General features: G+C 30.3%; 3 protein-coding genes across 3 annotated transcripts; all 3 read left to right on the forward strand.

The window, feature by feature from the left end:
* Window positions 1-19734: 19734 nt before the first annotated feature.
* Window positions 19735-93834, forward strand: LOC131853954 (lachesin-like). The gene is made up of 11 exons (XM_059205047.1): window positions 19735-19918; window positions 38389-38718; window positions 66213-66385; window positions 74603-74810; window positions 79190-79360; window positions 81201-81329; window positions 82664-82802; window positions 89376-89527; window positions 90014-90127; window positions 91227-91289; window positions 92346-93834. The coding sequence occupies exons 2-11, from the start codon at window positions 38610-38612 to the stop codon at window positions 92573-92575; spliced, it is 1488 nt and encodes a 495-aa protein (XP_059061030.1). The 5' UTR covers window positions 19735-19918; window positions 38389-38609; the 3' UTR covers window positions 92576-93834.
* LOC131854492 (uncharacterized) lies at window positions 26013-27038 on the forward strand. Its single transcript, XM_059205622.1, has one exon. The coding sequence runs from the start codon at window positions 26013-26015 to the stop codon at window positions 27036-27038; it is 1026 nt and encodes a 341-aa protein (XP_059061605.1).
* A 29530-nt stretch (window positions 93835-123364) lies between the features above and the next one.
* Window positions 123365-125778, forward strand: LOC131854476 (uncharacterized). Its single transcript, XM_059205596.1, has 4 exons — window positions 123365-123473; window positions 123556-123639; window positions 124073-124263; window positions 125596-125778. Exons 1-4 carry the CDS (start codon window positions 123365-123367, stop codon window positions 125776-125778), a joined length of 567 nt encoding a protein of 188 aa, XP_059061579.1.
* The last annotated feature ends 18401 nt before the right edge of the window (window positions 125779-144179 follow it).

Consider the following 144179-nt stretch of genomic DNA (forward strand, 5'->3'; position numbering starts at 1 on the left):
CTAGTAAGTACTGTTATTTAAAACATAACATATAATGAAGTCTAAAGAAAAACTATAGAATGGTTTATTTAAAATTTCATTATAAGATTGCAATTTATGTATTTATTACTAAACAGTCTTTTATTTTCATATTGGAAAAGTAAATGAAGTAAAGTTTAAGTTGCGATCAATCCTTCTTATTTTAAAATTAATAAACATTTTTTTAAAACCGTATAATAATATTAAAAATATTAGCAAATAAAATTATAAAATAAACCATAATGAAGGGCCTCCTCTTGCACACATACATATATATATGTAAATATTGTATTATACGCAGATATTTCTTATTGTTAGACAAAATGAATAGAACAAAATAACATATATTTGCTGTTTTCGTTACATCCTAAATATTTGCTATTTCCAATAGATATTTTTAACATAATAAACTTATGTATATCTAGACTAGAATACAAATGAACTAACGAATCAACATAATTATTTCATCTGTCCTAAAAAGAAATACAAGCATCTGTAAATACAAACTGCTTACGTGAATAAACTCCATAATATTATCAGGTACATGCCTAGATAAATAAACAGTATAATACCTTCATTTCTAGGCATCAGAACAAAATTGCCTTCTATGAAGGTATGTGTCTAGTAATTTTAGTTATACTTAAACATGAATGCCATTCATCAAAACCGTAATATGAACAAAATTGCTTTTTCTTATTTATTGCCGACCAACGTGATGATATTAAAGATATGTTGACAAAATATTTACTATACGTATACCAATTTATATATATATTTACTATAAAAATACTATATATAATGGTGCATATGCACATGAATTGCGACTCTGAAGTGGTAATGGGCAGGGCACATAGCTCGTAGGACAGATGGCCGTTGGGGCAGTAAAGTCCTCGAGTGGCGACCACGGACCGGAAGACGCAACGTGGGAAGGCCTCCAGCAAGGTGGACCGACGATCTGGTCAAGATCGCTGGAAGGCATTGGATGCGAGCAGCGCAGGACCGGTCGTCGTGAAGATCTTTGGGGGAGGCCTATGTCCAGCAGTGGACGTCTTCCGGGCTGCGATGATGATGATGATGAATGGTGCATATTCTGTACATATGTTACTGAAATTAAGTCAAAACTCATTATTAAATATTTTAGAATGGTATTGTATTATTTACTTAGTACATATAATAAATATAGTATGGTAATTATAAACCAACTACTATTATAATATTAAACAATGTTTTTTTAACATTACCCTGTTTTGATATCTATCGCTTTGCTTTAATTATGTTAACGTTTCATCTAAAAATAGTTGGAGTGATAGTAATAAGAATTTAAGATTAATTATGGGATATTTAAAGTTGTATAAATTGTTTGTTGTTTTGGAATATCGTATGATGAATAAAATAAAAAAATATTTAATTAAATTACCTCATAATTTTAATATTTTTATAAGATCATAAATGTTATGTTGGTGCCAATAATTCAATAGATTTGTGACTCGATTTAAACGTATAACTGCAATGCAGTAAAGAATGCGGGCGGAATTTGCTCAGGTGGTACAAAATTCTCACTATGAATAATGATAGGTATCAATAAAGAAAATTGCTCTGATTTCACCTATCGAGCATTTATGTTGACTTTGTTCGTATAAAATAGGTACATTTGTATTCTACCTAAATATTTGCTATCGTAAATAGTACGTGTAAGTAGTAGATAAAATCGACTACCAATACGCAGATTTCGGAAACTCCTGGTGGTACCCTTTTGTGTATTGTAAATCAATACTTTTATAATGAATGCCGATACAAAAGATTGTATGATATAGACTTTGCTTTTTCGTTTTGTATTTGAAACGTTGTGTTACCTATTTCAGCCGCTAAGCAGCTTGCTTTGTAAGTTATATTTCAGTTGAAATTATAGGGTAGGGCGGCAGAACATCTTAGTCTTACAGAATGCATAAGCATAAGTAGTAGCAAGGATACCTATTACAAAATGAAGTCCGTCGTGCTACTCAATTATGAGGGCGTCGGTTGCCACTTATAATCAGGGGATAGTGAATAGCCACGTAAGTAAAAAAGATAAATAACTGTGAAACCAGTTAATTTTTGATATGCAAACGTACTTTAATTATCTTTCATTACAGTACGTTATTTATTATAATAAACGAAGTTCAACTTGCTTAACAACAAAAAAGTTTAAAAACCTAAGAAAACTACTTACTGAAAAAAATATGAAATTTCTATATAATTAGCAAGTATCTTCATTGAAATAAAAAAAGTATTTTTATGGTCATGCGGGTGATAGATGTAATGATCATTATATGAAGAAGTGAAATTATTGGTACCTTCCATTTCCGAATTGAAGACTATTTTCTTCGTCGTTCTTTCATTTCCTCTGTTTCTTTATTTTGTTTACATCCGACAATGATTTCTACTTGCAACATAGTACATTTTATTCGACAAGACAAAGCATTTCACATTCCTTAACTATTTGTGCCAGCGTATGGACGCGTGTTTTATGCCATATACTTTATTCAAGTACACATATTTGGTAACACAAAAAAAACAAATACGATTGTTAACAAATGCTGCTATATCGTAATATACAAAAAAGGACTTCATTTATTTATGTGGATTTGCATTGTATAACATATTAATTTAAAAACCGGAATACTGGTTAAATTTTCTAGTATTTGTTAGTTGGTACGTCAATGACATAATTATGTATTATGATCTACACCACCACGCGATCTAGATCTCCGCTCGCTCTCTTTCGTTTCTAATAGTAGTAGTGTAGTCGTAGTAAGCAAATATAATTAATAAACAAATATAATTGTAAATCAAATAGTCAAATAAAGGATCTAATTAACAATATAAGCGATTATTATTACATAAAGAGAAAGAGCCAAAACGTCCTGAATTAGTATTTCCATATCGCAAAGTACAATATATAAATATCAACCTAATTGAGAACGTTCCATTTTTCCAGTCGATTATAAAAATTTGTTAAAATAGTTATAATAAAATAAAAGTACCAGCCAATAACATTTTAAAGGTAAGATAAGTAAAGTGGAAATTGCAGCGTATGCAAGCCTTAAGTGGGATAATGGTGCGAATTTAATCGTTTGAACAAACATATGAGTGCAGATCGCGCCTTTTGTTATAAAATATGGCGTGTAATACTTCATGGGCTTTGCTAAAACGCCTACCGTAAAACCGAGAGGAAATTTCAAAGTTGCAGCCCTCATAAATGATTTCAACGTTTAATGTTGATATTTACGATGCTTTATGCCATACAATATCTTTAATAGACGATGATTTATGATAAGAAGAGATGCAAATATTATCCTTCTGAGGTAGTATGTATCGATGTATATGTATGTATGCAGTAACTGTTTTCGTCTGCGTACCTACGTACCCACTTTTACTTTCCTACTTGCTTCGTAAGACCTGTTTTGGTTGAAATGAGATGAGGCAGAGAAATTACATAATAGCTTATATTATGTAATTTCTTAATATTATAAAATTACATAATAGCCGACATAATTTTATTTCTCATAGCGTCTTAATTCCCAGAACTTCCTTTCCGGGCGTCACATGATGACTTGGTATTTCAGCTTTTTCGCTATTAAAGCTATCTACCTATTTTTCTGTATATATTCTACTTAATAGTTACTTTTAATTTGTTTATTTTTGTAATCAATTTACTCTCTCATCTTTTGTCTCCTTTTTTTTCAATTTGTTGTCGAGATATAGGTTTCGAGGACAACGCTACTAGAAATCATTATCTATAGGATGTACGAGGTATATATGTAGGTAGAATCTCGTTAAGCCGAGCAAAGACTAGGCTTCACGCCCCGGTAATCCGTATCGCAATATCAAAGGCAATACCTGTGTGTTGGTGCTGGTATTATGTAAATTATCACGATAAGGACACCATACATTTTCTCTATATCTATTAAAGGCTAATAAATTTAGAGATGCAACTATATTTTACTAAATAAATAATAGTTGAACACATCACACTGCGCCGTCTACATAGTACTAAACTACATACATCCTTAAAACACATATTTGAATAGAAAATAAAAAATAGGTTATAAATTCTTCTTCGAATTTGTATAGTGGAACTGGGCACTAATAAAAAGCATTTTAATTACGATATTTTAGCATGAATAAAATGCTATAAAAGCTGAGTAAAGAACCTTTACATTATAAATTTAAATTTAGATAACAGACTAAAATAACTAGTAACTAATAACTATTACTAACATAGTTAATAAGTTGTTTACTAACATAATATGGATGGATAAATATCCGAAATAAATGAAATAATAATAATAATAATAATAATAAAACTTTCTTCAACACAAACATTTATTTTTCAGAACAAATAGTTTTTGTGCCATGATAGAATGATTTTGAAGGTTTTTCTCTATCTAGTTTGGTTTGTTCATACCTAATCATAAAATATAGGTTACCAGTAAATAATAAAAAATATATCTATTGTTAGTGGAGATAAAAATAACAATAAAAATCAATATTTTATTGTTATTATTATCTCCACTAACGATAGATATATTTTTTATTTTTAATTGTAATAAAATCTAATTTGTCTTCAAAGGTTTTATGTTAAAGGGATGATGTTATAAGTTTAACATTTGTATTATACGAGTATGTGAGTCTGGGTCTTTGTTTGTTGCATGGCAGCTCCTAAACGAATAGCTGATTACAACGCATTTTTACGTTTGAAAACTGCCATAATTGAGTTGGTTTTTAGCTACAATTTATTGTGAGTTTTATTTATTAGGTATTTTTTTAATTTGTTAAAACAGTAGTAGCAAATCTGCTGTGAGCAGTATAATGCTCAAACCCACAGGCGCCATCCTCAACCACCACTGGTCGATGACGGCATCACACAATCGACCAGTGAGAAGCACCGCCCACCACGCGACACATATGAGCACCAATAAAAAGAGTGGATACTCCACCCCTATATAATTCAAAAACGTTAAGTTGTTGCAATAAACGTTTCATGAGAAGTGGTCAGTTTCATTTAAAAACACTCTTCCTTACCAAAAATCAAATTAACAAAATTAATTCTCTTATAATTATTTAGATTATATAATTTATTATTTCTGCGTACGTGTTTATTAACATGATATTACTGTTATAGGTATATTTTATATCATAACACAATAGATATATATTACGATAATAATATGATAATTATTATTATCGCCCATTCACCGTTCTAAGTTTGAGAACATAGAACCATCTAATCCAGAGGTTCTTAATTGGTGGTCCGCTTAATTTAACTATACAAGTCGCAAGTGGTCCATGAGACCATTTTTCAAATATATACAAACACACGTCTTTCTCTAGTATTAAATATGCAGTCATCTTTGAAAAGTTATTGAGTACTTTTTATATTAAGTATGTTCAAGAAAAAATATTCATATTTATATAACTTCTAGGAATCTCAAATGTACTACGGTAACTGTTCATTAGGTACGTCCTCGTAGGTACAATCTGATAACCAGAGCTGCACGCCGCATACTCGTCTAGTAATATTTGAGTTTATACATATTGCCAATTATTTTCTAGGTATATCCTAATTTATAAAATAGTGTAACTGTATTTAGTTGGCAATAAATATATTTGTTATTCTTCCTCTTTATGTGCCATCGTCTACTGGAGGTTGGCTATCTTCATGGCGATTGTAACTTTATCCATCACTGTTTTGAACAGGGATCTGGTGCTAATGCCGAACCACTGTTTTAAGTTCTTTAGCTTGGACATGCGGCGCCTGGCCGGTCCTCGTCGGTCCTGTATTTTTTCCTTGTATTATTAATTGCAAAGTTTTGTTGCTCATTATATATTACTATTAATATTATATTGCTGTATACTATGTGAGTATACTGGATGAAATTCTAAAATAGTTAGTGGTCTATAGACCTACGTACGTGGTCTGTAGAACCATTTGTAAACATTTCTGTAACGCTATAGCGTTTTCATAGATCAAAGGTTAAGAACCACTGATCTAATCTAACTTAAACCACTGTTGTGGCGAACAGATCTGTATCAATTTCGTGGTTTTACTGTCTCGGATTGTATGTATAGGCTAATCAACAGAGGGTTCTAAGTCAATAGTAAATAATAACTGAGAATATGAGAACATGCTTCTGTAATATTTCGTTGAAAGAGTAATAGTCTATTGGTCACTATCCCAACTTAAGCCATAAGATTGTGAGTACGAATCAGGGAGGAAAAAAAAAATTTCGTCACATTTAATTTTCTGTTAACTCTGACGATGGAAAAAATTAAGACAAACAAAATTAATCCGAATTATAGTGGAAAGCTCATTTACTGCCTTTTGGATTAAAATATACGCAGTGAAATCTTGCCTTTATCCTTGCATTTATATGCATCATTCATTGCTTGCCTTATCTTTGCATTCATATTGATTTTTTTACAATTTTTAGTACATTTTTATACTGACTATAACTGTTGAATAAAAATAGAAACTGCGCCACGTCAGCACAAAATATATAAATCCAATTATTCCTAAAAGGAAAATCCAAAAATATATTATATTTTGCCGACTACATTTCCTGTTCTATTTCTGTCAAGTTAAATTAGACAATGAATTTTCATTATTAAATTTTAGTATTATGCCCTCTGCGGTGTTATTTGCACTAATATTAACACATAAATATATCATATAAAGAGCTTCGTGACCTGACTTCTTTTTCTTTTTAAGGACTTTTGTGCATTTCTGTTACGTCAGTCCTACCGTACCTTAATCTTTAATACAAACTAAAATTTTGTATTTAGTCAACAAACAAAAAAAATCTAGACAATAGAATAAGTGCTCTTAATGTTTATTCCTAACTAGATGTTCCGAATTAAACTATTTTTCTAAAATAAATAATTTTCCTAAAATAAACGTAGCCAAGTCCTTATTACATCAGCTACCTGCCATTAAAAGTCCCGTCAAATCGGTCCAGCCATTTCAGAGGTTAGCGTGAACAAACAGACGCCACAGACGAGGGTTCCGCTAAGACAGTATGGAACATACACACATTATTTTTACAAAGTTATAATTTATAAATTATTTATTGCCATTCATGACATTCCATCACGACATAACGAGGATTGTCATTAGGACCACATTCCTCATAATTAAGCGACAATACATCTAGAAATTTAGTACTCTGAATTACGCCCAAGAACTCGGAAGTTCATATCTAGCCAACACCAACGAAAAATTCTGTTAGGTATGTTAGTAGGGCAGTGTTTATACTCGGTTTGTTGTAGATATAGATAGTATAACAAATTAGAAATTAGTAATAGAAATAAACAGGTAAAAACAATATTATAAAACAATTAAGAATAATCAGTACAACCAATAAGTATATCTGCTGAAGAAGTTTTTTTTATTTTCCCGCGCAAATCGTAATGTGCCACAGATGCACAATATTGCACGGCACGTAGTTGCAGCAGAATGACGATGGCAATATAGCTGTATGATATGTAATATATCACACAGTGAGTTAATTTATACTTTTGTTTGATTGTCCGGTGAAAGAACACCATAACATCGACAATAGACAATGCCTCTGACTACCCCATCGGGATGACAACCGTGATGGTGCATATGCTTTGTTTTATAAATATTACAGAATAGAATAAAAGTTATCCTTTAGACAAGATTTTATTAATTTTATTATCATCAACGCTACGAAATAGGTAATTTAATGATAACTGGTACAAATTGCTTAGTCCTTGAATATAGTGACAATATTGATAAATCTATTTTTTGGCATTGTTCGTAACCGTACGCAGTTACACATCTACCAATGAAAATACAGAGTGAAGAGGTATGACAACGCATGAGGGGTGTTATAGCTGTCACATGTTGATATTGTTGATGTATATCGGCCGATAGTCGCCTCTATGTAATTCTCTTATCTCGGTGGCTATCACCTACTTAGTTGGGTTGTCAGTTTATTCCACCTCAGATAAATTTAAAACAGTATATAACTTTAGGTGAATATCAAAAATTTCGATTACAGAACAAATAAGTAGGCAGGTAGGTAGGTTTAAGCGACTTAAAAAGGGATGACATTTATCACAATTTATGAATACGGTCATCATCATAAATTTAAAAATAAAATTATTTAAAAATTTTATTCTCCTGTTTTGGTATTTTACAATTTATATAAAGTTATGATTTTGTTACGAAAATGTTAATAAAAAAAACAAGCAGTTCGATTTAAAGATTTAAAACTATATTTATTTTTGACTGGTAAATAAGCTATAGTATATGTTTTCACTCCTTAACGGTAGAAAATAAAACAATACTTTACATGAAAATAGACTGCATAACTAAGATGAACATGTTATCTTTTTTTATCTTATAAAAAGCAGACGAAGTTGGGTATAACATCTAGTATAATATAAATTGAGTCTAAATGTAATTAAGAATACAGTCTGATTAATTTTAACAAAGTCACCTAAGATATTTAATTAAATCAAAAGCATATAAGTCATGTTGAAATGTTATTAATTATATTGGAAAGTTCTTGGAATTTATTGAGACAATTAACAAATTGTTGAATGTTTAAACGTAATAAAAATAATTCGGTGGTATTAGGAGACTTTGTACAAAGTCGTCTGGATGGGTAAACCGCTGAAATGTACGATACCGTCGCTATAATGCTAAATTTTGTCATTCGCTAATTAATAAAGTTCTCAGAAACAACATTAATTTGCGATTTTTCCATAAAAAATACTTTATTTTTTATTTTATTGGAATGGTAAACGGCCAACAGCTCACCTGGCGGTAACTGGCTATCAAAACCTATTTTTTTTAGTTTTATCAATAAATTTTCAATACAATATTTAACACCAGCAATATTTTTTAGATTTGCAGGCTCCTCAGATGCATTATGAAATAATACGAGTATAATACAGGAAGAAAGTCATGGTACGTCATCATTAAAAGTCCGTAGTACACCATGCGTTGCCACTTCGGATGACAAGATGTTATGATTCCATGTCCTAAAATTTTACTACCATATCTGACCTTCCAAACGAAACATAATTTAAAATACTGATTTGGCGCTCACTAAAATAAATAAAACAGGGAGAATAGGGGAACAGTAACGTGAACTGATGACTCCATTGCTAGCAATCTACCATATCAGATTGACCTTTACGCGTTTTCTCCTGGAAACCATCGTGACAAACTCTTGAGGAATCGTGCCATTCTTCTTATCAGTAGTGCTCGGACAGTACGATTACATATATCAAGAATAAAATAAATGGAATAGCGTGCCTGACACTGAATTACTGGGTAGGTACAGAAACATAACAAAGGTGTTACGACATAAAAATGGGCAAGAATGGCTTTGTACAAGATATACCATGACGTCACTGTGTTTTGTTCTATAAACAAATAGCTGATACCACTGATCACTGTTATCCAACTGGTGGGCTATTAATCAGCTTATTTACAATTGTAATAAAATAAAAATTTGTAGGTTTATCATAATTATAAGTAAGTATTTATCTGTAAATTAAAGAAAATCAATGATAATAGATAAGTTACTCGTTTTATTTAAGATAGTAGTCATTAATATATATATATCGGCTTGTTTGTTTGTTTGGTCCCTGATTTTTTATCTCGATAAAGCTAACGAAGTAACGAATAAACCATATAGTAAATATATATATGTATAGATTGCATATAACACGTAATGGTTTGTAGAATATATTTAGGAGTACAAACTTTTAACATTGACTTCTAAGTTACAAAAAACATTAAAAAAATAATAACAATACTATTATTTCAAAAGGTACTGTACTATTATTTCAAATAAAATAACGTTTGATATGTATTATGACAAAAAAAATTGAGAATCTATAATATTATCATTTAAAAACCACATACACGACATTTGTAGAAATAAATATTAATTTCATTTCATTACGATGACGAACTCAGGCTGTTATTTTATCTCATATCATCATCTCAAAATAATTTAAGACCATGAAAAAGAGGGGGAAAGATTTTGCAAACAAATGCCGGGAAAACAACTAGTGTAAAATAAAAATTAAAAATCGGTTACCTATTCTTGGATTTATCCATATTATATTATAAAAATTAAAAATCGGTTACCTATTCTTGGATAAATCCAAGAATAGGTAACCGATTTTTAATTTTTACAAATTTTAATTATTTTGTTAGTACTAGTTAAAACTAGTACTAACAAAATAATTAAAATTTGTAACATTATTAATTTAATGGCACTACTCTTCTTATATGTTTAATGAATCTTCATTCTCATATACAGAATAGATTAATATATGTTAGTAGTGCCAATAATCGTACATTACAATGTCTGGCAGGCCTCAGGTGTGTTACTGGGACGCAGTTATAAGTTATGACGACATAAAATAGAATTCTCCGCGTATCGTACATCCTAGTCGGTACTTCACGTAAATGGTATACAGCCATTGATTCGGCCTTACGGTTTGACAGCACTTTAAAACTACTATTAAATAATTTAAATGTAAATAGATATTTTACTATATTTGTTTTATCTCCGAATGAAAAGAGAAAGAAATGACGGTTATATTTTATGAAAATATGCACAATGTATACGTGGTTGATTTCAGTAAATGAGTAAGAAATAAATTAAATATACCGATATATAGACTGTTGCAAACTACTTCGTTTACCGTTTTATTGTTTAATAATATATAATTGTGGAAAGCGCCTATACCAATACAGATATACTAACAAATAACGTCCCTACCGGTCCACCCCTTCCGTCCTATAACACACACAAACACACATACACGACACCGTCCTCGCCGGCGAAGACAACGACTTCAACCTTACATCACAAAAAACTAGGCGTCTGTGCGCGCCCGGGTGCTCCATACCAGCGCCCACAGTCGCTCCTCCGATCGATCAACATCTAGTAAACAAACATGTTTCTAGTAGTTCTTAAATCGCTGGACCAAGCTCGTAATTTATAAGTAAACGTAATGCCCCGTGTAAATAACATTTTATAAAATGTGTATAAATAACTAATTATTAAATATCTACTTGTTACTAACATTAATATTTCAGTTATATACGTATCTAACTATACCTCTTAATTTGCAAGTTCTTTTCGTATCTTATTTACCTATATCTTTATACTTATCTTAAGATATAATTTTAAAATGAATTAGACAGATACCAATAATGAATGAAATATGTAGGCACTTTAAAATGATAAATGTGTCGCATGATTAAATTATGTTGATAAAGCACAATTCAATTATATTTGGAGACGCGGAAGTGCCCTCGCCGATTTTATCAATGTAAACAAGCAAACACGGGGCGTACACTCTTTTCTAGCATCGAATCAATACATCTTTAAATTTCCTGTAATATTGTTAGAGATCAAAGTGAAAATCTGAACCTTTTTGTTGCCAAAAATATAATAATGAATTTAATCAAACTTTCAAATTACAAGATTTTTGTTACCGAAATAGGTAACTTCGTTATTTCGTCACAGAATATGAAAATGTGTTACAAGTAATTTTGTAACAATTTTTCATATTAATATAATAAAAAATATTTTCAATTATTCTTAGTTCGCTTTATCAGGATGCTTGTAATAATGACAAAAATTAGTGATCTCACAAAAAGGTAAACAGAGGCGTCGGTGATCGACTACCGCGAACTCTTTTGATATTTGCATAATAATATTATACTATAAGATTATATTAACGTATTTCCATCATTTAGATACCCACCAATTCAGTCCACTGGTTTGCTACAAGAGGTAAACATTCTGTTATTTCTACTAGTTATGCTAATTATACCAGGGTTATGTACCTTGTTTAATAAACCATAAGTTAAGCAAACAAACACAACTTGGTTGTCGAATTTGAAAGGATAAATATATAATAAATAGTCAATGAAGACGTCCGCGCCGCGATATTCAGACAGCCCATAAACCTCGAAATGAAACACCACATACGAGGGAAAGAGTATAAGATATCAAAAAATGGTGTTACAAAATACTGAATAATAAAATTTTACAATCGTGTATATCAATCGATGAAAACGAAATAATATCGAGTTTCAGAAATCTAACAGCGCCATCTAGTATTCATTTCGGAACTAAATTACGTAAACAACATTTGCATTCTACAGATAATCATTGTGAAATATATAACCTATTTGCTACATTATTTTTATACTAACAATACTATTTAATTATACAGATACTACATTTATAATCAATACATACTAGATATAGTGGCGCCCTCCACAGTCAATTTAAAATACATATATCTATACCTAATTCGACATTATATATCTTGAATCGTAACTATACTTAAATTTTAAGAGATATATTTCATTTTGATAGAATCTATATAGGTCCGTAATAATATGTTGAAAAAATTAAAAAAGAAGTTGAATTGAGGAATATTTCCCATATACCCTCAGATTTAGGCACCGTAAATATCGATAATACAATCTTAAACTGGATTAACCTTAGTCACATAAATAGGGATTTCATTAATAGGCTGTGTCTCGATTTCAACCTGAAACCCAGTATGAAATAATCATTTAAATTTTATTTCAATGACCTTTATTCATTCGTAACCAAAATTTAGTTAACGTTATTCCAACAATGCCTTTTGATCCAGCTTCACTTATCGTAACCATAATGGCGCGCACGGGGGTCGTTTTCATTTCGAGGCCCAATTACTACTCTAGGGATGGAAGCGTTTGATTGCACGTTCTATTGGTGCTCATTTTATGTAACTACTAGTTGTTCCTGCGACTATGTGCGCGTGAACATTTGCAGATACTGCCTTCTATTGCTGATAACCAAACGACTATAAGAAATAATGCATCTATACACGCCATGTATTATTTTATTAAATATTTAATTTACTAAGTAGTATTAACTTATTCTAATAAATTAAATTTATATTCATTTTATTTTATCTTACTTTAATATTTATATAAGTGGTTATGTAGTGATGGTATATTTATGTAATTCATGTAAGTGTATCCAGTTTAAATATAATTATTAATATTTACATACAAGTTTCTCGAAAGTTCCTTTGAAGAGATTGAAAATATTCAGCAATAACACCGGCTTATTATTATTATATATTTATAGATATTATTTATATCTTTTTTCTATACATATATTGCGTATATTATAAAGTATATTCTATCTATCTAAACTATACTAAAAATGAAATATATACAATTTTAGTATAGTACGATAATGTTTTGTCATTGAATGAAATAAATGCCAGTGTATTCGGTTTTTCTATACTTATGATGTGTTTTAATGTACATACCGTACGATGTACGATATAAGGCAGCAGATTTGATTGAAATTAATATTCCTATTAGATTGAAAAGAATATTCGTTGGTTGAGTTTTATAAAAAACGAAGGTTCGTCACAAAAAAGTAATTGAATTTCTGATATAGTTTACAAACAAATACATCTCAATGACAAGTATTCGTTTTGATCTCTTCTCTCTTGTTTATATTCCAAATAATGGTATCTCATTGGCTTTGAAATTTTCTTTGTATTTGTTTAGTTACAAATTTCCTAGTGTGGTTTTTCTCACATAATGTTTTTATTGAGAAGAATCAACGCATGTCCAATAGTACCCATATACCCCTCATAAGGTTTATTGAATGAAAATGAATTAATATAAAATCGAATGAATAGGTACCCAGAGACAGACAAGATTATGTAAATCCTAAAAAGTTTTCCTAAAACTTATTATTTCTTTATTGCAATAAATGTAGTCTATATGTTACACAACCAGGTGTAATGCTTTGTTATTACTGAGAATTAACATTTGTCTTAATAGCCAATAATTTCAGTGGCATATGTAACTTCTCAAACTAAAACACAGCTGGTATAGCAGCCTCCTGCTTCTCCTTAAAGGCGAACATAAATGGGATAGAGATACTTATGAAGACGTTATGTTAAATGATTAATATTATAGTCATTTCCTGCATATACAAATATCAGTTTATTTATTACGAAAGGTAACAGTGAAGTAATACCATGTACATAAACACTTTCCTTAAGAAGAATGGTCCTAATATTTGTCAAAAACTGCATTACATAAATAAAACAATATCATTGAATCGATATTATATTAACTTAAATTGAGTGAAATTTACAGCACAGATTCATGGAGTTTACAATACGGAGAACTATTACATTCTAGCATTAACATATTTTTTTTATATTATTATAATTAGATTAAAGATTTTACATGTTATACGTAGAATATATTCTATATATATATGTATAAAAAAACTTCTTAACCAGTTACCTAAACTTAGGAAGAATTCCATTTTTCACGGTTGCGGAGTTGAAGATACGAAAAGCGATTCCAAATGTCAGCATCACCCCAGTATTGTCAGGCCGTCAGGCACGGTTCTGAAGGTCGATTCCACTCTCAGGTGGATTCAACGACTTCGATTATCCGTTTACAAAAGTCCTGAGCTCAATTCTCACCAAACTTGTTTAATTAAAGTTTTCGCACTCTTTTTCCCTTTAGGCGGGGAAATAATCCCTAGTTCGGAACACAGAAATGAATAGAATCATATTTGTTACTATTTTGTAGCTATAAGGACAATAAAGATTTTATTTTATTTATAAAATAATTCCGTAAATATCCAAATTGGTCACATGGATAGGGTTATCTCGTATTTTTAATTCTATGTTACCTTTATATTAAACTTTCGTCTATTCTATTTGTCGCTCCACAGTAGAATATATACAGTCGATATTTTTTGGAAAAAATATGTATATGTTCAGAATCAGGATCTCTGCGATGGGCACTAAAACGGAGATAATATTTAGTTATTAGGAAATTATCTTCTTTAAATATATAAAAATAATGTTTTAATATACAAATTTTAAGCATGAATAATAACTACTTATTGTTGTATTTCCGAAACTGTTTCACATTAAGCTTGTATTGCATGATCAACATAATTCGACTCCATGCCTCCCTGAGTTCATATAGCATTGGTCCAAGTTTTTGTACTCAGTATTTGCTTTCGGGATTCGAGTCGGAGTTCCAATATGGCGGAAAGTATTCCTGCATTCGCATGTTCACCACGTTGGAACACCAGGGAATAAGTTTTACTACGATCAGATTGTAAACTTTCTCTCATCAGTAGAGTACTTGATTCTCATAAAAATTAACGTTTAATACGTATTATTTTTATTAATTTATAATACAAAGTCCTCATTTGAAATTGACTATAGATGCGACGCTTGCATAATAACTGTATTAACTTTCTTGGGACTTTTTAGGAATATTTCACTAATTGTGATCAATCTATCTAACCCTTATAAGAAATTGGCTTAGAAATTAAAAAAAAAGTGTTAGCTTGCTGTACAACAAAAAACTAACATTAATTCCGACAGAACTTGTACAAAAGTAACAGAGAACTAGAAATCACTATTTTATTATTTATTTTTCCTGGTTTATTCAAATTTTTCGCTGCATATTTGCTGCAGAAATGACGGAAAATAATATGGTATATACGAAACTTAAAAAAACTAGATACTTATTCTAATGGTGATAAGTTTTCAGGGTTGCTCTGTATAGGATTGACTTGGCAGAATCATATTTAGTTTAGTTTTGTTTAGTTTAGTTTTAGTATATTTCTGTCTATCCCTACCAAAACCACAAAAAAAAATAAGTAAACTTAGTAAAAGTTAATAAAGAAATATTTAATTTCTTTTTATAACTAAGTTTTCAAGACAAATTTCATTTGTAAGATTAAATACTAATCGTAGGTACATACAATGGTAATCTATTTTCGATTACAAGTTGCGACACGGACTGTTGGTAGGAGAACTTTCTCTCAATGATATCTACGAACAAACTTGCTTGCTTAACCGAATAATATTCTCTAAAACTTTAATAATGTCAGCTCCACTTTCTGGAACTAGTTATCATAGAAATGGGGGTTGTCAATCACATTGCAAGCATAGTGAAAGCTGATTTGGAGTTTTCTGTCCATTTCCGTGAGATGGACTTTCTTGGTATACGCAATATTGTAGGTTATTCTCAATATTATTCGGTATAGGAATATAACTTTTTCACTAGCAAGACATCGATATATGCAAGCTGACTTTAATTTCTTATTCTACATGTAATTTTATTTGTTAATTCTGCCCTTTCTACTTTCTTTTTCTTTATATGTGAGGAAAACTTAGCATTGTCTTGTGACTTGTGAAGTCTGCATATTTCTGTCTCACTTAACTCTGCACCCAAGCAGTTGCTTTGTTTCGGTTTAAAAGATCAGAGATCGTAGTGAAATTAATAAAATAACGTCGTAGTACTCATAAATAGTAATGTATGAAGAGTACCACGGAACAGTTACTGCTATATCAGTTATATAAAAATAATGAAATTATAAATAAATATATATTATTGTCAATGTCTTTATGTCATGTAATCTTTCATAATTACACGATTTTTTATGTAATTAGCAGCAAGCGGGCAGCCCATATCATGCTAAGCGGTAACCGTTACCTGTATATTAGTATAAGCACACCGCTTTACTTCCGATGGTCGCGGGTTCGAATCCTCGCACGGTGCAAACATTTGTATTCCTGAGTATGATTGTCTTATCAGTCTGGGTGTTTTCTATGTATATTATGAATATAATTAAAAAATATACATCAAGTATTTCTATCAGTTGTCTAGTACCCATAACTCAAGTTCTGATTACCGTGGGACTAGATAGTGATGTGTTAATTGTCCAGGAGGTTATTTATTTATTTATGTAAAAACAGCACTACGGCCATAACATTACCATGTAACATCAGTACAGTACTTTTACTGTGTAATCTCTCGCTACAACCAAAACACTGCGTACAATATACCTAGGCCACTAGGTAGTTAAAAAAGCTGAAGCAGAGTTACCCAATAGAACGACTTTTTACAAAATCTACCTTAGTTATTACTAAGATAGATTTTGTAAAAAGTCGTATTGTAAAAAAAGACCCTAGTATAGTAGAAAGAAAAAAATGAAATAAATACAGTTTGCAACGCTAGACTACCAACGTTGTCAAACATAATAAGTATTACTAACACAATATAATATATTCTATTATTAATTATTATACAGCTATAAAAGTCGTTTCTATTTTTAAATGTGAAAAGTCTGGTTATAAAGTAACCTATTCAATATGAGATTGTTTAAAAAAGTTTGTGTGGCAATCCCGAAATAATGTTTCGCTGTTTGTTTATACCAAATAAACAAAACTCGACGAATGAAGGCCTTAATCTGTACATGCAATTATAAATATCCCGGAAGTAAAATCGTATTTCTACTGAACATAAAAGGGCTTGTACGCATTTAGAAGGAATATCTGTATTAATTTTAAATATTTACACTGATATTTTCTTTCTGCGTCGAGTTTATGACCTATTTACTTTAATAAAAAATGTAAATAATTATTCAAAATATCGTATCATCGTTTCCTTGAAATATGTTATAGTGATAGCAAATTAGGTGATATGTCACAAAAGTTTTAAACCATTAATGTTTATAAAATTCTCCAACAACATTTTAGAGTTGCGAAATGTTGATTCATACTAAAAAGGAATTGTATCCAAAACATTTAGTGTACTAACACGTATACCACCAACATGTATAAAGACTTATGCTTATATATTTTTTCATTCTTTTTATTAAGAATAACGATTCTGAAAATTCTTGAATTATTTGTCTTAAATATAAAACCCGTTGTTGTCTTATATTTAGGAAAACTAATTCAAGTATTCAACTTAAAGCTCTGTGTTTATTTAAAAATAGAATGACGATTGGTTTTTCAAATATATTTTTTTATATCTTTAAAAACCGTTGTTGCTATATGTAATGTAAATAAATAGTAAAAGTCAATAGGAAACTTTTGGCATTATCCCACTGTCCACAAAATAATGCTATATCAATTGTTTGGATACGTCCGTAATCACTGATACAGACCCATATGTAACCCGATTGTGAAGTGTTTGCAGGGGTTTCCACCAATTGTTATTCATATTTGCAAATTGTATGCGTGTTTCTGTTTGTTCGACTATTCCGTGCAATCACGACGGGCCGATATCACGATGCTATTTAAATTATCACATTTATATTGACTTTGTCATAAGTAAACGTAATTAGTATCGTGTTTTAATGAACATTCAGTATAAATTAAACATTAGGTCCTAATGAGGCCGTATATTATTTTGCAGTTACTTCTTTTTTAACTATGTGTAAAATTCTTACACTTAATATATACATCAAGTGTTAGAATTTTACACATATCAGTGCTCTGGTTCTAGAGTTATTTTCTCTTTGTCTTTATATACGCATTTTATTATGATACACTTCTGTAAATCAATAATAATAATAACACAAATGGTTTCACATCCTAATGTCCATGAAACTGTCGTAATACCGGAAGTGACTTTAAAATAGTCATTTCAACTTATCTCTAAGTTATGAAGTTTGAAATTTCAAGATTTACCAACGAGTACGTATGTTATTAAATATGTTCAACGATGTAAAATCAAAAGCCAGTGAACATGATACGGTATATGACAATAACTTTTACAGAGGTAGATTATCGACTCACATACCAATGACTGAAATAATAGAGAACTACGCAAAAGATTATGAACAATATCTTCTGCGTAGCTCTCTATTATTCCAGTCGCCAAACAGCTTGTTTTATAAAATATGTTTCGGCTGATGAGTAAAATTACAGATTTTTTTGTGTAATTAGAATGTCAAAAAATGTGATGACCTATCATAAACAGCGCTACAAACATCACGTTATAATATGACGCTCGTGATACCCATTAATACAGTACCATGTCGAAGGACTAAGGTGTCTTGTCTCTTATCTTTTAATTTTGCTGCTTTACCTCACCCTTCAACCGAAAACCACGAGTGTATTAGTGAGTTTGTTCATTTCTACGGGCGATTACCAATAAGTACACTAACTAACTATCATTGATATATTCACATTCAATCAAGTATAAGTTGCTTAATAATACGTTTTGTGAAAAAATAGTGAGGTAGATGGAACTATAATTTATTGCATTTTGGTCACAAAAGATGGCAATGAAGCTATGTAATCAGCATGTAACACAGACTATAGCAGCACAGCATATAACTATGTAACTACTCAACTAATTATACTTCAAAACCTAGCAAAAAGTTATCTACTTAGTTTTCATAAACGTGGTGAAGTGTAATTGTTATACCATTTTCATTTTAAGTGCGTTTTCTTTTTCATAGACATACTTCATGTCACACTGGAAAGTAAACAGTGGAGTATTAATCACTGAGTTGTAAGGGTAGTTATCACGCTGGGGACGGAGTGTCCACAACAATGGTAGATTCAAACAATGTAGCGTCTCACATCCACACATAAAAAACCATGCACAGAGTATGACAGACGAGCACGCATGCGCGCAGCATCTGTGCCTCATCCCGCAGCACCCTGGTACTTCTAATTGTGTAAAATCAACTTTATTTATAAAGCAATACGGTCGGAAATGGTTTAGGTGTAATCTTCCTGTAGTGAACTTCCATTCCGAAGCGGCAATAAGCTTCCAGAATTCAGATTTTTTTAGATGTGTCCCAAGCGTGCTGACATAGGGACGTAACGTTCGTACGCACTCCTGTGTTAATATTATTACGCGAAATTAACATTTTTCTGCCCAAAAACTAATATTCTTAGTGGTATTTATAGTATAGAGTGTGTTTTGTTTTGTGGCGATTGTGTATTCAAGTTTGTGAATGTTGATTGGTTTGGAATTTGATTCATCGCAGTAAGTTCAACTTTATTTACTTTTGTGGAACTTTTTGGATGCAAATCGGAGTTAAGGATGGGAAATTGAAATTGCGCACGGAATAATTTTTAAGTTTTAATATTTGAATATTTTGGAATATGATTATTAAAATATTGTGCAGATATTGTGCACTAAAATGTATATCGTAAAGTTTTATTAATATTTTCCAAACACCTTAAGGAATTAAATATTACGTATTTAATTAATTTCTTTAAAATTATAGTCTGGAAATAATACGTTTAATAAAAATCCTTAATTATTAAGGTATCATTTTAATGGTTAATGTTTTTACACGATATAAAATAAAATAAACCTATAAAAATTATTATAATGTATAAATCTTTATAATTATTTATAGTTGTCTTGTTTTATTTTCTAAGCGGACATAATTTTAAAATTACACAGATGTTTATGTCATTGCGTTGACAACTTTTACAATGTCATATTTATAAAATTTTTATTATGAAATATCTTTTATTATTGTGATAGTACAATATTAATAATTATGAATGTGTCATGTTTATATAACGGCGGATGCTATAAAAACTTTCATAAATACCCAGAAAATTCGTAACGACCTAAGTTCAAACGAACTGCTTCTATTATAGAAGTTACAGGCCTATTATTATGATTTCCCGGTTATAAAATATAGCCCACTATTAATATATTGCGACTGCATTATCGTATTACAATTTGGAATGTTATTACTCCATGATCTCGGTAGTCTGGCAGTTTAGCACACAGCTTTACTTTAGATAGTCACAGATTTGATTCCTCGCACGATACAAACATGTGTATTCATGAGTACGAGTGTTTGTATTGGTCTGGGTGTTCACTGTGTATATTATGTATGCATTTACTAATAAAACTGTGAATCTAAGTTTCATTGCGCATTATTCAAATAGGACTCTAGTTATTAACCCAGACTTCGTTTGCTGTTTTTGGGGTAATAGATGCCCACCGTCATCGTGATACATTCACGTGAAAATTCTTTAATCCATTCAGCTGTTTAGTTATTAAAATGTAACAACTCGACTTAGGTATTTATAGTATTAGCTTTTTTTTAATTTTTTATTAGTAATTATTTCTTAAGAATGTGAGGTTACATATATACTACCAGGTTACCAGTGCCTACTTCAGCGATAACAAATCATTAAAGTTAATTTAATTTTAGCAGTGTTATCATAGTAACATTAAAAATGCGAATATTATGTCTGTCTGTTTAGTATCTTTTCACAATGAAAGAATCTTAATGATTATAACATGAAGATAGATTGCATCAAGTGGATATAAGCTATTTTTTATCTCATAAAAAGCAAACAATTGCAATTAACAGCTTGTTTTTTATGTTGTACAGTTATACACATATATTGTATTTTAGATATTTATTCTCATTAAGAATTACAAATAATCCACTTAACATGAGAACTAAAAGTATAAACTTATATAAAATTAATTGTTAGTGGAAATATATAAGAAGGTACATATAGGTACCTATAAAGCTGTGGAGTGTGGTGGAGTAGTAGCATAATCTGAACATCATAAGGATATATATTATGTAGAAAGAACATTCCTTCCGTATTATTTTTTATTACAAAAACAACTGAATTTGGTTATTTGGCTTAAGGTAAAGGCTACAAAGTTTTTGCGAAATGAATGAGTAATACGGCGTACTTATCCTAACAGAGGAATTTCTCCCAGTCAATATTTGAATGCTTAAGAGGAATTAAAGAAACAAAATTTTATTAAAAAAACAATAAATACCTACATAGATATTTATAATGGTCATTATAAATTTAATATCACTGCCTTCATCTTTTTTTTAATGGATGATAGTGGAATTTTTGGAACGGTACATGCAGTGTAGGATGGTAGGATTAGCATGGAGTAAGAAATACCTAAAATGGAAGACGAAATCACTAGGAATTAAATGCGAAGGTTTCCAGAAAATACTGCGTGGAGATCGATCTGACGTGGTATATTGATAGCATTAGGAGCATTAGTCTCCATTACTAACAATCTCCTCCCCTTACTTGAGTTGATACCGCCAGTCACTAGCATATCTATTTCAAACGTGTGACAGTATAGATAACACGTGCGTTGCGTTTCAGACTAAAGAGTAAAAGCGATATGTGTTTTATGAGATTAAAGTAGAAACTTATTGATAAATTAGGTTAGGTTAAGAAAAAACTATGTGTGTAATTCGTAATATCTCTTACACTACATTTAAAATTTAGTAGGTTTTTAGTACTGAAAAGATAACTGAAGAAACTGCAGAAACAGAAATTAAAATTTTCACACATACTAGTGACTTGCCGCGGTTTCGCAAGGATACATAACATATACATGTATTTCTCGGCTCATCTGTACTATAATATGCACATACTAGCATTTCTCTTGAATCACTCTATTTATTGCTGAAGGCTGCGTTAAAATCCTTTATGTACTTTAAAAGATCTAAGCGTACAGACACCTTAGGTGATTTGTTTTAAATATACTATGTAAAGTAGTATGGATATATATTCCATATATTATAATCAGATTGCAATATGCGGTTACCCGAGAAATGGCAAAAGTTGTAGATAACAATGATCAGTACAAACTTATATGTACTTAAATAAAATAAATTTTCGGTAAACAGTAATTGCCTTCAAAATTAATATAGCAAAACTCGGCTAAACTTTCTCTGAACTACTAATCAGGCGCATTATTATACATTATCACAAAGTGTATTGATATTAAAAAATAATATCATTGTTATTGTTCCATGTTAATATATGATTGCAAGCAAAATTATTATAAAAAGGTTTTTAGTTCCTTATTAATTAAACAGTAATTAAGATTTAGCCTCTTTTTTAATTAAGTTCTGGTGAGATTTTGAAGAAATGAGTTTGATTTTTTGATCAAAATAAACCGTTATCTGGAATAACTTAGTAAAAAATAATTGCCACGCTTATACTGTAATTGATATTAAATATCAAGAAAACAAAGACTCCAGAAATCCTTAGTAAATTATAGGAAAATATTGGAAGCATTTCTGAAGCGGTTTTCTGATAATCTTATTACAAATATTTTAATTGTATAGAAAAAAGTTATTTCATTTACACACAAACTTATAGAATAATAACGAGTTTCTTAATGATAGTGATCTAATAGATATTTAATTAGTCTAAGGGAATGACTGCATGTTACGTGAAACAGTAATATACTGAAATTAGAATGGCTTCAAATATTATACTCGAGTTGTCATTTGATATTAATGGTTCTGATTACTTCGAGGATCATTCTTTTTGATCTTCGTTTTACTTAATTTCCATAAAATTTTTTATACAACATCTTCTGATTTCTTTTAAACAAGTATAAAAATCAATCAATGTTTTTAACCAGGGGTTGTGCTCGCGCACGTTATACACCTTGTTGTATCCTTTTTATATTTTAAAAATCAGTTTTTCAATTGTAATTGTACTGTCATTCATTGAATATACTCTTCACCTAGAGCGATTAAACTATTCTTAAAATCTTAATACATAAAAAACCATCGTTAAAAATAGTATTTAAAATTGTTTCTGTGAGATAGACGACATGACCAGCTACTGCTTCTAAAGATAATAATCAGTTTGTCTCCGCCGCTTAAAATCTCGACGGGATATAAGACGTTTGCAACAATGTGTAGCTCAACACACAGCTAAGTTTAGAAACTGTAAATAAGAATGTTGCGCGATAAGTGTCAGTCTCCAACGAAAATAAGTTATAATGACACTTAGCAAGTTCTTTTGAAAGTAAAATCCAATTAAATTTTCGATTCGAGTTGTAGGGATTTTTATTTTAACCATATAAATACAATTTATTCAATTGTGACTGTTGTATAAAAATCTACAGTGAACGAAATGTATAAATATGTGAGAGTTTGTCTAATTTATTACAGTTTCCAAATCAAATCCATAACATGACAAATTGCTTGCTTGATGGTCGATTCTATAATAGATTCGAGATAAAATAAAAAATGTTATTTACAAACTCAATACACGGGCCATTACTTAATATTTATAATAATGTAACATATATATTCTTATAACATCGAATATATAATTCGATGATATTTCAATTCTATACCTTCAAAAAATATGTTACTAACTTCAATATTTGTAGTGATGTATTCAGACATGTTATATTAATGATCTAACAATGAATAAATTTATTTAAGTTAAAAAAATTACTACTACTTTTCTACGATTCTACGATTATTTTTCTCATGGACGGAGAAATCACAATTGTTTGGTATTCCAGTATTGTGCATGAATCTTCAATAATAATATAAATAATGTAAAGCAACTTAGCTGTTATCAGCGATTCTGTATAAACTTTCGTCTCTATTTTGTACTTCGTGACAAACTTTCACCCCTATATGATAAAAGATAGTCAAGTGTAACAATCTATCTTTACTTTAAATTGTATTTGAAGATTCGTTTAACTGTTTAGTTATTAACAGATAGACAGAGATACTGTCTAATGTAGACAGGCAAATATAACCATCGTATTTATAATAGATATATTAGTATAGATTATTGTGTTAGCCTTCAAATGGAGTGATACTTTTTATAGTTACAATTATAAGTCTGTCTATAATTTCTGTACGTTTCATACTCGCTATTTTAATAGATATTCCGATGAAACCTTTATTAAAGTAAATAAAAGAAGAAAGTAATTCTTTCGGTACTCCAATCTCTTGCTAAAGAGTGCTCATAAATGAAATAGAATCATTTTCATTGTTATGGATTCAAAAATAACCTTCCTTATTTGTATTGTACATATTGCGAGTAAAAAGCGAAGATTTTACTTTAAAAGGATCTGTATTATAACGTCTTCTTCAGAAATTACATATGAGTAAAACTAGTACAAATCCTGGGATTTACGATTCGCTAGACGTAATGCTTTCTGCATGCGCGCAGGTAACTCATTCTAAAGTATCCAAAGCCGGATAACTCCTACGGTGTAGGATTTGCCATAAATTTCATAAGATGCAGTAGCGTCTATAGATAGGAATGTTCAACATCAGATCTAAGATTATAAGAATTGAGACAAAGAAGAAAATTCTAATAAATTTACAGAGGATGTTAAAATGTTAAAATAAAAATATGATATTAAAATTTGTGTAGACGATATTATCGTTAGTTATCATAAACAATCTGGAAGGGAGAGAAATATTGGCTGTTATAACAAATTAATGTTACAATTATAATTGTTATAGCAGATATTATATAGACAGACATAGTACCGCATTTATAACATTAGATAGATATTTCGAAATACTATATATGAGTATTTTGAAAACCAACAATAAATAATAAAATATGAAGATATTTAAAATAATTTAAACAAAAGCGTAGAGTGGTTAAGTAATAGAGCACGTTGTATGATCAGATGTTATTCAGCACGAAGGCCCGTTTGAACCGGGAAATAGAACATATCTTCGGAATGCCGGCTTCGATATTCACTTATCATCAGGTATGTCGCAGCCAAGTTTGACCTGTGGTATAACAAAAAAAAAACTGATTATACCTTATAGCCACTATAGTTCGGCACATAAAATTCTTTATCATATCGTGTCTATGTCAACTATTTGTATTTAGGTGGTGGCTTCAACTTTCCATTAGGGCAGTCAGTCCGTTTACTATTCCAGTTGTATATTTGGTGGTGATATTTTTATCCTAATTAAAATACTAGTTAGTACTAAATGTTTACATTGCTTTATTATGTAATTAAGAGTTACATGAATCACAGACATTAAAGTCCACTGCATTTTTGCAAAATCGTCTGATCTTATAAATAATTAAATATTACTATTAATAATATTTTTATATGTAAATAAAAACTGCAACTTTTAGTTTATTAGCTATCAGTTTTATAGTAAACGCGATCCGATGTGCACGCATTCGTAAAAAATATATTTATATTGATAAATAATTTGCTCAGCGCTGCGCCGGCGTAAGGCGTTTTAATCGACATAGAAGCCATCTATGATAAACTTGTGGCCAACGAGCTCCTTGCGTTCCTGCAGCAGAAGCTGGATGTAATGAACGAACTAAGTGCAGTGCGGATATGTGTGTCCAAACTCAGCCAGGACGACATCGCAAAGACGAAGATGTTCTTCGAGCACTATAACAAAGGGGGTCAGATGGTGTCTCTTGGACGTGACGGGACACAGAAAACCGCACAGGAATTAATATCGCTGGGGAAGGAGGTCAAACCGAGTTTTGTGGCGAAGGATAAACTTCCTCCTGGCACATTCGATCACCTCGACATAACCAGCCTATTAAAGGAAATCGTCTGCTTAAAAAAGAGTTTGGTCGATGTGACGTTACGTCTCAACGCGTCCGAGGAAATTATTCGTAAGTTGCGCAAGGAGGTGGACAGTTTGCGCGATTCACGGAACGTTTCTAGTTCACCCAATGACGCTACAAACATCAACACGCGCCGTGGAGCACGCCTAGATGAGTCAGCGTTTTTGCCGCCAACACTGACGTCATCCGCTGTCGTGTTACCACAAGTCACTTCTCGCCCCGCGCCCCCCGTCCTATCGTCGCGAGCGCCAACGTCGCTGCCCGTGAAAGTAATGCCAACAAAATCATCGTTGCAACCACAGCGTCGAGATTTTGCCTCCGTCGTCACTAGCAAACCTACTGCTTCAGAACAGCGGGGTGTGCCAAAACCGGCACTGAACATTAACCCCAAGTGTGCTGCCACTGGTAACCGCGACGATGATGGTTTCGTCGTGGTACAAAAGAAGAAGAACACAAAGAGAGTCAATGGAAACCATTGTGGCACTGGGCCCAATATCCTGCTGCGTGCTGGTACACCGACCACGGCAATACTCCTGCCCTGTTTACATTACAGCACTAAGGAAAAGGACATTGTCAATTATATAAAATTTAAGAGTAACCTGACAGTGAGGGTGAAGCCGCAGCTGAAGAAGAGCTACAACGATACTTCCAAGGCGTTTGTGGTCCTGGTGCCCAAGAACATGCTGCCCACCTTTATAAAGGAAGACTACTGGCCGAGGGGAGTGGAGTATCGGCGCTACCGTGGCAGATTGCCGTGACCACTCATACAATTTCGATATCTTGTAATATGCATTTACGAGTATTAAGCATATATTTGAATGTATCAATGAATAAATGTATAATACGCAGTCATATACTAATTATTTATTACAAATAATAATACTATTTATTAAAAAAAATGTTACATATGAAAATGGTATATCTTATACAAAAATGATATTGACGGTATGCAGAATTTTTTATTAATAAAAGTTGATTTCAACTAATTAGAAATATATAATAACATAAAAAATGTATATGTTGAGTTTCGTGCCAGTTCTATTTAACTTCAGTGAAATTGGACGGTAGAAATTGTAACAAAAAATTGAAAACACAAGCTAAAGAAAGTATTATATATGATAATATTTTTTTAAACTTGTATTTGTAAATAACCTACCTACTACCTAACCTAACGTAAAAATAGTTTACGAATAAATATGTATACAATTTGTTTAGTGCATTGTAAATGATTGTATATAAATACTGTGTTTTACATTTTGCAACAATCGACCCGGACGCAGATAAGTATCACAGTATCTAAATATCGAAGGTTAATAAATAAATATTATCACGGTAAATATCCAGTTTATATATTGCGCAATAGTATATATAACTATATATCTAAAGTATATCTACTACTATAGACATATCATAAACTACACCCATACATGGAAAACAAGTGCCTTGAGAGTGCACACCCGGTAACGAACGGAAGCGAATGAACGTAAGCGGAAAATTGGATTTTCCTTTTTCCCAGTACCTATATCATATTCGAAAATAATAAAACGAGAGGGTTTGTTTTGAATAAACAAGAGTTTTATAAAAATATTTGGACTGTGTTCAAATAAAGCCGTTTAGGATTAGGCTATTACCGAGTCGTTTGTGTTAGGGCTTCGAGGTTTTATGTATTGACTACCTATTGATCAATCAGTGGCACGATTTATTTTACGCGGCCTTTATTTTGTTGGGAATAACAAAATATGATGTATTGTATTTTTTATTACTGCCAAAATCCCCACCTGTAGATGTCATTCCTATTTGTATGTATGTTTTGATAATTTGAATTAATAATAACAACATTTTTGATGAATGTGATTACATTTAAGCTGAACTCGTTCTCATATTCCTATTTACCTACATCTTCTATCTTATATAAAAGATAAAAAATGCAACATTATAAAAATATATACATGGCTTCTAGTATTATATTATATGTATTCTTTTCTATTCACAATAAAATATATAAAAACGCAATAAGATATATTTATTACGCAGTATATTGAGGAAAATTGGCATACAAAATATAATATTGAACGGATGAAAATAGATATAAACTGCCCACATATTATAATAACGTTATATCTGAAGTATCTGCGCATAAAAAATTATACATACTTAGTAAATGTCTGCAGTTATCACAAACGGAAAAGGGAAAAAAAGGCACTTATATATCATCTTCAATGATTATACAATTATACTCTCTGATAATCGATAAGTCGTTTACATATAATAAAAATATAGCTGTCCTTAAATGGAGGAAATATGAGAAAAAAAATTGTGGGTACTTTATCAGGTAATGAACCAAATAATGCTTGTCACATTTTTTGTCGTTTTAATTATTTGTCACAGTGTTCTCTTGGCTTAACTGATTTGGGTGCGATTTTCACGTAACAGAACGTATCATAATCTTCACTTAAAATTTAATCGATTGGATGGATGCAAATGGTGTGGGACAGGTAATGTTTGATAGTAGTCTATATGTTCAACAATAGTATATGAAGTGCTGGAATAATGTAAATTAATTAAGAACCCATAAATTTTTGGAAAACAGAGACAAAGCTGCGCTATAATCTTCTGGGTACGCGATGGTATGTTCCACCACGTGAACCAGCGAAATAACATTAAAAATAAAATTGTTATAACTTTACATATCATCATTTTTAAACAAAAATTACCAAAAAATGTATAAAAAAATAGGTTTCAAGGTAGAATAGAACTTGAAATACTCAAATCGAACCAATGAACCGAATATGAATAATTGTCTAGATAAGATAAAAAAAAACTCCTTTGCCTTATAAAATATTTTCATTTAAGACAACAACATCGTTCATTATCGCTCATTTACCTCATTCGGCTCAAAAGGGTACCCTTGGAGTGTATAGATATTATTATTTTGTTATAAAGCTTTATATATTTCCTCTTCATCTTCCCCCACAAAGATAAGCAGCCCCTTAAAAAGTAACGTTTTTTTCTTTTAAGAATAAAAATAGATGCGTTTTGTAAGCTTCTTCTATAAAATCAGAATGTAGTATTAAATTTCTTTAATAAGAATATTTTATATAAGACATTCTTTAAGAGATTGCTTTAAGCGATAAGGCCGCCTTTTGCTAAACACTCAAAATATACATAGTACTTCTTTTAGACGTATACTTCCTGTGCTCAATTATTATTTCAAATAAATGAAGTTACAGATAAATTTCTTAATCTAAAATGTCAAGTGTCTAACCCCAATCGCGTTAAACTTTACCACAAACAGATAGACAATGTAAGTACATCAAATTATTCCTAAACTTAATTAAAACTAGGTAGACAGAGGTAGGTAGGTAGAGGTATCACTCCCAAACTATTCTACTTGGTGTTGATAGTTACGTAAATAGCAAATTTTCTTACTAAAATTATATTTAATACTGTTTCTATCAATACCTTGAAATAACTAGTACATAGAAAGTTTAGTGGATGTAATTTGAACTTAATTCTCAATATGGACAATATAAAATACATTTAGTTCCTGCACTGAATACGAAATATAGATAAAAACAATACGAACGGTACGACGAAGATACTAACGTACAATTGAAGATCACGAAAAGGTGTGAAACGATGCAATCCAATGTCATTTGATTGGAATTAGTTTCCAGAGACTAGGCGAACTACAGAACCTATAAAGTAACATCTGTGAAACCTTTAAACGACTGCAGAAGTAGCTAAAATTATACACATAAAATACAAGCAATTTCAAATTTAGCTTGTATGTACTTCCATAAGCAGCTAAGTCAATACATTTTAGGCATAAATATATAAAAAATATTTTCAGACAGAGAACACAAACATTCTTACCTACTATGATGCGATTTAGAAGGGTATAACAATATGTATGACACTGGCAAGTAACCTGTATGAAGGAGATACTTCATACAGTTTACTTGCCGGTATATCAGAGCAGCAGGATTTAACATACTATTAATACCAGGTTATAATTTTCATGGGGACATCTCTTATCGTAACCTACGTCCGTCTAGGAATTTACTTCTCCACGTTCCTGCTCATCGTACGAGCTTCATTTCTAAATCTTTCACTTTACAGTTCATTAAACACTGGAACGAGTTACCCCTTGACATTAAGCCCAGCTCTTCAAAATTCACATTCAAATCCAAATTACGCAAACACCTTTCCCAGAACTAGTGTAGGCTCCTGTTATCCTTGTAGTATTATTCCTCCACCCAACCACCTCTATGTATCTGAATTTCCCTGTTGATTTGTATAAATTTATAATTGTATGTGTATTTGTATGTATGTATGTATGTAGGTACGTACGTGTATGTAGTTATATTTATATATGTATAATTATTTATTCATATTATGTATTATAGTTTATAAGTATATTCGCATATGTATTTATATTTAATCATATTAAAGTGATCTTCTTATTATTATTTTTTTTTCGATTTGAATTTCAATTTCTTAATGCACCTCCAACATGAATCTCTGTTTGCCCAATGGTTGACTGGGAGAAAATGCCTCAAGGTGTTAAGTCCGCCATGTGTACCTTTATTTATGTATTTGTGCATTAAAGTTTTAATAAATATATAAATGAAATAATATAAATAAAAAGGCGAGGATGCTAACTGGTGATAGAAATTTTACCTATAAATAATCAGCACCACAGACATAAACTAACATTTGTAATACCCATAATTCCCCTCATTCGTCATAATTCCTATGACTTTTTAGCCTGACAATTAGTAACCATAGCTCATTCTGCAAATTGAAATTATGAAAGCTAAATAAACTAGACTATGAAATGACCTAAACAGCAATTAGTAAGACAGTGGTACTCACAAACGGCTGTGGAAAGTTTCATATTTCGTGTTTTCTATCTTTTGAACTGATTTATTTGTGATTCACTATTCGGGTCTTATGACGTCTTAGGAATAAAGACTCTCTAGTAAATATATAGCTGGAAACGTGAGAATATTGTGCAGCATTTTGCAGTAAAAGCTTAAACATAGGAGAACCTATGTGCATTATAGAAATAAGTCTTATTATAACACTGCTGCAGTCGACAGTGATAAGTTTCTCATTAAGTGTAAATTAAAAAAATACTCTACTAATATATACAAATTTGCTCCACTTCTGAAAGGACTACTAATATTACCTCTTATAATGTAAATTTATGATTCATTTAAACGATGGTGATCAAATTTGTATATTGGAAATGACAGATGGATTTTCACACATACTACCCATTTTCTTTACGGATTCTCTGCATAAAATTAGTCTTTTACGAATATAAATTCTTAAATACACTATTTGATCTTAATACGCTTTTGTTTCTGTAAATTCTTAATGCATTGAATAAAATGAAATGATCCAAAGTCTAAGAAACTAAGTAGATATCTGCAGAAACATAACTAACAAAGAATTTTCCAATAAAAATTCCTACCAAGTAGGGAAGTGTGGGCAATTTCTTTTTGTTTTTATTACATTAATATTTTATATGAACCAAACATACCTATATATATATATATAGTTAATTTCTCATTAAACTTATTTGAGCATAGTTGTGCAAACAAATCTCTTTAACATCACTGTTAATTGCATACGAATATTCGTCTTCACATATTTGCTTGTAATCTAACAATTGGAGCTAGCATAACGCTCTCGGGGTTAAACTGGGGCAGTTTAACCCCTGTCAAAACTTTTTCAATTATGTTCCCACGATAACATATACCTAATATGAGCAAACATATTTATTACGAGAAAGTTTGCAAGGGAAAATACTCAACTTTGTGTTTGGTTGAGGAGGCCTGATGACACTTACAATACAATGGAGAGTAGAATTCGAGCCGCAAGTATTATTGTTACTCGTATACTGCAAGCTATTTGTTTATTTAATTACTAGCGACCTGCCCAGACTTCATACGGGGCATTATAAGTGTGTATACTTCTTATATTACTTCTTCTTGAATTGACTTTATATATTGCTGAAAAGTACATTAAACTCTGATGTGTAATTTAATAGATCTAAGCTAATGTTTTCTATCTATTCAGACAGCAGCAGCAATTGTGTTTTATACTATGTATGTAAAGATGTAAATTTATGTACACAAAACATTAATTTTACTTATATACAGAATGTACAAAATAAATTATTAACGCATACGAGTTCAATGATGTTACCTTATTTTATTACGGAGTTCTAATATCTAATTGCCTCCTCCCCCCCCCCCCTGTTTTTTACAGTTGAGACTTGAAACTATTCAAGTGACTGCAAATGTTTCAGTTATTCTAACCCAAAATGGGTTAATCATAATAACAAATATTAAACAATTTAAACAGCATAAATGAAACTTTACTTTTTTGAAGACGGTTAGTCTTAAAAGTAAAGTTTCTTTATGCTGTTAAATTATAGTAAAGTATAGAATATAGTAGGATATAAATTATTTATATTAAATGTAATTCAGTACATTCCAACAATATAACATTCAATAAACTTTGCCACCATCGTAGTATAAGAAAAAACTTAAACCAACAGATTTTGAACCCGCAGCTCCCAGCTACTCAGCACGACTATATTCTTAATTAACCACAAAAGGAGTAATCCTACAGGTCATATATTTTTTATTACACTGACTACCATCTTTTTTATTACCCGCTTATGACACGTAGTTATTTTTTTATTAAAAAAATCTAAATGCTCTCTAACATTTTTTCTACCTATATTAGAAGGCGCCATTAGCTGGCGTCTGTTTTTTCAACGGTCTCGGTTATTTTTACGTTAATGAATGGAAATAAAAATCTTAAAAGACCCATAAAACATTTATCCAATTACTGAAAGATCTGAGTTGAGAGAATGTTATTCTTTTTTAGGCAGATATAGCACTTAACGAAGCTTTTATCGTGAATCTCAAAACTACTTGACATAAGAAGCACAAATTTTATAGGTTCATTATGTATGGAGTGTTTACACACACAAAAAAGGTGATCAGAATTACTAAGAGAATAGGAGATAGGGACTTCCCTGCAAGTAACACACAGCATCATCTAGTTCCAAACTATGTAAGTATAGGTATATTGTAAGTACTGTGAGTACAAAACAACTGGAAATAATAAGAAAAACTTAATCGAGAGAGTCATAACCATGGTGTTTCTAAAATATTCAGATCCTATACCGGTCCGGATTCACTTGTAATCCGTTGTATGCAATTATAAATATAAATATTTTTACTATTATTTTTTTTACATCCTTCCAGTTCATTGTACTATTAGAATTAACATAACAACATTTTACAATTAATAAATCCCTGTTCCTTTGAAAACATAGTATTTTGTCTTTCTAGTGTAAATTATTGCTATACATATTATATGAATATCATTCTAACAAATAGCCTACGTACATGTTTAAAGTTCAGCTATGTATATAACATATTAAAATTGTATCTAATTAGAATAAGATCATTTTGGGCATAGGTATTTTAAAAACAAACGAATAATGAATTATGGATGGGTGTTGATTGTATTTCTTAACTCTAGAAAACTCTTCATATACTTCCAACAATACACAAAAACATATATGCTAAAGAACTTTGTTATTTTTAATTAAAATGCAAACCTTTCCATCGGTGCTGTTTCCAAAATACATATTGTGTTGGGTAGCGTTTGGTACACCATCTCTGGTACAGGAGTTTGGAGGATTATTGGAAATATTCCTTTTAAATATATTACATTCCTTCCTATATTTTATGTATATAATTTTCGAATGTAGGTACATGTATATTGTAGTAAACAACAATTGTTCATTTTAACTTGCTATGATGGGTGCAAGACTATTTGAAAGTACTAGAAAAATAATTACATTAGTATTTCATGCCAAGACATAAATCTAATTACCTCTACAATTATTCTCAGTCAGCTTAATATTACCGTGACTCTTTAATCTTATGTTTTCTTGTAAACTCCAAAGTGCAGCGTAGACAAATTGTTGGCCATTAGTCCTATACATTTAAGGAAGTGTCTTGTAGAAACAAAGCAACCATATTCTCTGATATAGCGATTTTTTTCCCAATTTCAATTACTATGTTTATATGTATTTTAAATGTATCTATTGTGATACTTGTTACTGACTTTATATGTAAAAATCTATCTGTCGATTAGTTACATTTTACTAACCGGCTAAAAGGATCTTAATGACATTTGACTTGAACATTGTATTACTAGGACGGACGTAGGCAATCTTTTATGTTAATAAAATCAAAGGAAGTTGAGGATTACAGCCAGTGCATATTTACTAACTTCCACTAATTTAAATATCACCTACTTATATATCTATCTTTCACCAAAATATGTCCTAAATAAATCACAATAATGTTTATTTTTGGTATCAAAAATTTACTTCCATATTGAAGATGATTTCATGGTCATTTCATTACCTTTAAAATGTTTTTGAGCAAGAAACCTATTAATAATCTTCAAAAAGCCTAAATTTCATGTCTATTATGTGTATTATTTCAATTGAAGTTTATAAATATATATACATATATTACTTATATATTTATTTTATAACCAACAATTAAGGTTTATTAATTGTTGGTTATAAAATAAATATATAAGAATTTCATGCTTCAGTATATCAGTGCAGTGCAGTATATCATTAACCAATAACTAGGTAGCTAAGACTCTTATTATTTAGGTACAGTTTTTAATTGTAGGTAAGTAAAGCCTTTACGTAAATAAAAGGTGGTGAAATAGGGGATTAAAGTATGTATGAGGTATCGATAATTTCTCAAGTAAGGGATATAATACTTATACTAAAAATGAAAAATTAAAGATCTGAAGTGTATATTTATAGGTTATTTTTGCCATTACTTGAAATAGGCATAGGAAATAGAAATAGACATATCATGAAATTAAGATATAATAGTAATTAAGTTCGATAATCAGTGAGTATTTAATCCTAGCGATCGCGGTGGTCATTACAACAGATAATTATTATCTGTCAGCTACAATATTATCAGGTATATTTCTTCCATATCGATATCCACACTAATATTATAAATGTGCACGTGGCTCTGTCTGTGTGTTCCCATTTTTGGACTAAACTGCTGGACGAATTTCCATAAGTTTTGGGATACAGATAGTTGAGTACTTTACAAACATATAGGTCTATTCTTTGTCTTGAAAAAAATATTTAACAGTTTGTATCGGATATCAATCCCGTTGTCATGTGTAGGATATAACAAGTATGAATCTTTAATATTTTTAGTATTTTAATAAATAATACAGAGATTAATAGAAGAAAAAAACAAGCTACTCGAAGTAATAATTGTATATAATAATATATAGAATTATTACTTCGAGTATAATTCTATTTAAATTTTTATTTCATTTATATTATATATTCTCCATATTAGTTACTAGTCCGCTATGTATAAAATATTACATGAAAATAGATTGTGTCATGAGAGATATCTTTCATAAAGAAGTCCAAATTATTTTGTTAATTTTAAATAGCTTTTATTTAAAATTAACAAAATAATTTGGACATGGTGGAATAAAGCATGACTGGATGGGGAATCAATCATGGGACATATACTTTTCATAAAAATGAAACAGTCGAAGTTCAAATTCAAATCAGATGATGTCGCGGGCATAGCTACTAGTCTATAAATATAATTTTGTACAATGATTATGTCATTCCATAAAAAAATAGAAAATATTCGGAGCAGCGTTGAAAGTTACAAAATTAAGAATTCATCTCGAGCAGTTGTTAGCTATAAATATATTATGTCCGCGCTGTAAACAGATGTCCCTAGCCATAAAGAGTTAATTATCTAAGAATACCCTCCCTAGTATACCGTCGGCTCAAGAATAGCTCCCTTGGGAACCGTTTGTGCTTCGCCTTTCTTTTTATTTCTGTACTACGCTGCAACACGAATATAAGTATTTCTATGCATAGAAGATTTTATAGATAGATTTATAGATGTACGACCACTTTAATAGTACTTTCACACGTTTGATATATTTCCTTCTTTTGAATAGCTCATTTTATATGTTTTTAAGTGTCGGGGAAAACTTTTAATGGTTTTATTATTGTTATATCTGAGTCTGCGACTTTGTACCCGTGGTAAAATAGTCTACAACTTAGCTATCAATCGATTGGAATAAAACAAACACAAACTTTAAATGATGTTTACCACAGTACAGTACAGTGAAAACTGCAGATAAAACGTAATTTTTGAGAAACAGAAAAACAATAATAGTTTTATTTTCTGATACCATCATAGGGGATTTTATGTGTGTATATCATCTGTGAACAGATACCGATCAGTTAATTACATTTTTATTACAGAGGACATATTGAAACAAATATTTTGGGTTTCACAGTTTCTATATATTTTTACGTGTACTGTAATGTGTTCGTGTAATAAATTATTTTATTATTATAAACCTAACAAGATAACGAAAATTATTGTTGTTATCATATATAAAATTTATCACAGTTATGAATTCAATTACACTTAAAAAATATACATAAATGTTATTTTAGATAACAAACTAAATATTTATTGGCTTGATGATATGACTACCTAAATCCTCTCTTGCATACGTCATATTGTTAATGTATTCATATAAAAAAATATGCTGAAGTTATGTAACTATATTAGTAAAGGAGATACGCAATAAAATATGTAACGTGGTTACATACTTGATGAAACCTATCATACGTCAAGTTTTGGTCCGTTATATTTATCTCGATAATTAGTTGGCTTAGAGATAATAATCAGAAACTGATCACAGAGATCGAAGATAATAATAATATGTACATATTAGTTTTAGCGAATACAATTATTTATTCTGTAGTTACGAGATTAAGTCACTGTTATTTCTTTTATTTTAATAAATAATATACAACAACCAAAATAAATAAAATTAGAAAAGACTTAATTATTTATTACATTGATGACGTAGAATATAATGCTACTATATATGAATATAATACTGTCATAATGAACAATATATTGTACTATCTGACTTGTTTTGTTTTGCCACATAAAATAATATCGCTATTACAAAATAACAATATGCATTTTTTTCATAACAGATAATTTTTTTTTTCCATTTTAAAAAATTATTTGGTATGAACTACATTTTTCACTTAGGGGTATAAAAACTAGAAAACAGCCTATTCTTAGACCTACCATGTATACTTCATACAATTTCATGAAAATCTTTTAAGCCATTTCGGAATAGTATGGTAACTAATACTATAACATGAGATGATCATATTTTTGTATAGACATAACAGATAAATATAATTGGTTTGCCTTCTACTCATGATCGCCTTCAACTACTCTCTGGTTTTACCCAATGGTTTAAGAATGCCATATATACCTACATAGCATTAATCTCAATTGTACCACTTTACGAGTATATGTATCGTAAATAACACAATTATATTATATAATATACTTGATAATGCTCATTGAAAATCTCACGTAAAGTTACTAATAGCGAAGGAAACCGTGCAAAGTGAATGGCGAGGCAATAAAAACATGTAAATGGTGGTAACTCATAAAATAAAAATGCTCACATAAGCAGAACCATTCCCGTAATGGGATTCCTTCCTTAAATGACGACAAGAAGCCGAGATTCCGCCACCTCGGATCAACGTATGAGTAAAGAAATGATTTTATGAGCACTTTATCCCCTAAATATTTATTTCTTAACATCCTATATGCTCTCTGTTTGGTTTTTTTTTTTGTTTTACTTGAGATGTTTCCATGTTTTGTATTTATCTCTGAGTACTTGATATTACATGTTGAAAAATCTAAACCTGTTTTACGTAATGCAGATTGCATTATACAGTCTTCTTTAATGCAATTCTAAAATACCTATAACTATTTTTCATCTCTTAATTTTCCTTTTCCTTTCATTATCTCTGAATTAATTAATAGATTTCAGAATTACTATATTAGATAGACTTTATTTTATTATTAATTATCATTTAGTAATTATTAAGTAACAAGTATGGGTTATTATTAATAATATAATTATTTTCAATTGTTACAGGTACACAGCGATCGTATCGTCCACATAGAAGTGCTACATTATGCATGCATCTAATAAATTACTTTTATTATACTGGATAAAGTCTGGCCATAAAAACTGTAAGCCGTAACTGTCACATTACGTTTAGTGTGGCAACTTTTGTTTCGTGCGACAAAGTGCCGCGTCTGTGATGTTGCCAGCTAAGGCCGTAAAAGGCGGCATTGCCGAAAATTCGTGGAGATATGATGATGCTCCGTAAAACTGAGTTATTTGGTCCCAACAAAATGTTACTGACGGCATATGCTGCTTTGCTTCTGTGGAGGTTCGACTGCTTGGTCGAGAGCACAAAAGGTAATAAATATTTTTTTATACATATTATAAAATCTTCATAATTTTTCCTTTATTGTAAACTTCTCAGTAGTCTAAAATAATGAAGGAAAAAATATTTATTACGCTACGATAACAAACTGCATAGTTAACAATTTTGTATGATAAGAATTTTTAATATAAATAGTTTACTTTCTTATGACATTATGCTGCATTTAAGTTGCAAATAGTGTCACTAAATAATTACCCGTGGTAGACTGTAAAAAAACGTTATCACGGATGGATATCTCAATCTCGCCTTTTTCAGTCGCCAATCAATTGCTTTTAGTCATAGGGTAAAAGGCGGTGAAATTACAGGATAACAGGTATGACATATAAGTCACAGTCATTAGTCACATCATATTATATTACATACATACTACTATACATGCACGTATATAGGCGAAAATTACCACTTGCATGCAGGTTGCAGGGCAATCAGCTTACTTGCCATTCCATATACTAAGAATGACTATAAACGATAGTGCGTGTTATATATATATAATTTTATATGATTCTCTTATTTTATTGTTCATTTTATTACTTAAACTGCATAACAGAATAGATATCTAGTTCTTTTATTTTTATGTTTGATTATGGTCTAACTTTATTCGAACTTCAAACTTCTTTAAATTTGAAATCTTGTTTGTATCCGTATCGAAGTTTTAAAGCGAAGTTTTCCTAAGAAAATAAACTAAAACTAACCTATAAAGAAGTTGGAGCGATGACTTCGTAGCGTTTATGTTGGAAATAAAAGCGCATAAGTTACTGAATTGTCTCAGTGCAATGCTTTGAATTCAAAAGCGTTTAGTACTACACACGTTTCATGCTCGATAAAATTGTACTAATATTAGATACGTGCACGTTTGTGGAAAAGTTTCGATCCAAACAAATGATGTTTGTGTAATAAAAAGTTAAAATATTACAATCAAGAAGTTTCAATTTACATTTGTCCATTTAAGGTACTTAACTAAAGTACTTTAGTTTCAATTATACCAACATATTTTTGTTACAACGCTACGCATAAATAAAAAAATGTTTCTAGTTAGCCTTTGCGCCTTAACAGCTTAAGAAATTGTAACCGCAAAGACAACTTGTAGAATGTTCTTTTTAACAACACGAGTAGTAGAGAGGAGTTTAAGAATATTTTTTAAACGAAATTTAGACATAATTTACAAATGACAGACATAATTCACCTAAATAACCTGGTGGCTAACTGATTTTAACAATAAGCAATAATAATACGAAAATAAATGTAGGTACTCGTAACATACTGTTCAGGGTATTAAAAAATAAAAGGATATTCTAGAAATGTTCCCTAAGTTATTTTACAACGATTATCGCAAAACTATTCCAGCTTTTCAAAATTAAGTAGTTTATAAAATGAAGGTAGGTAAAACATATTTCACTCGAGACTTCATTACGCAATACTACATATTTTCTGAAAAACTCGAAGGTAAACGTAAAATTATAATATAAAATTTAAAGGGGGTTTAACTTGGTTAGATCTAACGCTGCGATTATAGAGAATTGTCATTTAATATTTACTGCCTAGTACTGGATCTTATGTATTAGGCATTGAATATCAAACGATTATGTACTAAATCCTCTTAAACTCAATAGAAGTTTACTATACATACTTCTATACCAATAATATGTGTAAATATATGTATATATATGCATGTGTCTGTCTATCTGCTTGTTACCTGTTTTCCTGATAAATTGTATGGCGCAAACGGATATAGCTTGTGTTTTATCAAAAATAAAGCTAATGAAATCAAAAACAGCCAGTATGATTTAAAAGTTACCTAATTGAAGTAATCAATTAAATTCACGGTGTTACGTGACGCATTAAATACTTTGCCTATTTCACTTAAATTACAAGTAATTCAAGTAGTCTAATTTTCTTTTATTGATATGGTTTATTGAAAGTCTAAAAATAATTACTTATCCACTTAAAAATTACTTTCTAGGATAAAACATGGCCTTTATCTAACCTTGTGATAACCAAATGACATTATAACATGTTTTTTAAGTTATCAAAAACAAACAAACATAACATATAAAGATATATACTCTAAATATTTGTTTAATATAATGTTAGCACTGATATTAAAATTATGACCGCTCTAGGTTTCTCTCGCTACCTTCTCATATCCTTACACCTTTATGTTATCCAGATACAATTTGTTTCGTCATTCTTTCATCCAACATTCTTTCCACATGCCCGCACCTAATATTCTATTTCAGCGTGCAGTAATGTAGACAGTTTCATGTCGCAGACATGTTAAGCTATCCGCAGGCGAAAATGGGACCTATTTCTTATTTATACGAATCTGTTTTATAGACCTTGTGCTCGAAATATAAAGAAAATATTCCTTGTATATGTATGAAGCTTTCGTCTAGCGCACACGTGTCTCGAAATCACAAATATTCTCAACACTATTCTAGTTAGATCTGTGTCTTTTTTCTGTGCAATTTTATGCTTTCTTTCACAGCAGGTCGCTTACCAACTAGACAAAGGATAAAATTTGGCACATTTTGATTGTAAATTATCCACGGGAAGGCGAAAGATAAATGTACACATTTTGTTCCATAAAAAAAACAAACCGACTACGTCCGTATAGACAGAATTTATATAGGACCAACATACCGCGATAATAAAGTAGTTGTCTACTAAATTTTATCAATATTGGTATCAGCCATATCACAAAAAAGAGACAACTTTTCTTTATTAAGTCTGTTTGCGGCATAAGTGAGTAACAAAAATTAGAACACTCTTTCATACTTAATGCACGCTAGAAATAAATCGTTGCCAGTTTCACATATAAAACGAATGTTTAACCAAGCTAAACTTTGCATAAAGTCCTCAGCATTGGTGCATCTGTCTCATCGATCGATTACAATTGAATTTGGAAATATAGAATTCATGCTTATAAAAATATACAGTTCTATACTCATTAACAAGTAACAGGTGAAATGGAATGGAAAATAAGTAAACAAAATGGAAATCTTACTATTTCAATTTTAGTTTCAGTTTAATAGATATTGTGCGTACACGATTTTTCAAAGTATATGTAACAGCAGCCTAATAAACTAATTTATACCTTTAGGGTACGCATAATAACTAAATGGGTCCCATTTGATAGCAAGGTATGGAAATTACCCCAATAAATTTGAGATGAATTTCGTCAAAGTCATACCTAGGGCCAACCTAATTGTCCCATTATAATTGATGGGTTTCTTTAAAGGAACATATTTTGAATTGTAAATTAAAGACAATTTAGATTATGGAAATTTCCCGGGAAAATTAAAGACGTACGTATTTCAATAATGTTTAATTATGTAATGTACTGTATTTACGGTGTTATAATGATAAGTTGTAACTTGTTTTTTTTAATTTAAATGGTAGTAATTTATTTACTAGTTACTCACTATTGGTAGATAAATACAATAATCTGTTATTCGTTTAGATTTATTCCAACTAGCATATAATATATAATATATCACTAATATATTTCTTTTATTGACATTATTTTTAATCATCGTGTGGTGTTATAGAGTGCTACTTGATTAGGTTTTCTCGTAAAAGCCTATGTTTGTTGGAGGAATATTGCAATGTTTAAGTTGTTATAATAATGATGTATAAAATTATTACAATTTTTTGTTTACCTAATTCAAGAACAAGTGAAAAAAATGTATATAAAGTAGAACAAATGTACATCGATGTTCCATGCGTGTCTTTTCAAATTAGAATTTTGTAATTTTATTTTTAAATCTATTATATGACTATTTGCGATTGCAAACAGCCTAGAGATTTGTTTTACAATTGTTGTAAGTTGACAGTGCAGTATACTTCATGTAGAGCTGCGTTGTATAAGTAGTAGGATTCTTTCTAGGAAGGCGGAGATTGTTAATAATAGGCCTTATATCCTTTCGGCTAAATATCGTGTCTAATTCGTTGTACGATTACCAAGCTGGAGTAGCTGATCTGACTTTAGCCTGGTACAATTAGTCATTTTATTTAATTAATGATTACATTAGTATGTAAATTTTTTCAGACATTGTAATTGTTGTTGTCGTTTGATTTATCATCAACCAGTGCTCACTTCGTTGAACGGTTAACATTTTTACTTGATTGTCTCGCGTAATTCTAAATTTAAATTATTTCTTAAACAATGCAACCAAAACACCAGCTGTAGAGAACAAAATTGATGGAATATAATTGCCTTGGTGATAAAGCAATTTATTTCTGAACAGACTGTCGTATTATATATATATGTACAATGTAATAGAAATATCACTGACCATTACCTCACACACATAGTATATAATATTAGTATAGGTAGATGGCGTCTACATATAATCGTCATTATACACACACATAGTGTCGCGGACATAACCATTAAAAATAATAAATAAATAACCTTGGACAATTAACACAGCGCTATCTTGTTAGCTTGTGTTATAGGTACTAGAGAACTGACATAAATACTTAGATACTTTTTTTTCTAAGTATATACATAATATCTATAGAAAACACCCAATCATAGTCAAGAGTCCAAATGTTTGCCCCATGCGAGGAATCAAACTCGCATCCATCGGAAGTAAACCGGTGTGCTAAACCGATAGACCACAGAGGCCATCAACTAGTTTTTATATAAAATATTCATAGTGAAGATTATGATGTCTTTTATATCTTACCTGACCGATAAACCCGTAGTGGCATGTTAATGTTACGCCTACAGTGCGAAATTCCTAACACATTTCTCCCAGGTGTCGCTAAACATAAAGGTACCCCTAACGTTTTGCCACACCTGGTGATATAGGATGTAAAGTGTATTCATAATATATTACATACCTATTATGTGATGTTTACCACTTTTCATCTTGTAGGTCTAGTTAATCTGTTTAGATTGATAGCAAGTCAGTATAAATAAATTGTTTATTATAAATAATGGGCTATGTTACAAGGTTACGAATAATAAGAGAGTTATTTTTTTATAATATTCATTAGCTTAGATTTGGATATTTTAGCTTCTGATTCCGCCATTATTTACATTAGAGACACTAGAGTATCGTAATTGGAGGTAACTTGTAATATCCAATAACCCATAACTAACTGTGTTGATGCGGCTCTATACAATACAACTATACAACCTATACAGAGGTATAGGTTGATAAAGTGTAAGGGGGGCCTTAATTAGATAGAGTAACGAGATTAAATTATACAATGTGTGATTGGGCGTATTGTTGAGGTGTAATAGGCAGTTAAGATCCGTGTTTATCAGCAGGAAATGATGATGATTATTACTATTTTTATTAGACCCACTTTCCACGACTTGTTCATAATATAAAAAAAAGAAAAGCTGACTGAAAATGTATTTCAATTCACAGCGGTATCCCATTAATTTTACAACATAACTCACTGTCACCAACCTGTCAACCTTGAACTCCGAATATGGAAAACAATAAACACACCCCTTTATTACACAACACAGTACAAGAGGCATCATAAAGCGGCTCGCATAGTGTATACAAATCTGAATTGTGACGCAAGCATAAAACATTCATGTTGTAGCATTCGCAGTGGCCACGACGAGAGGTGCGCCCGAGGGAGCGACAAAACGTAACGAACCGAGTTCCTACCATCCTTTTATGTCCCAGATACATTTTTCCGCCAGCCCGAGATGGGGGCGACTTGTCTTCGGATAGATTATTTATGTTGTCACACCACGTCCTTTGTGAACCGGAAAGGTGTGCTGGTTGTTACCGGGGACCGCTGTCAACGTGAAACAAAATTAGAAACATTCGTGGCAAACGGGAAAAATTCACCTGGCCTTGTTTTTCTCCGTCTATCAAAGCTACTCCGCCTTTAATATGTTTCTTTATCGTATACAATAGACCATTAAATCAATCACGTTTTCAATGAAACCGGTATTAGGGGAAATCCGAGGAATCTGTTGCTTACCTTCGACAAAAAATCAGTCTGCGGGCTGGCTTCCGACTAATTCTGAATTTAAATGCATGAGATCGAATGGGTTCACGCAGCGAGTGGATTGCCAGTGCTTATGTATTTAGGAGAAAAAAAATTGGACTACAGATCGTACTTCAACGTTTATAAAAGAGCCTTCTCAAAGAATCTCTTGAGGAAAGTTACGTGAGTGAAGAACAACCTTTGGTGTATAAAACGTGTAAGTACCTACATATAAGTTTACTGCTTCACTTTGAGAAGCCGTAAATATCTATTCCAATTGATAATGATGATCCAATGTTTTGTAACTACAATACAATAAAATTTACTTTGTAATGAGTTTTTATTTTTTTCCATTACTTTTGTGATCAATAATATCTATTAAGTACTCAAAAAACCTTGCTTTTCCTGCGCCTGCTGAATTAGTCATATCGTCAAATACTAGAAGGAACCGACAGGTTGATCTAAATATTATCTAAAATTCCAAACTTATTTTAATGATTAAATTTGTAATCAATAGGATTTACTACGTTGATTTAGTCACATTTCTTGTAAGATTTAAGTGTATGTCATAAATATGTAGATAAAGTCACGTAAATAATTTATATAGTCGTTAACGTATAATTTATGAGTGGTGTGAAAATAACAGATGTCTAGTGCAGACGCTGGGGTACTTTGGAGCCGAGAATGACTCGTATCAATGGGGAACTGTAGTTGACATAAAGTGCCCTTGCGGGTCGGAGCAAAAAAGTGTTCATTCTAATTGTTTGCACATTTAGTCTCACCCTTGTATAGCACGCGACTGAAATGTTGCTTAAGTATTACTAGTGAGGAGAGCTAGTAAATTATAAATAGAGTATATATCGATGAAGTGAAGAGATACTGTATATCGATAAGTATATGCATGTATATCAAAAACTCTAAAAAATCATCCCCATGTCCCATGTTCCAAAAAAAATCCTCAATACCTATCCGTCATAAAAGGATATTTGGTACGGCGAAGGACATAGGGTATTTTCAAGATTCAATATATTCCGATAATGAAGTTTTGAGTATAAACGAATTACAAAAAATTGTAGATACATAGTTATCGAAAGTAAACACGTTATCTAGGGGTTAGTTTGAATTATGTTATGTATTTCCTTGCCGGTTTATTATTTATTTTTCTACTCGCAAAATAAATTGTATACGTGGTGTTAATGTCTGGTGGCATTCTTTAGCAGTAAACCGTGACACTAAACAGAAAGAAAAGAAAGTCACCTATATACGATATACGCAATATAACGGTCTACCTGTCATACAAAAAAAAAATTAACAATACAATATAAAAATGTAAAAACTTACTAAACTACTATACATATTTTTTATATGTAACAAGTGTGGTAATATTATCGACAAATAGAACGTAATGACGTCACTGTGCGAACGCACATGTGTTCTTCAAACCGACAGAGGGGTGCATTGTGTTTATAAATCTCTATTGTTGTCCAAAGTGGCTATTTCTTGATCATTTTTTTACTCCACAAAGGATTGAATTTCTTTTAGAAGGATTCTTATAGTAGGAAATTGTTTTTCAAGTCCCCATTTATGTTGAAACTATTCGATTGAATATTAAATATAAAATAAGTTTTAGACATAACATTATCCTTATTTTAACTCACAATTAATACTTTAATTGAAAGTCTTGATTCAACTGTTGAAAGGTTAAATTAAAGGAATTTGATGTATTATCAAGCAATTGCCAAGTTTAGTCTCTAAATTTCCTCGTGTTCTTGTCTGGAATACATTTATTTAGGTTTATTTAGTCATTTTAATATTTGTGAATCTATAATATATACCTAAGGCACAGATAACATAATATTGGTTAACTCTATAACAGGTCGCTTTGGAATAGGTAAATTACATTTTATTGCATTGTTCTTATAATGTGTTATTTCAATTCTTAAAGTAAAGTTATATATTTGTTTTGATGCTAAGAAATAATTAATACAATACACATTGATGTATTCTCAGAACCCTCTCTCTCCGTTAGTGCCATTCCCTAATAGTTTTTAGCAGTGATACAGAAAGGTCATGAAATTGAGTTATGAAGGTAAAAACCGTTAATATGGATACCTATTTATATCTATGTGCTATACATACTGCGTCAGCCCACGGTCCAGGGGATTGCACTATTAGTATTGATATTTATATCGTCTTTAGGCATATTACATTATTATATAATATACAATTTTGTCACTGTTATGTCATTACTATTATATTAATATTATTTAATTCTTAACTCATTTGATATCAAAATTTAAAATTTTTTACTGTATAATTTCTCAATTACATGCGTAATCTATTTTGAATTTCAAGAGACATTTCTCTAATAGTTTAGGTATTTTGTTATTTTATTGACACTCATCTCTTTAGTAATTTTATTAGTGATTCACGTACCTTAAAACAGAACCAACATAGCCATGATATGCTGTAATTTTTTCCGTAAGCGTCTGAGAGCATTTAGTCCTTAGGAGAAGATTGCATTAATCTTTACTATTAAGTATTGATTATACAAAACAAAGGAATCTGCAATCCAACAATCCGTTTAAGGTGTAATAAATCACCCCGACACTCCCCTGTATTGTGTCGAAGCCATTATCAGGGGCATTCGTGCGTATACTGTCTAAAGCTCAGTCCCCTTGAAATACAGCACAGATGTGCAGGGGAATAATTTGATTGTCATTTTACCATGGCAATCTATGACATTGTCCTTGGTCATTATAAATTCCCTTATTTACGATATCATATTGCTTAATATTTTTTATATACTCAGTAAGTAGTAGGTGCAATCATTAGAGTTATGTGCAATGCTTTATGTTGGGAAGTCGCAATTGTTCATTCACAAGTGGCTCATTGTAATAACACTAGCAATGTAAGATGGCTTCTAGACTATTTCCACCCGGTCCCATTTAAAATTATTTGAATTAATTATGATGATTCTGATAACTTCACCATACATTAAAAGACCTGATGATATTTTTTCATTCATTAGTGATCTGCTACCAGTATAGTTAGTAATATTTAGGTTCCATTTTGTGTTATGTCAATTTTGAAAAACGTGCAAATCTGAAATAATTAAAATGTTGCTTGAAGGGATTTTTTGCGTCTTTATCAATAGACAATAATATATAGGTACTATGCTGAGTATTAGGCAGTTAGTGTAATTCAAAATATCTTTATTCATGTAGGTCTATTACAGACTAATGATATGTCAAATCTACCGTCAGTTCGAAATGATTCCGAGATGAGAAGAACTGACGAGAAACTCAGCTCGTGTTCTTTTCAAATAAATATTGTACGTATTTACTCATAATGTGGTCATAGGTAGGTCATAGTCTCCCTAGACTATCTCTATCTATTTTATTTTATACTATCTATTTTCGATGATTGCGGGTACGATCCCCCGCACGGTGCAAGCATTTGTATTTATGAATATGATTGTTTGTATTGGTCTACCCATATACATCGTCCTTCTATGTATATGATGTATTACAAAACAGTGTATCTAAGTATTTATAACAGTTATATGGTTCCCATAATTCGTGCTATGCTTAGAACTAAATAGCGCTATGTGAATTGTCCAGAGTTAGTATTATTATTTATTTATTTATTGCCAATACTCGTAGGTTCACTCACACTTGACGTGTCTGACGGACATGGGTCGCGTGAGGGACGGAAATCATGGGACTTCGTCCGCGTGATCTGATTGTTTGACCGGGATAAAAGTAGCCTTTGTCCCTTTTTACGCCAAATAATTTCGTCTGACTCTCATGATTGATTGAGACGAAAAGAACTCACTTCTAATATTAGTAAGGTTTCATTTATTATATGTGAGTACTTGTAATGAGCGCGCATTATGTTGATTTGGCAATTAGTGTCAAATGGGGAACGTTTCATCTGTCTCACGTTAGCGATCGCATGCGTTCATTACCAGTAGCCATGTTCCCGCAAGCTGATATATTACTCTCATTGTCGCGAACTAACAACGCACTATTCTGGCTAACGGCCCGCGTTACTGACCTCATGCGTCCGGAACACAGTTATAGCAGTCTAACAAAGAATAAAAACAGACACGGAAAACATTAGCTAATGAATTTCCTGCCCTTACCTCTGTTTTCTTCGCAAAAAGCAAGTTGAGTCGAGATTATGGAATGAAAGTAAGTAAGGATGATTACAGGTGTGCGAGGATTAGGAAGAAATAAGAATAGCCCTTTACGTTTTTGCTGTAATATTCTCTTTGAGCTGACATCGTATCTAGATTATAATCTCATGATACGACGAATTACATAACGTATTTACACTCTTGATTATATTTCCAAGAAGCTATGGACAGACTTGTAATCTCCAATAGTGAAAGGTATCAATTAATATATTTTTTCAAGCTTTCATTTATCTTGCTTCAATCAAATCTATTAGATTTTTAGAATTTTCTTTCGTGAGATTATTTTCTTTATTCATTTATATATTTTTGTAATGACTATGACGATAAAAATACTATCATACGTATTCTATTAGATTATAAATACTTAAATAAATGCCTAAATGTATCTGCCATGAAGTATTGTACTTTTAAAATCGTAACAGACATATATGTACATATATTATTTATTAGAGTTTCCATTATAGTGTATAACATTTCCTTGTCAAGAAAACAAGTACAGTTATTTATTGATTATATTTATAAAGGTTCTGTTCTATTTCCACCCTTAATAACTATAAAAAACTAAAATTACAAATCATTAAATTAAAAATTAGAACTGATTTTCATTATAACCATACGAATACAATCTTATATGATTATCCATATTATAAAAGTGTATCTATCTGTCTATTACCTTTACTATTCGTCTACTACCTTTTTACTACTGCTACTAAACGGATCATTATTAAATACGACTTGAAAGATAAAAGATAGATTATATAATCTATCTTTTATCTCAAAAAGCAGCGAAGTCGGATAACAGCTAGTTTACGATAAACTCTACATAATTAATGAGTTTCTTGATAATGCGATTACTGCCTTACTCTATTAGGAGATTATCTAATTAGCTGGGCATTGCTAATTTAGGGTCATGAATCTTAGGCCTTCTGGCAGTCTTCCGGGAAAAGCTAAGCTCAGCAACGGACAATAAATGGATGAAAAAATAATGACGATACTAAAAGACTTATAGCAATCTACGTGGATGTATTAAGTAGGTAATTTTTTTCTCTGTAACTAGAATGGCAAACCAGCAGATGTGAGCATTGTAGAGTGGCATTCGTAGACTATATTCATGAATAGCAACATGAATATAGTATTGTCAAGTGACGAAGTGATACTACTCATGAGTTAGCACTCTGTGTACTGTACTCTGTAATTAAATTTTAACAAGTACAATTTGACAGTCTGTAGTATTTGTATTAATAAAGCCGCTACAAAATAGTACAAAAAATAATAATGACTGAACTTATGAATAATAGTACAGTTTTAACTCATTGTCAATTTCTGTGCAGTGTTCTGTTCTTTTCAGTCATACTTTTTCACTAGGTACTAATATAATTATATTTACAAATATATTATAATCCGGAAAAAAAGATTATTACGATATCTACCTACTAATAAAATTAAGATGCCTACATATATTTTCCCAATTCAGTTTTATTATGAGTAATTAAACATATTATTATATAATTTAAAATACTATGTCGAGATTATTCATTTATTTTATATACATGACAAACAATATATTGAATATATTATATATTTAATTTAGAATAATTATGAATATGTACATTTAAAAATAACTATCTTACTAATTACACATGCAAATACTTTGTGAGTATGTATAGATAGATGGACGAATGGATGTTTGTGGTTCTTTCACGCGAAAACTAACTAAACTAAACGATTTGAATGAAACTTTAAAGTATACATTTATATATATATATATAAACAGTAAAATATATCAGAATAATCCATAAGTAATAATTTAAAGAGATATAATGTAAATTGAGCCAAATATAACTAACTATAAATGTCAAGTAAGTAAACGAAGTTATGCGGGTCGGTTAGTATTTCATAATATTGTGTTGGTATAGTGACTTTAGAGAATTACACGCGGAATTGTCTAGTTCACTAGCCTACGTTGTATATTTAAATATTAAAATATAAGACAGTTAGCTAAATTGTTAATAACTTATATATCAGAATAAAATAAAACTAAAAATTTCATGGGATTGAAACCGCGGACAGAGCTAGTATTTTATAACCGTTATTTTTCAAATTAATAACATGTTTTTCGGGGTAAATGAAATTGCTCCCAAAGTTTGCACCTTGGGAATAATTTCAGTTATAAAATAATAAACGTTTTATGTTTAAGATGGAAAAATATTGTATTCTTTTTTGTGGGAATTTATTATACGCAAATTTGGAAACAATTTCACGTAGCTAAGGTTCTTAATACTTTGTTATAGAATTATATAGTTATTTTACTACACACTGATTGTGCCACGATGTTGTCTGCTTTGATAAATTTGTAACTTTTTTTAAAATTAAATTTATCACTTATAACAACAACATAACAACTTTTTTAAATTCGATACCGTTAACACTATTTAATAAAAGAAGGTTACTTCAATCATTCAATGATAGACCATTTATTTCATTTTTTAATAAATGAAGCAACATATATATGTTACAAGACTATTCTTGTAAGTAATATAGATGAATTTTTATAGTGTTTGGGGTAAGACTAATAATACCATTTTTTATATTATAAACATATTTAAAACTCCAAAATTGTTAATGTTATGATCAATTTTACCCATTTATTGAAATAAAAATAAATAATTTGCGTCCCATCCCTTCCTATTACGTCCATGATTAATATTACCGGAAACATCAATGTTACGATTTTATTAGATATTCGCACTTTATTTTATATTATGTAATGATGTACACCCACATCATTACATAATATAAAATAAAGTATGCTTGAATTATATATTTTATATATATAATACACTAGCTACTCGCCCCGGCTTCTCCCGGGTGTACATGTATTATATATATAAACTTTCCTCTAGAATCACTCTATCTATTAATAAAATTGCTTCAAAATCCGTTGCGTAGTTTTAAAGATTCAAGCATACATAGGGACAGACAGCGACAGCGACTTTATTTTATACTATGTAAAAGAATAATGATGTAATGATAGCTAGCTCTGGCTGTGATTTCGTACGTGTGACCAGAAAGATAAGAAGTATTCTCTTTCCATTTAAATATTAAGTACCTATGGTGAAGTTCATAACGATTAGTTGAGCCATTAAAGCGCCAAAACTTACAGTGGCAATAATTCGAAATCAGAACCTTTAAAGTTTATGTGGTATAGTAAAAGATTACTTTATGACGCATGAGTGGTATCACTGTCATCATATGATCACGTGATAATACTATTTATGTTCACTTGCCATCAAGGTCATTGTTTGCCTATCCAATTACATACAAAAAGTGTGTATACATTTCCGTATAAAAATATATACAGGTATGTATATATATCCGAAGGGTCGGTTTTGTTTAGTGCCCGTTCATTACAGGCCGCTGAAAGCTCCCCTAACGTGATAGATGACCTGCTCATCGAAAATAATGGCCCATTCAGAGTACTTTCAAAATCATTTACCACGTCCAATTACTGCGTAGGTACTATGCACGTAACTGCTCCTGACAAATGCAAGAGGACAGTAGTAATGTTGCAAAATTTAATTATGGACCACATATGAGCTTGCATTAATTTTCCTGGCACAAATATATGGTTCTCATAAACGTCGTTTATACCTTGTGGTACCTAGTTATGAGAAGAGTTAGTGGTATATTTGTATAATGTACAGAATTATCATTTTATTGACGCCTTGATAGACGATTTTTTGAGTTTCCCTTCTTTTGCATGTATCTGTATTTTCTTTTCTATATTCTTTTTACGACATGAAATAAATATTTTAATTCTATTCAAAATATTCTATTCTAGACAAATGTAAATAATCTACACCAGTTTTGACTTATACCAAGTCAAAACTATTGTAGAGTGCCTACACCTGTCTACAACTACGTAATAAAATTCATATTCTAGATTCAAAGGCGAAAGAAGAATAGAAATTTTCACTATTTCTTTTCATGCCAAGCATGTCATAACAATAATTTGCATACAGTTTGTTCTCTACATATTTAAATTTAAAATTTTATTATAAACAATATATGGCATTGTACACAGGGATTTCATGCATATTCGTATATATATATACTAGCGGGCCTAGCAGACGTTGTCCTGCCTAGAAAAGCAGAGTCACCTACCGAAATTAATTTTGTTTTGAAATTAACCATGAAACGCTCCCAATGTAAAATGTTCTTACCGACTCATGTATATTATGTATTCAGATATTCTGTATCAGATTTCATTGATTATGTGTCATTCATAGATATTAGTACTATATCCTATAAGCGATATCGCCGGTGTCAAATTCAGGTTCGGCATTCCATTCTATTAGCAAATATCAGATTGATTTGAAACATTTGATACATACTACTTGACGGCCTCGATGGTCTAGTGGTTTATCTCCGACGGAGCAGGTTTGTTTCCTCGCGCGGTGCAAACATTCATTCATTCATGACTGTGATTTTTGTATCGGTCCAGGTAAATTTAAAATATATATATTTTTTTTTAAATATACATACTAATATACATATAAAACACCAAGTGATAATGACAAGTAATAATGTCAGTTTTCAAGTACTTATAACACAAGCTCTGCTTATCGTGGGATTAGATAGCGCTGTGTTAATTGTCCACGATTATTTATTATTGTTTATTTACACAAATATTGCAATTGTATACGATACATATGGCTCATTACAATATTGTCCAGACTAAAATTCTAAACCTTCACACCATCACACACGTTATTAATTTATATTTCCTCGCTAACGAGAGAATGGTGTTGAATGAAATTGTTGGAGTACACCTTGATTGATGGCTGCGTCAGCCATTGAGGACGGGCTATTCAAGGGAAAACCTTAAATATTACGCTTTTGTTTACCGAACCACTTTCGTAGTGAATACAGCATATTAACGGGTTTTACTAGACTATTCTCTTTAGGATGTCGTTATAGACAGTGTATTTTAATACAGCGTGTAACAAAGTTAACGGTATCTGAAACTAGTTGTTAACTAGAGGTAGATTTTGTACAAAGTTGTCTGGGATTTGGAAATAAAATTACTTGGTATGTTATGTAGGCATAAACTTGAGCCCTGCAAAATGGCAACACAAGCGTCACATAGTAATTAATAGCTAATTTGTATTAGTAAAATGACTACTGACTAAATATTTGGCTGAAAGGAAATTTCCAGGGCCGTAAAAATACTTAATAAAGAAAACATGATAACGTGATATACGACGCGCTCTTCAGATATATACGGCGACGATTGCTACCTACTATCTGATGGGAAGTCACTTGTTTGTAATCCCAGTTCCACAGAAAAAATAAATAGTTCAGAATCAGTTACTGAATCAATATCAATATTTAATATACCTTATTAATTATATACCGCAATAACTTGAAATTCTGCGGCTAGGAAACCACTAAGTCATGAAGTTACGAGTGAGTGATTCAAAAGGATATACCAATGTAAACTTATATGTGTCTGTAAATATACGTTAAAATTATTCAGTGTCATCTGTAAATGTCAGAATACGTTATTACTCTAATATTGTATATGTTTAGAATCAATAAATCATAATCCAGCACAGTTTTTCCTGTTTGCTCTCTCATATTCTCAAATTTGTCTGAATAAAATGTTTCATTAGAAATGCTATTCACTAAAAAAATGATATTTAATACCGAACGTATTAAATATATAAGGAATTTACTTCGTTACTAATAAACTTCGACAAAATATATCATATATCAATTTCGAATTTAAAAAGTATAGTATTAAAAACTAATTTTAAAGTTTCAAAAAATAATTCTTTTCTGAATAATAATAATTTAAACAGATAAGATTTCCCCTTCCATATGTAAGCAGAAAAGCACTGTTCTAATACAATTACAAAGTTTCTTTAAGGATAATGTCATCTGAAGGCAAACATTTCACGAAAACCCAACGAAACATGTGTAATGGGCTCCAACAAGAGTACTTCCAACTCTTATCAATTTAATAAACCCCTTTAAATTAAGTAACCGAATGAGGTAACTGGGTCGAATTTCGCCCACAATTCACTGTGAGACGTAATGGCATCGTAAAAATCGTGAGAAACGTCCAACAATCAGAGGTAAGATTAGAAGCGGTGGAAACATTGGCCAAGGGCCCCGGACGCTTTAGCCGGCGCCGTTTTGCGCGGCGGCGATAAAAAAGGGTCAATTTATAAAGAGAAAGGAAATCGGTGGATCGGAGTTAATTTTTTGTCGCCACCCACTTCTGTGTAACATCGGAAGTGACGTTTTAAATTATTTTCTTTTCTTTTATGTTATAACCGTAAAGCTTAGAAGGAATTTCAAAGTAATTATAAATTGTCTTGGAAACCGTTGATTTTACAAGTATTTTTATACTGTAATCTTTTAGATAGAAGAGTAGGAATATTTCTGCTTTATATACCCAGGATATATTAAGTGGTGGATAGGAAATGAAAGCAGAAGTATAACTACGTATGTATGTACTCGTATGTGCTTTCTTTCCTGTTTGGTTTTGTGTAAAGGTAAGATAAACTAAATCCTCCTTAAGTGATAGTAACAGTAAATCATATTATTAAATTCGCTACAGGTTTAGTAATAACATAATTTTGACAAAAATAGACATGGGTATAAAAATATAAATGGGTATCTTGCTTCTTTATAAATGGGTATCTTGCTTCTTAAATACATTAGAACTTAAAATTGCATATATATAAACGCAATACTTAGTAAGTATTTCATGAAAAACAGCAACATTATTCAGGTTAATATAAATTAAGAAACAGGTGGCCGTAAGTAGATTACCTCAAGACTCGTAACATAAAATCTGCGTTAGCTGCGAATAAAACCCATTTAAAAAATATTTCCGAGTACATATTTTGTAACGATCTTTTAATGTTAACATAATATATATTATACTCGTTTCTTAACTTTCCATACTACTGTATGTTTGTTATCTTTTCACGATTAAACGATTGAATGGTTCTTAATTAAATTTGATATGAAGATCGATTGTATCATGATTCCTAACATCCGGGTCGGTGGCTGGATCCCATTTCCAAATATTTTTAATTGATGATAACATTTAGTTACCGTAGTTTTGTTTATAGCCTTGCTTTTCTATATGATGATCGAAATAGCTTGTTATTCGTATATTTTTTAATTATACCTTCAGCTATATCTTTAATTGTCACCATCGTCATAGCTGCACCGAGCCCAGTGCCTATATAGACGTATATGCTTTTCAAATCATTCATAAGAATGTAAAGAAGGGAATGAAATAGACCCCCTATTTCACCCTGTCTATGTCAATCTGTGCAGACGTGCAAAATTTTAACGTTACAAAACAGAGTTTAATTCATATGAACTTACCATGTTATCTATGCTTATACTCATCGAAATGACCTCTATTTTATTATTTTTCCTTGCTTTATATCGAATGAACTGAATCGTATTAAATTTTCAAACTTACAGCAACAAGTATTTCTTTTTAATTTCATTTAAAAAAATGTGAGAACTGATTAGTTTCACAGCTGATACCTTGCAGGTATTGTATTTCCATTTGCATTCTGCAACTCTTCACTAAAATAATTTCTTGCCTTAGACGGTTCATGACCTTTCAATCTACTATCATCAGTATGTTAATGATATTTTAAGGATCCTATGATCTGTCACGATTTCAGAATGCCAACACATGAGTGTCGCATGATAACGTCATGTCCGTGGTGTTGTTCAAGGTTACCACTTACCATCAAGTTGATCATCAGATTGTTTAAAGTTCCAATTATATAAAAAGTTTCTTTATATTTAAATGAACATCAGCTTCCTCTGTAATATAAAAAAGAATAACAATTTCTCTACGTGTAATCTTTATCATATCTCAAACATCTGCGGCAGCTGTAGACAACTGTTCTACTTTATGAGAGTTTACGGGAATTTAAGATTTGTGATGGAACGGATTAGAAGTACAAAGCTTATTGTTTTGTTCGGTTGAATTATTATTTTTGTTATTGTTACAGTATTAATCCGAAATAAGGGAACGGTTTAAATCCGATCAAAGTTATGCTCTGTTCAATGTTAATCCGAAAAAATAAACGGCAGCTTTCTACTTTGATTATAGAAACATAGTTATTAATCATTAAACATAGAAATATTATTACAGTTGAGTAATATTAAAGTATGCATTTTTTATTAGTTCTTAATGCCTTAAATTTTCACTGAGTCAAGAAATTATTAACTTTAATAAATAATATTGTAATGGAAATAATAACATAACTATTTTAGCTTAGGAATAGCTTTTTATGACTGAATTAAAAATATAACAGAATTAATAAAATATAGTTATATTATTATATAATATAGTTATAGCACAGATAACATAATATTACGTTATAGCATCGCCGTCGTGCGGTATAGTTATACAGCCATGACTGTTATGCCAGATATGGCAGTCAGAGTCATGTAGAAAAATATACCTATCCCTTGAACTGATATAATATTGGAAAATAGTGTTCGTATGTTGCTCAACAGTTCTAAAATACTTTTCATAGTTATATTAATTCAAAGTAAAAAGGAAAAGGAACGCGAGTTTCAATTAGTGACTGGTAATTTGAGAATAGTTGATAATCAACGTCATTTGTGTCCTACATGAAGATATGTTATTAAATTTGAGAAAGTTTCAGTATTTATCCATCTATCAGGAATCTATAAATATAAAGGAAGGACTTGATTAGATTGAAGAGGATTAATGTCGAGTAAATTTTCGATATGAATTATTAAGTTAAAAAAAATCGCATACAATTTATCATAGCACAGGTGAAGATGCATTGTATACATGTATATATAGATTAAAACTTCCTCTTAATCATTCTATATATTGCTAATGACTGTATTAAAATCCATTGCGTAATTTAAACGATCTTAGCCTACAGACAATGGTAATGTCTTTGTTTTATATTACGTAAAGATAAAGATTTAATATAATTTAATAATATGAAATATTGATATTGTCCATACAAAATTGGTTTAGATTAGATTTAAGTCTGTACTATACATTCATATAGACCAGAGATGAGTTAAAAACCTTTTCAAGCATCACTGCTAAATAGCTAGGTTCTTAACTCAAGTTTAGGCTGAAATATGATGAGGAATTACTAGTTACCTACTACTACTACTACTATTAAATAGTTTTATAATACTTGCGTCTTCAGTCTGATAACAGAATATTAAAAAAAAGAAGAAGCAAATACAATCATATAAATTTTCGGAAATAACCTTCCCCCCTTCTTCTTTCTCTAGTGCATTGTTTGTGTTCGCTCAGGCAGACAAATTACTGGTTTTCAGTTACTTGTGGTGCTTACAGTCAGGTGGTAGTTAGTGATATTTAGCAATCAATCAACGTAAACTATGGTCAGATTTTATATTGTTCATAGTGTTAATTAATATCACCGTATATATAATATTTCAGTAATATATGTATAATGTAATGAACTAAAGCCTCCCTCATATTAGTTAGTTATATTCCGTAAGTAAGTTATGTATTGGCTGAAATAAATTTACATATTTGAACACTTCAATAACTAAGTAAGATACATTATTATGTAAAAGTTATTACTTTTTGTGTACAGATATATCGTATATAAATTTGACAATTATACTAATTTAAGTTAGTAAAACTTTATTTATCTACTTATATTAAATAACAAGAAAAATCTGCGTATATTAAGATAGTAACAGAGCTAAATAGTCAATTAATAAAAATATATATTACAATTTCATTTCACTAAAATTAAACAAAAGAATAAGAGCATAATTACTTTTGGTTTAATTAAATAAAAACAGACCTGTGTTTCTTAATGTTATACAAGGATTTCCAGGTCGTAGGCAATAATATATACACAATAAAATATATAATAGGAAATGGCAAAACCCACGGAAGAGTTCTGATAAATTGTACATTAAAAATAATAATCTCCTTACAATTCACAAACCGCCATCTAGTCTTCTTCTTCTTCTTCCGGCCTTATTCCATTTTCATTTGGGGTCGGCTCTCCTAATCTTTCTTCTCCAGTGGTGTCTATTTTGGACTGTTGCTGGCTCTATGTTTCCGTTGTCCATAAGGTCCTTACTAACTACTAACATCCATGTTAAGCGGGGTCGTCCACGCTTTTTCGGTCCTGAATTGAGATCGAGAACCTTTCTCGTCAAGTGGTCTTCCGGTCTCTTCATGACATGGCCATACCATCTAAGTCGTGCTTCCACTAGCTTATCCAGTATTGGTCTTATTCTGAATGTACCTTTGATGTAGTGATTTGGCACTTTGTCCGCAAGGGTAACTCCGCCTGACTACCTGAGCATTCTCATCTCGGCGACATGAAGTATGTCCGATTGCCGTTTCGTGAGTGTCCAGCATTCCGCGCCATAGGTTATCGCTGGTCTAACTGCGGTTTTATAAACTTTTCCCTTTATGTGGACTGGCATCCTTGGGTCGCAGAGCACTCCTGACAGCTCTCTTCATTTTAGCCATCCTGTATTCTTACGGTGCGTGGTATCTTTGTCGATGCTGCCGTCGTTAGTTATTACACTGCCCAAGTACTTGAAACTTTCAACGGTTTTGAGCTCGGTGCCTTGGAGTAGTATAGTATGCTGGATGTTGTTATCGTCGTTGAAACTGCTGTGCATGTATTCATCGCGTATAAAGCGCCATCTAGTCCCAAGTTAAAATAGTTAAAGCTTGTGTTATGGGTACTAGATAACAGGTCTAAATAGATATATATTTTTTTCGTAAGTACATACATATACTATACATAGAAAATACCCAGACCAATACATACAATCATACTTATGAATACAAATATTAGTGCCGTGCGAGGAATCGAACCCGCGACCATCGAAAGTAAGGCTAAACCACTAGACCACCGAGACATCAATCTTAAATATATTGCCATAATAGTTAATTACTGGGTAGATATTATACTATGTACTTTGTACTATGTCTGTGTACTATATTATAGTCATAGATTTGAGATTACTCATAAGTAACACATATCACAAGACGGCATTATATCCTTGATACTGTTAATTGACGTTATCCATCAGAAGGGAGGTTAATATTAGAACTAATTAAATTAATTTATTTTTGTTGATAAATTTATATCCGGCCAAATAGAAGTCATTGCGATTAGAATTTTATATTTATAAAATGTATTCGCTGCCTTCTATTGTCCCTAAATTTTCCTGTTGACTAAATTAAATAAGTGTAAATAAATAAATAAAAAAGGTAAAAACCGAAGTGAAGTTAGTTTCCTTAGACTCCTTATATAACAAGGTACGAGCAACAAGTAAATCTCCGAAGATGATCAAAGTAATAGGAACAAAATAAAAGTATTAAAAATATATAAAGGTAACTAAATCTTGGCAATGTTCCCAAGATTTATACTGGTGTTATCTTCATACACCTTTGAGCTCCGCTAAATATAGAAAGTAAATTTAAAAAAATACCATACATATAAATTCCGAAATCCAACAATAACGGAATCCGCTTGTCATGAAAGCTTTTTTATCCCATGTTTTTACTTTCCTACACGGGATTTCCATATCTCCTGCTTAATCGTGCGTCAGAAATCACATTTGGAGTTATGAAATACTGAGGGCAGTTACCCAACTGGAAGTATATATGGCATCTCTAATTTGAATAGGCGTATAGGGTCAAAGGTCCACAGCTCTCTCGCTCACTGTGAGAGTGTCACATAAATTATTAGTTTATACGACCGGTCACTATATCTTTCGTGGATGATCCGAGATAGAAGCTATAAAAATGCTTGGCTATATGTGGCTCTGAACAAAAGGACGAAATCGATACGTTACGTAAAAGTATGATGAACGGCACAGAGACATGTTCGTTTTTGTTTTGGTATCAATTTATTGTATGAATTGAAGTTATTATAACTGTGAATATAGGAAACCTTTGTAAGTAAGCTAGAGCTATAATGAAAATTTCAAATTGTCTTTTTTTTTAAACTAAAATGCTAAAGTAAAAAAATTAGTCCTATGGAAGTACATATTTATATATTTCTATAATGGACTTAAATGATTTTGTTATTTATAATATTATACTTTGTTTCGCGTTTCAATTAACAAAATTTGTAAGCTATACAAATGTTAATAAATTTCATCATTATTCTAGAATGTAGTTTAGAAAAATACAACTTGTACAAGGAGTGTTATTTTTCTAAAAGGCTAGTATATTATTTTAAGATAAATATAGTCCGTAAATAAAGAGTTTAGGAAAGATCATTTAAATGATATAAACAGATATAATCGTATTTTATTATTGAGTGATATTAAAAATCATAGGTACATTCCGTTTTTATATTAGCAAATTTAAATGGCTAGTAAGGTACCCTAACTTCTCGTATCTATTCTAGATGGTATAAACTAATATATTATTCAGCGTGTTTGCACTAAACTATATTTGAAAGATAAGAACAAGTTTGTTTGTTTGTAATACTACTAGTATTATATCCAGCCAGTATAAAATAAGTAAATAATATAAAAAACTTATTATGAATGAAAACAATTATGTTACAAAATTAATTATACATATTAATTAATATAATGCCATTGGCGTTCAAAATATTTACACGCTTGATCTTAATCAATGTAGTGTACATTATTAATATAGAAAGTAGTGTTTTGGCATAAATGTTGTATGGTATATAAAAATATTTATCTACCTAGATGTTTCAACTAGTTTGCACTAACCACGGTCTGTGAGCCATGTCTGGCTAGCAAGTAATCAATGTCGGTAAATGCAGTTTTTTCGACTACGATCACTGATTCGCACATCCCGTGTAAAAAGGCCGCAACTACACTTGCGTCAAAAATGTTTTATTACATAAATAAAGCGAGCTTTACGGTTTACACCTTCTGTCAAAATCTCATGAAGCTATCGACAAAAATGAAGGAATAAATGCAAAAATACTAAAATTTTGCGACTTTAGAAAACATAAAATTCCAGCATAAAATAGAGGTATGCGTATTTGCATTTATTCGCTTTACAATTATCCCGCTCATAAAGTCATAATTGTATTTACGTAAATTTTAAAAGAAGATTTACAAAAAAATGTTTAACGCAAATATACTTAAATACTTGTTCCTATATCTTACAATCTAGGACTATTGTGTAATTCTAATTACTTACTTCTTCTACGAAACTTTTAGCTGATAGTTTATATGTGATTATTGTTACATACTTTCCCCCCAGCAAAACTTCACAATGCGTAAAGTGTAGTTGTAGTTACTTCTTTATTACACGTAACATTTCATACCTGATGTTGGGTAATTTTAAATACAGTATGTATTTACAAGAAAAAAAAATAAGAATATGTTCATGTAATTAAAATTAAGTAATAAAATAAACTATTTTTAGCTAATTGTATAAGCTGACGGGCACCAATGATGGATGATAGGAGGAGCAGGAGATCAGATGAATTTGCCAGGAATAGTAATAATAAATGATAGAAAAATCGATCTGCTTTTAGACGTTTATCATAGAAGAGCGAATTGATAGAAGTGTATATAAAAACAATAGATAAAAAGAATAAACGAATATACAATTGCCAGTGAATCTTATTGTAGGTCTAACAGGAATTAACTAACGATGGTTTCCAGGATGGACCGCGTGGAACTAAGTGTACCTTATATTGCTAGCAATAATATTCAATATTAATTCCCACTGGTCATAATAGGTCCACATACAATACTAGCTGGTCCCGCAAACGTTACTTTGTTATAAATTACTAGCTGTGCTCGCGTTAAATTTCAATAAAAAATATATCCTGTGTTATTCAGATGCATAAGCTATATTAGTGTAAAGTTTCGTAAAAATCTATTCAGTAGTTTTTGCGTGAAAGAGCAACAAAGATCCATACTTACAAACTTTCACGTTTAGAATATTATATTAAGATTAAGATTTCTGAAAACTATTAAAGTACTAATCATCATAATTTCAACTTGTGTCTATCCACAGTTGGCCTGTCCCAATTTGGCTTTGGTGGTCCAGCGGTTAAGCACACCGATTTACTTCCAATGGTCGCGGGTTCGATTCCTCGGACGGTGCAGATATTTGTATTCATGAGTAAGATTGTTTGTGTGGGTCTGGGTGTTTTCTATGTATATGTTTCATGTATGTATATAAAATCTAAGTATTTATTGATATAAAGCTCTTCATACCGTGTGACTAGAAGGCGCTGTTAATTGTTGAGTATTATTTATTTATTTCCCAATTTCTTACACCATGTGCGATCTTCCGCCTTTTGTTTCCATCGACTCCCGGTCACCTTCGTGATATCTTCGGTTCATCTTGCAGGAAGGCGCCGGACACTCCTTAACTTATATTAGAACTAATATCGCTATTAAAATGTAGGAGTTGATGGTAGAAGGAGGAAATGTAGGAGTTCGATGTATGTATTATTATGATTTTTTTATGATTCAGTTAACGATGTAGGTGGTCCAAATCGAGAAGGTTGTCGATAACATACTAATAGACCAATCAAAATAAGAAGTAAACCAAAAATGTCATTGATCAAATTAATATGTTTCCACATAAAGAATCGCATTATCTCCGCAATCTAACAATGATAAATTCTAGATGAAAAGCATAATTGTGCTAAAATGCATCGTTTATACTTATAGTGCATTAAGAAAAACCCAGATTATAAAAATGTTACTCCAGCCTCTCAGAGATGGTACTATAATATTAGGTCCTTACATATAAAATTGGTGTTTTGTCATACTGGCCACTTTGATCTCAAATATCTCATCTTTCGCCAGGAATTCAAAGTTCAAATTTGTACAGTTATTTACTCATGCATTTGTTTTTCGAAAACCGTAATCCATATGTTTTTTCCATCTTTGGTTTTTTCTTTACGTCACTGAGTTTACAAAATGGAAAACATAAAATATCACGTTTTTTAAGAGTACGAATTCTGCCGTGGCACCAGTGTGCAGAAACGACTCGAAGAATTAATGATGTGTATGGCGATGGTGTCGCAAAAGAAAACACAGTGCGTTTTTGGTTCCAATGTTTTCGTTCTGGAAATTTCGATCTGCAAAACAAGCCCCGTGAGCAGCCAGAGTCCAAGGTTGATAATGAAGAATTAAAGGCTAATGTGGAAGCGGATCCATCGCTAACCACGTCCGAGTTAACTACAGGCTGCAGTGTTAGTAACAAAACTGTTTTAATCCACTTCAAGCAAATTGGGAAGGTGAAAAAAGCTTGAAAAAATCATGAATTGAATGGAGCAAATCGACAAACGCGCGTAGACTGCTGCGTTATTAGCCAACCGGCATAATAATGAAGGGATTTTAAATCGGATCATTACCTGTTATGAAAAGTGGATCTTGTACGATAAACGGAAACACTCATCGCAATGGCTGAATCCTAGCAAACTAACCAAATCCTGCCCCAAGCGAAAATTCAAACTCAAAAAAAGTTACTTGTGAGCACTTAGTGGACTAGTGCCTGTGTTGTTCACTTCAGCTTTCTTATATCTGGCCAGAATATTACGGCAGATGTGTATTGTCAGCAATTGCAAACCATGATGTAAAAGCTAGCTGCTAAACAACCGAGACTGGTCAATCACCGTAGGCCACTGCTGCTTCAGGACAACGTTACGAAATTAGAAGAGCTTCAAATGTCCAATATATCCATCGTACTTCCCGGATCTTGCTTTCTTTCAAAATTTGGATAACTTCTTGCAAGGGAAAAAATTCAAGTCCGATTTATCGATACCCGTCCTAATGGTTTTTTAGTAAAGGAATCAATAAAACTACCTATCAAATGGCAAAAGTGCATGAATAGCAATGGACCATATTTTGATTAAATAAATGTATTATATTTTGAAAAATCAACTGAAATTGGCGTTTTGTAAGGGAGTAATTAGGTTACTCCCTTACAAATTTCATATATTAGGACCTAATATATTTACTACACGAGTTGGAGTAAAATTAAAGAGATTTCGGCAGATCCTCAATGTCCGGGGAAATTCCAAATAAAATACGCATTCGCTGATGAGACACCAAATAATAGACAAATAGAAGGGGAAGAGTTATGAGAAAAAAAGAGCTGCACACAGCGAGCCTTCTGAAATCAAGCATTAGTATGATGCACCGCTACCGATACCTAAAATATATACAAAGACTTGATGAATCTATATAAAGATAAAAACATACCACCACACTATCAGACGTTTTATAAGAACTTAAGTACTAAATCTAAGACTAAACTAAACTAAACCACAGAGTCCGATTCCAAAGTTGAGGATAATGAACATCAATAAAAATAATAAAAATATCACTATTTTGAACATTTTTTGATTAAGTTGATTATGGAGGCAATAAACATTTCTTTAAAAATAATAATAAATTAATAATAACCCTGTTTGTTTCCATATTCTCTAAATTAATTTGCCCCTATATTTATACTTTTGACTTACATGCACGCACATAATATACTATTTACTGTAAGAAGTAGGTATTACATGATACAAATTAAATATTCAGTTACTTTCCGCATTATAAAAGCTATTTTTATAAATACACTAACTAAACTAAAATAAATGGCTCCCTAGAAATACGTAACTCGATGTACAAAAAATGATATTTCGTTAAATAACAACGTAATTATACTTGCAATTCTAGATTTTAATGAAATATAGGAGAGTATAAAGGCGTAAGTAGAGTTAAATTTGTTCATATATTTAAAAATACATAACAATAAAGCAATAATTGTAGTTACCCCTGCAAATGTTCTTTGTGTTTCGTGGAATACAGAAGTAACCGTGTTTTTTTAGATTATCTGGAAGTACATGAAGCTGTTCCTAAATTAAATGACACATGTAGTTGAAGACAACTGTGATCTACGATTTTCTCTTTGAAACTTATTTCTAGAACTCATACAAAAAATATAGGACAGTTTTTTTAAGCTCCTGAAAAGTTGGTGAAAATCACTTACTTCCTTTTTCCACGAATGGTGCGGATTGATAGATTGAAGATAGGGACACACTGATAAGTACCTCAACTCACTGGTAAATACCTCACGGTACGGAGACCGTGAGATACTTATCATATTTTTATTTACTATAAAAATGTTTCTTAAGACATAATTTGCTATAATAATGTTGTGTATTCAACATACTGAATTCAATATTGCAAATTGATCCAAAATTATATTTTTGTACTCACTACTTTTTTTATTTTCAGTTGTAAAAAGCAGTATGCGGTATCAGACAACATTGCCGCCTAGCAGGGTGGGTCCCACCGCGTCCCTTCGCGACGTGGAGCCCAACTTCACTGGACCTATAGAAAACGTTACTGTCCCCCTTGGAAGGGCGGCTGTGCTCACGTGCTCAGTGTCCGATCTAGGGGATTATAAGGTAATTACAAATGAAAATGATAATTAGCACGATAATTTTACGAATGTTTTGTTCTAACAGGAAACTCTCCATCCCGTGAAGTTAGATTTGTTGTTTGTGTTGTAGACTTATTTATTTGATGTTGACTTTTATTCGAAACATTCAAATGTACTAGAAATAAATAGTTTATTAAAATAAAGTTTTTTTTGTGTTGTTGTTTATTGGGTATTAGTAAAAATAATTGTCACTAATACTTAATAATTGTAAATTAGAGTTTTGAAGCCAAGCTATGAAAGAATTTATTGTTTCAAATTCATATACTCGTAGTTTGTAAATATAAATAATATTACTATTAAAAAACCAGCAAAATATAGAAAGATCAGTAAGTATTGTGTACTTAATTTAAACATATGTTATGTCATTTGAGATTAACAGGTGTTAATAACACATTGTATTTAGTTCGTTGCAGTATCATTCCTCTTAAATACTACAAGGTAGTTGTTCACTAACGTCTCACCACAAAGATGTCGACAACAAAACAAAATTAATGACCTTTCAATTCGAGACTACTCTAAATGTCTGTCTAGTGGATTTACTCTTTTCATGTGTTTTTTCTGCTCGAAGAGTAGAAAGTGGTTCGTAAATAACCCTCGTTTATTGAGAATCCCTTTAGTGTCCTCTTCATGACAAACTGTCTCTTTTCCTTTGCAACCAATCGATCAATCTAATGACATCTAAACAGAGATGTTACCTAGAACCTATATACCTTGACAATCTAACTGTTAACATTATTTTATTAATATGAGTATAGGACGATTTAGCAGTCTAGTATAAGTACTAGGCGGGGTAGTCAGAGTTATGAATTTGTTGTTAATACAATATTAGATAAACTCATTTGAATCGAGCTTAGCAACGGGATAATCTACTGCTTCGGATTCATTTTGTTTATTATGATGTGTCCGTTCCCAGATTATGTGTCAGATGTACCTATAAATTGACTCATATTAGATTTTATGTCGGCTCTATTCGATCTTTTCGGTTTAAGTCAAGGGTAGTAAAGCACTATGCCACAATGAAAGAAAGAAAGAAAGAAAAATATTTTTTTCAGTTTTTTTTTAATTTATAACTATTTCATGAAATTCAAAAACAATCTCAATACAAATATTATAAAAAAGCAAGGCTGCTCTGCCAGCAACTAGGGATCTTAGAAGTAAATCTAATTTTCCATTCCTTTTTCTGTCTAGATAAGTAATTGGTTTTATGTAGGTATTGTTTCATTACATTAATTACTTTAGAAAAATAACTAGAAAATGCCTTTTCCTTTAATAATTATAGCAGCTTGTACATAAGAATCTGTATAATCCATCTATTATGTTTGTAATATTACGTCATCTCTATTAATTCAATATTAACGATGACTAATACATGAAAACAACGTGATCAATCATGTTAGGATGTAGAAAATGACAACTTGAAGGAAAAAATCTTAATAAAAAATGGTATGTTTTTTTTAGGAAAATGCTAAAAGTTTTACTGACTTGGAGACAGAGTACAATATCGAATAGCAATTTTACGCCGTATTTTTAATCTCGCTTAGTGTTTTTACGGGGACCTGTTCATTCACTCATACTACGATGATATTTCTGTCCTCCTTCTGATGTGATTTGATTGGCATAAGGAAAAAGGAAACTATGTTTATGACGGAAGTGAAATGCTGGTTTATTACATTTTGTGGGTGTATTATTATTTTGATACAGAATTGATATTTCTGTCTTCCAGATAAATTAAGAGTACCTATTTTACTTTACGAATCTATTTTGTTTTGTTACCAGGTTATTTAATCTGCTGTGAATATATTTTATCACATTCTGATTTATAGTATATATATATATATATATATATATATTATGTAAAATGGTAAGTAGATATCCGTCGCCTATGTACATGAATATCACCACGAAATTCGGCATAAGACGCCCTAGATTACGTCAGAAGTTTGTAATTTAATTGCCAATATATTTTTAATTCATTAATACAATAAATTAAAACATGTATTTTATGAATTAGCGTCAGTTTAAAAATAATTTGTTGTTTTTATTATGCCATTGTTCTATCTCATATTCATTTTTAATGGAATTTAATTATCTATGTCTTTTATCTCGCCACGTGAAAATTGATGTTTACTTTAATAATTAATATTTATTATCATGTTATACTCAGTTTGAATAAATCAGCGTACTTTCTTAATTAATATTCAAGAGCGAGAATGATTTATTCAAGAAAATAATAAACACAGGAAATTTGATTACCTTTTACCTATAAAATGTACCTTCAAGTATCTCAGAACTTCACCATACTGGAGGCGACATATTATTCTAAAAGCAAAACTTTATGTAATGTGATAAATTTACCTTTTGATTACCTAATCGTAATTATAAAAATAAGTAGTAGAAAAGTTTTTACAACAATAAAATAAAAATAAATACACTTTTAAATCCGGAGTATGTTTTTTAATGGATAAATATGGAATGCGCTTACGGTGTACATCAGGAGAGAATAATAGGATGAGTATGAAATCCCGTTATATCTGCCTCCGGGGAATATTTAGCAGTAATTAAAAACTAGTTTTATACCTATTTCTCTCCAATGTAGTTGACCTATTAGGATTCTATGCTAGTAATAGCACCCGCATGATTAACTAAGTCTACTAGACTTTGACTTTGACTTTGACAACTAGAGAAAGCTCTAGTCAAAAGCATTATCGCCTATTGCTACTTCAGCCACTTAGTTACTAGCTGACTATTATAGATTAGCCGTCCATCTACACCTTGACCAGGTTGAATAATATACATAATAAGGAATCTGAAATAATGTATTTTACGAATGTGAAAAAAGAAAAAAATAAGTGACAGTATTAAAAACTGTAAAAAAGGCATTTATAACTGATGAAAAACAAATACGTATACAAAAATATGCAAAGTGTTTACAACACTTCCAGTAGAAATTAACATTAAAATTACTAAATTTATAATACATAGAATATCAATGTTTTTTGATAAATAATCGTGCAAATTCCAACATCCACTCCAATTTATTCTTAACTCTGTGACATGTGACAGAGATTCTTAACATAGATGTATAGAATAAGTAAACCATTAGTAGTGATTTTAAACATGAATCAGATAAAAGTGTATTAAGTAAATGGGCTTGCATTTTCCATCATCTATTCCAGTTTGATACTAACTTTGTATGTACAAACACAATATCAAATAACATAAGGAAATCATTCGTTATGAGTTGGATAAGTGTATATTATCTGTACTTCTTGCCTATTGTGTGCCTGTATTTCGGTACCTGACTTCTGCAGAGTTTTCTTTTGAAAAATTTTTTTAATAGTTTTTATCTCAGAAAAAAACATGATTTTATCGTCTTATTACACACACACGACACTATCATTATTTACACAGCTACTAGACAGACCTGCGTAAATATTTTTATTTAATTATCCATATAAATAACCACATCGTCCATTATTAATCCGTACGTTTTATCTATATACATATAGGTATTTTGTTAACTTAGCTATGAAACGAAATTTAACTCAGTACATAAGTTAGAGTCATAGACAAACTCGTAATCCACACTCATGAAGTACAGCACGAGAGGCATTCCACTTAACTATATTCCTCGTCGTGTACCCACCGAGGCATCAAATTCATTTGCATTTTACTGAGGCGTTAACTCATTACGATTTGCTGATTCCTCCAGGAGGAGTAAGGAGGGTCCCCTCCTCATCATAAACTTTGTAATAATTCATAAGTCCTTCGCAAAATACCAAGTTTATAGATTGACACAGCTGATAGATACATATTTATGGAATTCTTTATAAGGTTTTGTTAACGCTCGTTCCGTTGTACGCGGCAGCATTTTGAAAGTATAATTTACAAACACCTTTTTATACGAATGGCTTTAGTTACGGCTTCTTATTCAAACAGCTTTTTCATGTAATTCTATTGAAAATCTAAAACATTTGTTTTCAGCATCTTTTCATTTTTACTCAAAAGATAATTGTTAATATTAATTATGCTATTCAATTCAAGAGCTTGAAGAAAATGCCGTGATATTTTAGATTCAATAGGCATTAGGAATAACAAAGTGACGTATATTCAATACCTCCAATAGTTAATTGTACCAGATGTAAACTGAAAAAAATCATCCGTATAGGTACGTCAGGCTCACCTATTTTAGGCCACAAGAAGCTTGCTCCGTAATCTGTGTTACAGTTATAGAATCAGATTAGACAATGCAATTATAGGATATACCTCTAGTACCTCTTGTATGACATCTTATTGTTCTGGAATGGCAACGCATGAGTGGTATGATGGGTATCACATCACATGTCTACTGTTTTGTTCATATATATGACATAAGCAGCGAATACCGCTTACTATCACCTATAAATAAAACAACACAGTTATCTAACACAGGCATGAAATTAGATCCAATTATTTGTATTTGTATGACTAAAAAAACTTGGTACATAAATTTCACTTTGACTATTAACTAGTTACTGTAGTGACACAGAAAATCATACACAAAAGAGTATTTAGGAAAATATTTGATGTTGTTAACAAGTTGTAAATATTAGTAAAGATCAATATCTTTACTAATATTTCCATCTCCAATGAGATACACCATAGGTACGTCTTAACTAAATTACTAAATTTTTTTATATCACAATATTCTTAATAGCTAAGGTCATTGTTCGCATAAATCCATCCACTTTAAGAGTTATGTATTTTAGGAGTTAGTCCTGATCAGGAAAATTTTAGACGAAGAATCTTTTTTAAGTCCGCTGAAATAATAAAAGAGATTTTAAAACATATTTCTTCTAAGACAGTTGGATATCTGATTGTAATTTTTGTATATACATACGATATTTTTGTCAATTCTATTTTATTATTCAATTCTGCTGATTTTTATCTTTATATTTTAAATTGAATAAAAATACATTATTTGAAGATCGTTTGTGAAAATTCAATTTAAAATGTTGGAAAAGCATTTTCTTTCAGTAACCTCTTGAAATTACTATTCAAAAATGCTCATTTAGCTTCATTGCGGCTTAAAACGAGATATTTTATATAAAATCTTGATCTGCTATTCCGTAGAAAGTTGAAATTTATAAGGGTTGCAAAAATCAGGCGATAGAGACGCTCATTTCAACTTTATACTCATATCTACGTTGTAACACAATCAGTACTCAGCGTTTTTCATCCATAACCTTTCCAATGACTTGCATTTTAATAGAATAAATCTTTAGGAAAGACGACTAGGTTATGAAAATAGATTTTTAACAACCAAATCAAAGTCACTATAAAATTTTCGTTAGAAATAAAAGTTGTTTATCTCGATTTTCTTGGTATACAGAATTCGGAGAGAGTTTTAGTATATTAATCAATATGAACTACGTAGTATGTAAGTATTTTAATTAAAAGTTTAATATTTCAGTAACTTGGAAATTGTAATACTAGGTATTATTTGTATGTAGTAAAATTTCTGAAAACACGTGCGTACCTACCTACTTAGAAGAAATGTTGGTAATACTAGATAGATAAATTATTAAATTATATGAAGGTATCATAACCAATCGTTACTACGCCGACTTACATGTGATGGTTGTGAGTTTGAATTTCACTGATACCAAAAACTTTCCTGTAAATCATAATAATATTTGAAAAATATCGTATTTCTATAATTCAAAATATATAGTCGAAGATGAAATCTATTTGTACTATATTTTTTTGTCCGTTTATTTGATGAAATAATACTTTTGCCAACATACAGATAACGTAATAGTTATACGTTGTTTGTATGTTGGCAAAAGTTAATTCTCAATTTTAAATAATGAAAATAGCGATGAAATACATTTTTTGTTTGTCAATCCTTTATATCCCAATTCTCGTACGAAATACTCTGTTAAATAAAACAAATTTAAAACATCGTTTAAAGAATGGCTGAAATATATAACAAAAAGTTCGTTTACTTTGTTATATCTACAAATCCTTTATTCATTTCGCGCAAAACGTATTTCTTGCGCGCATCTATCTGCCCTTATTATGTTCCCTTAAACGTGTATTGTATTTTGCAATTCCGTATTGCGATTTGCGAAAGTGCCCGGGAGGATATTCAATCCTAAAATTCCAGTAATTTCGTCGGTTTTCGCGATTTTTTCTACGCAGTTGAATTATTATTAACATCATATCCGCTTTGTTATTATTATTATACAAGTACATATTGTTATAAAGAAAAATACTATCTACACAGACATATTTTGTACATTTTTTAAAATCATTTAAGCCATAGAAAATAAGATACTATATTCCCATATTCTCTACATAGCACATCTGAGCAAGGCTGAGAGTTGGCGGTTGAGGTTTCTAATTTTTTTGCATTTTATCATTTGTACAATTTTATTAATTGAACACTGTTTATCTTGAATGTATGTATTAAGTTGATATTAAACGATAGTCAGCCTTTCACTCTATGTTTATTCCAAGTGTTCGAGATATAATGAAAATTAAAATAATGTTACATTAGTCTTATATTGTTTGTTGACCCCATTTGTTATAATACTAAAAGCTACTTTACTAGCTAGTCGAATTAGAAAGCAAACATTATTCTTTGTAAGGAGTTGCTTTACGAAAAAATATGAAATACCTGTTTATTTAGTTATATACTTATTTGTTTTTGGAAGTGTTCGTATGAAGTATTAAGTCAAAATTTTCTGTTTGATATTGTTTTCTCATACAAACTTTGAATCTCCATTTCAGCCTAAGGGATTGAATTTCAAAATCATTTCTTATTCCACGTCTGCACTTTAAAAACAAGTCGTATGAAAAAAATTGACATTCGAAATCAAAAAAAAAAAAATCGCTGAGGAATCAGTGCATCAGACCTTCTTCAGGTATAAAGAGATAGAAATGGTACTGTACTTACAACTATCCTGCAATTATACCTATTTTAAAGATAAATAGAGATAACACTCCTCAACACACTCCTTAAAATAAAACAAAACACTTATTGAATAAATCATTTAACTCTCTTTTTTTACAACATTTCCTAGTCTTTTATACATTCGAATTTCGCCTAATGCGATTTCTCTTGATTTCTGACCAGCCTAATGGAAAAATTCACTTTCGTATTACGTCTTTTTTTACCTTAGACTACTTTGAATGGAATTGAATTTGGCCATGAGTCGCTTTACATTAGATATTTATTACATCACCTCAATTGGAATTCCACAAAAATGTTCATGTTTGTGTTATAAAAATTGACTTCATTATTAATTTTGTTCTTTATATATTATACAAAATCATGTTTCATAATTGTATTGACCTTTTCTCGGAAATAATGAGAAGCAACAGGGAATTTGTGTATACAACTTTTATAATAATATTATAGAAATTTTATATGACAATACCTGCCTAATAATTTGACTACTTAGAATGTTATATCTTATAAATAAAACAATACTATTATATTACATAAAACTCTTTGCTGGAATAAATATTCATCTAATTATTCAGATAATTATTGGTTTAGAACAATAGATCTTGAATATATATACCTACATAAGTATGAAATACGTAAGTTACCGATTACCTATATAATTCATATTTCCGCTAGACAGTGTTTTGTTATATTATAAATTATGAGTATAATAATTATGTAAAGATTAATTTGTGTTTTTGTAGTTTTTATCTTTTTAATTGTGATCTTTTATGACACTTATGTACAATATTCTGAAGTTACTTTGTTAACATAATCCTAACTGACGAAACTACTTAGAATGTCGGTTGTTTAAAATAATAATATATTTTATTAAAACCAATTAGACATTACAGTTACAGTTATTCTTCTTAAAAACTGTTACATTTTTGTTAAATGCCTGGTCTAATGGTTTACTTCCCATAGTCGATTATCACACGATTTAAACATTTGTGTTTAGGATTACAATTATATGTGTTGATAAATAATGTGTTATTTGCATATTATGTACCTATATACAATGTATTTATAAATACTTAGTACATGTACTGCTTTGAAACTAGACAGCATTGTATAATACATACAATGCTGTCTTGTTTTATAATTATTGTTATTGAAAGGTCCCATAGGATATATTCTCATAACTTCTTTCTAGTGGCTATCAATCTAAAACATTAATATTATTTTTAGGTGGCATGGATTCGTGCAGATGACCAGACTATCCTCACCCTGCACACTCGTCTAGTCACCCACAGTTCACGGTATGCTGTCACCAACGACTCTCCAAACTCCTGGCAGCTCCACATCAGACCTTTAAAGGTAGAAGACAGAGGATGTTACATGTGTCAAATAAATACAAGCACAATGAAGAAACAAATAGGCTGTGTCGATGTATTAGGTGAGTAATGATATAGTAATTACAAAAAAATACCGAGATATCAAGAAAATTACTATTTATAATTTTTCATACAAATATTATATTTTATTTAGAGAAAATCTCTAACAATTTATCTGTTTTACACGTCCTGTTATAAGTAGTAGTCTGTGTCCTTGTGGAATATACTACCTTTAAAATGGTGAAAATATTTTGTATTTTATAAAAAAAATATACTTAACAACATAATATATAATAAGTTAAAAATTTCATATAAAAATTTAATTTTCTGTATACACATTGATTAAGATATTACAATAATAATTAGATATCACTATAATAATAGTAAATACTGATTTTAAGTTGTCCAGAGATCCCATCACATTCCACCATTAGAAGCTCTAAATATTTTAGGTAGCATCATAAAATGTAATTTATGAAATATACTTAACAACATAATATTAATAAGTTAAAAATTTCATATAAAATTTAGCAATTGATTAAGATATTTTCAGCAAGTTTTGATTTTAAACAAAGCTCTAATACAAATCATTTTTTGATATATAAATTAAAAATATACTTAGTTTTAAACAAAATATACAACGCCTCTAAAGCCGCTTAACTACACCATTTTGAAAGCAAATATAGTAGCTGAAAACTCTTTTTAAGTAGTAAATTTTAAGTGCTCTTAAAACATAAATATCGCACTTTCATTGCAATTTAATTTTCCAAATAAATCTCATCTTAATTTGAAACATTACTAAATACGAAACCGTTGGAAAACACGTTCGAGTTAGTATTCACTGTTTAATATTAATATTGTGGATGTATAAGAGATTTCTGCTTATTTGGCTTCATAATTACCTAACTAAAACACGCTCCGTAGCGTTTCTGGCACTGTTCCTAAAAATTACCGCAAATAACGATGATAGGTATCTATTTATTAAGTTTCATATAAAATTTATAGAGGAACATATTGAACAATATATACATATACATATAACATTATACCTAAAATATTTTTTATAGCTGTGTATTCTTGATCACATGAACACATATAGTCAAAGTAAATATCTGGACAAATAATAGTTATATGTATAAGAAAATGTTCTTAGGTTCTTCTATAACCAATTAATAAGTGAATACTACTACAGAATACATACGGATTTAATCTCGGTAAAAAATTTTAAAGAACAAAATAAAAATAATATAGTATTTACAATTACAATAAAATTCCTTTTAGTTTTTATTATAATTTACGTATAAAATTCCTGAAAATCAGAAATTCTATTGAACGCTACACGAGGGAGCGTATGAGGAGCAAAGCTTAGAGTATCCTTAGAGGTTAGGGGCTTATCTGGAATGAGCACGTAGCTTAATAGGCGCGTGCTCGCATTCATAGCTCCCAGTAGGACGTGCCACACGCCTCTTTTATTTCAGTGAAACACAGCTTATATAATAATCTTACAGATCTATACTTATAAAATAATTTATCTTGACTGGCCATCAATGTGGTAAATGTAATAGGAATAGAAAACTGAAATTTGGAATATAGCTTTATTTTATAATGTTTTGTTGATCTATCCTTGTTTAGCATGATTGTACTCGTATATTGTATATGACAGATGCATGTATTTCATAAAAAGATGTATACGTTTCGGAAGAAATTCTGGAAATTATAGTAAAAACCTTAATGAAATCCATAGCGTTGTTTACATGAAGTGAGAACAAACAAACGATCGAAACAGTTACTTTGTTTATTACACTATTAAAAGATTTATCAATATAACTAATAATATTTTATGTAAATTATGTTTAGTTATCAAATATATAAAGAAAATTTGCATGTTCTTTTTCCGATGTGTATAGAAAACATCAGCCGTCTTAAAAAAAAAAACATCCAATTCAGTTGTAAATTTTAGACGTGAATTTAAATCTTTTTTTAATAAAATTTGTACGTACTTTCTTAACATTATATCTCATCGTGTAAATCTTAAACGAATACTACTTAAAAAATATTTTTTTAAACCCTAAACGTTTGCAATATTGTCACTCCTGAGGATCATCCGTGGTTTCTTGATATAATAATTAAATTTAATATAATAGCTTGAAGCCTTTTTTATAATTAAAAAAAAGGAATTTCAAGTAAAATTGTAGTAAAATTAAATTTCCCCATTAAATGTGTTTATTCCTATAAATGGTTCTGTTTAATTGCTTATAAAACAAATTTATATCGATTGTAGCTAGGCCAGAAACTATTTTGAGAATACATTTTGTGTAATCTTTGTTATTCTGTTCGGGGATAGACCATTATAGCCAATTTGGAGTAAACGATTTAAATTTATCTTCCAATTTTATATTCTATTGGGTACTTAAAGATGAAAGCGTATACCTATATGGTGGAAACGATTATTTATATTGGAAAGAATGTAAGTACAGTGTAGATTTTATAGTGATAATGATAAAATAAACACATAGACTTAAAAATGTATAATTATATTATACTTATATATATTTATATGAACCCTTATCGCAATGAACATTCTAATAAAAAGGAAGTTTTAAGGAGTGCCTAATTATAATCTAAACAAGAATATTATTTTATCTATTATTATTATGCACTATAATTGTATGCAGTATTGTATGAAGGTTCCAACTAATTAATGTCGAAGGATTTACCAATTTAACATTTTATTATATTATATTAAATTAAAAGAACAAATTATTAATTATAATTAATTTCAATGTGTATTTAGTACACGAAGTCAAACAAATCTTTACTCTAATACGTTTCAAACCGATGGAAGTAACTTTTCAACTCGACTATATATTTTTTAATTATAATTACAATAATGTTTTCTTCTAAGAAATAAAATGTATACTTATTTGACTTTCCGAGTAAAAATATTAGTACTAAATAATATTATAATACATTCATAGATTTATCTATGTACTCGTAAATCTGTATATATATACTTCAATTATCGCTTCTAGTACATTGTAAACATATATTTATTATTTATCAAATGCATTGTATTATTTGTTTTGCTGTTTATTTTCTGTCAATGTAATTAATTAGGTATGTAATTATTAACATTATGAAATATAATTGAACAGGATGATTTAATATCAGTGACATATTTTCATATTAAATCTTAGGCCTCATTAATTGTCTATATTAGGATTATTATACACATGGAGTGTTTCCAATAATAAACATTGACCGAAGATTCGTATCGTCTTGGTGTTCAAACAGCTAACAATGAACAGAGAAAAAACAGAATAATGGTATCTATTTTCTTGTTAAAATACATTCTCTGAGCTGAGAATAACAATTCTGCTAAACTTAAATTTTCTACCTTCATTCGAGTGGTTTGCTGTTTTTTTTTGTTATATAAAATTAGACTTCTACTCACAGAAAGTGATTTCCTATTTTTTAATAATAAATTACTTCTAATTACTGCGCAGTTCTGATTTGAATAATGTTGCCTAAGAAAATATCTTCTCGTAGCGTCGAATTAAATATTAAAGGTTCCTGAAGTACGGAAATTTGTAATATATATTACAGTTTAATTTAAAGATTCCCCCTCCAATTTAAGCGAAATTAAAAAAGCTGATGCAAGCAACAAATACGCAATTACCATTCTAAATATGTACATATACTCGTACCTACACACAAAAATATACTTCCGTACGAAAGCCAATATTTTCATTTCCCGTGGGCTTTTCCGTAAAACTTTATTTGCCGAATTTAGTCGAAGTAAGCTCTCCAGAGCCTAAGTAATGGGCAAATACTGCTAATATTATTATTTAATAAATATGAAGTACATGCATTTCCGCCTTTAAAATACACATTTGTGCTAAACATTATTAGAAGATATAAATGAGGACTGAATTATCATTGTAGATTTATATGGTAGTATGTTAAATCACTGTATAGATTTGAGAAATTCTTTCACTTCTAATGGGTGACAATGGAATTTTGCTTCCACCAGCGCTAATGGCTTACCCTGACAGGGTGCTAGTAGAAAATGGAAAGATGATTAAACAAGACAAACATATGCACATTATGAGGACCGTTATAAGGATGCTTGGATCTCTTCCGATGGAACCACTGTCCAATTCAAACGGGGATCTAAATAACGACGGCCTAGGCCTAGCCACCGCTAAGGGTGCCCTCAAACTAAAGTCGTATCCGTCAGGCAGAAGTAGGCATTCAGCCGCTTCATAAGTCCGCGGGTTTGGAGTGCCATCTGCACTGGCCCTCTGTTGTCCGGTGAAGCTGTAAAGGCCAGCTGCGAGTATATCTTTAGAGTAGTCCGAAAAAAAAGCTTGTATCTGTCTGACAAAATCTCTCTCTAGTAACTTTAAATATTAATTTGTCTTTTATTTTCTTTAATTAGTGCCTCCAAATATCCTTGATGCGGGTACGAGCGGCGACGTAATCGCACAAGAAGGCGAGGACGTTAGCTTGTCATGTCGAGCTGATGGTCGGCCACTTCCCCGTATACTTTGGCGGAGAGAAGATGGCACGAATATTCAACTAAGAAATGATAACGGGGAATTGCATAAAGGTAATTATTAGAATTTATAAGTTAATCACGGACTAAGTAACGTTGCGATATGTATATTTTGTTTTGTTACTTATAGCTTTTTTAGTATGTATGACTATATTCCAGTCATTAAAAAAAAGTTGGCGAAAGAGATGGAAAGCAATCGATACCACGTCAAGATATGAACTGAACTAAGATATCAGGCAAGGCAGCGTTGACATAAATTTAATAAAATGAGTTATTTAGTAACTATTTACTTCCAGTCTAAAGCTATATTTTCAATTGTACAATCAATATTGTATATAAATAAAAAGTAAAATTGTCATAAAAAGGTTAGTCGTGAAATATATGTCGTGCTACTCGTAACTATTTCTGGGAAAAAAGTAAGACTTCTTCGTTCCCAGAAATTTCAAACAGATAGCAATCTACAAGGACCCATTTATATTATTGCTGATCTTTGTCTTGTCGAATAATCCTAATTTGAGCATCCTGCACAATTTCTTACTCCATATGTAATTTAGTTTTATTCACCGACCCTTAAAATAGGTTATAAATAATAATACTATTGTCATAATGTTACCTAAAAGGAATAGTTAGAGACATTATCAGATGTTGATATCGGGGTACACCAACACTTAATATATCGCTAGGTATATTTTAATCCCACAGTCTCTAGAATTAATTTAGTTTTTTATAGATGTTTACTTCACTGGAAAGTAGGAAATATAAATAAATTGACAAAGTAGTAATTTTTCTTATATTATATTATCCAAATTCAAATTTAGAACTATATTTATTGTCTTAAAGAATGTCAAAGGGTACAAACAGGTATACATATAATGCTGCAATATATGATACTGTGGCGCTGTACATTATGTATATAGATAATGGTTGCCACTTACCACCAAGTGGGCTGACAGCTTGTTTGCAATCCAATTACTCAAAAAAAGTGAAATACTAAGCATCGACGGTTTCAAAAATGACTCGTATATAATATATATACCCATTATTCACCAACATGTTTTACCGATACATATTTGCGTACGCAAAAGCTACAAATCAAACATAGTAATGTGACAAATGGCTTCATATATTTTATGATCGGACAATATATACCGTTCTTTGAAATTATCGGTTGAATAAAGTCATAAATCATATCAGCGCACCATCTTTTCTCGTCAGTGGTTCATTGGACAATTTACGAGCCTTCTTCTGAATCTGATCGAAATTACGGTTGCTCTAATAAATTGACGATCATGATTATAATCTTCGTGTATTGTGAGAATAATATAAAGGGCACTGTGCGATAAAACAACGATCATTCATCGAACCGTTAGTCTATATTATTTATATTAAATAATGCGTATGTTGTATTTAAAATTGTTTAATTTTGTATTATATCATGCGTTAATTTTGTATTTGAATAAAGATACATTACAGATTAAATTAATCAATAATATATGAGTATTTTTGATATTTTAGGACTATTACATTACATATACATAGATAACGTCAGTTTTGTATAACTTTGAAAAAGGAAGCAAGTATACTGAATTTATATCGAACTAATTTGGTTTGCTAATGTGCTATTCTAGGTCATCCAAGAGACGGCAATTTGCGTTTTTTTAATGGGTGATACTGAAATGGTGCTTCCATTGCATTAATAGTGTACGATGGCGGGTAAGTGAAGCATGATAAATAAATCAGGATCAACCATGACTATTTCTATGTATGGCCGCGGGGAGGTACACTTAACAATATATTGATAGTAATCGGGTCACTAGTCCCCGTAATTATCAATGCCCTTCCCCCAACAATTTTTATTTGCATGCAGTATAATGTTTTATTTTTTCCTATACAGTTGACATGTTTATGAGTCCGAATTTGAACCTCACCCGGGTGGAACGAAGGCAGATGGGTGCGTACCTGTGTATCGCCTCCAACGATGTGCCTCCAGCAATTAGCAAGAGAATTATGCTGAGTGTTAATTGTAAGTTATTTTTAATTTGTTACGTACCATTTCATTGCATTTGCTTACATTTTAAGTAATAGTAAAACGTTAAATGTACTTATTATGACTATGATGATTCTATTTCCATTCTCCGTATTGAATTATGTTGAATGTTGTCATTGTGTACTTAACACTCGACTACAACAGTCTCAGAGTACAGAACATTTCTGGGATCTCTGGGATCATATTTCGCGGAACATTTTGTTTGAATATAGTATGCCTGGAGGCAAGACTATCGCTGTCTCTTGTATCTCACTAGAGAAGTCTATTATTTACAAATTGACACAGAAAGTTTTAGTATCGCTAAATTCAAAATCTCACTACCATTGATATTTTTGTTTTATATTATATTAAATAAATGAACCAACGACCTCTGGTTTAAATCAAACAGTGATTTATGTATTTTGTGATTTATATTTTGACGGTGCTTTTAAAAATAGAAATCGTTATAGATAAGTATAAGTACATGACTAGAAATATTGATATTATGTGAGATTAAACCTCGGACCATCCGACATAACTCAGCGTCTTAAACAGCTGAATTAATAATTCTAATACATATTCTGCTAATTCATAAAAATGTAGACAATACAATAATAATTCACCAGTTATTTCCATTGTTTTAAGTGACTCAATGAGACAAAAAGCAATTGTTATTTAAAATGATCTCAAATTGAATATTACATAATTCTAAATTAAAATAAGAAGTACACTAATCTAGTTTTTTAAAACTTTGTATTAATAATAGTCATTAATAACAATTTAATAATTATTAACATTGTGCTAAAAGTTTCAAGTTGTCAGACCCGCTAGGAACATGAGTAGGGTCCCGGATGACCCAAAACTATTCGAGTGTTTCATAGTAAAAGTAAAAATATACAAGTTAAGTATGGTTATATAACTTTTACAAATTAACTTATTAATTGTTATTTTCATTACAAAATATTTAAAGGTGTAATAATATGAATATAAACCACATATATTCTTACATTATCCGTAGTTTACATACTGTGCTTGTCTCAAAATATTATCACTCTGTTTTAGTGTCATATGAAATTTATGACTATTGCAGTAGTTTTCATAATGCACTCATTACAATTAAATAAAAAAAAATGTATAGTTTATTAGTATAAATTATACACTATAATTAATATATGATTATCAAAATAATCATTAATTAATTAATAGTTATAAGATACCACTGGCAACCTGAAACATAAATATCAAATACCATAAGTACTCGAACAAAGCATCTATGTTGTATAATGTCAACTCAACTAAATTCGATGTGAACTTTGTAACTTTGTCTACAGTTGCGCCTTCGACATTAGTGGCAACGAAGGTAATAGGAGTGCCAACAAGTTCCACAGCAAAACTGGAGTGTCTGGTTGAAGCATACCCTCAGGCTATCAATTACTGGCTCAAGAGCGGCGAAGAGATGATACTCTCAGAGTAAGTTGCACTTTAGTACATAATAGAAATTGTTTGCATCTTGCATAAATTGTAGACGTTTTATTTACGATCACACACAAAGTATTTAGTATTTTTTTGTGTCATTAGCCTGAAAAATTGCATTGTAAGTTAAATGCCCCAGATAAGTCATTTTTATGTTGTTGCTTCATAGCAGAAAATAATAGAATAGAGGTATTCATGAAGAAAATTTATTACAGTCTTCTATAGAATTGTGAAGGCATTAAACTACCATTAAATATAAAGCTAATATGAAGTGTATTCCCTATAGACCTAATTACGTACTAAAATTTATTCTATTAATATTCTGCTTTTATACAGTTTTATTTTAATTAAGGTCACCTCAGGTAAGTGTATAATAATAAAATATAGCTAAGTTAGGTAAGGGTTAAATAAATTGGAGCTAACTTAATTGCACCTTCTACAAAGTACTTGAGCGGTCATGGACGCAAATACTCAGTACTTTACATCCAAAGTAATCTAAACAATTTATTACCACCGTAGTATACTGCTAACTGAATAAAAGCCACATTATTACATATGTCTAGGCCCTAACATTAACTGGAACGACGATAGTACATAACTTGCTAACTTTAACAGTTTTAAAGCCACGTAATGGAATAAGTTCAGAAAATTCTATGTTCGCTTCAAACTTTTAGACTGTGGGGTGGAACTATTTAGTTCTATCCAATTATGACTTTCTCTGTTAATTTCTAGCGCAAAGGCAAAAAAATACAAGAAGTTAACAGTTTAAAAGTTTTATACACGTTTTATAACTTTATTTATCCTTTGAAGGTAACTAGAAAATCTTAGATTTTCTGTGTATAATTATATCATGTCTAATGAGATTAATTAACCCTGTCTGGCTTCGTCCGGCTACTCATAACTTTGTGAGTTTTATATTTAATAACATAATATTTAGCCTATATCACTCTGACATTAATACCTTTCAAACAATAAAGTAATTTCTCGAAAATTGGAATATTCCCATAATTTACTTTGCTCATAATATACTCAGTTCTCTCTTTTTCTCTATACATAGATAAAGTTTATTATCTTGTTAATATTATACTTGTACTATTTTTATAGTATATTGTAAATGTATTTCTGATTTTTTGTTGCCTGGTCTTAACGTACTCAGCGCAATGTACCGAAATAATCTGTTTTATGAACTGCCAAAATAAAATGTCCAGAGTGAATTTTCTGAATATTAAATTGAGATATTTTTATTGTAGACTTATAAAAATATATAAATTAATGCATTAAAATTAGTTATCACAATTAATCTCAATACTACAAAGAACAACGTTCATCAATCAAAGTAAGCATAAGCTTACCACTTCACTTTTTTACTTGCATTTTTATACGTATCTTCATCACTTACGATAAATACTTACATGTACAATACAACAATTCCATGTAATATGTTTGGACCTTTATCACAAAACTTTCAAACTGTACAGTGAAATTATATTTATTATAAAAGTATGCTTCTCATACATATATAGTAATAGACAATAGAGATAAATAGGTTCAGTCTCAGCCTCTCAGTTTACTTTTTGGAAACTTATTCTTATCCAATAGTATAGGATTGCGTCGTTTCATATCTTTCATATTCATTAATTATACAGTAGCAATGTATTATTACGGTAAAGTCCTCGAGTAGCGACCGCAGACCAGAAGACGCAGCGTGTGAATGCCTCCAACAAGATGAATCGACAATCTGGTCAAGATGGCGAGAAGGCGTTGGATGCGAGCAGCATAGGACCCATCGTTGTGGAGATCTTTGGGGGAGGCCTTTGTTCAGTAGTGGACGTCTTCAGAGCTGTAATGATGATGATGAATTTATTATTACTATAATATATTTCTTCAATGAAAGTACTAATATTGTTATGACTTTCACCTTAGTTACGTTTCGAAAGAGCAATAAAAAAACTAATAAAATTTAAATAGAACGTACCTTGAACGTGCTTGCTATTCCAGTCTCATATAAAAATAAATGATATAGAATTCGCTTAACTATATAATATCTGCGAGTACATGAACGGTATCCCTTCAAATGCTTCTATAAAGCCCAACTCTTTTATTCATGTGTTCGTGAATAGAATTACCAGAACCTTTCGTTATTAATTCATATTGAAAAAAGTCCACCTGTCTGAATCTGGTGAAACATATTACTGGAATGCCTTTAGAATGGTATGTATTTAAAAATAAAAAAATAAATGTCAATCTTAAATTAACTGAGCGTTTTTTGGGATACTTTATCATAGTCAGAGCTCTGACACATTCAGACACATTTGTATAAGAATATAGGATAAGAGGAGCATATAATGTGACTCCTTGCCATCGGTAAATTATTAGCATTCTGCGCGTTGTAGGTATGGACTTAACATTTTAGAATGTCTTAATAACTTTACTAAGGAAGGTACCTCAGTCTCACCATTTCAGCCTTCAAGCAGCTTACTTTATAGATGTGTTTTGGTTGCAGAGTGAGATAAGACTATAAAATTAGAGAGTAAAAAGGTGTGATATATTAATACTCTAGAATATCAACTCATGAGTAGTACAGCCACAACTGCACGATAAGTATCATCATATTATCACATGATAACGTGATACCTGTCATACTGAAAAACATATGAAAACCCAATGGGAGGTATAAAAGAAGTAAACACACACACACATGTAATCAGCAACTGTGTTATATTATTTTAGGGATTACAATAATAATAAAAAGTTTCATATTATATTTACTACTTATCTATACAAATGTATAGATGAGTATGCTAACAACATTAAGACTATATATTTAACAAAATTTCAGTAAAATTGAAATAAATTAATAAATATTTTGGGGTATAATAATGGAAACTTTCTATATTAATAACAACATTTTTATAGCTTGGCCGCATTATAAACCCGATCCCATAATCACATAACATAGTATATTATAATAATGTAGTAATTATTATGGTACAGTAATATCTTATCACTATCGCCAATATCAATTTCCAGGTCATTTGATACATAATTGCGCCGATACATATTTACGCGTCCCTTGTTTGTGTATTATACACACATACCATACATAAATGATCATGTCAACATTCATGCAACTTTTAATAATAATACCTCTAGACAATTCACACAGCGCCCTAGTCCTAGTTTAGAGAGCTTGTGTTATGTGTACTAACCTACTGATAGAAATATTTTTAAATCTCTCTAGCGCTGTCTGTCCGTCCTTATGTAGGTATGCTTAAAATTTGAAACTACGCAACGGATTTTGATGCCGTTTTAATAGATAGAGTGATCCAAGGAAGGTTTCCCGGGAGAATCCAGGGCGAGTAACTAGTAATAATATATATGCTATAGAATATACAACTAATCATACTCATTAATGCAAATACTTAGCCAAATACCTATACCATGCGAAGAATCCAACATGGTGTGTGTTCTCATCACAAATAAGGCATGCCGAAGCACTAGGCCCACCGAGGCCGTCATATTTATATTAACGTCTAGGCCTAACGAAACCTCTGCAAGCAGAGTTTAGTTTCATACAATATCATACATACATAGTCTATGACTAAGAGAAATATCATTAATATGGAGCTTTTTTATGGCAATTCGTTCCTAAAAAACGCAGTTATGTCACTGGTTCGTGCGAGTAATTTTTAAGAATGGAAACAAAAACACAATATTCAGAGCAAATCGATTTATTTTCCAATATAAATTAATAATGAAAGGTTTTAATAATTTATTTGACAAAATGGTTATTAGTGTAAACTTTATGAATAGAAAACTATTTCTATTACTCAATTGAGTGCATATTCAATGGCAGAAATATATGTAATATTATTTCGTATTTTTATGTACTTCTCTAGTGGATCGCCCCGACATCACACGGGTATTTAAGAATAATATTAGTCACGGTACAAATAATGTCATCTAGTTTGTACTGTTGTTGCTATTGTATGTTCCAAAAAAAATAAGTGTTTGTCACATAACTGTAAACTTACATATTATATATTGATATTCTCTATAAAAGTGTAGTACATCACTTTGCTCTATTATCAATAATTTTGGCAGCGTACGGGATAAAAATTTTTTTTTCACAGATTGTAAAACATTATCGAAAGTAACATGTGGATCGTTAAAGTTTATGAAATATTCTATTACCCCTGTATATCAGGAATAATGTACGATTTTAATGGGAAAAAGTTCAAATCGGTCCAGTAATTTTGTAACCTATTCAACGCAAACAAACAAACAAACAATGAAATATTTCCTCTTTAAAGTATCTGTATATGGAGTACTACATTCAGTAACTACTGACATTATACTCGTTAAGTATCTTGTTAATATTATCAACATTTCCGTGAATTTTAACTCTTTCAAGTATTTGTCATCATAACGAGATACAAAAATATTTACATATTATTATACATGACTATCCTTACTGTGTCTGACATAGACAATATATAGTAACATCAAACGAATGTCAAAGAACGAAATATATACCTACTAAAAATAACGTAACTGGAGTCCTTGAGTTGGTATGGACTTGTCTTCAACATTTATTATGAAAACCTTTGTGTGTACCTCGAAAACGAGTTATTATATTTTATATAGCGCTGGAGTTTGTCTTGAACTATACGACCAGCCAGATATCCGAATCATACTTATTTCATGCTATATCCCTAACGTCTAGGGCCTAGACATACCATAAAGTCATTGCAGTTATCAAGTAAACATGTATTTCAAAGAAGAAAAATAATTACGTTAAATATGAACTAATTACAAAGGAAATTTCGTCAAAAAAACAGCCGTTTAGCATTATACCTTGGGCATCACATACACCACAGTAAAGGGATGAGATTTAAGTGAGATCCTATAGCAGTAAACACGGTGTTTCCTATAAAGTTCTGATGCATTTGATTTTCACAATTTTTATACAACACCCGTCGTTAGCCGCAAACCCTACTCGTACAACCGACGTGGGAAATACAATTTATATTACACGGGAATAGTATTGCTTTATTTCTATTTATTAAAGATTTTCTACAGATTTCAAAATGAAAGAAATTCGCAATTTCTCATTCTTGTAATTTCCGATTGCTATATTGCTTTACGTCATGTGAATATACAATATCATAACTAAGACTTATGATATTTTTTGTTGTTGGATTTATATTAAAGTTGTCAAGATTTAAGTCGGTTTTTTTTGTTTTATTATAATATTTTTTCAAAAAATTCAAAATTCAAAATATCTTTATTCATGTAGGTCTATTACAGACTCTTATGATATGTCAAATCTACCGTCAGTTCGGAATGATTGCGAGATAAGAAGAACTGACAAGAAACTCAGCTCGTATTTTTTTTTCAAATAATAGTGGAACATGTTTATGTAAATACAGTTTAAAATTCAAATTTGGGAGAATAGAGTGACCACCAGCATATGCTATCGCAAAGAACAAAAAATTTAATCAGTGTTCACAACCTGAACAGACCAGTCCCCACAAGCAGCACCCGTTCACGAGTATGACGTATGAGCCAGCCATCATTGTACTCAACCATATTTGAGGGAGCACATCGACCCGGCCCACCACGCCGCCACAAGTTTGAACTTTATAGCGAGCATGACTGTTTCAGGTTACTCCACTACGTCAATTATATTATTTACAGCATAGGCTGTACCGATCACAGTTTTCACCCATTACAATATTAAATTTACATTATTTAATTTACAATATGTCATTACATTTAAATAATTACATTTCTTATATTCGACAATAACACTGTTTCGTATTATATTACAGAATTATCTAAGTCCAGGTAGGTAACCACAAACTGTTCTCTATATGAGGTACACTTTGTACCAGGTCGTCTGTCGTTTCAACTATTTCAGCAGTATATTGTTTGTAAGTTGTGTTTTGGTCAGAGAGTGAGATATGGTAGTTAAATTATAAAGTACAGAGGCAATAATCTTAGCCCTCCACAATGGCAAGTACTGGTATGAGATGGTATGAAATATGGTATGGTATGAGAAGTACTGGTGTCACTGATGCGATGTCGTGATGTCTTCTTATACAAGCGACAGATACCTCTTATCATCAGGACAGTCATCAGGCTGTTACTTAAAGAAAGTATCAGTTTAATTTAATTTGGCTTCTAGTGCCTATTCTTTCTTCATATCAACTATAATAAAATTCATATTATATATATATATGTATATATGTCATAGTAAACAATTTTTGTTTAGTGATATGTTTGTCTCTGAAAGGAGATCAAGAAGACAAATTTCCTTACCCACTTCAAATTATGATAAACAAAATATTACACATGTCTTTGTTTGCAGTTTATAAAAATATTCTCCTTACTTCTCAAATATTTAAATCCTTATTTGTTTGAGATAACCATGGATGGACAATGTCCGTTCTCGTATTAAAATCTTCAGGACAAATTTTATTAAGATGCATTAGGCCATTTAATTTTAAGACAGACAGATTTTCGCATATATAATACCGTGAATTGATGTATTTATCATTGTTTCAGTGAAATGCATGAGATATCTGAGATACGGACGTCCGCGTATCAAATTCGACTAATATTAACTATATCAGATTTTCGAAGCAATGACGTTGGAACTTATACATGTATTTCAACAAATACTATGGGTAAAGCCGAAGGAACTATTAGACTCTATGGTAAGCTTAATATTGTATATTCTAGGTATGTATATTTAAATTGAAGGTCTATGAACGATTTGGTTCTACCAGAATATATAATTTGGTTTCTGTAAAAACACTATAACATTTTTAAAAACAAACAGTGTTTAATTCTGATTTTGAACAATTGATGGCTGTACTTTTAAATGCACCACCATTCAAGTTTTACTGTACTTCATAAGTTATATTGAAGAATTACTTTAGGAAGATTCTTCTTCTTTATTCAAAGTAACTCTTTTATAAATTCATACTGTATGTATATACCTAGCTATTTTAAGTCATTTAAAGAGGCTTTACTCTACAAACAGTCATACTCATGAAAACAAATGTTTGAACCAGCGATCACTGGTATTAAGGCGGTGTACTAATAAATGCTAAACCACCGAGATCGTTTATGTGACAACAGTTTCGCACAGAAAAAAAAAATTAAATAAATGTATAATGAAGTAAATTAATATGTGACAGAAATTAAAATAACAACGACGACTACGACAACTACTACCACAACGACCACGACAACTACAACCACCACAACGACGACCCCACCGCCGACCACCACGGAGTATACTCCCCCACCACGTGAGTATCGATATATATAATTTTGTAGGGACATTTATGTATATATTTATATTTTTATTTGTGTACGTTTTGTAAAATTATTATAATATTGTTTGCACCGCCAACAACTTGTCTCTTGTGTTTGTGGAAAATATTGGTGTTAAGTCCGCCATATGTACTTTTTACCTGTGTATAACGTGCATTAAAGTTATTTAAATAAATAAAAATAATTATATGTAGAGATAAAAGTTCTTGCAAAAATTAGGCTGACGAAGATTTTTATAATAATACTTAAAATACAAAGCATACACTACCAAAAAACCATTATTTGCTATTTTACATACATACATAAACACTTATCTTTTGAGAGTTTGCAGCGCCCATATAAGATCGTGTGCCTAGAGATGTATTAATTTATATTATGTATCAAAGCTACAAGAATTTAATATACGACGTTTAGGAATCATATATTTAGTAATATATTTATTGCGATCCTGTATTGATTTCAAATGTTACAATATTTAATAAAATAGCTTCCCTTAAGTGCCGTAGGCGAATTAAACCTGAGTGTGAGGGAGACATATCAGTTAAAATTACAGATACATATATGTGAATACTGCTATATATATAGCATCTTATTAAGACTAAAGTACTCATTCAATACAAATTTTCCGGACTTATATTGTTTCGTATAATTAAGAGAAATAACTATTTATCTAGTCATTTCTATAAGTTCCGACCTTTTAAGTACTCGGTTGTGTAATTTTTTTAAATGAAATTAGAATGCCAAAATTTCTGACGCCCTATCTGATGAAGCAGTAAATGTCGCCTATATATAGGTAGGTACATATATAACCAGAAATGCAGACATGATGTGTGATACCCGTGATATCACTCGTGTTTTGCTGTTCCAGAGGATTAATATGTCATGCCTCTAGTCTTTAATTTGACTGCCTAATCTACACCCTCAATGAAACAGAGCTTTCAAAGAAAACTGCTCTTCGGTTGTTGAGATTGTACTAATTCAGGTGACGACTTTTTACAGTTTCTCTCTGGTTACTAAGAAGTCTTTGTCTGTTTATGTATATATTATAGTATATAATAATAAATTATTTTATAGGGTTCGTGGTGCCATTGCAACCTGCAGAGCAGAAATTTTATACACCGGATGTAACGACATATGGTACGTCTAAATATTATATATGTACAAATATTATCATCTAATTCTCAATAACCCCGTATCAAGTATATTTACTTATAAGATTCTACTAAGACTATTAACTAGTTCAAGAAAATTATATAACGAAGACAGCCAAGAATATGTAACATACATTTTATGCATCCCAAGAATTGTATAACCGGCAGATTAAGTGTACAGAGTAAAGTTAATAATGCATAGACGACGATAAGAATATCTAACTTCTCTTTACATTTTATCTCTCTAATGTTATCTTTCATTCAATGTTATTAAAGCTCTTACATTTACGATAACTCGAATGCTATAACCATTTTATGGAGGCACTACGGTGTTGTTCGACACTGGTGTACTAAATTTATATCAGCACAAATATCAGGCATCAGAAATAGTAGTAGTTATTATTCAAACCGGGAATCAACAATAAACAATGCTGAATATATCACGAAGCACGTTAAACGCTGTTGGGCGCGTTTCATCGCAGCTTTGGAGGATCATTTTGAAATATTAATTGTGCAATAGTAAAGGTTTTGGCGGTTGATTTCAATTTTACATATTACTCGTATGTAACAGATAGTTTATTTAATGTTTTATTATTTTTAATATTCTATAATTCTTTTATTAATAAGTTCATCTAATTTTACATTACTCTACATTCTATTTTTCTTCATTACCAACTATATATTTTTAGATATATCTATCTTATCTATATCTATATATTCAAACCAGATAAGGTTTAGGAACTTAGTAGAGTAGAAGTTAATATTCGAGTTCATTTATTTAATCGATGATTATGGAATGGCATTCCCCCTCTGTTAACAATACGCAGGTGGAGTACTATTGAAGAAGGATAAGATAAGCTTGACATCAGGTCATTTTATACCAGGAATTAACCTAAATACTTTCCAGGGGAATCGCTTGAAGATCAACTTGACATCATTCATCAGTTCCCTTTCCCCCAACATGTGTATTTGAATTTGTCCTCACACATCTTGCTTCAGGCATGTGTATTTATTTAGTATTAATTATTTTTTTCTTGTTTAGACACAATGCAAAACGTCATAGAGCAGTCTGTACTCGATAACCACTGGCTACCAACTGCTGAATCTACAGCTTCCAACGGACACCAAGCATGGCCGCTCTGTACTCTTAGCGCTATTTCAGTGTTGCCATTTATAATTAAAAGAATATTATTCTCTAGTTTTATCGATTTACTCACAATAATTAATCAAAATATAAATATTACCGAATTGTTAGCACAGGGTAGGAGATGATAAGTTGTCTTTAACAAACTGTAGGTTTTGTGCATTATGACAATTTGTTTCCATCGAATACTATTATTGCCGTCTATTTAAGGTATGTAAATGAAAAAATGTGTATAAAGGTAATTTAAATAAATCTATTTGTACTTAGTCATTATAATGCTGATGTCTGTAGTCAACTATTTTCGCCAAAATGCATTTTAGTTTTCACGTTCAACTTCAAAGTTGAACCGAGTCATAATTGTGAAAATTTCACTGGGGAATTGAGTTTATTATTTCCTCAACTTGCAATTTTGCCAATAGTTACTTATTGGCAGGTAATGTAACTATTCAAAATAACGAATGTTGAAATATTGATACCTTCAATTTTGTTTATTAACATATAACAGAATTCAGCATTATAAGGACGTTAAATGTAGTAAAGTATGTATCTATTTTAAGTTTGAACATTGTGATAGTATAACAACATCGACGTTTCCAAAGGTATCAATACAAAATATAACCCTATGAACACTAACATGAAATTATAAGACTTCATATTTTAAGCAAAATATATTATTTACGATATAAATAGTTCTTTGACAAAAATATTCCTTTAAGATCTTTGGCAATAAATATAAATTGAAGAAAAAACTACTAAGTGATATTTGAAGAAGCTTAAATAAACAATATGTAAAAACATAATATAAAATTATTGTAATAATAAAATATAAGCAAATCAGCATAGTAGAAAATACACTTAAAAAGTACTCAGGATTACATTCTAAAATATTTTGATATAAAAAAAATAATATAAATAATAATACACAATAATTAGATTTGGACAGGAGTGGTTTTTGTTTAGTTACATTCTAAAACTATAATAATCTCTTTAAAGTTACATTAATTTTTAATCTTAGTATTTAGATTATAGTTATGTATTGTGTTTTGAACACAAGAACTGATTAACCAATGTTCGATTTGTTTGAATAATGCTCCTCCTCCTATTAAGACGTATCATAAAATGTAATGTTTTTTATTACATTTTGACTCTTAAATTAGACATATATAAAGCAGCAATAATCAAATCGGAGTCCATGGTAACATTAGTCTCATTCGGGAAACCTGACGTCTAACTAACTACACCATTATCAGCAGCCCGTTTATGTTAGGGTGCAAAATATACTAAGATTTTATCCAATCGTGAGGGAAGCTGGTTCATTTGCCACGTTGGGTTTAAACAATAAAAGCCACACGATGTATCTACAACCATTGTAACTATTTGTGGGGTGGTATATGTAGATGGTAGAATGCTGATCATTCTGCATAATATAAAGTATAAATTTCCACTTCATAGATAAAATAACAAACTGTGTAATGCCAATTTTTAATGAGTGTAGTTCTTGGATATTGTTTATTGAAATTTCAACCACCGCCAGCAGCTATTGAAGACATCTAATCAGACATAAATGATTAAAACTAAAACCTTTAGTGAGTTTTAGTTGATATTTTATATCAATCGATTATTTAACCTATTATGGTTATTGAAGTGCTTCTTTATACATATTTATTTAATTTAACAGATAGCGACAAAATTCTCTAATAAATATTTAATTTTATCTTTAAATAATTATTAAGATCAATCAATGTATCATACACGCTAGCAGTTCCATATTCGAAATTTTCTAAAATGTTGATTAAAGATCGTACGTAATAAAATTAGCTGGAATTCATCAATTCTTTATTAGCGTGAATTTCTGTAAAAGTGTACCTGTAACCTTTACTTACCTTCGGCAGGGAGAAATCCTATAATCGTGCCGCCCGTGTTTAATGTTCTACGGGTAATATTTTACTGGTGATTTATTTAGGGAGGTACAAGAATTAGGTGGGTACTATTTTTTTAACTTGCCAAAATAATATTTACTTTTACGTGGGTGTGTATAAACACCTCCCTTTTAGAAAATTACAATAAATATTTGATTTATAAAAATTAACTATATACTTTTAATTTTATAATCTATAATATTTAAAAAAAAACAATATATTTTAATTATGTAATATCATTTAAAAAATCTGTATATAATGATGTTGCAATTTTAAATACTTATTTGGTTATTCATTACAATTTACAGTTTAAGATATATCACAAATATAACAAATATAAATACAATCCATAGAAATATTTTATTTACTTATTAAAACTTTAATACAGAAATACACAAATATATATATTGACAACACATATGTTGATAACACCTTGAGGCATATTTTCATGCTTTTCTAGAGTTATTTTTCAATTATCAAATGGTTTCCATATAGATATTTATATATTCTTACTGCTTCAAGTTAAACCTTTGTTTAAGATTTATGTTTCTTACTTGAATCTTTAATTAAATATGTACCGTTCAATTAAATCACACCAAAAGCATATCAAAGAATGTATAATATAACGTCGCATTGTATATAAAAATAAATAATAACTACTAATAAAACAAATTGAAGACTAAGAATACGTAGAAAGTAAGTTCTTTTTTACACTATTTTAACCAAGCTTCATTCTTATTGCGAAATATAAAATATTTAAAAAAAATTGTACCATTCCAGTGTGTCATGAAGGCAAAATATTATTAATACAAATTTGACATAAAACAATACCAAAAATACCTATATAAATTGTATAATTTTGCTGCTTGTGATTTTCTCTATATATTTTTATAACTAAAACAATAGTAATAATTTCAATAGACAATTTTCTTATTTTTTTTTATTTGTTCTACAAAATAAAAGGTAATAAATATTCTTACCTTAGCGCTTTTTTGTATGATATATTTCAAGCTATATATATAGTACATATTTCTATAACATGGAACCGCTAAATTGAGTTGTTGTAAGCGTTATTTAGTTTTAGGGAATGTTGTGTAAATATTGCCGGTAACTTTATTACAATGTAATTTAAGTAGGTACATTACTTACTGCTCCGTAATAATAATTGTATATATTAATAATATCAATAAATGAAACATTTATATAAATACATGTCTTTTTATTATTCTTAGATAGGTAATTTCATTTTTTTTAAATAACTGGAATAGGAAACCAGCTGATGATGCACCTGGAGGTAAACGTAGCAACCTTCTCCTAGTTATAATTATATCCTTCCTTTCATATTCCTTCCTTCCATAATTCGGTCAGTTTACGGCCGTGTGGGTTCGGAATGTTATATGTATTCGGTTTCATTTTTATCTAGTAAAGATGTAAAAAGCAGATGCGGCGAAGCATTCGAAGATTTCCAAAATAAAAAATTGTATTGCATTATATTTCCAATACAATAACAAACAAAATTTAGTTGCATGCAAACACTTTCAATAGTGACATTTATAACTGTGGATTGTAATACGATAACATCGTATGGTAATTAAAAAAGCGAACATTGGTAGGGGCCACCCTAAACAGCTATAAAAATAGCATGTTGACAATAAAAATATGCGCTGAAAGAAGTTCAGGTGAAAAGAACTATTGGTATTCGAAGTTATTGATAAATAGTAAAACATATGAAAATAATAAGAATTTGTCGTTCCGCCGTATATACTTATAATGTCGGCCTCAATGCATGGGTGTCGATATGTTTAAATAATTTTATTAACATTTCAACAAGTACAATATTTCATGAAATAAAATTATATACCTATAGGTTTGAGTACGTAACGTATATATGTGTATATGCTAAGAAAAAAACGAACCCAAGAGATGAGAGATTGCAAAAATAATTACATAAACGAGTCTTTTAGCGAAGACTTTACGTAAAACAAACATAAAATAAATGCAGTTGAACCCTTTGATAGTCAGTCAGTAGAAAATTAACAATTTATCTATAATAATATTTTCCGATTAATATTATGTAACCAAGAATTAACTAGCCCTTACAAAGAGAAGGCACCATACAGAATGAATTTCAAGAGTAAAACCCATATATATATTTATTTTTTATTTTCTGTATTAAAATGAGTCATGATTCTATCACTACTATTCTTAATAAGTACAACATGAATATCAAATTAACAACCAAAATATATTAATTATAAATTATGACTTTGATATATGTACAAATATAACCCATATCAAATAAGTACGTCGCATTAATAATGCAAATGTTTGTCAAAACAGACAAACATATGCATTATTAATTTGAAGTAATTGAAATTAAATTGAATTGAAATTTGTGATATGAAAATATATTGTATCACAAAGATACACACTATCATTTATCTAAAAAAAAACAAAGTAGCAGGCAACAGCCAGTTTTCTATTTAGAAGCGACTCAATGTATACATTGCAAAGATTAGCTAAAAAGAAAATCTATGTAAATGAGCAACCCTAGTTAATTACGGAGTTTTCCGCAGTGAATGCATCAAGACCGCGTTCTGACCCTCTGTAACCCTTATTTATTGTGCTGTCTAACCCATGTATGGCATGGCACATTTTCCTATGACTCTTTGTAATGCAAATAATAAAGGCAAAGATAATTTATATGCTAATTTGTTTATCAATGCACAAAATTGCGCGCTCGCTTAAATAAACGACCTTGATTCCGCCTATATAAAAACGGAATTCCGCCAAATATTTTTATGATTTGACAACACAATAGGGGAATATTCCCTTTGAATATAAAATGAAAAACAATAAGAACTTAAAATCTGTAGAAATATATTTTGTTTTAAGTAATTTAATTTTAAGTAAATTATACTTCTGTGGGTTTGACATTTAGACATTACTAAAAATATAAATACAGATTATACTGCCATATGCTATTAAAATACCTCTTATATAAATATAAATAAATATAACTACTTCGGTAGTGGATAATATCTGAGATAGCAATTGGTTGCTAACACAGATATTATCCATTTGTCAAGTGAAAGACATTGGTCAAATATCTACGTTGTGATGATTTGTTCACATTTCACTCGGTATGTTTAAATCCTACGCGACAGGGTTGAGCCTACCGCCGTCTCTCGGATTAATTTGGTTTGTTGGTCATCATCAATGAGTCAGTTCGCAATATAAATACATACAATATTTTTTGATGTCAGTCAAATTTTAACTCATGGTCTTTTACTTTTAGTCTTATATTAGATATATATTTGAATACCCATAGTAACATACCTATATAGCCACATGAAATTACTATCAACCCAGCACTCTGCAAAAATATAGAACGCTACCGGAATAAGTTTGGCAAATATGAGTGCATTACTGCATACGAATACATTCCCATCTGCAGTAAGATGACAGATATGGCACCTGCATTTAGGATATTTTAAAACACTGTACTTTAAAAATGTCTGTATTGAATTATAACACGCAATTTTTTTAAAATGAAGATTATCTAATGATCTGACATTTCAAACTATAACATAATACACTAAGCAAGTTCCTTATTGCAAATAACTTTGATGCGAAGTTTATGTTGGTACCTTCTGATCATAAATGATTGTCATAGCCTATGGACTACGTGATACAGCTGTAGTCTCGTAGGAAAATTTCAACAAATAACTTATTCCACCTCAGCATATTGTATGGGAGAAAACTGCTTGCTCTTCTGAACTTACAGTTCAGGAGCCCACTTAATCAAAATACAAGAGCGTAAAGACGAAATCGCTATCGATGCAAAATCCAACGATATTTGGAAGTGGTACTGAACAGAAAATCCCCGGTTGTACTATTCTGAATGTATGCAATTTTATATTCTGATTTGTTGAAATAATGTAGAAGTTATCATTCGTCTATAGATCGAAAATTGATACTGTTTAATTGTAACAACTAAATTGGTTACTATATCAAGCACTAGATACAAAAACTTTACAATCGCTATTGTGTTAATCATTGTGAACATACTATATATCAGAGCCCGCGGTTTCACCCGCGTGCACTTTTATAACCCATGTGTTATTCTGATGTATAAGCTTATTGTAAAGTTTTATTAAAACATTTTCAGTAGTTTTTGATGAAAGAGTAACAAACAGTCATCCAATCTCAAACAAAAACTTTCGCGTTTATAAATTAGCAAAATAATGTAAGTTGACGGCTCATTTCTCTCTCAAACTATTGGATATTGGTGAGTGCTACCCATTGCTTATATGCATGAACAGCACAGCACATATAATGTAACACACGTGATACCATTCATGCTTTGCCATTCGGGGGATAACGATGTCATGCTTCTAATTTTAATTTCACTGCCTTATCTCTCTCTCTCTTGGATTAATACAGCTTACAGAGAATGCTGCTAGCGTGGCGGATGAAATAGGAATCAATAAGGTACTCTGAAGACCGAGGTATGCAGGTAAATCTTTGCAAAATCTAAATCCGCATTGTTGTGTGTATTTAAATAGATGGTAATCTGACTTTTTACATCCACCTACTGGGTCTACTCTCTTCCTTCTATTCTGGGGACAACAATACCCGAGTCTTCCGGTAACTAATCTTTGATTAAAAGGTCAAACCATATAAGGGGTTTAGATTCACTACTGGACTGGATAGGCGGGGCTACAAGAAGATTCCCGGATTTTTAAATTAAGGTAATTCAAAGTCTGGTAGGAGCATATATGTCAGTTTGCTCATCAGTATTTTCTATAAATATAATAAAATTATGCCGAGATAGTTTGTGTATTTCTATGTTAAGACGAATTTTTCACAGTATATGTTAATTTTAGATTAATACAGATTAAATAAATCTTTAAAAAAATAAATAATAAAAAATAATAAATAAAATACTGTTCAAAGGGATAAATTAGTAATTATTTTTATTAATTTGTACTGTTGTTAATTAAATGAAATTTAGATAACGTCTACAAATGTACCGCGGATATAGTCGGATAAAAATGATTTCGTATACTGCTTTGACTTGGGAGCCTAGTAATAAAAATATTCCTCTGTAGAAACTAATTAATAAACATTCGCTATTGGAAATAATTTTGATAATAATTTTAGTAATGTATTATATATATAGTAATATAATAGTTAGAGATAATTATATGATTTGAATACGAAACAGCAAAGTCATTTATGCCTAAGAAATATTGCGTGAATACCTGACTTAATTGAGCTGATACAAAAGCGTCTGTCTTAATGAATTAAGAGTTTTGAAGAGAGCAAAGATTTTCGTAAGAACAATTTATAATACGAAATAACAATATCAGAATTGTCACTTGTCTGTCTCTGAATTTCTTTGTTTATTAACAAACGGGAGTCTTCATCAAGGAATCCATCAAATTAATTGTTTGTCATTATTCTCCACGAGTTTGTTTGGATAAAGTAGGTAAATATACAATATTATATGTTTGAATCTGAAGGGCTGTGATGTAGAGTCTTCGAACATGCATATACGAGTATAAATTGTATCAGATATGGCAGATGTCAAGTTTTAAAGTTTTAAATGTATACCTAAATATTAAATGACATTACAAATTTAGAAGTAAAATTTTAAATTATTATTTATATTTTAAATTATATGTTCGAATATTTCATAATTATCAATAGTGAAATTAAAATGTTCTCCTTATTAAATAATTAATATGAAATACAACATTATATACATATTTTATTTATTACCTATATATAATAAAAATTATAAATTAAATATGTATGCGTCGTATCAAATTACTTAATTAAACAGTAGGTGGCGTATTAAAATGTTAATTATTTCACTTTAGGTGATATTTCTCTCATCTTTATTTACCTCATAATTTTGTCATATATTGGACAACATATTCTGTGAAAATTTTATTTTAATTGCTCTTTAACCTTAATTATTAATATAAAATGTAAATTAAATTTTAAAAATTATTTTCAGTGTACCAAATAAACAATTTTCTTTCTTTCTTTTAATTAATTTTTAACACGTAGACAAATAAATAGATAGTTTTTATCTAGTCACGATATTTTTATAGACATAATAAATTATAGTACCATCGAATATACATATATACTACTACTTAAGATATAGTAGTTACAACTAACTTTAGTCTCGTCGAAATTTTAGACTACAATTTTAAACAAAATAAAATAGACTACCTGATTAAACTTCTCGTAACAACAGTCGTTACTTTGTTGTCTGTGTAAAAATGCTAGTAGGTAATTCGCAAGATGACTTATTTCCAATCCAATATTACTGTGTTATTAATAAAACTGATTTCGCCTTAACAACACTCAAGAGTGCGTTGATCTTGCGAACCTTTCAAAATTTTAATGGTGTTTCAAATTATTTTTGTTCATAAAAAATTGTAATTTAATATGGAATGAAACTGGCAAAATACATATTTTTTACTTTGAAGTTCTAAGATTCAAATAGACTTTTTTATGATATTTCTTCCCGGATATATTCATAGTAACAAGCTGTTTATTAATTTTTGTGTAAATATACATATTATATAATTTATATTATTCATACTATACTGTATCAAACCATAAGAACCCATAAATATTCATAGGTATTTCCTCATAGGAGAAATATAGTAGCTCAAGATTGAAAAATTCGAGTCATCGTTAAGTAAAACTTAGAAGTTTGATATCAAGCTAGTATGTTATGCACTTACATTGTGACAGAATACTTGTCAACATTCTTAATAATTTCAAAAAACTTTTTTTTTGTTTGGGGAATTTGGCCCGTTGTCATTGACATTGCGACCAGTATAGATCTATTTTACTCGCCTTTCAAAAGAACACCAAACAATGTATCAGCAATATCTAAATATTTGCTTTGGTTATCATCTATTTGTCATCAAATATTTTTCATTCGACCAATATTTAGAATTGATTTCACAGATAAAAACATTCTGTGTGAACTACATGACATAGAAACCTCGAGAGCAGCTAGTATTATGTCAGATAGAGCATAGTCAGAGGCTTTGTAGAGATGGCGCACTCAATAAATGACATATCCACATAAAGGTGGATACCCATATTAGAATGACAACGTGGCGAATCTGCTCCTATGCAAGTCCTCCTGCTGTCTCCTATGCAAGTTTTTGATTTGTAGTCTGTATTTTCTTCACTGAAGAGCAAATTCAAATTTAGCTGTATATATCTCACTAACTCTTTAGTGAAATATATACAGCTAAATTTGTGCTCACAAGTTTTTAAGATTAAGTCGGATAGTAAATATCTGATAAAGAATGCCATATAGCATTTAGTCCGTCAGTTGTACATTTATTTTATATAGTGCAATAAAGGCTAAATGTATAAATCTTTAGGCCACACTGTTCTCAGTAAACTATTATTCCATGACGCACTCACTCAACCAATAACCATATCCAGCATAATTATACATCGTAGTTTAATAGTGTAAGCAAATGAAGCTGTACAATAGGTATATACCGTATTCGAATCACGATTCGTGTACATTTATCCAAGTCTGGAACAACGCATTGTAGAGACAGGAACAAAGGCGAGATTTTATCACATTCACCTCGGCATATCGCAGCATTTGTAGTAAATAATGGCCGACGGAATTATGGAGAGGCTTAGATTTAGTGTGTCTACATGTTACAAAATAGTCTATTTACTTTACGTGTACAAACACACTCGTAGTTCTAAACAAGATTATATCTATGGAACTATCCAATCATGAGAAAATTCTTTTCAGGCTTCCAAAATATTTGTTATGTAGGGATTTTACATTCATTTCTACAATACCATTTAGGTTGATGTTGTTCATATTATTACATACTATAACTAAACAAATAAATACAACTTCATGTACTATTTTTGTCCAATATGAAATATCAATAAAGATTATTACTATTATTACTTTCGCTATAGCTGCGTTGACCAACTTTAAAAGTGTTCATCCATTCGACTTAAATTTTGTGTACGTTTAGTACTGTTTTAAGTTTGACGCGGTTAATTTTTATACCTATAATTAGTAAATCATGATGGCAAAGCTTCAACTGCCATGTGCAGTAGCATGTGGTAGTTGGAATACTGCCGAAATATCGGGAAATAAATAAAAATAAAACGTGGTAAGATCCCGTGATTTACTAATTATATGTTTAGTGTATATTTAAAAAAAAATCCAAAATGTCTGATAAAGGTAAGAGAAATTCAGATAAAGTGTTACTAAGTTACCTATGAACTGCTATAATCGTCTGTAATATATAAACATTGGATAAATGTGCATTTAGACAAATTTTAATATTCAGTACCTTCCTTCCTTGCAGGCGAGTGAAAATAAAAATGCATTGGAGTCATAAATTTATACCGTGCTTGTTGTATCAGATATATCATACATATTTTATGCTCTTAGTGGCTAGTTGTTATTTTTATTTTGCTTAAAATATTATTTAGCATATTTTAAATGTAATATTATAATTATACATTTATGTAATACATGTATATATATAATAAATTATGTTAATATTATTTTCCTACCGTCTAGTTCAGTGTATACATTCAATTTAGAAGATCTGGCAAGAAACTTAACAGAACTTCTTATATTTATTATTAACATAGTAATATTATTTCAGAACTCCCCACGCTGTTATAAACGTGACCTAATCACAGTACATGGTACATACATTACACCACCATGGTATCATGCTAAACGTCTTATTTATATAATCTGCACATAGTAGTATGATTAACTGCTGCTTTGTAAGTAAGCGAGGTAAGTAAGTTAGTACTGCAATTTGTAACATCTTACAAAGCAAACTACGTAGAGTAGGAAATACGTGTAGGTGAAACAGAGATATCCAAGCAAACTCCATTACACAAAATTTACGTCGGTAAAAATATATTAGATGGAATGTAAACCAAAAATAAACTTTCCCTATTATAAACAACGAAAATATCTTCGGTTTAAGAAAACCATCAGGATTGCTACAAGAGAAGTATTGGTTACAAACGAACATTAAAAAAACGGTATCTCATTACGTAAACGATATTACGAGTGGGGTTGTAAAAATAAAATGTTTTTATAGCTTAGGTCTAATCAGACGTCACATGTACCCGAATTGGGGACAACTGGGGACAACTGCGACCCCGTCACGCCGACACCTCGAATAAATAAATTACGACGCGAGTGCCCAACATTGAGTAGGGTTTGAGACCAACAAATAGAACAATTATCCATCCCCTTGCGGTGGACATGTATTTATTATTGACGAAAAAGGTGGTAGATAACCTACCTGCGTACTGCTTTTGTGTGTGTAAATTTTAAGCTGATTGTCCATCATCGTTTATAATATTATTCAGACTAGATCATATATTTGGCAGTCGACAAGGTATTAGGGTTTTGTGACGTCATAAGTAAACGAAACAATTAAATTAAAAATATTGTAACTATCCAAATATTATTATTACACTTATATTTAATCACATATTTGTGACTAATAATATGTACAAAATTGTAATATTTATATAAAATTTATTCATAACTTTATATAAAACATATATAATATATTACACAAAACAAGTATCTCTAATATTGTAATCCTTATAAAGATATAAAAAATATTTATACCTAATATCATTTTCAACATTCATTAGATATTTACGAGCATATCTCATTAATTGTTGTTTTTCCTTATGTTATAGATGAAAGGTATTAACAGACAAAATAATAATTATTAATATTTTCCTTATTTTATTTATTATTCCTTTTCTTATATATACGTAAAACTAAACAAGGTTGCATTCCAAGTTTTCTTCTCTGAAATAAGAGAAACGTCTCTTATTTTTCTGTTGATTTTCTGAATGGTATAATATTGATACAAATGATGACAGTTAGGTACTTGGATTGTGATATATTATTTTTTTATTACTAAGTTTTAAGCTGCCTATGAATGACGTATATAAGATTGTGACTTCATATCATCATTTGTAATAAATAAATTACTTTAACCAAACAAAGTCGCGGGCAAGTTATTGTACAAAAAATATACGACTTGGTAAAGGTATCCTCCATTATTACAGAGGTAAGCCTTTAAAGAGTAGATTTTGTGGAGGTCTCCGTGGACGAAACCCAGCAAAGCGTTTTCAGTGCATACCAAAGTATAGTTGCAGCGAAGATTTACTTCCCGCTTTATTAGAAAAGCCATTCCTTTAACCTGTAAGTAAGTACTGAGCTGGATTTTTAGCGCGTCAGTACTTAGATTTAAATGTTTTACTATTCTTGGGACAACTTTGAGTAACGTTTACGTTTCTGGTCACGATATATTTTTCATATTTTTTATATATTTTACATACACAAATACATACAGTATCACACACACATCCATTAAGGGTCTATATACCTATTTAAATATAGGAGCAGTATTTACTTAGACTACAAATTTCTTAGAAAATTCAGACATCCCTTCCTTAGTGAATGCCTTCGTCATATAAGAAATGTATATTAAAAACTTTTCATCGTTTCATGTGTGTATGTTTTGAATAGAAAATCCTATACAACATAAGTCGTAAATTTCATCACATAAAACCAACAGACAGAATAAAGAAATTGCAAACACCAGTGCGCAGCTTGTTAATAATATTTATGAAAATATAGAGAAAAACAATTCAGCTCCGCGCGGCGAATGAGAACAGCAAAAAAGGTAAAGTTATGTCACGAAAGCATTGAGAGAATTGCAATATCATTTAGTCGGGGAAGACGGACTTTTTATTCGCACAGATGCATGTGATAAACGAGCCGACGAAGAAGAAATCTACAGGAATATCAAGATGATACGATTATTTTATTTGGTTGCTTTATTTCTGAGTAAACATGGTACGGGCGGGAAAATGAATCCCCTTGTTTGACATTTTTTTATTCGATTTGGATTCAGTGAAACGCATACAGCATGTGATGTATGAAATATCTTAGATAGGGATGTGCATTTATGTTTTGAATATTAAAATTATTTAATTCAATTAATTGTGTGTGGACTAAAGTCATTTCATATGTATGTTCGTCTATAAGGTATTTATAATATGATCCTAGTAGCCTCAGATAAATAAATAAATAAAAAAAATAAGAAGTCCCTACGAAGAAAAAGTATCATAGTGGTCAGTAGATAATGTTTTTGCTCTCATAAATTAAATAAGCATATAAATTGGATAAGTATATCCAAAAGCTAGTAAAATAGTCAGTTAGTAAAACGGACCAACAATTTCAAGATCGATTACTTATCAAGTAATTTAAAATATTAGTGAAGTATTAACAAAGAGGTATATATAGATAATAAAAGCTGTATTCAAGATAATAACAGTCAATACTATATAAAAAAATATACAAACCTAAAAATATATTATAACTATTTAGACGAATTTTTGGACTTACTAGTCTTCTGGTCGAACTGAGTAGTATACGAGTATATATGCTATATATATATATATAAAGAAAAGTTACGAATGAAATTGAAACAATTCCCATGAAATTAAATTAATAATAATAAATAAAACGAAAAAAAATTTAAGAATAATGGTCACAACTAAAAGATATGTACATCTATTATAGTACGTATATTAAATAAGAAATAGTAGGACTTTGTAAGAGATGTTATATCAAGAAAAAAAGTAAATAATGGAATGACTGCGAACAGGGATAAATGGAAGAGGAAAACACATTACGCCGACCTCAAATGCATATGATAAGGATGAAGCAGCTGAACTACACTACTGAAAAATACTATACGATACTTGAACAGTCGCTATAAATTCTATTGTGACAGTAATGTAAACAAATTTCATAATTGTTGTAATACAAACATTCGATGAAACATTAACCTGAAAGGTCAAACAGTGAATGTTATCGATTCGATACGATTTCGATATTGTTTTGACTCGATTATGTCATACAATCAGCCTGCAGGGCATTGTTAATGCTATACATATTAAAACTAATTTATTCCCACGCTTGTTGCCAATGTTTACAGCACATTACTTATTTTAACCAAAAATAATAACATTATATCGAAATTGGTAGTAAAAGAAATAAAAATGAAATTGGTTTTGTAAAGAAAAAGCGTTGATTTTTCTAAAATAAAATTGAGTTTGAGAACAAAAAAAAAATATTTATATCCAACCTTTTAGAGTTAAGTTTTTAGAGAAATCACTTCGCATTGTATATTTAAAATTTATCAATACATAAAATTGTATAATTTCTTCTTTGTTATGTTCTTTTGATTTTAGCCTACAATCTGTCTTAATCCTAAAGATGGGAGAACACATTTTAAAGACAAATTAATAGTTATAAGATTTTTGGATATTGTCAACAGTTATACTAAGATTTTCAGTACACTTCTCTATAAATATTTCGATGTATAGGTACGTAATATAATGTGAATTAATCCATTTATGGTATTAATTGCGTGAAATTAGTTTCATGGTCATTTTATTCAAAAAGCATGACACTATAACATAGTGTTGATTAGCGTTAGACAACTAATTGTCATTAAGCCTAGTCAAAGTGGTTTCGACCTGGAAACTTTAACAATGCTAGGCTACTAATGAGTAGTGAACTAACTTCAACAACCACATCGGTTAGTCAACCATCTAATTTTGTTATCTGTGGTTTCAACATACTTTCAAATTCTTTTCTGAATTTAGTTTAAACTCTTTATAGGGCAGGAGATAGTTACAAATTAAGTAGTATTACGGTTGTAGGGTGCAGATTAGGCATGGAAATTACAAATTAAGAACTTGACATCTTAGTCCTCTGGAATTAAATCGAATAGTCGAATAGTGGTATCGCGGGTGTTACTTGATAGTATAAAAAAAACTAAGATATATGTTTTAATCGAAAAGTATTATTAAATATATATATATATATATATATATATCTATTTATGAGTTCTAATAATTAACAAACAATACTCGGTATTATTTTGGAAAGAAGTATTGTTGAGTAGCGACCACATACCTACTTGCAAATGCTGTATAAGACGTTCCACACAGAATAGGAGAAATGTTCTCAAAAATCTAAATTATACATTATACATAAGATAAAAAATATTTAATAAAATACTTAGCTACACAAGCCATTGAAATTTATTCGTAAAATCAATTCTATTTATTTATAATCCCCGAATATCCTATTATATCAAAATATTATTAATAAAGCTAGAGTCATCATCGAGACCGGATTTAATATAAACATATTTACATAATTGTGCATATTTAACGTATTCTTTTATAACATGCATTTATCTCAAACTTTAGAACAAATGTGGGTAGATTGGTGTAGGCGTATAAATATCTCGAATTTGTTTCCGTGTTGCTTTATTGTAATTTTATATCAGATTCATGTATGTAATTATGGGTATTTATATGAAAGTTAATTAATTCTTAATTAGGCAATTATATAATTTGTTTGTGCTTCGTAGAATTATGAGACCAACTTTAAAAATAAAAAATGCATACTTTGCCACCAAATTTGAATTACATATATCCTCGATATCGGGAAACTTTGAACCAGAATTAGTCAAATAGACTTTTCTTGACATCTTTACAATATACATATAGTGATTTTTCTTGATTTGATAATGCATTTGCAGTATTTTAGAGAAATATAATATTTTTTAATTTCAATAATGTATTGAAAAAAATAAAGTTACATTTATTTCATATTGTTCTTGTTTTTTAATTGACCTCAAATAAACACAACCACGTCAGAATGTGAGTAACGTAACGGTAGTAATTGCAATAACTTCCAAAGTAGAAATGGTATTTAATTCCAGGTGACGTATTAGGCACTCAAAGACTACGGTTTGCTATAGCTTTAAACAACAAAGACTAAGTGAATTTGTTACTATTACAAAGTATAACTGAGACTTATTTCTCCGTTGATAGTTTACAAAATGATTCTGAAGACGGCAATACTTACGCTCAGGCAAGCGTCTTAATAAACAACTCTAAACCTGTCCCTCTGGCTTTACCATCCCAGTAAAACCTCCTGTAACCCGTATTGGTTCTGTTTCGTAGAAACTCACCAGGTTAATTTATTTCTGTGATACATTACAACGAACATTTCAGAGGGCCCGGTGCTCATTTATCTTATTCAGTTTACACAAGGGCGTGACTCGGTGGAGTTTTACATTTTAATTCGAAACGCGGTTTTAATATGTCAGAGAATGAATGGCCCGCTTGGTTGTGGTGCCCTGGTATCGATGTAGCTTTCTGTCTTATCATTATTAAAGTTTAATTTACAGTGACACTAACTTTTTACGATATTTCATTATTGTTTTGTCAAACATATTGAGCACAATAATATACTGTCATACTGACAGATAAAACAGATGGGGGCAGTCAGAGTCATTTTGAACTATCGATGTTATGGTGAACAAACATATCACGTGCCCACTTTTAACTAGGTTATTTGAAACTAACGCGGTAGGGACCGAACCTATCGCTATCTCTCCGAACAATTTATTTTCACCGGAGAGTCAGTAATATGTATTAAATTGTGTCAATATATTACGTATATCCTATTACTAAAAATATACCTTGTTAAGGTTTGTTTTTTGTAATAGTATATCTGGGCATGAAACTCCTAATAGCAATATTTTTAAATATGAATTTCACATTATTAATATGAGATATGCACCTATGTAGACGGAAGTACCAATATTAAATTTATCGAGAAAAGTTTGTCTATCAATTAAACAATTGTAGGTTACCCAATACTAATTCTGCTGAAGTAGCTACTGCCCTAGTTTGCACATTATTATTTGGCTCAGTTGCGCCATGCAAGCTTGGGCCTTCGCCTCTACCTAGACAAATTTAACCTTATATATACAATGAACTTTTCTTCAATAACCTAATATTGAAACATTGTTTGGCTATAAAGCTAAAAAGAAAGAACGTCAGCATATCCATCATTCTCTTCTAAATATACCCACATTTTACCATATTTCGGCGCAAAATAAATATTAACACTATTTGTATGGGAAGTACTTCTTTGTGTGGTTACACTGTTGTTATCGGTTAGTTATCGAAGTAAGCTCTACACATTGTGTAAGCATCGCAACTAAATTAATTTATTAATTAATACATTTGTCACTTTTACGAAGTTTCTATTCATTTGCAATGGCAAACAATTTGTCAGCCTATAATCTGTCAGCCTACCTGATGATATATGGTAACGGTCGCCTAAATACATAATACCACCACTGAGTTATGTCAGTGGTGTGACATCACGAAGTGACGTTTGTGGTACCTCCTATTCACTGCTACTCCCGAGTACAAAACGCATTGCATACTCGAAGTATAACACTTGCAAATATATATAAATTCACATGTCCAGTACATTTAAATTGTAAACCAAAATGCTGGTGGTGTATGTAGGTAATAGCAGTTATAGACTGTAAACAAGGACAACAACTCATCAGCAAGTAAATCCGGTTGGTGAGTCCTACTCTTTTTCCTTATACAATGGGAAAGGTATTTCCAAGTCTTCAAATAAATTCTAGGATTTTTCAAGGCATCGTTCCTTAGATAGTTGAATAAAATATCACTATATGTGTAGTGATAGGGACCTGTAGTTTGTAATAACCTAATGTTGCGCTTTATATTGTTAAGTAAAAATACTTACCTCACTGATGCAGTAATCTGTAAAAAGTTGTTTTCAAGTCATACTCATTATTAATGAGTAGTATGAGTACTGATACTCATGAATAAAATAATTGTTGCCACATTACATTTACATAGTGTACCTATGTAAATGTATGTTGCAACAATTATACATTACGTAATTTTTAATTACATATAATATATTAATTAACCTTATATACAGGATCTCTTTAAGATATAGAATCTTCTTATAAACAACATCTGCATAACTTAGGTTATTATAATTATTTAAAGATATTCCTTGGCAAGTTTAACTTAGAAGGTAATCTGTGTTGCAACAGCAGTTTGGGGTTAATTTCACGTTAGTCTTGAGCGGTTTACTGGAGGGTTACAGTGCGCAAGCTTGTATTTATAGCCAAACTCGTCTAATGGTCTTTGTATTACGAAATGCGCGCATTGGTTCCGATACAGTAGTTTGTATCTTATTTAGATTATAATTTTATAAGATGTTGTTGCCTATGTAAACAATAAATATTTCATATTTCAATATTTTTATGCCTATAGAAAAATTAATGTTAATAATGTACAATTATGATGAAAAACCTAAGGTATTGATATACTTATGATTTCTTTAAATTTGGGCACACCTATTAGAAACTTTTTTTATAATCAATTTAGAAATATTTATACTGAAAAATAAGAATAATTAAAAATCAAATTTTTCATCTATATATTTAAAAAAATAAGGAATCCATAGTCAAAAATAGTTAATACATAAAACAGCACGTTGACAATATTTAATGTTTGTGCAAAACTACACCGTTCATTAAAAACATTTTTTTTCTTACAAATTAATAACAATAATCTTATTAACACCAATTTTACAAATTTGGAGTCATACTCATAAACATTCTTATTAAATACGTAGCATACATTACAGTGAAATTACAACTCGTATCTAAACTAAACCAATCCTGCATCGTACTTAGAAAGTAGATCTTATTTTAGATTATAATGTAATCACAAAATATTGACGAAATTATATTGATTTATGACTAAAACAATATTTTTCATAGGATACAAAAGAGAAAAATACATTACACGGATGTAAATAAAACATTTGAAACGATGAACTGGCAAAACGTTATAAGTAGGTACTTTACATAAATTCTTTCAAAGCGTCCTTAGAAAATGTATAATAAAGAATGTTTAAACAACATTTCTGTGTTGTTGTGACATTAAACCTTTCTTATTACGCAACAAAAACCCCTAAAGGGTATCTGTTTAGATTTTTTATTAGCAAGCGTCGACTGCTTCTTTTGTTGGACGCCCGTTCAGATGCTAATAACCTCAACGTTAAAGTTTTAATTAATATTAAGTTTATAAAAATATTGTTAGTAATAAAAACCCATATAGAGATATATATAGATAGATACTGTTTGTAATTTCCAATTAACAGCTTGTCATTAAATGCATATGCAACTATGTAAATATATGTGGTCAATCATATATATCTACAATATTTTTTTTTATAAAAAAACATATCGTTTACATACATATAATATATAATAATAAATATACCATCATTTTATTTTCTACACAAACGGCCATATAAATGGCCACGATAAATTGAAATTGAAGTAGTCTAACAAAATATTAAACATATTTAAAAATACCTATAATTCTTCCAACATTAGCCTATCAATTCAGTATGCAGACCTTGTTCAGAGGGGCAGAAATAAAATAAAATGAAGATATTACAGGATACCAAATAACGAAATTTCATACCCCTTTTGTGGGCACTTATTTCAATTCAGCTCAGGAAGGGTCTGATTGACCGTATCGCAAAAATATGCATATTAAACAACACGGAAAATGTTTCCCGGCCCACCTGAAACGTAAACATTGAATCACGTTTTAGACAAGTAAATCATTCGCATTCCTACCTGCTCGCGTACACAGGGTGGAATCGTCTATTATTGATGCTGGATACAAAATATTGTAAAACGTTTTCTTATTTTCAAAACGTGTACTACATAGTTTAATAATTGACTACCTAACATGTATATTTTATATATGTAGCATCACGACTATAATACCAGATATCCTAGTCAGAGCCATTGTCAACTTTCAATGTCGTAGTAAATGCAATAATATATGTGCCCACATTTCGTTACATAATATCTATCCATCACGGAAAGGATCGTACCTATCGTCTCTTGGATTAATTTTGACTTCTTACCTATGTAGGAAGTAAACCAATAAGACAACGATTTCAATAAGTATATTTTATTTAACAAAAAAAAAATAAAGCAGTCTTATGATTAACTCAGTTGTATTGTGTACAATTTTTTTGTCTGTATTACATTGGTGCAATATCTATTTACTTCAATATTACAAATCAATTGTAATATTAGACACTTTAATTGATAATTTGCAAGTTTCAAATGATATAAATATAACTATATATGATCAGCCACACTGAGGTGAATAAGGGCTTAGGGTAAACCACAACACTGTGGCTTATTGGGGAATGTCAGATATTGGATAAGGCGTAGTTTAACTATGACGGTATAGATATAGTTATTAAAATATCATAGACAAATAGTCAACGCATAATATTAAGGTATTGAAATATTTTAATATTGTTCCTGTATTGTCTAATGTATCTCTAGTCAGGCTAGCAAATATCACTCCTTCCTCTCTAGGGTAAGATAAATACCGAGTCCGACTTTCTACGAAGTCTATTGCATAATTACCTTTATCTCACCTATTTTAATCGTTAAGTAGCTTTCTCTGTAATATGTATTTCTATTGAAGAGTAATAATATATAATAATATAATATCCCTGGATAATTCACACAGCGCCATCTAGTCCCAAGCTAAACAGAGCTTGTGTTATGAGTACTAGACAACCGATATACACAGATACATAGATACTTTTTTTTTATAAATACATAAATGATATATATAGAAATTACTCAAGCCGATACCAGCATGAGTATGAACTCATGAATACAAATGTTGGAACCTTGCGATAAATCGAACCCGCGACCATCGAAAGTGAAGCGGTGTGCTAAACCACCAGACCTGCAGTAAGTAAGATTAGAAAAGATTAGAAATTAAAGGATACGGAAACATGACGTCTTGGTTAACCGGAATAAATGAATCTGCATTAGCGGTTTTATGAGCGTCAACATTAACGTGGTGTCCTAAATGCTGTTGTATGTAGGCGACAGTTACCACTTACCATCAGGTGGGTTGTCGGCTTGTTTGTCATTCCAATTACATACAAAGAAGATTGACAATTAATATACATTAAAAAAAGAGATTGATTAGTACATCGTACATAGTCTAATATATATTTGTATGTATTTTCAAAGAGGTTATTGACATCACACCTATACCGATAACATTATAGTTAGTTACACTATGTAATATTATGATATCTGTGGTTACACTAACAAGATCAGTTTTCTTGTTTATACAACTCACGAAAGCGACACACATTATTGGGTGAAATTTCCAATGACGCTCACTGCCCATAAAGTTATGATAAGTTTTCTGAAGGAAGGGAAACCTTGAATATAATCGAACAAAATTGGATCCAGCCATAATATAGGATTATGGAAGCTTATTTTTCTATCCTTAGATTCTCTGACTACATAATGGTATCCAATCGTGGCCTGTAAATAACATCTATGATTGGATAGTAGAAGCGTAATATCATATATTTCTCAAATTTATTTCCGTTTTAAAGATTGCAAAGTAATTTCCATTAATATTATACTGTTTCTATAAATACCCTTCTGGTCATTTTGAAACTTAAATATTAGACTATTTAAGAAACCCAGAATAATATGCGATATACAAGATAATTAACAAAAGGATTCAGATATACATATGTATATATATTGTACCAACTTTTTACTGTTTGTAACTATTTATCTTGTGTTGGGTCGTTTGTAAGAGAATGCTTTTAGTGTTTTGTTAAACACATTCTTAGTAAATGTTCTTTTCGTTTCCTTTTTAAAGCGCAACGTAAAATTTTATTATAATTTTTATAAACTAGTTCATCAACAATCGACTTACAATATTGTACCAAGGTATAATTTGATACACGTGCCTGGTACTCAGAAATAATTATTCAAACATGCATCATTAAATGCGGTTTAGACTGACTTGTTAACTTAAGAGATTCCCCAATTTAACGTTAAGTTGTTTACCTATCATTGTTTTTCTTTTCATTTTCCTAAAATTATAATACAGTCACCGGTAAAGTATCTTGAAGTGATGGACACGATTATGCAATACAAGAAGCGGACAGACATCCTCTACATAGAGTAGTACCCTCCTCCTATTAGAACACCCTCTTGCATTCTGTTAAGCCCTCTTGATTCTTCACAAACCCAAATTCGAACAGGCTAGTGGCTTTCAAAGCGAGGTGCACTCGAAACATCATGTTCTGCTTGTTATCCAATATTTTCTTGTCATATTCTTCAATGACCGAAAGAATTATTAGAATATATATTTACTAATAATTTCCAATTATTCTGCAAGTAACGTGCAGAGACTCTATATAAATATAAATATATTACAAGTATACAGTAAGACGCAAAAAAGATACCATAAATAACAAGGTTGTTTATAAGTCAAAAGAAAAATATCTATACTGCTACTACTGTTTATAATGTCTAATCTAGTCAATTTAAATGAAATTGAATTGTAATGTCTAATCTAGTAAAATCATCTAATCTAGTTATTCTGTAGTCTCTTAAATGGTATATGCGATTTGTACTGTATATATTGACAATTAATTGGAATTTTGAGAGAAAATTGAAATTGTGTGACTATGTTTGACTAATCATTATCACGAATCTGAGTATTATATTTCTTAAAAATATTGAGTACATTTTTAAGAATTACAATACTCAGTTTTGTAATATAACTAACTTGTAATTATTAAGTTTTCAAACTATTTACGTCGCGTTTCAGCCTTCTGCATTTTAATGAAATACAGTAAACAGATAGAATCATATCTTAGATAAATATAGTATTAATTTGTATAGGTAAAGTCACGGCATACTAGTATTACATAAAATAGATGAATTGTAAGTTTATTTTATAAATTGACGTCCACGCAAAGATACCGAAATAGTGTAACTTGATAAAAACGGTATTTGATTAAAGGAAATTCAATTCGACGGTAATCAATTCCCTTGCGAAAAACATACGCCTGTAATAATATATCTAGTTACAATCAATTTGTTAAATCAATAGATGGAGGAAATAAAACAAACATTGATCAGAAATGTAAGTTCTCTTTCTGTTAAAGTCCCTATACACTATGTTTAAAATAAACTAACATATATTATGTTGTATGTTTACTTCCATTATAATAAGAATATAGTTTAGAATAAACGATAAACATCAAAGGACAGGTAAACACATAGTCTTGAATATGAAATTTGTAATATCAACGAATATACATAAGGTATAAAAATAATGTATCAAAAATAGTAGGTATAAAATTTCTAACAGGATTATAATTCCAATATAAATATAATTTATGTCTATACTATCATATTATTCATATAAATCTTAACAATTATTTAAAAATGTATCAACTGGGATTCTCGTCAGGTTTAGAAATAAGGTAAATGACGAACTGACCGTACTAACAAATGACTAAATATGTTTTATATAATAACCACTTTTGACAAGTGCTTATTATATAAAACATATTTAGTCATACATATTATACAAAACTATAATACATAATTATTTGTATACTGATAAATTGCGCCTTATTGGTACCCATATAAATATTAATCGATATTCATGCGTAGGCGTAAATGTTAATTACGTTTAATACTCTAACGATATTATACCAAGAAACTTTTATTTATTATAGGTATATATATTTCGTATTTCAGTTTTGTATTATATTCGAGTACTCTTAACCTTTTGACAAACCCTGTATTAATACTACTTATTCATTATTACCTATAATGCATATATTTAATTATGTTATGATACATTACAATGCGTCATATCTGCGAAATATACCTTAACCTTTTTTTATTGAGGAGGGAAGGTATTGTCAGTATAAGCAATATCAGGTCGACTTCCACTGGGGTCTCTCTAAAAACCAATGTAACACATTCCTGGTAAATTCCTGGTAATTGACCTGACTTCATCCTATTCATATAATTCTCGACAAGTAACCCACCATATACCGTTTGTACAGACTGTATTCCATTAAACACCCTTTTGTGCATAAAAGTTATAAACATACCGCCACGACTGTTAACCCAGATCCTATCTGGGAAAATGTTACTAGTTTGAAACATTTTCAATTGTCGATATTGTAGTGAACGACACTTGACATAACAAGTCGCATTTCGCTAAGTACATTAGATTAAAGCAAGGATTGGGCAAGCCTACCAATACCATTAAATTTATAGGAACAAAAATATATTTAAAATTGAACTTCAACCTGAAAGAAATTTTACATACAATTATAACTCAGAGTCTTTCTAGCGGATTTTCCGCACAATGTAACTTAGAAAAAGTTGGCCCTGAGACATTATTGTGAGAATATGTGGGACAGATGTTCGGAAATTTTCGTAGCCGAGAGAGGCTTGAATTTGTGAATGCAAATAGTAAAGTAGGTCTCCGCAGTGTTGGCGAGGTGCCCACTGCACCGGCGCACGTAGACGCTTCTAATCATCTTATTATTGTTGCCCACTTTTAAAGTTGAATGTGATAAGGTTTCTTATTTATTCAGTCTGTGCTTTCAAATTATACTGCCTACAGTGAATATGAAATTCTGCAACCGACCAAGTGCCAAAATCCTTACATATCTCTTGTTTTACTTAATATTTTTTCATTTATTATTATCATCATATCAATAGTGGATGGCAACATTCTATTATCGTTGTACTTTGTCTGGGTATTTACATACAAAGTTTTCTGTGTGGATACCAGCTTATTTACTATTGAGTGGTCTCTACTTATAATTAAAGGTTTTAATTTACTTACTGCGTTGTTCTAGAAGTTTTCCTTGCATATTTACGCTTTGTTAAAGATATTTAGTGCTGAAACCTCCTAAACAATGTGGTTTCTAAGGATTAACGTGTTCCATTGTTGTCTCATATCCAAGGAAAGGGTTTGGTTGGTTCGCCTTCATCATAAAATACAAAAAAATGATTTTACATATTCCATGGCAATAAAAATAGCAAATATAATTTATAAATTGACAAATCCCAATATAATGCAACACCTTGTTGTAAAAATTTTTCAAGGATATTCACAATCGTTCGCATTATATAAACGAGATATTTTTTATTAAGTTTTAGTTTGTAACAACAATCTATAACAATATTTATTAAAAAAAAATATCGTTTAAACTCATAATATTACTACAATATCCTCTTTATATAAGGTGTACAAGGTAATAACCCCCTAATATAAAGACGATCGCCAATTATTTACAAGTCCATGCTTATTCTTACATTATCGATTTTCACCGGAAAAACCGGGAGATAATTGATAAACTGGTTGATGGGTCATTAGGGATTCCAATAGCAGTCATGCATCAAAGGCATACTTTGTTATAATGCTAAATGATTCCATAAGGAATTGATGGATGAATAGGGCATAGACAATTATTATTAATGATTAGTACGTAGGTACCACCAGAAAAAAAAATAGATCTTGTAACATAAAATCTTTTAATTAAGTTTTTATATGCTATAAGCAATATGCTTTTTATAAGTAGTCGTGTCTATGGATAAAATTGCGCTGGTTATTCTTACTTCTTTACTTTTATTATATTTCTTTAGAGTTAATTATGAACTTATTACGTCAGAGATAAAAAAATTATAAAGGAAAATATCAATCCAGTTGCTTCAGTGTTACAAAATTAAAAAGATATCTAATTCAACTGAATTGAATGAAAATTTCTACAATATATATATATAAAAATGTCGAAGTAGTTTATAAGTAAGGCAGTTGTTTTTAACATGTAACTATGTTATAAAAAGAGAATGATTTATTGGCTGTCCTAAGTAAATAAATATAAAAAAAATGTCCTAATATTTGGAATATATTATACTTTAGGTAATATAATATAAACTGTTATTAAGACTATTAAATATTCCATCTAAATATTTACTTCTATATTGCCAAGTCTTATTGAATATTTATATATACAAGATATTAATAGACAAGCAAATTATTCTTTGAGATGAATAAAATTATAATTTGCTCTAAAGTACCCGGTCTCATTGGCACGGACAGGACCGCAGTGTAAAACGTTGGTTTTCTACGCTTTGTAGTCAAAGCATAAAGAACTCTTTGGGAGCAAGAAATTTATTCATTAGCTTTTATCAAAACCTAAAGGCTAGGACGAACTTCTCGTCGATTCTAGTTAAAAGTGATTTCATAGAATTATATTTATTGTAACAACTTATTAAGATCGTTTATTTATTACTAGCTGACCAGCGCAACTTCATCTACATCACACTTATATGACATTTGTCATTATATTTCGCCCCATTTACATAATATCTTTTAAAAGTATGTCCTGTATGTTATTCTGATTTATAAGCTACAAGTTACTGGATAGTTTCATCACAATCCGTTCAGTAGTTTTTGCATAAAAAAGTAACAAACATCCATACTCATAAGCCTTCGTTTATAATATTATTAAGATTCTAAGTACTTACAAGAATCGACAACTTAATATATAATTCATTATATAATCACTTCAGCAATTTAAAAGGAAAATAGGATAAAAATACTTGTCTAAGTATATATTATTTACAAAATAAATGTAATGAATAAATCTACATATCTCCATAGGTATACCCGTAGATATATTCGCTAGGTATGTCATGAATAAATAAATATTTTACTAACTCCGAGTTTGTCTGGCACATGGATAAATTATATCCACCAACTGATTAGTCTCTGGGGAAATAAATATCTAAAAAAAAATGCCCCGCAAGCCACCAATTCTGTCTGTCACTGACAGAGAATCACTCTATAATTTGAAAGGCTACTATGTATATTGAGACATGAATTATGGAATTTACTTCTGAGATCATTATATCTTTAAACATACATATATAAATACTGGTGAAAGTCATAATGATGGGGGATTACTTTACCGTAACGGGTAATAAAGTATATAGTGTTAGGCAGCTTCAATACAGTATGTATTGGTTTTAAAACTGTCTCGTCGATTTAACTCCCAATTGATAATATTTCATAAATGCTGAAATTTCATTGAAATTTTAAATCAATGTGATGCACTAACCAAATTGTAATAAAATATTATTTTGTATGTATAATTAATACAAATTACAAAGTCAAAACATTAGTCATTAAAATTAATTATTTAAAAAGGTTGACAAGTATGAAAATCGATAGTAGTTTATTAATAATTCATGCATTAAGTTTGAAAAAAATACCGTCAATTTCGGAATTTAAAATGAATTTATTTAATTCAATACCTACGATATTAATACTTAAGTTTGAAGTTTCAGTAAAATTATTATCTAGACAATTTTCGTTTGCGAACAACAATACTAATTGGACTCTGCCTGTAATACTATTAGTTATATTTTGGACTAGTTTCTTACGGTTCTAGACTGTACACTACAAAATTCCAAAAACGAATAGTAAAAATATCAAAAGTAATTACAAAAATATTTCATACGTACATAACATGTATTTTATTTTGAACTTCTCGTTTAGTAGTCATTATGGAAAAAAGTATCCATACTTTTCAGGACGATACCTGCAATACTTTTTTGCCTCTCTAAATCTCCAATTTTTCACAGGTTTATTGGAAACCCGAGGCTTTTGGGAAAATTTTGCTCCAATGCAAAGTGCTGGTGTCTTTAGATTGTCGCGCATAGCCTACATTATGATGACAGTATAAAAACATATAGCGGCCATAAACAATGGTTTTAGTGTACTATTATTAAAATCATATATTAAAATTTAAAAATAAATTTAACACTGCATATATAATTGGGTCTAATTTAACATATTATAATTAACTAAAGTAGTCATTAACTAGCTAAGGAAGCGAGAAGCTTGTTGTAATAGGGGTAAGTAGTGACAGGCTCTTTTCACCAGGAGCTTTATTTTTATTAACTTATTCTTTTTACCTAATCGCCTTTACATCGCATCAGATTATGTCGTCATAACGAGTTTAAGATAATTGTTCTTAAATTTGTCTAATAGTTTTTCTTATTGATCTTTTTTATGTAACATTAGATATGTTACATAAAAAAGAATAATAAAAAAATATTGAAATTTTTTAGTAATCTTATACAACCTAATTTCTGTCAATAGTATTCTTTATTTATGATTTTATTGAAGAAAGCATCTAATTTTATATATTTGCAATTTAGTCGTGATTGATTGCAAATATATAAAATTAGATGCATTCTCTTCTCTTTTCTCTTCTTCTTTTTCTTGATTTCAAGATCTGTTCATCTTCTGAAAACTGTTACAACAAACGCTTTTTTAATATTGCAATAGTAAACTGATATATAATAGAATCTTTCTCTTCGGTACTCTCATGGCTTAATTGTTTAACTAATTATAATACACCATCATCAAAAATAACTAATCATCATGACATTCAACGTATACCTACATAGCATTTAGTATGGAGAAAAGCATACTCTAAGTTTCATTTCGATCAAGCTTGACAAAAGTACGCTATTTTAAAAGCTTGTGAATAGATAAGGTAAATAACTAGTACCCTATAACGATCAGTAGAATATAATCACTAAATTACGTTCTATTCTTGTCGCCCACGGCAACTGCCGCAGCGGGCAAAAATAAGTCAGGTAATCTGCTGCCCGTAGACAGGTGATTTGGGTAATCAATCACCCCCGGAATCTTATTGACGTCTATTTATTTAATACTGTCGCGTTATACGGGGTTAGACGTAATCAGGGGCGGTGCTGTAATAGAAATCGAAAAGTCAGTTTTGCTTAGAAAATAACTAATTCTGAATACAATACCTATAATATTACTTAATCTATAATAATGATATAAATGTAAACAATGTATGTAATTTGGCGCGAGGATAGATTCTATTCCAACGTAAGAAAAATAGTGTACCTAATAAAAGCACTCATAAAATTATAAATTACCTAAGTACGAATATCAACTACAGACTTTTACAATACTGTATCACACGGTATTATTACCTTGGCCAATTTTTTGGTAAAATATATCTGGTGTGTTAATTCTGGGATATGTCATATTTATATATTAAATTTCATACGAATCTACCAAAATGTGCGAAAGTATAACAAATATCCGCCATCATAAACTTCCGTTTATAAGATTACGTTTCCACAAATGCTTCATTTTTCACTGGCATTATCGGGTATAGAGTAAAATGTATCAGGATCGCCATAACGTTAAGTTGTTTTCAAACTGTACGTGTTAATACGTATACAATCTCTAATAGAAGGAAGAAAAAGCCCTGTTGTGTGTGAGCTCGCCAGCGTAGCAATAATAGTAATAGCACAGATAACATAATATTACATAGTAATGGTAATAAGCCAGTTCTGTACACAAAGCGCCAAGTATTACCAAGCAGAATCAGAGCTTATGTTGTAGTTACTATACAACTAACAGAGTTAGTTATATCCATTTTTTTGTAAATACATATAGGTATATACATAATAGAGTATACCTAGACCAGTACAAATAATCATACTCATGAATACAAATGTTTGTGTGGGTAAGGTGTGCTAAACTGCTAGACTACCAATGCCGTCAATAGTCAATAGTCGAGGCATCATTTTAGTTTAACTACTGCTAATGATATAACTAACCACTATATACATAATATTATTATATATGTATATTTTTAATCCACCGGCACATAGTGGATCTATGTTCGAGTATATAACTCGCACTCATGGTACAAATCTATAAAAAATTTATTCCATTCTCTTCCTCCATTTTACCCGCAGTTCTAGTTATAAGTTCACCCTAGATATAAATTTGAAATTAATAGCTTATTGACACAGCGATGAATTTTATCATTTTATACGGATGAGGCATTTCTTAATTGCTTTTTGAAATTGATGTTAAAAAAATACATTCTAGTTACGAATATGTATATTATTTATATTGCACAATTCACACAGCGCAATCTAGTCCCAAGCTAAGCAGATCTAGTGTTATAGGCACTAGACAACTAATATAAATACATAGATATTTTTTTTAGAAAATACATACATATTATAGATATAAAACACCCCGATCTATACAACAATCATACAAATGAATATAAATGTATGTACCGTGCTAAAAATCGCACTCTCGGGAAGTAAGGTGATGTATAAAACCACTAAACCAATTACGCTGTAAAATATTGTAATCAGTAATCTAAGCGGAAATTACATATTATTTTGATAAAAAAACGACTGGAAATGAAATTCTACTGACAGTAATTTAAAAGACGACAATACCAGGAGTTCGATACTTGCATATTCTACAAACGGAAATCAAATGGAGTTCTCAATACATGTTAAAGCAAACGCAATACTTGTGCAATATTTTATATAAGAAAAATAGGTTTTGAAGTTTTAATAGATCTTGGAAAGCCACTAGTTGTGTTTTGTTACCAATATCTGTAGCAATTATTTGCACATTTTGATATATTTACTATTCTACCAATTTTAAAAGTATGTGCTTAATAGTATTGTATCATATTTATTATTATCACTTTTCCCTTGCTACTGTTTGTACTCGTATTTTCATTATAACTATTTACCATTTTCTATCCATTGTTTGATTTATATCACGCATACAGTCCGTTCAGTATCTTTTATTGTTCATTGATTTACTAGTTGCTTATTAAAAGCGAAATTCACTGTGAAATACCTAACTCAAAATTTCATTTTAATCGATCCTGCCACATGTAATAATAAAACAAATATTTATTTATAAGAAATTTACGTTAGTTGCAGCAATAAAAACGAATTAATTTTTAAGATAAAATATTACAAATTATAAATTATATTATATATATTAAAAAATAAATTATATATTATTGTATCACACTGCTCAACACAATAAAAAAAGTAATAAAATTGTTGTTAAAATCATGTATAAAACATTTTATGAAAATTGAAATAGTAAGTATAGTAAATAACGTCAGAGTAATAACAAAAATTCAGACTAAATTTAGACAATAATAAAATATATAAATCCTAATATATATCTTGTATGATTTGTTTACTGTCGTGCCGAAAAGGAAATTGGATGATAAATTTGTTTATGTTACTTTGCAATTTCGATGTAATTATTTCGGAAGACTGTAATTCGTACGGCAACGGTTTGTGAAATTATTTTTAATTTTATATTTTAACAATTTCTTCTGAAAAATTATTTAATATGTAGAAATTATTTATTTCTAGTTACCGATAAGAATTTACCATTGGATTGGCCGAACTGCTGGACTAAAGGGACGATACCGTTTGCCTTTGATTTCTATTCTCTAAGTGAGCATTTTTTTATAATTGGTGATTAGGATGTTTTTGAATTAGTAATATTTTTTTATTTTAGATTTTTGCCCATATAAAATTTGGAATTTGCACGCATTTTAATATTTTAGTATTGATCTCACATTAATTTTATCACAATTCGTATGCTAGTTTTATAGTAGCATAAAATGTTATTGAATACACAATGCTAATATACTGAAATACTAGAAATACGTGGATATATTTACATTTCAAATTTTTTATTCCGTAGATAAAGATATATATTATACAAGTTTAATTTAAAACTTAAATATAATTGATAATTTGAATCTTTTAAATTGCTGATAGTTCTTCTAATAAGTACTTTGGGATTTTGGGAAATTTACTTATTTGTAAGTAATAAGTCATAGTCATAATATTTTTATATATTAATGAATCTTTTTTCACCAAGGTCCAAGGCGACTAATAAGTCTAGTTCACAAGGGTCATAATTATCTGCAAAGATATTCATGCTTGATTTTCAAAGAACATAATCCCGTGATATTGGCACAAAGAAAGAACTTCACGTACCTATACTACACATACTCCGGTGTTTTGGAGAGTTGCTGTCTGCAATTTCAAACTAAGTCCGTCCGAAGAAGAGTAAGTACTAATTATACTGTCTTCTTTAGGCACCCTCTATCCTACTAGAAGTTGACAAACATTATGGCATACTTAAATTTCTGAACACAGATCTGGTCCTATACCCGTACCTTAGATTCTCCAACCATGACGTATGGCACCTATCTTGTCTTCGATGTCCTAAATTTTTGAATGTATTCATTGCATTAAGCATATTTTTTATTAATTATCTGACTTAGGTTCTGGAACTTCATACGTTTCCTAGTATTTATTATCATTATATACATAGTATTATAATAATTTATATTATTAGTGAGATGTGTGGGTTGAGCGATGACGTACCTACTGACAAAGATTGAGAAGGGAATGCTGGGCTGGTTTGGACATTTGAAATATATTGTAAAAGGAAAATAAAGATTTTCTATGTCTACCCTAATGAGAGACGGCCGTGAAGAAGTATGTATATTATTTTATATTGAAGATTTTACGACCTATACATGACATTCAAATCAGGGACAACATCAAAGCAGTGGTGGTGTGGCTAAAATCGGATTGATACTATGTAGAATCGGCCATGATTTCTACCCATTTCTACACATGAGGCGATCTAGACATCGATCTAGAGTGCTTTATACAAAGTTCCGATGTTAACCTAATTTTCAACGTCGGGTATACCTGGACTAGGTACTAGTCTACGCGATGTCCACGTCTATACTTTTTGTTAATTATATACGTACTAATTGCGCCTATATGTTATTCTGATGTATTAATAATTAGTTATATTACTGTAAAGTTTTATTAAAACACATACAGTAGCTTTTGCGTGAAAGAGTAACAAACATCCATCCATGCTCACAAACTTTCGCGTTTAACATTAATAAGATGAATTATCATAAGGTTTGATTAATTCACTGAAATACCAAAAGATAACAAAGAAGCTCACCTTCCGATTTATACTAACTGTGGTAAGGATTATACATACTATTACATATTAAATAGGATACGGGTGAAATTATAACGATGATCATCACATTGTCTTTCTTGTAAGTTTATACCCTTGTAACAGTGAGTAAGTGTACCCAAATCTTGTTTCTATATAGAAGCCGGGGGCAATTATATAGAATCTATATAGATATAAAGTGTGGCGTATACTGTAGACTCCCCAAAAATAAATGTCAACGTTTGTTTATCTTTCTCTTGACTATTTACTTCAATGAGGTTAAATCTAGGCTTTATTTGGATGGTGTAATAAATAATAATATGGATTTTTTCATTTTACTTGCCAAGGAAGTAGCACGATTCATTATAAATATTACCTACATTGTTATTAATAAGTATTTCGTTATTTCACAGGTAATTCTAATATCTCCGTTATGTACATTGCCCTCCGAGGTGGCTCATGTCACCCTTCATGCTCTTGGTTTGACGCATTGGCGAAAGGAACCTTTTTCTAAATATAAAGTAAAAGAATTTTTATTTCCGTACAAATGTAGAGGATTTGATCAAAAGATAAAAGAATTTAATGAGAATTTCTAATTTATATTTTGGAAATAATACAATGCGTCAGAATATATAAAAAGGAAGTTTATTTAACCCCTCTTATGTTTCGTTACAATTGATGTAATAAATACGAAATTATAATCGGAAGGCTGAAAAAAAATCCAAAGGAAAATAAATTAGTAGCATTTTTTCTGTGATACTATTCAAGAATAAGTGAAAAGATTTTTAGAAGTAACATAAGGGTTCAATTGGAGCACAAGAAAATTCTATAACCAAATTTTAATAGTTGTAAATTTATATATAGAAGAAATATTCTAGTGTAGATATATTAACCTGAATCCTTTTTTAGGTAATTGGAATGACAAATAAGCTGATCCTCATATCAGGAAGTGGTAACTGTCGCCTAATCATATGAATACTTCGTCATTATATGACAATCGTAGCTCCCATTCAACGAATGCGGAATATTACGATCTCGTGCTTCCACACTGTAAATTCGCTGCCGTATCTCACCCTTAGACGCAGAAGAATTTATACAAAGTTTACTTTATTATAAAATATTTTTATCTTCTTATTATTTATTTCAGATATTTATGGTCCATAGTTTTTTAGTAAATTACTTATAGGCTGAGTTTACTAAAATTATAAACACAAACAATTTTATTACATGCAATCAGAAAATAAGGAAATGGGACAATTGTTATAAGTTGGTGCTAGCATAATAAATATATCTATACGTATTAAGTTCCCACCTATGCAGTCTCCGCGTCCGTTCACGAACCCAGAACTAAAGTTAAAGTTTAATTAAAACAAAATTGAATGCTCACTTCTATCAGCCGCGGTTTCCTGTACACAATGGCACTTTTAATATTAACGACTGCTACTCCAGTTAAGAGAGCAATTGTAATTTAACCGAGAGAAATATTGCGAACGACATGAACAATAATTCCTGTCTCAAAACCCTCCCTTCCTATTCCGGAACAGGCATATAACAGTTACGGGGAATTTATGATTATTTGATTTTACATTATAACAATATTTCGACGTAATCTCTTGTTAACTTTCGCTACAAAGTTAACTTTTGTATTTAGAAACAGGATTTTGTTTCGTTTCGATTAACACTGTTCCACTGTTTGATGCTTACAGTATAAATGTTCATGATAAATAAATTATTATACGTATTATATATAATAAGTAAAATATAATTACTTATATATCATATCATATTATTACTCATATTTATATATCATGTCTACTGTCTATCTGTGTCTGTTTGACTGTCTATTTATTACCTTTTCCTCCCCTGAAGGAATGTTGATGCCGACTTATGTTTGACATAAAGATAGAATGTATCACAAGTTTAGATATAGATAGCGAAGTCACAAGTAGGAACTATTGGGATTTGAATATTATAAGTGCGAAACTGGGTCAATCTGTATATTTTTTTTATGTTTTTATGACCAAACGGCTGAAACCATATTAATGATTGACGTATAGATACAATGAAAGTATCATGAGTACAGATATAGGCTATCTTTGGTCTTAAAAAAGTTAACAAAGTAAAGATAGTATAAGCTGTAATATCAGTATATCTAACATTTGTGTTCCTGTTGAAAAAATTATGAACCATTATTATTTTAATTAAAAACTTGAATGCCTATAAATATAAAATATTAATCAGCAATGCATGTACCTTTATGTAATTACAGCCTTAACAGCACTTTATGCTCAAAATTAATTAAGCTTATCTTGATAGCTTTAAAATTGGAATTATTCCGTACGTTGCAGACTGAAAATAAATTCATCAAGAATACATATAACAATATCATGTAACAATTTAATTCTTTCAATAATTATATAGTAATGTTAAAAATTATATAAAATGAATATTCATTTCAATTCTGATACTACTTAAATACTAATGTAATAATATTCAAATTATTTTACTAAACGAATAAAAATAATATATTTAAGTTGGTGACCTACAAATTGAATATAAATATATAATATTATCTAAATGAATGTTTTATAATCTATATCTACTCAACATAGCCTTTTCTTGAATGTTCACCCGCATGTAACCCTTTATCTTGAATTCTTTTGGGATTTCCCAGAAGCCTTCTCTGATGATGTCTTTTAGAAATATATTTTACAAATTGAAGTTTTATAATGTGTAATATGTTATTTATAACAAAACATTATCATTATTCAAAATAAACTTTATGATATTTATAAATATTAAATATTATAAATGCGATTGCGATCTGCCATTTTTATTTTTCACTACTAAAGGGCTGAATGAAGCTTAATTTGACACGGTGTATATTCCAAGAACGAAAACTATTTATTTATTTAAATATCCAGATGGAATCGCGAATAAAATAATAAAAGAAATACATGTGCTTCAATTAAAATCCCGCTTGTAAAATTAATTGTTGTCAATACACACAAAATCAATCAATAGATTACAATATAAATCCTATCATGAATAAAATATAAGAACACGGGTGGAAACTATGTGGTATATTTTTGATTGATGTCAATGATTACCTCAAATCAAATAAAATATCTGTACAAACCAAATCAAAATATCCGAGTGAGTAAACAAAATAATAAAACTTTACAGATGCGTATAGGTCGTTCAATACAAATAAAGGTTATTGAATTTATTGAGAATTCATATTCTATATTGCAACAAACATTTTCAATTTCAGAACTGTAATAGATAATATCGGGTATCCTTTATTGATTCATGCTCTTCTTTTTAAAGACACTTAAAATGCCTCCAGCAATACGAACCGCGTCCAGCATAATTTGGACTCTAGGTCTCTCCTGCTTATATCTAGAAGCTAGGGACTTAGATATGGATGGTATAGAAAGTTAGGGGTCATATAATTCTGTTCACTCATTGTTTGATCGCAATGCGTTTACTGGGTCGATAAGATCGCTTTGTTTGTACTTACGTATATCTTCGTTTACTGAAGCAACTGCCTTTAAGATACGTTGAACAATTCTTTACAATAATTTGAAATAGGTTTAAAACAAAACAAAAATATAAATTTGATTATCCAATAAAATAAACATTATTTAGCTTAGCTATATAATAAGATAAACGTTAATCTAAATTGATAAAAAAATATGTAACATAATTGAGAACATAATATAAGAAGTAGAATCAAACAAAATATCCAATAATAAACTGAATATACAAGTATCTACGAAAGTAACTATAGGTATCCTAATGTTGGGTAATAAATAATTAGAAAAACAACTCTTCAACGGAAACAGCTTACAGAGCAGTATGGCATGGTTGCTTAATTAAATGACACTGATATTTTTATGAATGAGATTAAATTTTGAATTTTTTTTTGTTTGTTTGTATGTTTACATATGCCATTATTTTACAAAAAAATAAAGAGATTAGAATTCTTACTGAAGAACATATCTATGCGATCTACGTCGTTCATTCCGTGGTCACTAACCCGATCATTCTATATATGTACCTAATGATAATATATAAAGAGGTATATGGTTAGTTAGAACGGCCGGGTTCTATTGGTAACGAGTCTATTCAATACAAAAAATTGAGTTAAATTGGAAAATCAGTGAACAGGGACGTCTCAGAAAATTACGTTTCTTTCACTTTGCCAATAAGAAAACGACATCGACGTTTGCTGTATCGTACATTTCTGATAGAAAATATTACTAAAGGTTAAGTAATATATATACATATACTAGCTGTACCCGCGACTTCGTCCGCGTAAAATAGTGACCTTGAGCAAATAATAAAAAATATATATTAATAATCTAACCCAATAAAAAACGTTTCATGGTTCTAGCTTCAAAAATGAAATTTCCATACATAATTCCATATAATTCAATCAACAGCCAAAAACTATGTTTCAAACTACTATCTTTAAAATGAAGATACTTCCATACATACCATACATACATTACATCTCCCCTTTTAACCCCTTATAACCCTTTTTCTTGTTTTTTTTAATGCTACTTATATTAGTGTCATCATGTACCAATGATAAGATGTCGCTATACTGTAACCATTTATGGCTGAGTCCTGTGGCGGTAGGTACTGATATTTTCTCAACAGCCTAAAAAATGGGTTTCAAGTTTCTAGCTTTAAAAAATGACAATACATGCATACAACATTTTAACTCCCCTTTTGACCCTTACAACCCATTTTCGTTAATTATATTTAATCAATAAGATTGAAGCTTAAACTTTTAAAAAATTCCTCTTTCAGTCTCTTATAACCCTTTTTAGCATTAAAAAGTAACCTATGTCCTATCTCAAGATCTAGACTTTAAATTTCATTTAAATCAGTTCAGAAGTTTTGGCTTTTAAGACAGACAGACAGAGTCACTCTTACTTTCATAATATTAGTAAGGTATTTATTAAATAAACTGACCCAAAAAAGCGTAAGAAAAAAGCTTCATCGTTCTAGCTTCAAATATGACGAATTTCCATAAAAACTTTTATCTGCTATTTTATTTTACCCCTTGAATGGTGACAATGTGATATTTACAAATTTAAATGTCATATTTATTTATATTTAATAAACAGTTTAAACATTTCTTTAAATTCTTTTGAAAATTGGTGGTCCAGTTGGCCAATAACATAATAAAATTTTGTTAAATCAAAATAATAGATGTGATATTCTAAATTGCAAACTATCCCTCTACTTGCGCGAACCATATCTCTGACTCTACTGGCCAGAATGGAGAAACGTGTATTCCGAACCTGAATAGCTCGGATGGAACGGTAGATGTTGTTTCTTCCAAGGAAATGTTGTTCATATGTATTGACAACATTTTTAATATTATATGTTGTTTTATTCTTCAAAAATATTAATAATATGTTCTTAGTGTTCTTACGCTCTTGTCCAAGAGCAGGGTCATCAGTTATAGGCTATACCAGGATTATATTTATGTATTTATAAAATAAAATTGCAGAGCAAACGTTTATTCATTTAAATTCATAAGGAGACAACGGATTGACAATAATCAGTTGCGCGCGCAACTTATACAAATGACATATTTGTTTATTTATGACATATGAGCGTTAATAAGTCGCATATCTAGTACAATACTGGTGTAATTCAGAAATTAAAAATTTTTGAAAATAGACTTAATAACACAATTATAAAGTAGACTTTCCAAAATATCTAATTTTTTAGTTAAGCCATTATTATAATAAGTGTGTATTCAACCGCATAAAGATAATCTTGCATTTCCATTTTCAACCCCTTACAACCCTTTTTTCGCATTAAAAAGTAGCCTATCGGCGTCTAGACTATATGGGTACCAAATTTCATTTAAATCAGTTCAGTAGTTTTGGCGTGAAAGCGAGACAGACAGACAGACAGACAGACAGACAGACAGACAGAGTTACTTTCGCATTTATAATATTAGTAAGGATATTACAATGTAAAAAGCATAGAATTTCGACGATTATTAGAACATACGTTCACTTAATCATATCTCTCAGTCTCTTATTCCTTATCTTAACATGATTCTATATCACTTACATATAATAAAAAAAACTTGAGTATATTATAACATTATCACTAATTTATTTAATTTTCCTTACATGAAACATACATAAGAATAAGTGTTATAGATGAACTCATCAACATTATGAAAACAATGACTGTAATGTATTTTCAGTAATGAATTGTTGTTCTGACTCTTTTCTAATCTCCGTATCTTTGTAACTATAACAATTTATTTCATTCAATCAGCCAATTCAAAATTACACGCCAACCAGTGTCAGCGGTGTGAAAAGTGTGAACCCCGGTTGAAGAAAAAATAAGCTATTATTATGGCTGCTGCTTGTACCCGTATGACAATACTAATACTTAATCTTTAAATATTACATAGTATTTAAGTAGTATATGTGCTCCATATATTTAAAACATACAACTCCTTATTTACAATTACAATTATCGACATACAAGATCAAATAATCGTTTACAAAGTAATAGGGTTTAAATTTAGTATTTGTTTTATTCTAATAGTCAATAAGCAACCGTGTGGGATGTGTATGTATAGATATCGGTAGTTAAACAAACTGCTGACACCTACAGACATTGACATCGCCGTACTCCATTCAACTCATAATCACGTTTAACTATTCGTATTAAGACCCGACAAACTGTCTCTATATGAACGATATAATATAGATATACCTGTATCGCATTTGGATCGAGTTTGGTTTTAAAATCTGTTTCTATATACTCCGATACTCGGGATACTAACACAGTAAGACCTATTCATTAATATTCGTACAGTCATTTTATCTGAATTGTCATTTAATTTTTTTTATAATTTATTAATGTTAATAATGTATCTAATTCACCACATTTAAATTTCGTACAAAGTCTGCGTGGGCACAGTTTGTCTAATGAGACAAATAGGTGTATTTTAGCCACAAAGATGCTGTATCCTTGTAAATTATTCTTCGATCTCAGAATGTGATATGATAGTTAAATCGCAAGGCAAGACATGACACCATAATCATCCGAAATATAATATATGAAAAATACATGTCATCACCTGGTGGGTCGTTACTTTAATTGCCATGAAGTAATCCTAAAAAAATTATCTGCTACTTGTTTTACCCTAACTTACGTTGTATATACACTGACAAATCATATACCTGTATAACTTACCTATGTACATTCTTTTGACTCTTACTGCTAGGCTCATTAAATACGTACTGTATAATCGGAGAGTGTACTTACTCTGATTCAGATATAGCTCTGTTATATGTATCATCGACTTAATCACGTTACATCTCGTCAAGGTATTTTGGCCTTTATTGCCGTTGCAACAGGAGCCCGTAGTTATAAAAGAGTGCTGTGTACATAATTACATTACATTAATGTTTAGGCCCTCACATAAAAGCCAATGAGTCGGTTGCGCAATATGAAGACCGGAATCGTTTTATTTTATTGTTATTCGCCGTTTTATTCCTTTTCTGGTCAATAAGTTTATTATTAACAGTACCACCACACCCCTGAATAAATAAAATAGGGTCGGGTAAATCTACCAGAATCTACTTAATGTGTTGGATTTTATATAAAAGGCTGACTATATCCGGAAAACGGTTATTATCTATTCAATTCTTATTTCAAATACAACGGATAATCTATAAATTAAATGAATGACTTTGAACATTTAACACTGCGCCATCATCCCTATCTGCATTACACTATATGACAAATAACCTTAAAATAAATTATTTAATGAAATAAATTATATAATCTATTAACTTGGGTATACTTAAGTTCTTGCATACGAATAGCTCAGACAATTTATTCTAAGGAATATAAATCATAATTACAGAAGAAATTTTTTTGTTGTAAAAATACCAAAGTCTAACATAGATTTTTATCATCTGTTTTTAATCCAGAAGGGTTAAATGTTCTAAAAACACTTTCATAGTGAAAGTTACAAAAAGTAAATATATTGAAAAAAAAAATTACGTAAGTATTTCTGTGTTGTGGTCCTTTAAACAGTTCCACTCCTTAAGTGCTTGATCTATATGATAATTGAGTTTATAATTAAATTAAAACAATCCAATTCTCATCATCATCATTCTCAATCTTTCTTTACCTTAATTTTTAATTATAGTCATGACTATATCTTTGAGTATAAAAAATATTTTTTTTTATATTTTGGTTCGATTCCAATTAAGATAGTTCACATAACGATTATAGTAAATGAAAACATGTAATTATTATTGTTTCAAAATAAACGATTACTTAATCAAATAATCGTAAAATATAGCTGACATTTATAAAAAGTACACTGTTCAAACCACAATAACAAATCGAGTAACAGTACCATGGACGCCGTAAATCTCTTTACCTCCGCCTAAACGAGCCTCTAAAGGAAGGGTGAAATTGGATTCATTATTGATTCAAAAAGGTCAACCCTGTGATATTCAATCCACCTAGTGCTGGAATTGGCTCGTTTCGAGAAAGTGACGCTCTGTTACCCATACATTTGTGTGCTACAATTGTATCGCCGTGTCACCTAAAAAAGTGCGACCAGTGACAATTGGAATTTTATATCCTTCTCTACAACCCTTCAGACAAAGCACATAACTATTTAAATTATGTTTTTACTAATATTTTATATTAAATCACTTATTTATACGATATATATAGTCATGTCATCACACACAAACACTCAACTCAAGATTAAAAGTTATATACATGATTACATATAGATATTTGTTTTGGGCAAAGATTGAACCTACAATTATTGGAAGACGAGGCAGTACGTTAAACCGCTACACCAACGACGTTTCAATCAACAGCTTACTCCAAGGAACTTGTTACCGAAACCTGAACTAGGATAAATGTGACAAAGGTTTATATGTTCTCTATCAATAGTGAATTAGGTAGGTGCAAACACAAACTCGTGTTCCGGTGTAACATTTTATTCTTAACGTAAGCTTATATTGGTGTGTTATTGAAACGTAATCGCATTTGTGTTGGGCGGAATATAAATTTTAGTTCGTTCGGCCAACACGCGAGCGTGCTGTTGAGTACAAAAAGCGTTATAATTCATTTTTCCGTGTAACCCTTGGTGTGGATGGAATAACTCTGATTTGCATTTTCGGGTAGTAATATTATACTGTATTACATACATATGCTAAATTGTAACAGATCTGCTTATAAATGATCGGAAATGATTTGGGAACACAATGATATTATCCATTTAGTATAATAAGTTATGTTATTATACGTAAATGTAGCAAAATCATAATGCATATATAAATATATACTTTTTTTTTATATGTACGTACCATACGGTCCATCAGTAGATAAATAATTAGCGTATCCTATAGATGCCTGAAATACCAGGGGTGGCCAATGCGTGTTGCCGACCCTTAAGAAACCTTAATATACCCTTCTTGAAAAACCCCACGCTGTAATCTCTCGAGAAAACCTCAGTAGGTAGCTCTTTCCACAATTTAAGTGTACGCGGGAGGAAGCTCCTTGAACCCTGTCCAAAACGACTTAGGTACCAGTTTGGGGATGAATCCTCTGTTATATACTAATTTTATAAAGAATCAATTTCCAGTATTACTGATTCGATTCTGATTTTTTTTAGTATTGAATAGCTCATTTATCGAGAAAGGCTATATAACCTCACGTTCTACCAATGGGAGCTGAGCAGCAATGTACAATATTGCAAAAATGGGAAAAATGTGATTCAAACAAAGATACGCCGTTCACCCAATACAAGATTTTCCTATATCTGTACATAATTTTGTTACATTACAACAACACTATGTAAACACTACAACTCGATCAATGATTGTCGTATGGAGCTACTCTACTTACGGTGGTATAGAAACAGGTAAGCTTTCTTATCAGGCAGTTTCAATAATTGTGGAAAAGACAAAACAAAGCGACCTCGTATAAGCAAACACAATGTATAACAATTTTCCAATATAGATAAATGACCACAGGCGTCAGGCGTTTAGCTACAAAGTACAATGTGTGTATGTACCTACAGCTCAAGATTTCGTGATATCAGCATTTAGTGGTGAAACATGAGGATGCCACGCCATATGTAGTATTTACCTTTGGTATTATATGTATTGAAGCTATGTAAGTGAAACGTATTTTTCAATAGAAGAAAGTATACATTCTACTTAATTTTAGATTAGATGGCAATGATTATTTATATAGAAGAAAAGTAAATTTACTTCACTCATGTCGTATAGTGGTAATCACTTATCATCAAATGTACCACAAACTCGTTTGCCCACCTTGCTAAAAAAACAGCTTATAAGGTTACATAAATGATGATGATGAAAGTAATGTACGAAATCTTCTCAATAGGTGTACAACAACACGATTTACTACCACTTGTTTGCGTAATTTGCTTAAAAACAGTTTATACGGTTACATAAGTGATGAAGATGATGAAAGTAATGTATAAAATTTTATCATCGAATGTACCAAAATCACATTTTCCTGATTTTCTAAAAAAGCAGTTTATAAGGTTACATAAATGATGAAGATGATGAAAGCAACGTACAAAATTACTCATGCACGCCGCAAAATTAGTAACTAACGCGCCGTTACGATTCGGTGGCTATTAGCACGGGATCATACATTAGCACATATTATGCAAATAGTCGTAGTATGTACACGTCATCGTAGTATGAGCCCTCATTTATCATGATAATCTACAGGAAGCTACTGCCATTTCAATTTACATAATATAATACATTCAATTGACATGTATAAAGTCGAAATCTTGCATTGTTTTATAAAATACTAGCTACCCGCTACGGCGTCGTACGGGTGTACATGTATTATATACATAACCTTCCTCTTAAGTTACTCTATCTATTGATAAAATCTTCATTAAAATCTGTTGCGTAGTTTAAAGATCTAAGCAAATAGACAACGGAAGCGACTTCATTTTATACTATGTAAAGGCTACTCATTATTCTTGTCTCAACCCCATGACTGGAGAACTTAATATATCAGAATAAAATATAACATGTACAAATTAAACACTTTTTTATTCCACGATTATAGTAAATAAGTATACGGCCTATCTGATGATAAACGGAGACTGTAGCCTATGTATGCCTGAAACACCAGAATTGAAACGCTTTACTGACCCTAAAACTAAGATCCAGTTCAAACTGTAATTATAGAAACAATAAAAATAACAAATAAATAAAATATTAATAAAACAAGTGGTTAGTGTTATTTCGTAAATTATACATTAAAGTTCATGCAATGAACTTAATTAATAAAGTACCATTGTAACCAGTAATAGCTATAAATCTACATACTTTTATTCACCAAATCATCAACTAAAAGTTTTAAGGCTTTTTTTTGTTTTAAGAACAAAAATATGATTTATATTTCATTCTGTTATTTTCTTATGGGTCAATAGACAATATTGATAATAATCTGAAACAATATTATCAACTACAAATAAATGCCAATTTTCTTGAACTATAGTAGTTTACGAGAGCGACTAGATAATTTTTCTTAAGGCAAAGTGCTTATCCAATTAAATTATGTCATTTGTCATAATAATGTTACAAAAAAATTAAGTTTGAATAATATCACGGCTTAGAATTTTTAAACAGATTTCCATATATTTAAATTATTTAAGTAAATATTTAGATTACATTTTTGAGCAAAATATACCACAAGTAAAAAACTTTAGTTACTAAATCCCCTATGGTACATAATACAAAACTTAAGCTAGGTTTAGGCTTAAATAAATGTAACAATTATTTAGCTGTTTTCCATGGAAGCAGACCTTAAAGTTGAGAATTATTAACAGCGAAATAAACAATCTGAATCTCTTAATAAACTGTCCAATTAACTAAACAACATCGAATTTCTCGTTATAACATTGTAATAAACGAATGATATCAAGATTACCGAGGAATGGGCTTAATGAAATTAGATAAATCCGTCCAATTATAGAACGTTCTCGACGATCCGGCTAATTTAATTTTTCAACTGAATTTAAAAGATCTTTCTCACTTTGCGAAAATTATAAACCGATTTCAATGATTATTTAATTTTCCGATTCAAATTTTGTTACTTTTTTTGTTGATGTCGGTCTTTTGTGTAATGAAATCCATTTCATCGTAATTCGTTTTATCAACCCTATCTACTAAGCTGTTTTCCCAAAAATACGCCTACCTACTTCCAATGTCTAAAATAAAATTTTAATTTATTAAGGTAAGTGCAGGTACGTAATATTTTAGGGTAAAAGCATGTTTTTATATAGATAAGATCCATTTGGATAGTGGCGGGTACTGCCTTCATTACGAACACGAATGCATTCCCCAAATGTTGTTATCATTATGAGGACATGAAATATTAAAATATATATATACTTATATTATATTGATGTCCAATATTATGCACAAGACTACATACTAACTAATTCTTTTAAGCAAAATAATATAATATTTAGTGTTTTCTTAATAGAGGACATAAATGGAATATCCAATTTAATTATTTAATGTTGTAAAGAGAAAAGAAGACAAATAATTGATTTTCTTTTATGGCGAACAAACCGACGGCCTACCTGATGGTAAATGTCGTCTATATATATATATATATATATATATACAGCCTAACGGATATCAGGATATCATTTATCCCCGGGACACAATACTTTTGTATTAATGTACTACAACGTAAGCACAATTATAAAGTAGGCACCTGAAATACGGTGAAAAACATATTTACAAACAACTTTATACAATCTCTATCTCTAGTAAACTATCAAAAAATTTATCAATTACATCAGTACATCCACGCTATTATAGACGGATGATTTGTAACTTATGGTGAGAAAAATACGGCTGTCTTTTCGTGTCAGGATTATTAATCAAAAGCATTTGATACGAGAAAAATATGATTTTCCTCTTTAGCAACGTCGCGTCTCCTCAATGTTTAAGTGATGTATTCTCTGATACCCAAAATGAATGGTGTCTATGCTCTACTTAACGCAAAAAGGAATATTAATTCATAAAACAGATAATTCCTACGATTATTTAAATTTATGGAAATTACAATTTTTTAATAAAAGTTATATGAAATTGTAGATTAAATTCAATAATTATCTTTCCTTTCAATAGCCGATTCGAAAATTCAGAAAGAGTTTCTGAATATTAAAGTTTCGCTTTTAATATCTTGTATAATTTAGGTAGGTGCCTACTATTTGTAAAACCTTATTATTAATTTTATTTCATGACTTTAGATGTAAATTAATTTTCAGATATCGTCTAAGTATTTTGTAACATTGATATTAAATTTATCTTCAATCTCTCTTTATAACTGTACTTGATCAGTAGATATCTTAATGATATTTTAGCAATGTTAGGTACTTGTGTGTGTAAGTAAGTGATTATTATCACTTACTTATTCACGTTTTACAATATTATTATATATTTTTTTTCTCACGAGACTACAGGCTTTTTCAAGAAAGGTATATTAAGGTTTCTTAAGCGTCGGCAACGCGCACGTGACACCCCTGGTGTTTCAGGCGTTCATAGGCTACGATAACCGTTTACCATCAGATAGGCCGTATGCTTGTTTGCTACCTACGTGATATAAAAAAAATATATTGTAGAACTGAATTCAGTGATTAGGATTATGTATTTTAATATTGGAAGTTGGTACAAAATTGGCGACTAAATGGCATCACACCAAAATATACTTTTAAATGTAACGGGTACTCAAATTCGAAAGAATATTTTTGTCACATATTTTAGAATTCTAACATCTCTATCTATATGTCTCTAACTAACAATCATTTTCATTATCCGTTTAATTTTATTTAATTATAAAGCTTAAAGTTCGATATCCAATCATTTTATAATGTTTTAGAATTCTAACTTACCATCTATATGTTTTTAACTCACAGCCATTTATTCGTTTTGTATTTATTTTATTGCTATTTCATTGTGTACTATTATTCTTATTAAATAAATAAAGAATAATACAATTCTCTCGTATGCCAAAAAAGTTCGATACAAATCATTTTACGAAATTTTCCGATTCGCCCTTCTCACAGCTTAGGAACATTATTTTCACCAACTGTCTAATTTGATCAACAACTTTTACTACGTTGTTTTAACTAAAGTCTTACTCGAATACGCCTACTTTATTGTACTAGTAGTCGATAATCGAAAGCCGGCCATACAATTTATATTAAATTAATATCCATTAAGACTAAACAATATTAATCTATTCTCATTTTGACCACAAACGTTAACAATATACAAAAGAATATACATACATGCGTGTGTGTATCAAATACATGGTAGCATGTGTAATTTTGTTTTATTGATTTAATGTATTTTTAATGATAATCCAAAAAAAATATTAGCATTCTATATTCCATCTCTATATAACTATGCGAAACTTCGTACCCCTGCGTCTGAGTATTTTTATAATTAAAATTGAATAAACATTTTAAAAACTTAAATTTTGTTAAAGATTCTTACAAAATTCGATCTCTCGATTACATCAAGCTATATAGACCTAAATACATAATGTAAACCCCGTGGGAGAACAATGTATGTAAGATCCTCCGTAAAAGCCAAAAACAATATTATTTTTATTCACAAATTGATATCCCTCTCTTAACATTAAATTTGAACAAACTAATTCTCGGAACTAATAAGTCACAATCAAAAGAATTAAAGTAGACAGTGGTGCAGAGGGTAGGCCGTATGACGAATGTTCTCTCGAGGCCGGTTCAGTAAAACTTGAGCCGCAAACGCCACCAACTTATTTCTTCCATCCGTTAAGTTTAATTTGGGTTGAGAATTTAATGGCTGAAAACTGGCTTATACTCTTATTGCTACTGCTAAGAATTTTGACATCGTTAAGACAGTTTTTCATTTACCATATAGTAAGATTATAATGGTTACCATTACTCTCGGACGGAGTAGAATGAAACTTCGCACTAGTTTACTATGTAGAGAATAAGTGCAGAAGACTAAGATTATTTTTTAAATTAGGTACATTAAGTCAATAAGAAACATTACACACACTGCCTTGTATTTGACATACACTCGTATATACGTATATTCTATTGTTTAATTGCTATTGCTGGTTCAAAGATATCTTTGTATTTTTTATTATGGACAAATTTAGACCACTAGTTCAATTAATGTCGTCTAAGTCAAGAGTAAGAAATACAGCCGACAATTAGTATTATTATAATATGAAAATAATAAGTAATGGTCTTTCAATTTAGTTTTATATACAAAATTATTGTTAATGTAAAATTTAATATCTAAATATATCTCTAATATGCATAATAGTTACCTATCTAACAGCGAGCACAGGTGTTCAGAATTCAGTCCCGGCCTAGTATTAGATACTAATATGCTGGGCTTACTATTAAATCTTTAACGATTTAATTTATACTTACAAAATAATTATTTTAACTTTTTTTAAAGAAATTACAGTTCATAATTATATATTATTTATTATGCGCAAACAAAATATAATCAACAAACAGACGTCTTATGTATACTTTCGCGATGAAGGGAGCTCATAGAAATATTCAAGATAACTGCGGTCGTACTGGACCGTTTTTATTATTATCATTCCTCTGCGGCGGAAGATTTTGATATTGTTACCAAGTTTGCTTAATAAATTATGAATACTACCTCTTAATTGTACGACAGTTATAAGACTTTGTTTTATATATTTTCTACACCGTTTCCAGCGGATTTTATCTGTATAATATAATAAAAGGAGTTTTCTAGCTCATTTAATAACTTGTTTATGCTTTTGTGAAGTTCCCTAAATAATTATACATAGAAAGATAATAGTATACCGAAATAAGTAATAAGACTGTTGAAGAATACGCTTGAGGTAATCCCTTTCAGAATCCTTTATTAATTTCTACTACTCACAAAGTTAGATTGAAAGTATTTTATTGAAAGAAGAGTTTATTTTTGTATCATAAAAAAGAATCTCACGGAAGTTTGTATTTTGACTGGCAATGGTTTCTTTGGTGTCGAAAAAGGTTTACTTTGTTTAAAAAGTCAGTGCCGGTAGCCGAAGGGTGATTGTTTTGTTTGTGATGTTATAATTTATTAAAGAATTTTTTTACAGTACGTTTAAAAAAACAATTTAAAAAAATAATATGTAATCGTCATTCTTTCATGTTTAGTTTATGGTAAAATCACTTTTCTGTAATTTATTGATAAATTAATATTCCCACATACAAAAGTAGTAAGATCTTTAAAATACATCTAAAGCCTAATAATACTTTTTTCAAATTACTTATCTTTAAATGTTAAAGACAGTATAACCAACGCTTTTGTTTTCATTAAATTAATGTAAAAAATACATCAACCTTAAATAAGATAAAAAGTTGGTTACCGCAGAAATCCATTTCCAAGTTAAACAGATCTTTTATTCGCGTTTTTTGCTCATTGAAACTGGCAACTCTTGTCTCATATTTTTAAGGGTTATCGCTCAACTCCACTTTAATTACTATAGGGCAGGCAAAAGGGTAGCCCAATTCAAATTGAGTAAGTTCATTAGCTTAGTAATTTTAAGCATTTCATTTTATACAAATATTTGTTTGAGGCCAGGTTCTGTGGACCTTTTGTTTCTTTAAATGTTTGGTTGTATAATTTTATGGTTTATAGCTATAATTGTCAATAAGTAGCAGTCTTAATTTAAATATCTATACTAATGTGTGTTAAATAAAGTGTTTTTTTTTTGTTTGTTTGTTGAACGCGTAAAACTTAACAATTATTTGTCAGAATTAAAAAAAATATTTTAGGCTATATCATATTGAACTATGATATATAAGGACCAGCAATAGAAATTGTTGAAAACGGGAAAATTTGACAGAGACGAATTTTCGCGGGTCAGTTGTAAGTTAAAAAGAGAAACAAGTAAGTTTTACAAAATCTTTTAAGTCCATTATTGCCATGTCGTTGTAAAATCAAAAGATTGATATCTATATCTCTTGTTCTGTTATTGTTGTTTAGTATTACTAAATGTTTAAAAATAAGTTTTCTATCACAATGTACATAGCAACAAAGGAACTTTTGATCGAGAGACTATGATTTTCATTACGCAATTGAACGTAAAGATTGTAGACGTGAAGTTGTTGGTAATAAGGTAATGTAGAAAAAAAGGATGTGTAGAATGTTGGTAATAAGGTAATCGATTTCTGTTACCAAGTATTGGCATCGTATGGACGGTAGTAAAAACCTATTAATTCCCTAATCATCACAATGATATCAGATTAGAACAACCTCTAATAGAAATCGTAAGCAAATGGTAATACCGTGGCCAGACGACGAAGCACTGACATCAATCGGATTAATAATGATAGTTCTAGAAATACTACTTATATGTTGATCAAACTCATATGATGCTGCAAGGGAATCTCCATATCAAATAATAATTAGAAGAAGAAACAATTAATCGATTTGAGAAATTTCTGCTATTTTGGAAACAGTTGAAAATTATATAATAAGAAACCAAGGAAACAGTACCCACAATATTTTTAATTGATGTCTAATTGTATATTGACATAAAACGGAAAATCGTACAAGATTTTAAACCCACACCAAACCTATGTATTATAATGTGAGTATTTTAATCAAGTTTTACTTAGGTTGCTATTGAGGAAATTAACAATTTCATTTCCTCCGACGTCGACGCGCAGAGTTCCCAGGTGTTGCAGGCACCGACAGGGTGCATTAATCGCTTGTCATCAGAAGAACAGTATGTATAGGATATCCCAATATCATAATAATAAAAATAATATTTACTATTATTTTACTTTACCTTATACTACCTGCAGTCTAAAGACCTATTCAGTTCATTCATACAAAATATCATTTTCACATTTTTTTAAATACACCATTTCTACTAATGACTACACGGTAATAGAAACCCATATGTCAATTCTCATTAATGAAATTAATGTTAAACAAACAAGTTTAGTCAAAGTATCATACATTTAATAAGGCTGCATCTCACAGTTTTAAGCATAGATCGAATGAATTTAATAATAAAAGAATTTATTTGTGAACTATTTTGGGTACATTACAATGTGGAGAACATACCTCTTAGAAAATCTGCTTATATTTAGCATGTTAGACTGCTCATATATAGTACTTCAGTTGTTAGGTTGCTCGAGTGCGACTAAAAATATGATGGACTTCCTCCTTAATGATGGATGGTATAGCAACCAAATACGCCGACTATCAATCTAATCTGTTATCGTTTACAACTTTTCGTTATCTTGCGCCGATGTGTGGTGTATCTTTGTACTTTACTCCCCTTGTCATCTCTTACAATATAAAATGAAGTGGTTATAATATATATATACAGTAAAATATTTTTACTTCACCATCTACTAAAATAGTAGGTACTATATGCTGAGCAACTTAAAGAAGCTTGACTATGTGCTATATAGTTATTAGTTATACATTGAAATAGAAGGTCTAAACACAGCACAAAATTACCAACGGCGACCAAAATTAGATGACAGAATTAGCATAATTTTATTTAAATTTAACCATACTTTATTAAAATCTGTGTAATAATAAAATTGCATTAGTATTATAATCAAATTGCTACTTGGTAAAATACGAATTCCCTACTTAAGTTCCAGGCTAAGTTATACACAGTATTTCATTATGCAAACTCGAGTCTAAAGACAAGTGTCTCCAGCAATTTCCTCCAAAGATTTTATGTCATCACTTTGCCTCTAACTCATTATTATTTAATCTGTTCTTAACTTAAGCGCTATGCCGTTTGCACTTGCTTTGTCAATTTTAACAATACTCATTATAACTCTATGTTATTCGTGTTTATTGAGTTCACTGTACATATCACGAAATACGAGATGTTA

This window comes from Achroia grisella, unplaced genomic scaffold (assembly GCF_030625045.1).
Source record: "Achroia grisella isolate CSIRO2021 unplaced genomic scaffold, CSIRO_AGI_Agris_v1 utg1186, whole genome shotgun sequence".
NCBI lineage: Eukaryota > Metazoa > Arthropoda > Insecta > Lepidoptera > Pyralidae > Achroia > Achroia grisella.

Excerpts from the sequence above, each read along its gene's own strand:
- LOC131854492 (XM_059205622.1), top strand. The coding sequence starts at position 26,013 with ATGAACGAACTAAGTGCAGTGCGGATATGTGTGTCCAAACTCAGCCAG.
- LOC131853954 (XM_059205047.1), top strand. The coding sequence starts at position 38,610 with ATGATGATGCTCCGTAAAACTGAGTTATTTGGTCCCAACAAAATGTTA. Across the intron at positions 81,330-82,663 it reads AATTATGCTGAGTGTTAATT|TTGCGCCTTCGACATTAGTG; the intron begins GTAAGTTATTTT and ends CTTTGTCTACAG. Across the intron at positions 82,803-89,375 it reads GAAGAGATGATACTCTCAGA|TGAAATGCATGAGATATCTG; the intron begins GTAAGTTGCACT and ends TCATTGTTTCAG.
- LOC131854476 (XM_059205596.1), top strand. The coding sequence starts at position 123,365 with ATGATTTGTTTACTGTCGTGCCGAAAAGGAAATTGGATGATAAATTTG. Across the intron at positions 123,640-124,072 it reads CTTTGATTTCTATTCTCTAA|GTCCAAGGCGACTAATAAGT; the intron begins GTGAGCATTTTT and ends TTTTTCACCAAG. Across the intron at positions 124,264-125,595 it reads CTAAGTCCGTCCGAAGAAGA|GTAATTCTAATATCTCCGTT; the intron begins GTAAGTACTAAT and ends GTTATTTCACAG.